Consider the following 144,179-nt stretch of genomic DNA (forward strand, 5'->3'; position numbering starts at 1 on the left):
CCTGCCCGTCTGCACTATCCTAGCCCCGCCCACCTCTCACTGATTGGCTACCTCACCAATCGCCCCGCCCGCCTCTAAGAACCTTATTTAAACCCACTTACGTTTTTTCCTGCTTGGCTCTCTATTGCTGCCTGCCGACTCCGAGGAGGTAAGTAAGCTGCAACTAAGCGTGGGGGGGGGGGGCTGACACGCCCCTGCACTATACGCGAGTCTGGTGACCTTTTGCGGCCTTGCAAGGATCCCGGGCTAGCTTATAGCGCAGAGCTATAAGCCTGTCCCTTTCAGGTGCTTCGACCCCCGGGAGGGAGGGGGCCAGGGGGAGCATAAAGGGAGCCACAGCTCCTCTGTGAATGGAGGGAGAGGAAAAAAGTTGGGATTCTCCCTGCTGCAGCGTTTAAATGGCAGAGAGAAGCCAAACTCTCCCCCCCCCCTTCACAGAGGAGCTGCTGCTCCCTTTATGTGGATGGAATGTGATATTTTGCAAGGACTGGGAAATCTCTCATGCAGTCTCTGAACAAGAAAAATGTATTTGAATGTTAATGGGGGAAACAGGTGGGCTAATTATAATCTTAAACTATTTTTGGCATACTATACAGATAATTTAGTGCAAAGCCGTGCACAACAGCATTAGGTTTCTGTGGTTTTATCTTCCTTGGTTGGTTTTGGGGAGAGCTGTGGAAAGCTAAAACAAATGCTGTGTAACAAGGAAGCGTAAAACATTCCTTTTGATTCATTGGAGAATTAAAACCAAACATTATTTCAAAGGAGGGAAGTTTCATATCACGCAACTTTCACATGCTCTTAAATCTTGGGAGGGGGAGACAATAGTGAACATCTAGGAAGTAGGGTAGTAGTGGCAAATATCTTAGAATAATATTGTGATGCAACTATAAATTTTTCAGCAAAAATTTAACTAAAAGAATTGTGCATACTATATATAAATTGTTACTTCTTAGCAGGAAGTCCAATATTTTTTTTATTTGGATTTTCCCATTTGGCTGAGTTTTTCAGTACTCCGACATACTATTCTTTTTTATTGGGGATATATTTATTGGGTTTCAGTCTCCCATCAGTTAAGAAGACAAGAACTGCAAAGCAGGTGGTTGTGTGCAAATATCATAAGTATTTTTGGAATGTATGTGTGATGCTACCATTGTGAATTTCTTGTTAAGAACACTTATCAAGTTTTAATATTATGACTGTCTAACTTATTTAGAGGGCGAGTGCTTGCTTGTTGCAGTAAAGTACAAATGCCATAAGCAAAATACCTGTTTACTCAGAGGTATATTCCTGCTTAAATTGTTTGATAGCAGTGTGCGGAAACTTTAAATTGTATAGCTCACAGCAGTACAGAAACCTTATATAGCAGTGACTAATCTTGGCTTTTTCTGCTTCCAAGTGAGGCTTTTGAAATCTACTGGAACATATTAGGGATTTCTGCACTGAGAAGCAGAAGGATGGACTCTTGCCTTTATGATGGGCTTTTGAGACACTGGAAAGCAGTGGGAACTTTTGCTACTTCTAAGTACTTCCAAATCCAATAAGAAATTGATTCTTTCCTTGAGCCTCTTTATGGAGGGACAGGTGCTGAAAAATCCTTCAAAGAAATGGAAACAGTGAGTGTGAGTGTGTATGTGTGTGTTTGGAGGGGGGTTGTTTCTGTTGTGTAGGATTGGAATATAACTTATTGGCCCTGTATTTTGAGGGTGGAGGGAAGTTGCAGAAGCTGAAATGCGTTTGGGACAGACTGGGGAGTCCTATGTTTTCTCTCTTTTACATTTTCAGAGATTATATACAGCATAAAGAGTTAACAGTTGCACATGACTGCCAAGCCACTCCCACTCAGTCACATGGCTGGCAAGCCACTCTCACCCGGTCACATGACTGCCAAGCCACTCCCACTTGGTCACATGGCCGGCAAGCCACTCCCACCCAGTCACATGGCCGGCAAGCCACTCCCACCCAGACACATGGCCGGCAAAGCCACTCCCACAAAGCAGGCCACACCTATAGGAGAGGTTCTAAAATATTTTGGAAACCCACCACTGGCCTGGAGGCTGTTTGGGCCAGTCTGGCAGGCAATGAGCAGTCTCCTGTTTGCTGCTGACTGGCTAGTTTGAATGAGCAGCTTCGGGGATTGAGGTGTGGCAGCCAACCAACAAGGGGCTTGCAGTTCAGCCCAATGAGACAAAGGTAACAACCTCCTTGTTGATTGGCTGTTGCTGCTGCCTCAATCAGCAGCAGGAGGCTACTGTGGCCCAGTCCAGGACTAGGCCTACTGGCCACATGGACCCAGTTGAAGTCTTTTAGTCAGAAGCTGGTGAAAATGTTTTCCTTAGATTTCACGTTCTTACAGCTTTGCCATCGTCTGAACAAAACACTTTGGCTTTTCTGCTAGTGTGTCAGCCTCTTCTGGAGCTCTGGAGATCTTCAAAAAGTAAGTAATCCATGGGAAATGGGGTGGGGCACAGCAGGCCCAGTCTGCGGAGACCTGATGGGGCAGGATGGGGGGGAAGCAATTGTGGGGACCTCAGGGGAGCATGAGGTATCTCAGTGGATTGGGGGAGGCCTTGGATGGCCTGCTCCAGCACTAGGCCCAGCATTCTCTTCCCCACTCGGAGATACCTCATGTGCATTCAATTAACAAATGCATTGGGGAAAGCAGGGAGTGATCACATTCATTTAAAGTGATTCAATCAAACAAATCCTTGGGTTACAAATGTAATTGGCAGGCTCTATTACATTCGTAACTTGATTACCTGTATAATGAAAGTGAGGGAGGGTCTCAGGGAAGTCCTGCCTTAGCACTTGGCCACCACAGATCCCCCCCGCAAGTCCCGTGCCATGCACACCATGCCCACCCCCACCATGCCCACCCCCCCTGGGCATGCCCCCCGCCTGGCCCTCTGAGGTCAAACACAACCCTGATGCGCTCCTCAATGAAATTGAGTTTGACACCCCTGGCATAGATTAACTCCACAATTAACATCAGACCAACGATCAACTAAACAAGAAACTGCCGAACAAGCCCAACCAAAGAACTTCTAAGACAGGTATCCTCAAACTATGGCCTGCAGGCCGGATATGGCCCACCAATGCAAAGTATCCGGCCCGTGGAGTGTTGGGGTGAAAAGCAGCTGCCAGCTTGTAAAGTAGTGTGTTAAAAGTCTTTAAAAGTGCTTTAAAAACAGCCTTTCAGATGTTTTTCACAGCCATGTGATCCAGGGCCAGTGGGCGAGTAGGGTAGGGGCTGCTTTTAAAGTAGTGTTTTAAAAGTAAGTGAGTGAGTGAGTGACTGGGTTGGTGGTTGACACGTCTCCATGTCTGCTAGCTTTTTCAAAATCAGCTGAAGTTGGCTAACACTAATTCAAATGCAACCGCAGTATAATGCCTGAAGGAGAATTCACCCACTGCTTTGATTCTTTCCATATATAAAGTACATCCACCAAATTGGTTGCTGAACAATTTTGGTAGATAATCATGTGTGTATATACACATGCACAAGCGTGGCAAAAAGCAAATCAGTTTGTGAATTCTCCTCCAGGCTTAAAAGACCTTTAACCCTGTAATCCCAAATAAGCAGGCCCACACTTCTCATTGAATTAGTAGTATATTTATGTTGGTTAAAATTGTTCTTCATTTTAAGTATTATATTATTTCATGTTTTTTGTATTTCAAATAAAGATATGTGCAGTGTTCATAGAACATGTTTTTTTCAAACTATAGTCCAGCCCCCAACAGTCTAAGGGAGTATTATCCCTCCTTAATTCACCATTGGAGGGTGTGTGTGTGTGTGTGTGTGTTCCTAACCAAGGATGGTCTTAAATGTCTCCACCTTTCAAGATCTCGTTTGATTTCTTGCCATAATTTGGCAGTTATTTTAATATATTTCTTGATTATTATCTGTCACATGCAGACCACAATATTTCACTGAGTGGGTTATCTGACAGCCAGATTCTTCTTGTCCTTGCATATTATTTTTGTTGTTTGGGACAGTTATTCAAAATAGGAGAATCTCTTTCTCTATTTTTATTTTAAGAATCATGTTTTCTTCCATTGCTAATGTGTTTCTGTAATAATTTCAAAGGGTGTTCAGGTTGCACTGTATTCCATTGCCTGTAACACGATTTATTGTCAAACAGCATATTTTTAGACATACCAATATCAATCAGGGGAAAAAATAGAGCTCGAACTCCCATATTTCCAGTGGCTCTACTGTTAGAGCTGAGTAAACATGAGTTCTATTTAATATTCCATACAAGATACAATTTATTTTCCTCAAACTTTTATTTAAAAGTCCTAAACAAAATTTGACAAAGATTTGTCACTGAAATTACTTTGCCAGCTGGAGCAGAACTCCAGTAAGGATAATGGATTAGTCTGGCCCTTTGTAGGGAATAGTTATGACTGAAAACCACAGTGACCTTTAGTTCAGAAGCAAGGATCAACCCTTTAATTTGAGGTCCTATGTCATCTTCCTGCAGCAGCTAGAGGATTTTTGGGGGTACTGCCCCCAACATGCAGAATATGGAAAGAAGGGAGGTTCTGGTTTTCAGACAATAGATAAGGTTTTGTATTGGGAGAACAAACAAACAAAAAACCTCACAAACAAATGTGCCACCCCCCACAGAGCATCAAGGGAAACCATCATCATCATCCTCTGCCATTTCCTTGGCAAATTCTAGATCCTGCTGCTCACGCTCCCGGCGCTCCTGCAAAGCAAAGGTCGCAATATGGATTAGTACCGTTTAGTTGCTATACAGCAAAACTGAGTTTCAGTGCAAATTACACCAAAGGCCATTCCCCCCTCCTCCCCAACAGCTAAAACTATAATGCAAGTTTCAACAAGGCCCATAGAAAATACTTCTATTACATTTCTCACCTTTTCAAGTTGCTCATATGGCTGACAGATTGCAGAAAAAAAATTGCATTTGAAATGTTTCTGAGATATTTAATCTAAATGGTTGATATATGTATTTTTGGTATTAACTACATTCCCAATAGTGCATACTCAGTTTTCTAAGACTGAGAAAAGGGAGGGAGGGTGGCTGGTAAACCCAAGGACTTAAATGTATCATAATGTTCTAGCAACAAAAGTGCCTCCTTTTCTTTACATAATTAATATGACGTGATAACGGCAGCGAGAATTATACACACACAAAATTGGAAAAACAGAAATATACCTATAGATGAAAATGTAATAAAGAAAATATTAGACTGCCGAAATGGACAGGTTAACGATGAAAATTAAGGATAAAGAGGAAACAGAGTACTATTTTACTTGGGACCTATTTTATAAATGGTTACAAAATAGAAGCAGAAGTTAGTAATTTATAATTCAGGATGATTAATAAAATAAATGCAATAAATGCAAATAAAAACAAACAAACATACATATATATAAGCAATAATATCATAAGTAATATTACCACTGGATTATATTTGATTATAGATTAAATTGTATAGGGCAATTAGATGGGAAGATTATATTGTAAATATTAAGAGAATAATGGTTATAATTATGGTGTGTATAAAATTATGTGTATTCAAAAGAGATTTGATACAGACAGCACACTGTCATTGCAGAAATTGAAACGTTATGTACAATGTAACAAAGAAAAATGTATAATAAAAATAATTCCCCAAAGAAGTGCCTCCTTTTGTCAGGCATTTGTAGGAACATTATTGTGCTATGCTGGGCACAAGGCTATAGCTCCCTGTATAATAGGAGCTGCTGGCGCGGGAGCCACTTGTTTTTTAACAGAAAGAATAAAAAACCTTTTACTTTGACAATGCTGCGTGTGATCTGCCTCCTAGCTCTGACCCGACTTCAACACTGGGCACAAGGATATATGCCCTACATCTTAAATGTCTGCCCAAAAAAGATGACTTCTGTTTGTTTTATTGTTTTGTTTTGTTTTATTGGATTTATATGCCGCCCTTCTCCCAAAGGACTCAGGGCATTAAAAAACCCATGTTACAAAACTTAAAAGAAAATTAGAAACAATCCAAGAAACAAATCGAATTAATATAACACTAACATTTGAAAAATGAGATAAAATTAACAGGCCAGGCCGGCTTGCTGGAAAAGCCAACTTTTTAGGGCGCATCGGAAGGACTGGAGGTCAGGGATTATGCGAAGCTCCGGGGGCAGCTCATTCCAGAGGGAAGGCGCTCCCACAGAGAAGGCTCTCCCCCTGGGGGTCGCTAGCCGACACTGTCTGGCTGACGGCACCCTGAGGAGGCCAACTCTGTGGGATCACACAGGACGGTGGGAGGCTACTGGTGGCAGTAGGTGGTCTTGCAGGTACCCTGGGCCTAAGCCATGGAGCGCTTTAAAGGTCATAATTAGTACCTTGAATCGCACCCGGAAAACAACTGGCAACCAGTGCAGGCCGCCTAAAAGGGGTGTAACTTGGGAGCACCTAGGTACCCCCATGATAACCCGCCTGGCCGCATTCTGGACCAGCTGAAGCCTCCGGGTGCTCTTCAAGGGCAGCCCCATGTAGAGAGCGTTGCAGTAGTCCAGGCGAGAAAGGATGAGGGCATGAGTGACTGTGCATAGAGCATCCCGATCCAGGAAGGGGCGCAACTGACGTACCAGGCGAACCTGGTAAAAGGCCCCCCTGGTCACGGCCGTCAGGTGTTCTTCTAAACTAAGCCGCGTGCCCAGGGGGACTCCCAGATTGCGTGCCCTCTCTGAGGGGGCTAAAATTTCTCCCCCTATCATCAAAGATGGAACAAGATGCACAAATCGGGATGACGGAAACCACAGCCCCTCAGTCTTGGAGGGATTGAGCTTGAGCCTGTTCCTCCCCATCCAGATCCGCACAGCCTCCAGGCATCGGGACATCACGTCGAGGGCATCGTTTGGGTGGTTTGGGGTAGAGATGAAAAGTTGGGTATCATCAGCATATTGATGATACCATACCCCAAAACCACGGATGATCTCGCCCAGCGGTTTCATATATATGTTGAACAGGAGGGGTGAGAGAACCGACCCCTGGGGCACCCCACAAGTGACGCGCCTCGGGGTCGATCCCTGCCCTCCAGTCAACACGAACTGCAACCGATCCGACAGGTAGGAGGAGAACCACCGTAAAATGGTGCCCCACACTCCCAACCCCCCGAGTCGTTGCAGTAGGATACCATGGTTGATGGTATCGAAAGCCGCCGAGAGGTCTAATAGGACCAGGACAGAGGAGCAGCCCCTGTCCCGGGCCTGCCAGAGATCATCGACCAACGCGACCAATGCCGTCTCCGTGCTGTACCCGGGCCTGAAACCCGACTGAAACGGATCCAGGTAAACAGCTTTATCCAGGTACTGGGGAAGCTGACGTGCTACCACGGTTAGCCGAAACTAACCACGAGGGTCACGGGTCCAGCACACAAGTGGCAGCACTGAGTCTCCCCATAATCCTGTCCATGCCCTCGGGGGTCACAGGGTGAAACTCATCCCAGATTGTCTCCACAAGATTCATCCCCGTCGACGCGCCCGAATCTACCCAGTCAGAGTCCAAGCCTGTCTGGATCTGAGCGATTTTATCCTGCAGATACTGAACAAATTCTTCAGCCCTACCCTGCAAGGGGTCTTTCCCTGTTCCTTGTTTAAGTAAGGAACGGGTCACCCTAAACAGGGCGGCTGGGCAGTTATCTGCGGACGCGATAAGAGCGGAAAAATGTTGCCATTTTGCCGCTTTTATCGCCACTAAGTAGGATTTAATATGAATTCTTACTAGTATTCGATCAGATTCGGACCGGCTGGCCCTCCAACCACTCTCTAGGCTTCTTTTTCGGCATCCCAGGCTTCCACTAGGGCTTCGGTCGAGTTGTGAGCAAGGGATTCAGGAAAAGTCCCAAGTTCCATCAGGAACCTTTCAGGGTCCATCAGGCGCCTGGGGCGGAACCATCTAGTCAGTTCCGCCTCCCTGCGGTGAGGGGTAGCAGTATGGAAGTCAAGCCTGATGAGGAAATGATCAGACCATGACAAGGGTTGAATAGAAATATCCCCTAAATCTAGATCATTCATCCACTGCCCAGAGACAAAAATCAGGTCGAGCGTGTGTCCCCTATTATGGGTGGGGTTAATTGAGTTAGGTCCATAGCCGTCATGGAAGCCATGAACTCCTGAGCTGACTCGGATGTCTCGCCAATGGAAGGCAGATTGAAATCCCCCAGGATCATAAGCCTGGGGAAATCAACCGTCAATCCAGCTAACATATGCAGCAGCTCCGGCAGGGCCGATGAAACGTAGCAGGGAGACAGGTACGTAACAAAAAGGCCCACCTGAACTCCAAGGCCCCATTTCACAAAAAGGGACTCACACCCGCCTATCTAAGGCACAGTGACCTCCTGAGGTCTGAGACTTTCCCTAATAACCACCACCCCGCCCCTGCCCTGGGCTCTCGGCTGGTGAAACGCCCGGAACCCTGATGGGCATAGTTCACTAAGGGGAACACCCCCCCTCATGGCCCAACCAGGTCTCCATAATGCACGCCAGGTCCGCTCTACCGTCTTGTATGAGGTCCTAAATGAGGGGAGCCTTATGCACCATGGACCTGGCGTTAAGCGACACCAGCCGGAGACCAGGGTCCTGTAATCCCGAGCACCCGGGGGTGCGAGAAGGGCGATGAGGGTTGGAACGCGCAATCGCTCTTAAACAGTGAGCCCGCGTCCCCCGAACATAATTTGGCCCTCGGCCCCCACCTCTCCCACAAACAGTAGAGTTCTGCAAAATGATCTATACATTCACCTACTTTGCTGCATTTAATCAACATTGTCAGTAACATGATACCAGGGATACCTCTAGATCAGTGTTTCTCAACTGTGGCCATTTGAAGATGTGTGGACTTAAACTCCCATGACTGGCTGGGGAATTCTGGGATTTAAAGTCCACACATCTTCAAATGGCCACAGTTGAGAAACACTGATCTAGATGATATCAAAATTAAACATCAATTTTAAAAAGATCTTTGAAATCTCACAAGACAAGTTTAAGAGAGTACAACAAACCATTTTGTATTTAAATCTTACATGATTTCAGCAATTTAATGTCCAAATGCCATTACACAAGAACAAACAACAGGACCTAGTTCATTAAGATTGCCAGCCCATAATCAAGCACAAAACAATGACCCAACTAAGGAGCTTTCTGTGTGGTTGCCAGGAAACCTCACCTCTGCAGACTCCAAGTCCTTGTTGTAAGATTTTGGGGGGAATCTCATAGCCTAGGCATGGGAGAAAATGAAAACAGAAAACACAAATAAGTTAAAGGTAAACTTCAAAAAGAAAGCTCACAGGAAGACTAGTCATGGAAATCTTCAATAACAGAGGCAAAGGCACAAAAGGACAATCCAAAAGGGAGATGTTTTAGCTGTTCCACTTGAAACTGATGGACAAATACTATATATATATATCTTATTATTATGTCTTTGGTGAAGGGAACCAAATTCTCTACCTGCTACAATTTCTTCCCAGAATTGGAGAGTTCCGTGTCTTCCCCTGATCTAAAAAAAAGCAGTTAATACTTACATAGTCTTTTAAAGATCTTAAAGGGCTTTAAGCATTGGTGACAACCTTTGTTTGACAATAGAGAAAACTACTGATATTAACTGGATGATCAAAGCTCCCTTCTTTTCAACCTTTTGCAGACAAGGTGCACACTCAGTAACTCTCCTGTGGAGTTGTGATGCACATTTGATTTTTCACCTCATACAGCCTCTGCAGGCAGCTCCCTGGTACCCCAAAACTGCATTTGCAGCAAAATGACCAAATTCTGAGCTTTGTGGTTTTTGCTTTTTTGAGGCTGTGGGGGAAGTTTGCCTCTGAGAGGCCTCCTACCCTGTCCCCATCCCCAACACACACTCCAGAAGCCCATCCCCAAAGTGTGAGAAAAATTTGTCCTTCTCTTTCCAGTAATGTCACTGCTAGAATGCTGAAATACAACTCCCAACTCCTTAAACACTGACCACCCTTGCCTTACCTTGACAGACATATTGTGAATGTCGAGGCAGAAGGAAATACGTTGGTGGAAAGCAAGCTGGGGCTCCCGGGTGGAATAGATGTCAGTCATCTCCTTTGACTGGACATACCCTTTCTCATGGTTAATACTAGCTTCAATCACACAATCCCGAATAGCCTGGAAATCAAGGCACAATGGTGAAGTGGCTCTCCAATGACTACTTAGGTGAGAAGGCAAGGGAGCATCAGAGGAAGCTTTTCACAGCTTGTTTGGGAAAACAACTTTTAGAAAGAGGTTACTATCTTCTGAACAGTCCAGATGCAGAGTTGCAGACTTAAGTGGTTTGCTAATGGAAAGGAAGAATTATCAAATTCTATGTCATTAATACCAAAGGCATAATATGATGCCAGGAAGTAAAAACAGACAAAGGATAAAGCAATCAGTAACAGCTTTTGAACAATTTATTTTGGGGTTTTCCAAATAATCAAGACCCAAAGTAAATTTCTCTGTCACAAAGACTGGCACCTAATGGCTTTCAAGTGCAACCCAGTGGCTTAGGATGTCTGAGAGAAGATTGTAAACTGTATAGTTCCTCACCTTGGCAACAATGAATTCAGCATCCTCTGGGCTATCCAACTGCAACTTCTGAGCTATATCAGCTAAGGATATGCGTGAATACGAAAGGCTGATCATGCGAACACCTAAATAAGAGTTAAAGAAAACCAATGCCAATGTACAGGTGAAACTCGAAAAAATTAGAATATCATGCAAAAGTTCATTTATTTCAGTAATGCAACTTAAAAGGTGAAACTAATATGAGATAGACTCATTACATGCAAAGCAAGATAGTTCAAGCCGTGATTTGTCATCATTGTGATGATTATGGCTTACAGCTCATGAAAACCCCAAATCCACCATCTCAGAAAATTAGAATATTGTGAATAGGTCCAATATTCTAGGCTCAAAGTGTCCCAATCTAATCAGCTAATTAATCCATAACACCTGCAAAGGGTTCCTGAGCCTTTAAATGGTCTCTCAGTCTGGTTCAGTAGGAATCACAATCATGGGAAAGACTGCTGACCTGACAGTTGTGCAGAAAACCATCATTGACACCCTCCATAAGGAGCGAAAGCCTCAAAAGGTAATTGCAAAAGAAGTTGGATGTTCCCAAAGTGCTGTATCAAAGCACATTAATAGAAAGTTATGTGGAAGGGAAATGTGTGGAAGAAAAAGGTGCACAAACAGCAGGGATCACTGCAGCCTGGAGAGGATTGTCAGGAAAAGGCCATTCAAAAGTGTTGAGGACTTTCACAAGGAGTGGACTGAGGCTGGAGTCAGTGCATCAAGAGCCACCACACACAGACTTCTGGTGGTAACGTAGGCATTGAAAGACGTTCCTTTGGGAACGCCAGCCCCGTGATCGAGTTAAGTTGCTAGAACAGCGTAAATCAGCTGTCTAGAGGCTTGAAAACTCTCCCCTCGGGAAAAGAGGGGGAGGTGAGTAGCCGGGCAAGGGTAGAGCTCCCCTAGACCCCTAGGAGCAATTCTGGGGCTCGAAGGGTGAGAGCCCCCCAGTAGCACGACAGAACTTGTCTGGGACGCTTCTGCTCTAGCAGAAACAAAACGTCACGACCATCCCTGCAATCAACGTTTCAATCTACATTTGAATAACATGCAGGCAGAGCAAAGACAGGAGTGATTACAATTGCAAGTACAAACTTTAACTCTGATGTAGTAATACTTCATTCTGCGAAGATTAAGGGGAACTAAAGGGAAGATTGCACCTGAATATCAAAGGGCATGGTGAAAGTGAAACTTAAAAGGAAGGATAGTATTAAGTACCTGTTAACGTTGTTAAAAGATCCAAGAGCTCAAGATTAAAGAAAACAGCATTAGTTTACTAACAAGCTATAAGATTTAACAAATCTGGGGATTAGGTGGTCTTTTTGGATTTAACAATTTGGCTGTTGAAAAGTGTGATTTGAATATTTGGAAATGGCTTCAAAACAAATAAAATTAAGTGTCTCTAAGAGTGTGGGAAGTTCCCCAGCCCAGAGACATAAATCACAGTCTTTATTACCCCCAGCGGACACAGAAACTTTGACACTTGAAGCCCTCCAAAGCGCTTTAAAGGAACAAGCCGCTGTTTTGGAAGGAAAGATTACAACTGCTTTTAAAGATGTGTCTGACGAAATGTCTGAAATTAAGGATTTAATCCAAACCCGCAATCAACAGATAAGAGAGGATATAGTGGATGCATTTAAGGGTTTATTTGGTTATGTAACATCACTGGAGGATAGGGTGGACGAAATTAACCATTCTAATGTCAATTTGGAGAAGAAAGTAGATGAGGCACAAAGTAAGATCGATAAGTCAGAGGCAGAGGTTACAATGATACAATATAGAGCGATGGAATTTGCTTTGAGAATAAGAGGCCTGAAAGAAAATAACAAGAAAACTTAAGAGAAATTTTTGCAGAAGCTTTTGCTCAACTAATCGGCGAACCAAAGGTAGAATATGATTGGCAGATGGACAAAATTTGCCATGTTAATTCATGGATTGCCAGACAGAGACAACTACCAAGAGATATTGTAATCTATTTTGTCACCAGGAAAACAAGGAATTGAATATTACAAGCGACTTATAAAAACAAGCTACAAGTGGCAGGTCAGGAGGTGGCAGTATTGAAGGAATTCCCCCTAAAATGTTGAGATCCAGAAAGGATTATGCATTCCTACTGGATGAACTTAGAAATCGCCAGATACAGTACAGATTGGAGGTTCCAGCTGGACTGGTGGTGAATTATTTAGGTGAAAGATATCGTCTTAATTCAGTTTGGAAGGCAAGAGATTTTTACAGTAATGTATTAAAGGCTGGATACCTACCATCTCCAGGACTCAGAAGAAGAAAAGAAGCAGGGGAGGCTAGACAGGAAGATACCCAGGTACAAGCGGGTGCTGCTCAAGCCTTGGAATTATCTGAGGAGACAGAAGGAGTTATGGAACAAAGACAAACCCGAGCAGCAACCAAACGTAAAGAACAAGAATTAAAGATGCAACAAGCTCAGATAACAATCCAAGAAGTTACAAATATAAATACAGAAGCTGTGGGGGGAGCCAGACCTAAGAAGAAATTCCAGCAGGATTTCCAGGTGGCTCTTAAAAAGCTTCAGGGGGCTGAAGATGACAATTAAATTCCTGACCTGGAATGTTAATGGTTTAAACTCACCACAAAAAAGGAAAAAAATATTTCACCATCTGAAAAAATTTAAAAATAATGTAATTTGTTTGCAAGAAACACATATTAGAACAAATGACCAGAAATATCTGATGAATGCAAGATTGGGAATGCACTTTGTGGCATCTGCTCCAGAGAAGAAAAATGGCATAGTTATATACTTAAGGAAAGACTTAAAGGCTGAATTAATTGAAGCAGATCCTCAAGGAAGATATATCGCAATTGAATTATTAATAGAAGGAAAGAAAATACTTTTAACGGGAGTATATGCTCCCAATCAACAACAAGAAAAATTTTACAAGTTGCTCCATACTAAATTAATACAATGGGATTATAGATCGTGTATATTACTGGGTGACTGGAATGGAGTATTGGATACTATGAAAGACAAGAAGCGACTTTTGCAAAATATTCAAACATGAGCAAGATTGCCTAAATCTTTCTTCGACATGATGGAGGATATGGAACTGAGGGATATTTGGCGAGAACAGAATGTTAAAGAACAAGACTTTACATTTTTTTTCCTGATAGGCACCAATCTTTCTCTAGAATTGACTTTATATTAATTACGAATGATTTTCTTTCCAGGGTGAAGATGATGAAGATATGTCCGAGAACCCTAACAGATCATAACCCGGTGTGGATGGAACTGGAATATGGAGAGGGATCTAGGAGGTCTTAGAGGTTAAATGGAAATTTATTTAGATATGAGGGAAATGTCACAGAATGTAAAAAACTACTGAAAGAATATTTTGCTTTTAACATGCATAAGGGAATATCCATGGAAATGGTTTGGGATGCAAGTAAAGCATATATGAGAGGTGTTTTAATAAACTTGAATAACCAATATAGACGTAGACAGGGTGGAAAACGAAGGGAACTAGAAGAAGAGATAAAAAAGAAAGAGCAGGCGCTAATATCTAACCCAGATGATAAGAAGACAAAAGAAGAAATTACTTTACTACGAGGGCAATTCAACATGTTGATGTCAGATGAAGTAGCAACTAATTTGTTATACGCTAAACACAATACTTTTTGCAATGCAAATAAACCAGGTAGATGGTTAGCATATATGTTAAGGAAAAAACAAAAGTCTCGTACCATAGAGAAAATAGAGTACAAAGGTAAAGAAGTTTATCAACAGGATATGATTAAAAAGGCTTTTTTAGAATTTTATACGAGACTGTATGCTGGGGATAAAATACAAGGTTTAGATATAGATATTTGGAGAAAGAGAATATCCCCATAGTCACAGATGAGCAAAGGGAAAGATTGAATCAACCGATATCCACGGAGGAAATTCTCCTGGTAATTAAGCAGTTAGAAGTTGGTAAGGCCCCTGGCACAGATGGATTGACAGCGGTTTATTACAAAAATCTACAACTAGAAATGGTAGAACCTCTTAAGGAACTATTTAATAAAATACAACTGGGAGGAGGAGTACCACCATCTTGGAGAACAGCCTTTATTTCCCTGATTCCGAAAGAAGATCAAGATCACAGTCAGCCAAAAAACTATAGGCCTATATCACTACTCAATACAGATTATAAAATTTTTGCTAAAATACTAGGAAATAGGTTGATGTCAGTTATACAACAAATGATTCACAATGATCAATCTGGTTTTATACATGGGAGACAAATGAAAAGTAATGTAAGACAAATTGTTAATACATTGGAGTATTTGGGGAAGAATAACCAAATCCCTGCAGTGCTTATATTTTTGGATGCGGAGAAAGCATTTGATCGAGTGGATTGGCAACTTTTAATGAAAATAATACAAAAGATGCAGTTTGGAGAATATTTTACACAATCTATTAATGCAATATACCAGAAACAAACAGCACAAATTATAGTTAATGGTAGTCTAACAGAACCTTTTAAAATTGAAAAAGGAACAAGACAGGGATGTCCCCTGTCTCCATTATTGTTTATTTTAACTTTGGAATTATTGCTGAATAGAATACATGATTCAGATGATGTACAGGGAATTAAGATTAGGCACTATGAATACAGAGTACGAGCATTCGCGGATGACTTGGTCGTAACTCTAACCCAACCGGGGAAATCGGCTATAGGTCTAATGAACATAATTAATCAATATGGTCAAGCATCTGGGTTTAAAATAAACTTAGGGAAAACAAAGATGATAGTTAAAAATATGACTATAAATCAAAAAGTAGAACTGGAAAGAGTAACAGGATGTGAGATAGTAAAAAAGCTTAAATATCTAGGAGTTTATATCACAACCTCAAATTATATAAGTATAATTATGAATCACTATGGTACAAAATACAGACAGAGATGAATAAATGGAAAAAAATTACAATTGTCTTTACTGGGAAGGATAGCAGCAGTAAAAATGAACGTTTTGCCTAAATTTCTATTTCTTTTTCAAATGATACCAATACTCAAAAAAGATGCAAATTTGGAAGAATGGCAGAAAGGTATTAATAACTTTGTTTGGGCAGGGAAGAAATCGAGAATAAAACTTAAAATAATGCAAGATATACGTGAAAGAGGAGGTCTGAAAATGCCCAACTTAAAATTATATTATGAAGCAGTAGCTTTATCAACAATTAGTGATTGGATTAACTTAACAGAGGATAGAATATTGAATATCGAGGGATATGATTTGGTAGATGGTTGGCATGCTTATTTAATATATGACAAGAAAGTGGACAAGACTTTTAAAAGCCACATATTAAGGAATGCTCTATTGCGTGTCTGGAAAAAAATATCAATACAAGTTAAACGATAAGATACCTATGTGGGTAGTACCCAGACATGCGATAGAGAATATAAGTATAGAACAAAAACAGGATGTAATTACATATAAAGAGCTTCTTAACATAGAAAGAGGTGTACCACAGCTAAAACCCTTGAATGTATTAAGAGAGGAAAGGGTAATTCAAACCTGGTTCCAGTATGGACAGTTACAGGCTAGATGGAAAAAAGAGCAGAAAATTGGTATCATACAAAATGAGGATAATTTGGTAAAACAAATTAGGGACCAGAGTCAAATGCATATAAAAAGGTTGTATAATATACTGAAAGAAATAGACTCAGAAACAGAGTTAGTTAAAGACTGCATGATAAAATGGGCACAAAACTTTGAAGAACCAATATTGATGGAAACATGGGAAAAGATTTGGGTAAGAAATGTAAAATTTACGCAAGCTCAAAACTTGAGAGAGAATTTTTATAAGATGTTCTATAGATGGCATTTAGATCCCAAAAAGTTAGCTTGTATGTATCCGACTTTACAATCTAAATGTTGGAGTTGACGCTACGTATTATCATGTATGGTGGACTTGTAAAAAAGTTAAAGCATTTTGGATAAAAATATGGTGGATTATTCAAAATATTCTTAAAAAGAGGATAAAGTTCACTCCCCAGCTGTTCTTGTTAGGTATAATTACAGATTGTACAGCTATAGAGACTAATTTGATTTTGAACTTAATAACGGCAGCAAGATTGTTGGTGGCCCAGTACTGGAAGAAGGAAGAACTGCCTACTATTCAAGAATGGACGTTAAAAGTAGTAAACTTAGCAGAGATGGCCAAAATCTCAGCATATTTGAAGGGTTATTCAGATGAGAAATACAAGTGGGAATGGAGAGGATGGATTGACTACATTCAAAATAAATATCGGACTAAGAAATTCCAATTAGCTTATGAATGAACAAGGAATGTTACAATTTATCTAAAGTTAGTTTAATAAAAGGGGAGTTAAAGTACAAGAGGAGGTAGGATGCTATCGTTAGTTAACTTATGTTAGTGTATAACTGTTAAATGTTTATACCCTGTATTTTGCTCTGGGAGGTTGGGGGGAGGGAGGGTTGGAGGAGGGGTAGGGCTGGGGTGGAGGGAGGGAAGGGGAAATATTTGTAAAAACTATTAAATTCTTTAATTAAAAAAAAAAGAGCCACCACACTCAGACGAATCCTGGACATGGGCTTCAGATGTCGTATTCCTCTTGTCAAGCCGCTCCTGAACAACAAACGTCAGAAGCGTCTTACCTGGGCTAAAGAAAAACAGACCTGGTCTGTTGCTCAGTGGTCCAAAGTCCTCTTTTCTGATGAGAGCAAATTTTGTATCTCATTTGGAAACCAAGGACCCAGAGTATGGAGGAAAAATGGAGAGGCACACACTGCAAGATGCTTGAAGTCCAGTGTGAAGTTTCCACAGTCTGTGTTGATTTAGGAAGCCATGTCATCTGCTGGTGTTGGTCCACTGTGCTTCATTAAGTCCAGGGTCAACGCAGCTGTCTACCAGGAGATTTTGGAGTACTTCATGCTTCCTTCCGCAGATGAGCTTTATGGGGATGCTGACTTCATTTTCCAGCAGGACCTGGCACCTGCCCACACTGTCAAAAGCACCAAAACCTGGTTCAATGACCGTGGGATTACTGTGCTTGATTGGCCAGCAAAATCACCTGACCTGAACCCCATAGAGAATCTATGGGGCATTGCCAAGAGAAAAATGAGAGACATGAGACCGAACAATGCAGAAGAGCTGAAGGCCGCTATTGAAGCATCCTGGTCTTCCATAACACCTCAGCAGTACCACAGGCTGATAGCTTCCATGCCACGCCGCACTGAGGCAGTAATTGCTGCAAAAGGGGCCCAAACCAAGTACTGAGTACATATGCATGCTTATACTTTTCAGAGATCCAATATTGTTCTATGTATAATCCTTATTTTATTGATTGCATGTAATATTCTAATTTTCTGAGATGGTGGATTTTGGGTTTTCATGAGCTGTATGCCATAATCATCACAATTATGACAAATCACAGCTTGAACTATCTTGCTTTGCATGTAATGTGTCTATCTCATATATTAGTTTCACCTTTTAAGTTGCATTACTGAAATAAATGAACTTTTGCACGATATTCTAATTTTTCAAGTTTCACCTGTATATGGGATAGGAGCACAAAGGTTAAAAAAAGAAGTGATAAGACAAAGAAGTACATAGTCCTCAACTTACGACCACAATTGAACCCAAAATTTATGTTGTTAAGTGAGAAATTTTTAAGTGAGTTTTGCCCCGTTTTACGACTTTTCTTGCCACATTTGTTAAGTGAATCACTGCAGTTCTTAAATTAGTAATATGGTTGTTCAGCAAAACTAGTTTCCCCATTGACTTTGCTCGTCAGAAGATTGCAAAAGGGGATCACATGACTCCGGGACACTGCAAAATGTGAGTCAGTTGCCAAGCATGAAAATGTAAATCATGTGACCATGGGGATGCTACAATGGTCATAAGTGTGAAAAATGGGTCATAAGTCACTTTTTTCACTGCCATTGTAAACTTTGAACAGTTACTAAATGAACTGTTGTAAGTCAAGGATTACTTGTAACTATGATTCGTTCTTTCTACTCAAAAGCGGCATTCATAAAAGCAATAATTGGTTCACTCTTGAGATCCTCTTGAGAAAGACGGCAAGAAAGTAAAATTCACTAGCAACTAGAAAAACAGATGGGTCTCCAAGACAGAATTTTAAACTCCATGTGACCACCAGAAAGAAAACTACAAGGACTTAATGGCTTCTTACCTGTTTTAATCACATTGTGTCTCAACCGAATGATGAGGGTATAGGTTCCATCAGCTTGGAACTTATCACCAAACTGATCAAGAACCTGGTTGAACTTGGCCAGATTTCCTGTTCGAACGGCTGTCAAAAGAAAGCAAGAGAAGATTAAACTGAAGAGCTCTGTGAGCATATGCCATGGCTTCTGCCCTCTGGAACATCGTGCTCCGCCAGATCTGCCCCCACCCTCTTGGCCTTTTAAAAGGGCTTGAAGACATGGCTCTACCAACTGGCCTGGGGCACCAATGAGGGTGTGGCATTCTGGAGGTAGCTAACCCCACCTTCTCCCCATGTGTACTTTGCTAGTAGTACCACTTTATAAAGTCTTAGTAAGGCCACACCTGGAGTACTGCATCCAGTTTTGGTCACATTAAAAAAAAGTTGTTGAGACTTTGGAAAAAGTTCAGAGAAGAGCAACTAAGATGATCAAAAGCCTGGAGACTAAAACATATGAAGAATGGCTGCAGGATTTGGGTTTGGCTAGTCTAGTGAAAAGAAGAATTAGGGGTGACATGATAGCAGTATTCCAGTATTTGAGAGGTTGCCACAAAGAGGAGGGGGTCAACTTATTTTTCAAAGCACCAGAGGGCAGGACAAGAAAAAATGGATGGAAAGTACTCAAGGAGAGAAGCAACCTGGAATTAAGGAGAAACTTCCTAACAGTGAGAACAATTAACCAGTGGAACAGCTTGCCTTCAGAAGTTGTGGGTGCTTCACCACTGGAGGTTTTTAAGAAAGGGCGTTGGTAACTTACCTGATACGCCTCTTCTAATAAGGTGGAGATAGCATCCATGCATGGGTTGACACTGTCCGTGCTCTGATTGGACTGAGTCTGATTACTAATTAATTAACCACTATATAACCCCTTCCATTAGTGGTACCGCCCAGTTATTCGGCGAAGGAACAAAAAAAAAAACGGTATAAGAACAGGAATGTACAGGAACACTAGGAAAACAGGAACACCCAAGGGCTGGGGCTGGATGCTATCTCCACTTTATTAGAAGAGGCGTATCAGGTAAGTTACCAACGCCCTTCCTCAATAAGGGTGGAGATAGCCTCCATGCATGGGACATACCCAAGCACCAAAGCAATCAAGGATGGGCCACCGACTGTTCCTGGATTGGTTCAGCCGAACAGACCGCCTGGAGAACCCTCCTCCCGAACACAGCGTCGGCTGAAGCGAACTTATCATGTTTGTAATTGTGTACAAAGGGAGATGGAGAGGTCCACGTAGCTGCCCTGCAAATCTCATCCAAGGATGCTTGCGTTGCCCATGCCTTCGTGGTAGCAGCGCTCCTGGTAGAATGTGCCGTCAGTCCGACCGGTCTCGGTTCCTGGCGCGAGTCATACGCTGCAGCAATACAGTGCCTGACCCAACGCCCAATGGTAGCTACAGAGAACTTCTGACCCAGAGATGAGGAATGGAAAGAAAGAAACAGAGCCTCGGAATGCCTGTGGCCCGCTGTGCGTTCAATGTAAATCTTTAGTGCTCGGCGCACATCTAACATGTGCCAGAGACGTTCCAACGCATGAGTGGGAGAGGGACAGAAATTGGGAAGTATGACTTCCTGGGCCCGATGAAACCACGACCCCACTTTAGGCATGAATGATGGGTCCAGCCTGAGGACCACCCTATCTTCGTGGAATCTGCATAGATCCTCCCGCAGTGACAATGCATGCAACTCGGAAATACGCCTCGCGGACGTTACGGCTACCAGGAATACTGTCTTCCAGGTAAGCATTTGCAAGTGGACCTCCCGCAAGGGCTCGAAAGGTGGGTCAATCAGGGCGTCCAGGACCTTGGCCAGATCCCAGGTTGGATACCGGTGCACCGCTGGGCGTTTGAGGTTAACAGCCCCTTTTAAAAATCCCCGGACGTTGGGGTGATGTGCCAACGACTGACCCCCACCCCAGGTAAGCACACTACTAATGGCCGCCAACTGCCATCTAAGGGTGTTGGGGGATAACCCCTTTTCCAACCCGTCCTGCAGAAATTCCAGAACCTGGGGAATGGTAGACTGCATTGGTGAAATCTGTCTACCCGCGCACCAGCGTGAGAATACTTTCCAGGTGGCATTATAAATTCAAATTGTGGACGGCCTCCTAGAGGTCTGTATGGTGGAGATGAACCTATCTGACAGGTGTCCACCCCTCAGCGTGAGCCGCTCAACCTCCAGACGGTCAGCTGCAACCAGAGGGTCCGGGTGTCGCAGAGACCCTTGGGTGAGAACAACTCGGTCCAGTGGGATTCTCCAAGGTTTCTCCACTGAGAGTGACCGCAGATCGGCAAACCAGGGGCGCCGAGGCTAGTGAGGAGCCAGCAGAATGACCTCCGCTCCCAGACAGCGTATGGCCCAGGGAAGAAGAGGGATCGGGGGAAACACATAAAGTAATCCCCTGGGCCAGGGGCAGCAAAGGGCATCCACCGCTTCCGCTCCCGGCACGTTGAACTTCGAGAAAAATCTCGGCAGCTGGGCGTTGACCGTAGTGGCAAACAGATCGACGATGGGGAGTCCGAACAGCCGTGTGACCTCCTGAAAAAGAGAAGGGTGCAGACGCCATTCGGCTTGGTCAACAGTAGATCTACTAAGCCAATCCGCCATGATGTTGGCGACACCCGATATATGTTCTGTGTAGATGGACCTAAGGTTCCCTTCGGCCCAGGAGAATAGGAGGCTTGACTCTGCCATTAAGCCACCTGATCTAGTACCTCCCTGTCTATTGATGTGGGCCTTGGCCGTCATATTATCCGTAAGGATGAGGACATGGCAGCCAGATACAGAATCCTGGAAACATAGTAAGGCTAACCTAATGGCCCTTAGCTCCAACCAGTTGATACTCCTCTCAGCGTCCTCCTTTGACCATAGCCCCTGAGCCATTTGTGTTCCCATATGGGCCCCCCAACCAAGTAAGCTGGCGTCGGTGGTCACTGTCACTCTAGCGACTGCCCTGAAATGGCATCCCATCTCCACAGCCCGAGATCTCCACCAGACGAGCAACTGGCGAACCTCCTTGGGTAACTGAACCCTAGCCAAGCTGTGGTTGGCCTTCTGGTAGGGAAGGAGAAACCATTGCAACTCCCTCGAGTGTAACCTAGCCCAGGGTACTATAGAAAAGGTGGAAACCATTTTACCCAGCAACTTGGATAGAGTGGCCAACGATGTCTCGTGGCTGTGAAGCACTTCTGTCACCAGTTGCCTAAGGCTGTTGATCCGTCCCTCCGAAAGGGAGACCTGACCCAATACCGTGTCTATCCACGCACCCAAATGTAAAATGCGAGTAGTGGGGATGAAGTGACTTTTGGTCTCATTGATGGAAAACCCGTGTTCTCTCAAGATCCTTAATGTGATTTGCAAATCTGACACCGCCTTGTCCCTGGAAGTGGATTGAATCAAGATATCATCCAGGTAAAGTTGCACCCTGACAGGGAACGAGCGCAGATGGGCTGCTAGTACAGCCAATACCTTAGTGAAGACCCTGGGCGTGGAGGAGAGGCCAAAGGGCAAAGCCCTATACTGGTAGTGGCGTGACATGTAACAGAAACGTAAGAATTGTCTATTGTCTCTCCGGACAGGTACATGTAGGTACACCTCAGTGAGGTCTACGGAGGAGAGAAAATCACCTTCACGGATACCTTCCAGGATGGTCCTCAAGGAATGCATCTTGAAACGTCTGTATTTGACAAACTTGTTTAATCGTTTCAAATCCAAAATAGCTCTCCACCCTCCAGAGGCCTTGGGTATAACAAACAGAACAGAATAGAAACCACAGCCGGTCTGACCGGTCGGTACCTCCTGAATAGCCCTGATATCAAGTAAATGCTGTATGGTGTACTGCATGAGGGACCTCCTCTGGGGGTTGCTAGAAACTGGACAACTAATAAAAAACTTTGGGGGTGTAGAAACAAACTCCAAGGCCAGACTGAATCTGACCGTGGCCCTAACCCAGGCATCAGTGGTCGTGACTTCCCATTGGTCAGCGAAAAAACGTAACCTGCCTCCAATGGGGTGTCACCCCTGGGGGGAATCAAGGTCTGCGGTAGTATCGGTTACTGCCTCCGCGAAAGGGACGCTTAGACTGGTTCCCCCTCTGCTGCCGATACTGTTGTTGCCTGGGTCGCTGAAAATATCCCCCCTCTGGGCGAAATCGGGAGGGGGAATAATCTTGCTGCCTGCCAGCCCCCCCATACTCTTGGCTACGAAATGGCTGTCTCCTGGGGTATGGGGCCGAGCGTGCAAACCCTCTTTTGGGGTTGGAGGGGAGGATCTTACGCTTATCCTTACCCTCGATCAAAAGGGGCGTGAGAGCGTCCCCAAAGAGAGATCCCCCCGCGTAAGGTTCAGATGCCAAGCCCCACTTATGCTTGACCTCTGTCTGCCACTGTCGCAGCCACAGGAGCCTGCGTGACGCCACCGATGACGCCATTGCTTTGGAGGCGAACCGGGTGGTGCTCAGAGTGGCATCCGCTGTGAATTGCACAGCGGCGATAATCTTATTCAGGTCCTGGTGGACCCTTGCGTCTCCGACCGGGATCCGCCCCTGGAATTGCTGCAGCCAGCTGAGGCTGGAACGTGAAAAGAATGACGCCGCTGTTGAGGCCCGCACCGCCCAGGCAGCCGCCTGGTGGCCCCGCTGGATGACCTGGTCAGCCAGTCGGTCCTCGGATTTGAGGATATCCTCCTGCGCCCCCGGCATCGTGGTGTTGGTGTAGAGGGCCGCCACGGGAGAGTCAATTGTTGGCCACAATAGCGCCTTGTTGAGGCCCTCTGCCACATTGTAGAAGCGCTTGTCATTGGCAGACTGGGCAGGCCCTGAAGTGGGTGTGGACCACTGGCGCTGAACGGCATCAATGAAGATCTGAGGGGCCGGAATGGTGTCGGTCTCTAGCTTGTGCTCGGTGAACCACACGCTGGTAGATTGGGGTTGAGGTGTGGCCTCCTTTGTCACCAGCTCTCCCATTTCGGATGCAGCTTTGGCCTTGTCTGCAACCGGTCCTTCCTCATCTGATAGCTCGGTATCTCTGATTTCATCCTCTTCAGAGGTGGGGGAAGGGCAATGGTCGGGTTCAGGAATGGGGGCAGGGTCAGTAGCCAACTGGAAACCCCCTGCTCATGCTGGCCCCCAAGTTGTAGGTGGTAGTGAAGCCTTTTCCTTTAGGCCAGCTGCAATCCCCTGCTTTATAGCCTCTGCTATAATGTCCTGGCAAGCAGGGGGCATGATTTGCATAGCAGCGGTTGTACAAGGGGTGGGCACAGGATTCTCCCCCGGACGAAGCCCAGCCGCATTTGGGGTGAAGGTGGCCTCCATGATCCTGCCCTGTCCCTGCGCGCCAGGGGTGCCCCAAAGGCCAGCAGTATTGATTGGTAGCATAGGGCTGAATGGGCCCTGAGTCAAGTTTAATTGCAGTGGGGGCAGTGGGCTAGGAGGTGGTGGTGCCCACGGGGCTACCTCTTGGCGTTGGGGGAGGCTGTCAGAGTGCTTAGTCTTTTTTTTTTAAGGATTTTATTGGTCTTTAAACATTTTTGGGGAAAGGTAAGAGGGTACATAGAAACTTTTGGCAGCTCCCACGCTAGTGGTAGAAATCCCTCCAAATCTCACAATTTTTAAATTAAAAACGTGTAAAAGATAAGCAAAAAACAGAATCTTATTCTACATTGTATCAATCATGTGTTCAATCATCTTTTCCTTTGTCATTTTCTAGTATATCAACAATTCCAAATATTTGGAGATGACTTCCGGTCCCCGAAGGCGACGGACCTGTGCGTCCGCCACTCGTCTCTTCGGTGGGCTCCTTTTAGGAGCACAGGGGGCCTTGGAGGGGCTCCCTGCCGTAGGGCGGCTCGTTGGGATCCCCTGGATTGGCGGCACCCGCAGGGGGGTTTCCAACCTCGCCCCAGGAGCCGGGGAGCGTGGGGGGTGCATGGCGGCGCTGTGCGCTGTCGCTGTGCGCCTTCGCCGAACGGAGCCTGGAAGGAAACAATCAATCAGATGTTACAGCTGAAGTGGGGTGAGGTGGGAAGTTTCCCTCAATCTCTTTTAAATCTACCTAATTGATGAGCAGCAGCCTTTCTAAATTGTGGATTCAATCCTTTGAAGTGTTAAAATTGGAGGGGGGGATTTTCCACCACCCCCTCGGAAAAGCGGCACTCGGAATATCTCTCTCTCTCGGAGGAGAGAGAGAGTGTTAAAAGTTAACTTTCACTTCCACTAAGCAATGGGAGCATGACTTTTGCAACAATTGCAAGAGATGACTGCTGAGTTGATTCTTTTAAACTACCTTTTGGAAACTTTGGATATGTTGCTTTCTGATCCCCTGTGAAGGCGGAGCCAAGATGGCCAACTTCCTCCTTCTTCGCTTTTACGAATGAAGTTTCCCCTTTGAAAGGATTTCTGGCTTTATATTACTCTACGCCCCAGAGATCTCCTGGAGCCTCTCTTCTTATGTGGTCCCCTTGGATTTGGAACATTTGATTTTTATCTTTTGGCTTGGAGCTGTACAGGAAGACTAACTTTCACTTCTGGGCTTGTTTGCCTCACGATCTCTCCCAGCTGTGCATTCCACAGACGGCATTTCTTCTGTATAAGACTTACAGCTATCTCTGAACTTAACATGGGTCCTAAAAAGCCACTGCCTGGTAAGGCATCCTCAGCCCCAACATCTTCTACGTCTAGCCCGATTACTCAACAGACACAAATGGCCTCATTTCTACAACCTAAAACAACTGAAGAGAGTTCAAAGGACTTATCTGTTGCCCAAATGTTTCAAACTATTATGAAGGGACAAGACGAACTGAAAAAACAACTGGCAGACTTAAATGATCAGCTCAGAGAAATGCAACAAGCAGCAACACAAAATAAACAGAGAATAGGTGTGCTGGAGGAAGACACAACTGGGCTGAGGGAGGAGGTTAAGATTGTCCAGAAGGGGAATAGAGAATTTGAAAATCATATGATAAAAATGGAATTTGAAAGAATGTCTTTTTTTCTTAGATTTCAAAACTTACCAGAGACAGAAAATGAAGACCTTAAGGAGATCATGACCACAATTTTAGCAGAATATATTAAAAGAGATAAACAACAGCTATGGTGGGATATTGATTTGATTTATAGGATCAACTCAGCATACGCTAGAACACACAATGTTCCAAGGGAAATACATGTTAAATTTCTTAGAAAGACTACAAGAGATGAGGTCTTAGGAGCTCAAAGGGTAGGACCATTAAAATATAAAGACAAAGAAATAACCATCCTTAAACAAATTCCGAAGAAAGTAAGAGATAAGAGGAAGAAATATTCCTCTTTATCAAAGAAATTATATAATAAAGGAGTTTGGTTCAGATGGTTATTGCCAGAAGGAATGGTGATTTTCTGGGAGGGCACTAGAATTAGAATTAATACAGTTGTGGAGGCAGAGGCTTTCATTGAAAAATACAGTGCCTTTCTAGATGGAACAGGGGACAGTACACAAGATATGAGGGGGGGAGGGGCCATGGCTCTGCCAGAAGACAGGGGGGAGGAAGCAATAGTGAAAAGACTCAGGTCACAAAAATGAGTTTGAAACATTATTGCAATTGTTGTTATAATGTAATTGTTGGAAGTGACATAAAAGATGATTGAATATATTGTTGATATAATGTAAAACATAAAGCTGCCAATGTTTATTTCTTAATTTTTGATCCTTTTTTTCTGTAAAAGTTGTGAGATTCGGGGGGGGGGGGATTTCTACCTTTCGCACGATGTAGCTGTCAAAATTTTCTTGTACCTATTTACCCTTTCCTATAAATATTTGTAAAAACCAATAAAATTCTTTAAAAAAAAACAATTACAAATATTTCAAATACTTTTATTTTTGTGACCTGAGCCTTTTCGATATTGCTCCTTCCTCCCTGTCCCCAGGGGGAGCCACAGCCCCCTCCTCCTTCATATCTTGTACCTTGCTACCCTTTTCACTACCTTCCCTATGTTCGTCCTCTAGGAGAGAAAAGTGTTTTTAAATGAAGGCTTCAGCCTCCTGCACTGTATTAATTCTGATTCCATTTCCCTCCCAAAAAATCAATATTCCCTCTGGCAATAACCATCTAAACCAAACTCCTTTATTGTATAATTTCTTTGATAAGGAGGAATACTTCCTCCTTCTTTCTCTTATCTTTTTCGGAATTTGCTTAAGAATGGTAATTTCTTCGTCTTTATATTTTAGTGGTCCCTCCCTTTGGGCCCCTAGCACCTCATCCCTTGTGGTCCTCCTGAGAAATTTAACATGTACCTCCCTTGGAACATTATGACTTCTAGCATATGCTGAATTAATCCTGTAAACCAGATCCATATCCCACCACAACTGTTCTTTATTTCTCTTAATGCATTCTGCTAAAATTGTACTCATAATATCCTTAAGGTCTTCATTTTCTGTCTCTGGTAGGTTCTGGAATCTGAGAAAAAAGGACATTCTTTCAAATTCTATTTTTGCCATAAAGTTTTCCAAGTCTACATTTCCCTTCCGGACTGCCTTAACCTCCTCCCCCAGCCCAGCCTCCTCCTCCTCCAACACCACAATTCTCTGTTTGTTTTCTGAAATATGATGTTGAACACCTCTGAGTTCATCTTTAAGATCTGTCACCTCTTTTTTCAACTCATTTTCACCCCTCATTATTTCTTGAAACATTTGGGTAACAGATAGTTCTTTTGAGCTCTCTCCAGACCCTTATTGTTGTAACAATGAAGTAATTTTTGTTTGCTGCATGCTTGGACTGGAGGTGGCAGACGCAGGAGCCGAAAATGACTTGCCCGTTGGTGGTTTCTTAGGCCCCATTGTCTGAGTTCAGAGATGGTATAAGTCTTTTACAAAGAAAATGGCGTCAGCAGAGTGCGCAGCTGTGCCGGTCCAAGGAGGCAGGCAAACCCAAAAGGGAAAAGTTAATTCTCCTTCACAGTTCCAAGACACCGAGGCACACCAGAGAGGGGAAAGTCAAATAATCAAAGTCCAGGAAGACCACGTAACAGGATAGGTCCAGGTTTCCCTCAGAGAGGGTAATAATACAATACCAGAGGGATTTTTTTCCCCCGAAGGTAGTTTCAAAAGGCAGACTTCATTTGTAAGTGCAAAAACAAAGACGGAAGGGAGCCATCTTGGCTCCTCCTTTCACAGGGAGAAAAACAGAGATCTCCATAAAGTTTTTTTTTTAAAAGAACAGCTTAGCAATCATCTCTTGCAATTGTAATAGCAATCTTTCTCACATAGTTAGTTCAAGTGACGAGTCAGCCTTTATTCTCTCTCCATTCCAATATAGGGAGAGCTAATTCAAATGCCGCTTAATCCGAGGGGGGGGTACAGAGAAGAAACACCCCACTCTAATCTTCAGTTTCAAATAAATTGAACACGAACTTACAATAGTCTGCTGCTTATCCTTTAACGACGATTAAGGAGATCAGGATGGCTCCCCCACCACCAGCATTCAGCCGCTCTTCCTTGGATTAATTCCTTCCTCCCGGAGCCCATTCGGCGAAAGGGCGGACAACCCGAAGCTGTACCATGCCCCCCCTCCGCTCCCCGGCTCCTGGGGCAAGGCTGAAAAACACCCCCCGCCGGCTGCCGCCGAGTCCGGGGGGTTCCAGCAAGCCGCGCTGCGGCAGGAGACCCCTCCAAGGCCCCCTGTGCTCCTTACGGAGCCCACCAAGGAGACGAGCGGCGGACAGCGCGTCCGTCACCTGCAGGAACCGGAAGTGATCTCCAGAGTGCTTAGTCTTTGAAGAGGCCTTAGAGGCCTTCCTTGCCTTGCAGCTCTTGTGCGCAGGTTTAGATGAAGCCCCAGAGGTGTGTGGGAGGGGGGTTGCCACCACAGCCAGCAGGCCAGGCTCCCCCAGAGCTGCCTCCTTGCTCCCAGCAGATGATGACTCAGGCATGCTGCTGTCGGCCATGTTGCCAGGGAGCTGTAAGAGCCTCAAAATGACGCCCGCCTTGCTGTTTGCCTTGGCTCCGTCCCTTTTTCAAATTGGTGTTCGCGCCTTTTTTACTGGCTGAGCTTAAGCTCCTCGATGCTGTGCAAGGCTTCTGAGAGGCCTGCGGGCAGTTTTGGGTGATTTGCGGCCTTCCCATGCCCCCTCGTTGCTCACCATTGCGTTTCTGGCTCTTTTGAAGCCTCCGGAGCGTTCCGATAAGGCCGCACACGCCGCCCAGCCGCTGAGCGGCGTTTCGGGCGTTCCCCCTGCGTGGGCGGCTGTCAAGGCTTCCTCCGGCAATCCTCGTCGCTGCAGCGGCCCGCTGAGTGGCCTCGGGGCTCAGGGAAGAGGAGACCTTCGCAATTGCAAGCAGGGGGAAAGCGTGAAGGCTGTAAGCAGCAGCCTTTCAAATTTGAAGCTGGGAATCCCCAATGCTCACCTCAATGGAGAACAGGGAGACAGCTCCAATATTTTTTAGTCTCAAGGCAATATTTAATTAGCAGTAAGTGATAACACGACCATCCCAGAGTGGACTGAGTCGAATAACTGGGCGGTACCACTAATGGAAGGGGTTATATAGTGGTTAATTAATTAGTAATGAGACTCAGTCCAATCAGAGCACGGACAATGTCAAACCATGCATGGATGCTATCTCCACCCTTATTGAGAAGAGACTGGACAGTCACTTGTCTGAAATGGTACAGGGTCTCCTGCCTGAGCAGGAGGCTGGACTAGAAGACCTCCAAGGTCCCTTCCAGCACTATTCTGATTGAATCTTGGTCAATTTAATTTTAACTTTTACATTTAAGATCTCTATTTATTGTTTTAATGTTTTATATGGCATTTTTACTGAATGTTTGTAAGCCGCCTAGAGTCACCTTTGGGGAGATGGGCACCATATAAGTTTAATTAATAAATAAAATATGTAAAGGATGAGTACTGCAGTCTCAAGAGTTCTGATCTGTATACTATAATATATCCCCTTCCTTGCTGATGCTTTTGGTTTAACATGTAAACATATGCAGAGGCATATTGGAAGCCTGTTCACAAAATACAATCTTCATTAAATTACAGTCATCAAGTGTAGTGTGTACATTTGTTCTTGAGGTTCCTTTAGATATTAAAGTTTGCAGTTTAACACCTGACTATTTACTCAGAGTTCACATATTGCATATAAGTATTACAACTATGAGAAACTTTGAGGGAATAATCACATATTAAAATAATCACAAATTTTGATTACAGTAAACATATTCATTTTTTTTTTTTAAAAAAGCAGTTTCTTTGGCATGCCTAGGCAACCTTTAGCCAGTAAAGAGGGGTGGGGTGTACGTATGTATGTATGTATATATATGCATTCAACACCTCATATACGCCTTTGTAAGTTGTGTAGAATCGCTTACAGGAGTTGGGAACAAGGCTTCCTCTTTCAGACTCTGTTGAAGACTGCTGGTTTCCCATTGCCATCAACAGTGAAAAATAAGTAAACTTGAGCTCCAAAATTGGTAGTCAGTACAAATAGTCCTCGACTTACAACAGTTCATTTAGTGACAGTTCAAAGTTACAACAGCACTGAAAAGTGACTTATGACAGTTTTTCACTTACAACCATTGCAGCATTCCCACAGTCACGTGATCAAAATTCAGATAACAATAGCAATAGCACTTAGACTTATATACCACTTCGTAGTGTTTTACAGCCCTCTCTAAGCTGTTTACAGAGTCAGCATATTGCCCCCAACAGTCTGGGTCCTCATTTTTTACTGACCTCAGAAGGAAGGAAGGCTGAGTCAACCTTGAGCCGTTCAAAATCAAACTCCTGGAGTGAGCAGTGAATTAGCCTGCAGTACTGCATTCCAACCACTGCACCACCATGGCTCTTATGCTTGGCAACTGACTCATATTTATGATGGTTGCAGTGTCCTGGGGTCATGCGATCAGCTTTTCCGAGCTTCTGACAAGCAAAGTCAATGGGGAAACCAGATTCACTTAACAACATTTAAATTCAATTTTTTTAATTTGTTAGCCGCTCCCTCTCCGCAAGGGACTCGGGGCGGCGTACAATAAAAATATACATACATACATATAGACATACAGATCCACACATATACATACATATACATACATGGAGGAGGTAGTAATCAAACATATATCACATTAATAATAATAATAGAAAATTAAAATTAGCCATTAAAATATCCCATGATAAAATACAATTTAAAAAGGACTGTCAGGAGGAGGATAAACTACGGTTGAGCCAGGCCAGATAATTGAAAGAGGTGGGTCTTAAGCTTTACACGGAAGGAGCGGAGATCGGAAGTAATCCTGATGTCAAGGGGGAGGTCATTCCACAGGGCTGGGCCCATCACAGAGAAGGCCCTGCTCCTGGGTGTCGCCCCCCGACACTGTTTAGCGGACGGCACCCGGAGAAGTCCCTCTCTGGGTGAGCGGATTGGTCGTAGGGATGTATGGGGCAGGATGCGATCCCGCAAATAACTAGGTCCTATGCCATGGAGCGCTTTAAAGATCGTAATCAAAACCTTGAAACGCACCCGATAGACCACAGGAAGCCAGTGCAGCTCGCGCAGGAGAGGTGTTACATGCGAGAACCTAGTCCTCCCCATAAACACCCGCGCGGCCGCATTCTGAACCAACTGTAGTCTCCGAGTGCATCTCAACCTTGTTGCTAACTCAACAACTGCAGTAATTCACTTAACTGTGGCAAGAAAGATCACAAAATGGGACAAAACCCACTAAACAAATGTCTTGTTTAACAACATAAACTTTGAGCTCAATTGTGGTCATAAGTCAAGGACTACCTGTGCATTAGTCTGTGCAAACATACTACTGATACCAGTTGTGGCTATTGGCCATTCAGTGTGAATTTCCCTGCTTCCTGCGACATCTGAGCAGGTTTGCATCCATTTGCTGTGAGCTTCTCCATCAAGGACTCTGAGTTTCATATTTTTCTGCTTGCCCTCCAGCTTTTTGGAATGCACTTACTGAAAGCCAAGAACCCCAACATCTTTTAAATAATTGTTAGGTATGACCCTCAATGATAATACTTACCCTGTGTCAAAAGTAAGTAAGGCATGAGTGATCTTTTCAGAGACGGCTGCCGAAACTGCAGTCTATCTGGAATCTCACCTAGTAGCAACTCCACCACAACCAGCAACTTATGAACCTAAACCACAGGTGCAATAATACAGCAGTCTGTTAGTAGCCACAGAGTGCATGCATCACCTGCCCACAGCACCATCTGGAGAAATCAACTCCCACTCACTGTCTGTTTGAAACCAACAGCTGTATGCTGAGGCGCTTTCTGCAGTGCATTTGTCATGGTTCTCCGAGCTTCAGAATATTCCAACTGGATAGCTTTGATACGGCCTGGAAAGGAGAAGAACTAGTGCTAGGAAGGATTAGTGCAAATGGTAACACAAAGGCTACCTTGAGATGTTAAGTTTTCCCGCTTCCCTCTATGATGTGAATTTGCACTGCATTACTAAAGTAGTAGGAGGAATCGAGAATGGTTGGGAGATTCCCCAAGGAAACAATATTCAATGAAATGGGGGCTTTGCTGTAATAATTCTAGCGGACTTTTTAACACAAAGAGGTCCTGCTAGCATCTATTTTCAGTATAGTTTGAGGCAAGCAAGCAGGGGATGTGAACATCACACACTTCAATATTTGCATGTCTCTGCATTTTGTGATGCAATATTTTGATAAATAAATGTGCATAAACACACACACAACACACAATCTGGCCTGAGTTTTCACTGAAATGTTTTACTTCAAACAACTATAAGCTCTCTATAAGTTACAGCTACTGAAAAAGATTCATCCATTCAAATTCATTACAGTCTTGCAATCTCTAGAGGTGGTTGCTTATAATGTTTTAAAGTGGCTGATACAGTAGATAGAATGATATTTCATTTTATGATGTATAGTACAATTTATATATATTTTCCACTGCAAAATGGCAAGGAATCATGCCACCAGTTACTGGCCATTGTGGTCTGAATGTTTCCAGAAGCTAGAGGAAAGTGGCAACACATAATCCAGGGGCTCAGATTGCTCTTCTTTGATGCAGTGTCAAAGGTTCCCTATTTCTGTACCAAAAAAATATCTGTAATTCATTTTCTCATGTTCTTGTTTAATACTGGTTTTGATTTTGATCCCATCTTTTACAGATAAACTCCGCTTTACACTAGTCTTTCCCAGCCCAAAGACATGTTGGATTACATCTTGTTTCAGGTCATCCTAGCCATGCAATTAATAAACATCAGAAAGTTCTTGTGTGTGTTCATAATACAGAAAATTTCAATCCAGCAAATGAACTTCTGAACTACCTCTTCCAGAAGAATAGACAGTGGCCTCTCTACAGCCCTACATAGCAGAAACCACTACCTAAATATTTATGTTAGAATTTTTAGTTTTTCTTTGATACTTATTTTTATCATTAAATTTGAGGCAAATTACTTCCTTTGAAAACAGTTTATTATAACTGAATGTGTTTAGTAAAAACAAATTAATTTATAAGACACCACTACAGTAATTAGTCCAGAGAAAGGACTGAGCAGATAATCAATTGTAAGGTTTCACAAAGTTTAAAGCAATTGGAAAGTAAAAACACTCAATTTTTTGTTCTCTGAACAATAGCTGGTAAACTACTCTTAAACCTAATGTTGCTTGAAAGGACTACAAAAGTAATATGTTTGTCTACGTCGATAGAAGACTGGTTACTTATTCAATACTTTAAGAATCTTAGCTTTTTAAATGTTTCTAATTCTTATGGTTAAAAAAAGTGAGGAGATGAAGGATTACAAAAATCAGATGGGTATTGAGTAGGCTTTGCAATCTTCAAGGAGTGGTGTATAGAAAAGGAGTGGAGTATAGAAAATAGAATCTAGAGCCAGTTTGGTGTAGTGGTTAAGGCACCAGTCTAGTCCCGCCTTAGGCATGAAAGCTGGCTGGGTGAATATGAGCCAGTCACTCTCTCTCAGCACAACTCACTTCACAGGGTTGTCATTGTGGGGAAAATGGGAGGAGGAAAGAGTATTAGGTATGTTCTCCACCTTGAGTTATTTATAAAAATAATAAAGGCAGGATAAAAATAAGTAACATTTTAGTTTACATAATTTATTCTGTCTTTGCTAAATTAATATGCTTAAGTCATTGTGTCTTGGTAAAAATACAATAAATAAGCCCAACTCTACCAAACTATATTAAAGCACAGATTATAGTAATTTATAAAACGGTCAAGTGTTTCCTCTTACCAGTGTAGTAGAGGTACCTGGCCCATTCGTTATTGTTTGCCTGCTCAGGGAACACTGATTTGGAGACCAATTTTTCTGCCTGATCATAAAGGTCATAATGGAGATAGTTTCTGAGCAGCAGATTTAGCAGAGTAGCCTGTCCATCTGCATCATGCCGGAGTGTTGCTGTCCTTAAACGCGCATGAAGGAAGCTTTAAAAGGAAAAAAAAATGGAGAGAGGCTATGTCAACAGGAAAGTGCAAAGGAGTGGGGAAAAATTATGGGAACATCCATATGCTTCTAGATTTACCTCCTGACCACATCCAACTTATTCAAGAACTCATAGATACGAGCATGGTAATAGTAACACTTGGCCACCACTAGATCAAGGGCACAGCGATTTTGAAGACTTATTTTTTGCATCAGATCATCTGAAACTTTCTGGGCCTGGAGGAAGGAAAGACACAGTGTGAAACGCATACAAGGCTCCAGATATTATTTTACATAATATCACTAAGTGCTTATCACATTACTCACTCTTACACTTCCTGTCTGGTCTGCAAAAAGCACCTGAGATTGGAAGACCGGAAGTACCTCAGCGAGACAGACAGAAAAACCGTGGGCTCTGAAGAGCCTCATATAAATTCCGGCTGACAAACCAATGCCGGGGATCTTCAGATCAGAACTTTCCTGAAGGGAAAGTGAAAAAGGAGCTGCATCTCATTAGACCCAGAGGAACGCAACAGGTTTCTTGCAGGTCAGAGATTAGCTCTCTGAATCGGCATCGGGGGAGTTTAATCGTTAAGCCCAAAGAGAACTGCTTGCTTTGAACAACTTGGAGACAGAAATGAGAATTGGCTAACCTATTGAAATACAAACTTTGAATTTATATCTGAAAAGACTGTGTCTTTAAAAGAGATTAACTGACAATTGGGAACCTAACGGGAAAAGAAGGAGGAGGGAATGGAAGCTAAAAATACCGACACCAAGGAGACTTGCTTTGTTTGAGCTTGTTCTAATTTACACATCTTAAGCAACCCTAATCAATGAGAGGTGGAAAATAACAAGAGGAAAAATCAAGAAAAAGCATTATTTTTTCTGTTCATAATTTATCTTTCCTGGATTTAAAAATATCAAGCTGTACCGCTGAAAATCATCGTGTTGAAAGACTACGGAGCCATTTGCCAGAGGGAAGAACAAAGAAAGCAAAGCATTTAAGGAGGGTTTGAATTTGTGGCTGTGGAGGAAAAGAAGAATGTCTCCCCCTTTTTTTTCTCCACTTCAGATGAACTGGAATATTGGAGCTGGATCAGAATTGGGAAATAAGAAGAAACTGTGGAACTTAAATTATAATTAACTGTAACTTTTGAACCGGACACTATGGAAAGTTGAGAATTTGAAGAATTACATGAGATTATAAAAAATATGCATGAGTCATTAAAATTAAACTTAAATAGAATTTTGAAGTTAGAAATTAAGGAGAAACAAGAAGCGAGGGAAGAAGGGAAAGGTAGTGGAACTACAGAATACAGCAATAGAAAATAAAAAAACAGACAAAAGATTTCACTGGGTTTGACAGTGGCACGGGGAACATTGAAAAGGGGGGATATGTTCCAACAAAGAAAGGGGAAGGGATTATAGAAGAAAGGAAAGGAAAGGCCAGACAGGCATAGAGAAGAAAGAGGTGATAAGAGAAAAGAGGAAGACAAGACAGGGAGACAGAGGACACGTCGAAAGACGCAGCAGTGGGTGATGGAAAAGTCTGAGAAGGAAGAATATATACCCAGTAGAAAGAAAAAGCAGCTTAGAGTTTGGGATAAAAGGCTCACTAGGAAGAAATGGAAAGGATAAGGCGAAAAAAAAAGTGAAGATTGACAGAAGAGAGGAAGAAGGGAAGCATACACATATACATACAGAAACACATATATTAATATGAATGACTAGCTAATTGGATGTTTAGAAATTACTATGTGGAGAATATAAAGAAGAGGTATGTGATTTACTCTTTTGTAATGATGTATAACTATGCAATATTATGATGAGAATAGCTGGAAATGGTAACCAGGTCCACACTTCGGCCAAAAAATAAGTTTGGGGTGGGGTGGGGGTTAAAAATATAATTGAAAAAATTAAAAGGATCTTATGTTTAAGCAATTTTAAAACAAAAAAAAATTATACATAAAGGAGATATTGAAGGGGAGAGTGGCAGTGGATTTCAAACTTTTTCTTTTCTTCTGGGAAATATGCATTCATATACAGATGAAGAAACCCTAAACTACCAGGATTTTTTGGATGGAATTTTAAAGATATTGGAAGGATTTGAGAGGTTTGATAAGAAGCTAGATAGATTATTGTCTGGCTCAACAAAAGATGAAGGTGTCAGGCCTGTAGTTATGTTCTTTTTAGGATCTTTGGCCTGCCACACTTTTTATTAATTTCCTATGCTGTTTCATTAGTGTAGTAGTTGGGAGGGGGGAAATGAAAGGAGTAGGATTGTGGAATGTATTGTTGACATTCTTTTATAGAAGCCAAGGTCATCTTTTGTCTCCACACCTCGACACCTGACCGGAAGCAGAGGGGTGTAGATGCCAGCGTGGAAGATGATGATAATAATAATAATAATAATAAATTTGGATTTATTAGCCGCTCCCTTTCCAAGTAGGACTCGGGGCGGCGTACAATGGAGCATATAACATGAAACATATATAACAACACCAAACGTACATACATACACAACACACATACATACACGTACATACACGGAGGAGGAAGCAAATTACATCAATAGACAGTTAAAAATCTGCTTTAAAATACCCCAATTGTAAAAACCCAATAAAATTAATATTTAAGAACAATTTAAAAACAGTTTGGAGGAATGGGAAAATTACGATTGCGATTGAGCCAGGCCGGATAATTGAAAGAGGTGGGTCTTCAGCTGTACACGGAAGGAGCGGAGATCGGAAATCATCCTGATGTCACGGGGGAGGTCATTCCATAGGGCTGGGCCCATCACAGAGAAGGCTCTGCTCCTGGGTGTCGCCCCCCGGCACTGTTTGGCGGACGGCACCCGGAGAAGTCCCTCTCTGTGTGAGCGAATTGGTCGTAGGGATGTGTGGGGCAGGATGCGATCCTGCATATAACTAGGCCCTGTGCCATGGAGCGCTTTAAAGATCATAATCAAAACCTTGAAACGCACTCGGTAGACCACAGGCAGCCAGTGCAGCTCGCGCAGGAGAGGTGTTACAGGGGAGTATCTAGTCCTCCCCATAATCACCCGCGCGGCCGCGTTCTGGACCAATTGTAGTCTCCGAGTGCATCTCAAGGGAAGCCCCATGTAGAGAGCATTGCAGTAATCCAGGCGAGACGTCACTAGCGCATGGGTGACTGTGCGTAGGGCATCCCGGTCCAATAAGGGGCGCAATTGGCGCATCAGGCGAACCTGATGGAACGCCCCCCTTGCCACGGCTGTTACATGGATTGGAACTTGTGATGGATTTGTGGGTGTGGGGATAGATCATGAACTTTCAACTGGGTGGAATTCCAAGAAGAACATTAGAGTTGGAATTCCACAGACGTGCTAACTTGCCTGCATGAATAAATTGGACCTTTAAGGATAACTTTGCCTTGGACAATGATTTAATTCTGCATGGTATTTAGAACGCCTGACATTATTCCAACTCTCTCTTTAAAATAATTCATAGCACCCCCCCTCACAGGGGGGGGGGGCTGGTGATGGGGGGTGCTGAATTCCCAACGCTGACCGGGACAGCATAAAATATCAGTGAAGAAATAATGAGAAAGTTTTTGGTGATAAGAAGCTGAGAGCCGAACTTCAAAGGCAATGGAATGCTGCTTCCAGTTTTATTGCATCTGGCAAGAGGACGGAGGGGGCTGGAAAAGACTTTTCTACACCCAGTTAGAAGATGAAAGGAATGGAGATTCAAGCCATCCCCACGCAATCATCTCTGATGGGGCTTCCCGGACCTTTCGAACAACTAACTGTGAGTGCATGCTCCCCCTCCTTCCCCCCAGCTTGGAAGCAAGGCTTGAAAAAAAACCTGGAATGGAGGTTTTGATTCCTTCCAGACAGCAATAATTGAAATGGCTTATTACCCTGCAACTGAGTGGGAGAGAGATTCCCTATCAAAATGGGAATTTCAACCCAGACAGCAAGAAGGGATTTGGCCAGCATCTTTCACTTGCCAGCCACCACAAATGGGGCTGCAACCAGTAAATGAAGCAAAGCCAGATTGGGTTTTCTTCCCAGAGTATGGATGGATGAGATACCACTGGCCGCCTCCTTTGCCATCAGCATGGGAAAATCCTCCAAGCCAGCAGAGGGCACCTACTTGGCCCATAACTCCTCCAAGCCAGCAGGAGGGTCCTTGGCACATAACCCCCCCTAGCCAGCCATCATTGGTTGAGCTGCAACCTGTGAAGCAGGCAACCCCGGGATGGGTCTTAACTCCAGGTCATGGATGGGAGGAATGCCAGTGGGCACCTGCCCTCCCTCAGCAGATGGCACCATGGCAGAAAACTGGGCAGTGGCCAACCGAGGGATTGACCTCCCCACCGGTTCCAGTCTCCCCTGCAAGGCCCCAAAAGGTTCTTACCCCACCTTCCTACAGAGAAGCAATCTCCATGGAAGAAGGGTTTACCAAAGGGAGGCCTGCGGGATGGATGGCGGGAAAATGTGCACCTGCAATGCCCCAAAAGGTTCTTACCCCACCTTCCTACAGAGAAGCAATCTCCACTATGGAAGAAGGGATTACCAAAGAGAGGCCTGCAGGATGGGAAGCAGGACAAGGTGCATCTGCAATGCCCCAAAAGGTTCTTACCCCACCTTCCTACAGAGAAGCAATCTCCACCATGGAAGAAGGGTTTACCAAGGGGGAAGCTGCACGTTGGAGAGCAAGCCAATGTGATGAAACGGTTCCTAAGTTTAGAGATGTAACTAGGTTCCATTCCTCGTGGGGGCCAATAAAATGCCACCATTGCTGTCAACTTGGCCACAGAGCGTCAGAGTGCTTGGCTCCAGCCCCAATGCCACAAGCGTGTGTACCAATCGCCACGGTGGTAAAGAGAGGGCCCCAGATGCCACCACAAAAGAGTCATCTGGGCCAACAACCTCTGGAAGAGGATCCCCAACTTAAGGTGACGAAGTGTCCTACCAAGGGGGAGGCCTCGGAAGAGGAAAAGGGCAAACAATCTCCAGAGGAGGATCCCCAACTTAAGGTGACAAAGAGTCCAACTAAGGGGGAGGTCTCGGAGGGGGAAAAGCCCAAACGACCTCTGGAAGAGGATCCCCAACTTAAGGTGATGAAGAGTCCTACCAAGGGGGAGGCCTCGGAGGAGGAAAAGGGCAAACAATCTCCGGAGGAGGATCCCCAACTAAAGGTGACGAAGAGTCCTACCAAGGGGGAGGCCTCGGAGGGGGAAATGCCCAAACGACCTCTGGAAGAGGATCCTCAACTTAAGGTGACAAAAAGTCCTACCAAGGGGGAGGCCTTGGAGGAGGAAAAGGCCAGCCGTGGATGATTGAATCCAAGAGCCTAGAACCTACAGCACCTGCAGCAGAGAGCCCTAACCGACCATGGGAAGAGGTCGCAATGGACTTCATCATGGAACTCCCAGACAGCAGTGGGGATAGAGTAATCTGGACTGTTAATGATTTGGTTTCTAAGCAGGCACACTTCATTGCTTGCTCAGGATTGGCATCCGCAAATGAATTAGCGAAAATGTTTGTGAAACACATTTATCGCCTGCACGGAGTACCCAAGAGGATCATTTCAGACCGCGGAGTCCAGTTCACAGCCAAGTTCTGGAGAGAGGTCCTGAGATCCATTGGGTCCACACAAGAACTGAGCTCAGAGGTTCATCCCAGCATGAACTGCGCAGCAGAGGGAGCCAATGCGGTGGTGGAACAATACCTCCGGTGTTTTGTGGACTATCAACAAGACAACTGGTCGGACTTGCTACCCTTCGCCGAAGTGGCATACAACGATGCGGTCTACAGCAGCACAGGATTAGCGGGTTTCCAGATTACCAGTGGCATGGAAGTTGTTGCCATGCCTGAGTTGCCTAGAGAACCTCCTTCCTTCATGTCTTTGAGTGAATGGATGGACATGCTAAAGAAAGGATGGGAGAATACGAAGAAGGCTCTAGCAGTTGCGGCAGAAGCCTACAAGAAGCAAGCTGATCAACATCGCTCGCACCAAAATGCCTTCCTGTTGGGGGACGAAGTTTTTGTATCTACCAAATACATAAGATTAGGAATGCCTAGCAAGGAATTGGGTCCAAAATTTCTAGGTCCATTCCCAATAGTGAAGATAGTTAACCCAGTTACAGTTCAACTCAGGCTACCCAGAAGTCTAGGGAAATTTGACCCAGAATTTCATTGGAGCTTGTTGAAACCAGTAATTGGGTCTAACAGAAGAGCATCCACCCAAGCTCAATCTCCTCCTGTAGTGATAGACGGGTAAACACAATCTGAGGTGGAAAAAATTGTAGACTCCAGGCTGAATAGGGGTCGCTTACAGTACTTAGTGCACTGGAAGGGTTACCCTTGGTCTGAAGATACTTGGGTGAAATGTGGGAACCTAAACGTGGAGAAGGTAGTAAAGCAATTCAATGAGAAGTTTCCTGATGGGTGGAGAAGAGGTGGTTAATTTTGTTATGTTAACTTTTATGTTATTCTCTTTACAGGAAACGTTTTTCTTCTGAGGAGAGGCCGCCTGTCAGGCCTGTAGTTATGTTCTTTTTAGGATCTTTGGCCTGCCACACTTTTTATTAATTTCCTATGCTGTTTCATTAGTGTAGTAGTTGGGAGGGGGGAAATGAAAGGAGTAGGATTGTGGAATGTATTGTTGACATTCTTTTATAGAAGCCAAGGTCATCTTTTGTCTCCGCACCTCGACACCTGACCGGAAGCAGAAGGGTGTAGATGCCAGCATGGAAGATGATGATTGGAACTTGTGATGGATTTGTGGGTGTGGGGATAGATCATGAACTTTCAACTGGGTGGAATTCCAAGAAGAACATTAGAGTTGGAATTCCATAGACGTGCTAACTTGCCTGCATGAATAAATTGGACCTTTAAGGATAACTTTGCCTTGGACAATGATTTAATTCTGCATGGTATTTAGAACGCCTGACAGAAGGGACTGGAGCCTCAAAAATTAAAGAAGAGAGTGAAGATATAGAAGATAAAGACAAGATAACAGATGAACCTAATAATGGAGCACCTAAGAGTGAAAGTGGAAAGGAGGGAACATGGAAAAGTGAATTTGATTATTATTACATACTTGAAGATCTGGAGCTCTACCCCCCCCCCCCCCCCGGTCAAGATATGGATTTGATGATGGGATTAAGAAGAGAAACAGCCTTAGAAAGACATTGGATAATTAAAGACATGCCAATTTTAATACTAATTCAAGGGCAACAAGACTATATGAGAGATCTTTGAAGCAAAAAAGTGCCGAGAGAAGTTTTTAAAAACTTTATAAAGAAGTTTATAAGAGAATTAACACAACAACTGGCTAAAGAGATAAGGCACTTTTGTTCCTGGAAAGACAAGAGCGGCAAGAGGAAGAAGAGAGGGTTAGGAGAGAGGGTGGGGTGGGAAGAGGAGAGAAAGAAGGAGTGGATAGAGGAGAGAGAAGGAGAGAGGTAGGGGAAGTAGAGAAGAGAAGGATGACAGAAGGAAGAAAGGAGGTAGGGAGGAGGAGAAAGGGAGAAGAAAGTGATGGATAGGGTATAAATATGGTGTATGGAGAGCAGAAGAGCCAATGATAGTTTTGGGGGGTTGATGGTAAGACAAATTGACATAATATTGAATAATACAAAATAGTGTTGGTTATGTAATGGTATACATGTGGTCATTTGTATGAAAATGAAAAAATAAAAAAAACTTTAAAAGGAAAAAAAGCACCTGAGATTATCTTTTAAGTATTTCATAAGTCATTTTAGTAAAAAGCAATAACAACATATTCATTTGGACATACGTTTCTAATCCCTGCTATTATGAAAATCCCAGATTGTGAGATATTATATTATGGTACCCAGTCTATTCAATATGGTTTGGGGACATGCATAAATTAAACGTGTATAATAATTTCCACAAAAAAAATGTCAGGTTTGGGGGAAGAGTGTTCATATGGCACTTGAATAAAGAAGTGTGGTAGGGCACAAGTAAGAAGAGGGAATGGGACCAGTGCCAAAGGCCATTCTATCACTAGTTATTGTATTTGATCATAAATCTGACCATGATCTTATGGATTAAAATCTGCAAAGGATGTAATGTCCCTGCCATTGATACATTTCTCCCTTGTTAATACATTGGTTCATAATTGTACATTCAGCATCTCTCCTGTATATAAATGTTAGTTGGGTATGTGTGGAAAGCATTAGATAACAGCACCTAATTTTCCTTTTTTAATTTCCAGCTGTTTCTTCTACCCTCTAGGTCCATGCATGATCCTTAGCAAGTCTTTGCATTCAATTAGGAAACAAAACATATGGAATGCTGAGCCATTACCTCTTGGTAGCGTTTGCTATTCATCAAATAGATGACCAGGAGTAGTTGGAGATATGCTTCTACTTCCAGCAAGAGGGGAGTGGAAGCTGCCTTCCCTGTGCGGGGCCGGAACTGTAGATCCACTTCTGTGTCCATAGGCTATAGAGTGACAGAAGAATGTTTCCAACTTCCATAATTCAACATTTAAACAATCTTTAAATGTATTACTCTATATATGCCAGTCATCCTAGAATTCCATGGAAATACTCAGCCAACCTCCCACCTCTACCTCCTCCAAACTTGCCTCCTCCAGGAAGCTGATGAGGAAGTCCTGCACAGCACTGTTAGATGTGAAAAAGCCATTGATGGCTTTCTGTATCACGCTGGGGTTGAGGCAACGGGAAGTGGAGGGCAAAGCTCTGAGGGCACGCAGGACATAGCGGGGTTCCTTTCCTGATACAGCCTTCTCAAGTTGCTTCACATGTTCTTTAATGTCTGCAATGTACAATAAAGAAAGATACCTCAACAAAGATGGCTTTAACAGTATAATGTGGCAGGAACTACTCACCACTGATTGGAGCATCTTAATATTTACACAACAAAAACTTACACAAAGGGAGACTCCTCCCCAAGATGGCTGCTGAGAAGCTTTCTTTCTTTTACTCACAATCTGCTGAGTTTTCTTCCAGAGCTGGTTCTTTGACAGTCTTGCCCCCTGGATTTGAATGGGGGCACTTAGGAATGACCCAAGATGACTTTTGGATAGTTGTGGATCCACCAGGGAGGGGGAATCTTGAAGATTGTGACTCCTTGTGGGAGCAGCCAAAACGTCAATGTGCATTTTACACCTCTTCCTACCAGTAGAACATTTTCGTAAGCATGTCTGGGACTTTTAAGTTCACTTTTTGAACTTTTGTTTTTGTAATTGTTGTAAGAAAAATCCAGTCCGGTTCCAAGTCGGGAGAAAAATGCTGGCAATAAAATGGAACGCTGGCTACAAGGAAATAAGGTCTCTGTTTATTTGGTTTCCAGAAACTTCAGTGAAAACAGCATGTTTCTGAGGTGGCTGACAAAATGGCTGAGAAAGTGGATGGATTTTTATAGGGTTCTGGGGTTTGGTGATTGAGATGCTCCAGGGGGTTAAATAATAATAATAATAATAATAATAATAATAATAATAATAATAATAATAATAATAATAATAATAATAATATTTAATGCTTCTAGACCGCCCCCTCTCCCAAAAGGGACTCGGGGCGGTGTACAGTTCATGCAAAATATAACAACATACAATAAAATTAAATATGTACAGTTGACAGTTGACATGGAGGAGGTTAAAATGCAGTTAAAAGAACTGTACAAAGCAGATATAAATATAAATTTAAACCCCTAAAAACAGATACAGTAAATTAAAAAACCCCTAAAATAACCAGATATAATACATTTGCCAGGAGGGACAGTTGAATTATGCCAGGCCTGCTAATCGGAACAGGTGGGTCTTCAGTTTTTGCCGGAAGGAGCGGAGGTCAGAAGTGGTTCTAATGTCGGGGGGGAGGTCATTCCAGAGGGTTGGGCCCATCACAGAGAAGGCCCTACTCCTCGGTGTCACCCGTTGGCATTGCCTAGTGGACGGCACCAGGAGAAGCCCCTCCCTGTGTGAGCGAATTGGCCGCAGGGATGTATGTGGGAGGATGCGATCCCGCAAGTAACTAGGTCCCGTGCCATGGAGCGCTTTAAAGACGGTAATCAGCACCTTGAAACGCACCCGGAAAACCACAGGTAGCCAGTGCAGCTCGCGCAGGAGAGGTGTTACGTGGGAGTATCTCGTACTCCCCATCACAGCCCGCGTGGCTGCGTTCTGAACTAACTGCAGTCTCCGGGCGCGTCCCAAGGGCAGCCCCATGTAGAGAGCGTTGCAGTAATCCAGGCGGGACGTCACCAGCGCATGAGTGACCGTGCGTAGGGCATCCCGGTCCAGTAGGGGGCGCAATTGGCGCACCAGGCGAACCTGGTGGAACGCCCCCCTTGCCACGGCTGCCACATGGTCATCCATTGACAGCCGGGCGTCAAGGAGGACGCCCAAATTGCGCGCCCGTTCCACAGGGGGCAATTGTTCGCCCCCTATGGCCAGCGATGGGATCAGCTGGCTGAACCGAGGTGCCGGTAGCCACAGCCACTCAGTCTTGGTTGTGCAATGTACTGAGCCTTGTGTCTTTTACTATTCCAATGGTGGCGGGTTAATCTTATTATGTCCTAAAGGTCATGTCCTGTCCTTAGATTTTGGGTGGGGGAATGCAAATTCTTAATCCCATCAGCTCCAGCCTTCTGTGGGAGCTGTGGCTGAAGTCATTTTGTTTGTGAATAGGCTGGCCTGGATTTCTGAAAATGGATACTGAAGGGAATGCTCCATTTTTCTCAATAGATACAAAGGTATCTCATTCATAAAACTTAACTGTTGGAGGGACTGCCTGGTAGAGAGAAGTGAATGATTTGATCCTAGGGAAGCCTTCTTTCTGGGGGTGGGGTGCTGATTTCCTACATTATCTTTAAAGATTAATTGACTGGCTAAATGCTGATCTATTTCAACCCCTGTTGGATTCTTTCTGTTTTCTTTTTTGCTTTCTTTCTTTGATTTATTTGACTGCTGTTATCAAATTCTGCTTTCCATATGGAAACACTGCATGTGACTCTGGATTTGTATGTTATTAACCTGCAAAACATAACTCCAATAAAACAAACAAACAAAGCAAAAACCTTTTGGATCAAAATAGTCAGAAAATATCTTCCCTGTCTTCTTTGCTTGCTCCCTGCTTTGAGAAACAACGTATCAGATTACAGAGAGAAGGAAGAGGCTGACACTCAAGGGGGGGAACAGAATCTGGCTAGCAACGTGCAATCTTTAGCTGATTTTTTTTTCTAAAAGGTTTGATGAACTTATACTGTGCAAAACATTTTTAAAAATCAGACATTAAATACTTTAAACCTACAAGAATAACTTGTTTGCAATGTAGCAGATTTGTTGGAAACTAAATATAGACACAGAAACAACACAGACGGTGGAAAACATTGAGAAAAAAATGTGATTTCCCAGCTGTAAACTGGCCAGGAAGAAATATAGACTCAGAAATATTAGAGCCAACTCACTTCACTTTCCAGAAGCTTAACACTGTGCTTTTTTTTTTTTCAACTGGGTGGAAAACCCAGGAAGCTTTCAGATTCGGGTTTTCCACAGATGTGCCAACATGTCTCTCTTAATAAATTGGAACTTAGAGCAATGCTTTGCCTTGGACTCTGATTTAATTTTGGATGATATTTGGAATGCTGACACTTAATACATCTAATTGAGGAATGATTTTTTTCTGGTTTTTTGGGGGAAACAATTTGGTTTCAGGAAAAATTTATCCTGTAATCTACAAATCCTACACTGCAAAAACATATGGACTACACAACTCAATCAAGGCAAGGCAATAGACACAATTTATATAGACTTCTGTAAAGCTTTTGATTCAGTGGTACACGATAAACTACTTCTCAAACTAAAATCTTATGGCATCTCTGGACCCCTGCATAATTGGACAGCTGCGTTCCTGTCAAACAGGTAACAAGTGGTCAAAATAGGGAGCGCCCTATCAAATCCTGCACCTGTTAACAGCCGTATACCCCAAGGCAGCGTTTTAGGACCAACACTCTTAATACTTTACATAAATGACCTTTGCGATGACTTTACATAAATGACCTTTGCGATCATATTACAAGCAACTGTGTTCTCTTCGCTAATGATGTAATGATGTAAAACTATTTAACAAAAAAATAGAAAAAAAAGGTGATATGTCAGGGCAAGCCAAGCAGCTGCTGCTCTGGGAGGACGTCCGCTGTTTGGTCGCTTCCACACTGTTAAAACCCATGCCTCGGGAAAGAGGAGAGGGGAAAGTCTCGAGCCCTGCAGGCGCCGCAAGGAGAACGGCAAGCTTGTGGGGGAGAGGGAAAGAAGAGAGTGTGACCGCAACAAGAGGGGGGGAGAGGAAGGGGCAGTTGTGATGTTGGCGCTCAGGGCCGCGACAGAGTGGATGGCTCTGTCCTCTATCAGGCTTGAGTGCGCGCGTGCACACACACACATGAGGGGGGGGGGAGAAATGAGAAACAAAGAGAGAGATGGAGAAAGAGAGAATGAGAGGGGGGAAGGGAGAAAGAGAGAAATGAGAGAGATGGAGAAAGAGAGAATGAGAGAGAGAGAAAGAGAGAAATGAGAAACAGAGAGATGGAGAAAGAGAGAATGAGAGAGAAAGAGAGAGGGGGAGAGACCTGTTTAAGTGAACCTTGTGGTCATTAAGCAAACACTGTGGTTGTTAAACAAGTCCATTTTCCCCAATGGGCATTTTTAACCAGAAACCAGAAGGAATTGTAGGAAACTGGCAAAAAACATAGAAAACCTCAGTCACATGACTGTGTGGGATGTTGTAACTGGCTGTGTGTGTGTGTGTGTGTGTGTGTGTGTGTGTGTGTGTGTGTGTGCGTGTCAAAACTCCAAAACCAGGGCAAGTAGCTCTGGGGAGCTCAGTCATAAATTATAACACTTGCTAAGCAACCGGCCATTAAGCAAGGACCACTTGCATTTGGTTTGCCTTAAGGGTTCAGAAAGCTGTATGGAATCTGTATGGAAGAAAGAAAAAAAGGAAGGAAGGAAGGAAGGAAGGAAGGAAGGAAGGAGAGGGAGGGAGGGAGGGAAAGTGAATGACATCTATCTATCCCAGGGTTCTGAAGGAACTAGCAGACGAGATCTCAGAACCACTGAATTATATCTTTCAGAGATCCTGGAACACCGGGGAACTACCAGAGGACTGGAAAAGAGCTGATGTGGTTCCCATCTTCAAAAAAGGGAAAAAAATAGATCCAGGAAACTACAGACCTATCAGCCTGACCTCAATACCAGGAAAGATTCTGGAAAAAATAATCAAGCAACGAATTTGCGAACACCTAGAAGCAAACAAAGTAATAGCCAAAAGTCAACATGGATTTGTCAAAAACAGATCATGCCAGACTAATCTTATTGCATTATTTGATAATGTGACAAAATTAGTGGACCAGAAGAATGCCGTTGATATAGTTTACTTGGACTTCAGTAAGGCTTTTGATAAGGTAGACCATAACCTACTACTAGATAAAGTAGAAGAATGTGGGTTAGACAGCATCACCACCAGATGGATTCGTAACTGGCTGACCAACCGCACTCAACGTGTAGTCCTCAATGGAACTGCATCTACATGGAGGGAAGTATGCAGTGGAGTACCCCAAGGCTCTGTTTTAGGCCCAGTACTCTTCAACATCTTCATCAATGATTTGGATGAGGGAATAAATGGGGAACTCATCAAATTTGCAGATGACACCAAGCTGGCAGGAATAGCCAAGATAGGCTTAAGATACAGAAGGATCTTGACAAACTTGAACATTGGGCACTATCTAATAAAATGAAATTGAATGGTGAAAAGAGTAAGGTTCTACATTTAGGCAACAAAAACGGAATGCACAGGTACAGTATAGGTGGTACCGTGCTCAATAGTAGTAACTGTGAGAGGGATCTTGGAGTTCTAGTGGACAACCATTTAAATATGAGCCAGCAGTGTGCAGCAGCTGCCAAAAAAGCCAACACAGTTCTAGGCTGCATCAACAGAGGGATAGAATCAAGATCACGTGAAGTGTTAATACCACTTTATAATGCCTTGGTAAGGCCACACTTGGAATACTGCATTCAGTTCTGGTCGCCACGATGTAAAAAAGATGTGGAGACTCTAGAAAGAGTGCAGAGAAGAGCAACAAAGATGATTAGGGGACTGGAGACTAAAACATATGAAGAACGGTTGCAGGAACTAGGTATGTCTAGCTTAAGAGAAAGAAGGACTAGGGGAGACATGATAGCAGTGTTCCAATATCTCAGGGGTTGCCACAAAGAAGAGGGAGTCAAGCTATTCTCCAAGGCACCTGAGGACAGAACAAGAAGCAATGGGTGGAAACTAATCAAGGAGAGAAGCAACTTAGAACTGAGGAGAAACTTCCTGACAGTTAGAACAATTAATCAGTGGAACAGCTTGCCTCCAGAAGTTGTGAATGCCCCAACACTGGAAGTCTTTAAGAAGATGTTGGATAGCCATTTGTCTGGAACGGTATAGGGTTTCCTGCCTAGGCAGGGGGTTGGACTAGAAGACCTCCAAGGTCCCTTCCAACTCTACTATTGTATTGTATTATTAATAACATATAGTTGCATGGATGGATGGATGGATGGATGGGTAGATACATGAAGGGAGAGGAAGGAAGGGAGAGAGAGAGAAAAAAAGGAGAGGAAGGACCACAAACCCTGGCACTAGAGGTGGCTTCAGAAGACACTTTGAAACAGCATAGCTGTTTCAGGGCTGGAAGGGGTGTTGGAGGTCATTTAGTCCAACCCCCTGCTCCAGCAGAAGATCCTTACAGAAACATAGAACAGCAGGGTTAGAAGGGACCTTGGAGGCCATCTAGTCCAGCCCCCTCCTCCAGCAGGGAAAGACCATTGGCTTACCTGAATGGTTGTTCTATGTGCACTGCGGGAGAATCCAAGCATGGGTTAACTTTTGTCCATTAGACTTGAGACTCAGTTAGAAAAAGTCTTGGCCACGCCTCCTCTGGCTGGAAGAGTGCAGTTTTTTATGAAGGCGCAGCCGATCTGAGAGATGGAAATAAGGTGAGTCCTGGAAAATGACTTAAGGTAAGTAGCCCACAGACCCTGGACCACAAAGGTGGGATTGGATTCTCCCTCAGCACGCATAGAACAACAGTTCAGGTAAGCCAACGGTCTTTCTCCTGTGCGCTGCTTGGAGAATCCAAGCATGGGATATGCCAAAGTATAGAGTCTTAAGGGCGGGCACTGGAATGGTCCGGGGTCGCTGGAATGCAATGACCCTCTGTAGGACATGTCGCCCAACCAATGCCTCAGCGGAGGCAAACACGTCCAGTTTATAATGTTTCATGAAGGGCGATGGAGATGACCAAGTCACCGCCCTGCATATGTCCTCCACAGAAGCTTGAGTTGCCCAGGCAGCGGTGGTAGCCACACTCCTCATGGAGTGGGCCGTTATACGTCTAGGTACTGGCCTGGCCTGGATCTCATAGGCCTGGGCGATGCGGGCCTTCAACCAACGCCGCACAGTGCTGGATGACACCTTCTGCCCTATGTTCGCAGGTTGAAATGAAATGAATAACGATTCCATCTTTCGGAAGGACGCTGTTCGCTTGACGTACTGCCAGAACCCTCCTCACATCGATGTGGTGCCACCTCCTCTCATGTGGGTGGAAAGGCCGTGGGCAGAAGTTCGGGAGAATAACCTCCTGGGCCCTGTGAAACCACGAGTTCATTTTGGGCAAGAAGGATGGGTCTAGCCGTAATACAACTCTGTCAGGATGAAAAATGCAGAGATCTGGGCGTACCAACAGAGCTGCCAGTTCTGAAACCCTCCTGGCCGAGGTGATGGCCACAAGGAAGACAGTCTTGAGCGTTAAGAGTCATAGGCTGATGGTGCGAAGCGGCTCAAAAGGTGTGGATGTGAGAGCCTGCAGCATTATGGGTAATTCCCAGGTGAGGAAGTGATATACCATGGGCAGTATGAGGTTTGTCACCCCTTTCAAAAAGGTCCTTACCTGTGGGTGATGGGCCAGAGTCCAGCTCTCCTCACCCGAAATCACTGTAGATAGGGCCGCCAATTGACGACGTAGGGTGTTAGGCGTCAGCCCCCTGTGTAGTCCATCTTGTAAGAACTCCAATACCTGTGGTACGGAGGCAGATCTAGAATCTAACTGACGAGACCGGCACCATCTGCAAAACGCAGCCCAGGTAGCATTGTATATGTGTGTGGTGGAAGGCCACCTGGCCGCCTGAATTGTGTGGATGACTCTGCTGGAAACTTGGTCATGCATTACGATATCCCTTTCAAGTGCCAGACAGCAAGTTGTAACCACTGAGGCTCTGGATGAAGAAGAGCCCCCTGGCTGAGGGATATCCTGTTGTCCGGGATTCTCCAGGGCCTGGCGATGGAGAGATTGACCAGGTCGTTGTACCAGGTGCATCTGGGCCAGTGAGGAGCGATGAGCTGGACCTCCGCTCTTTCCACCAGGATCTTCCGGATGACTCTTGGAATGAGAGTTATCGGTGGAAAAGCGTACAACAGACCCGGTGGCCAGGGGCTCCGGAGATCGTCAACGCCTTCTGCCCCAGAAGTGGGAAACCTGGCGAAGAACCTTGGGAGGCGAATGTTGCAGGGACGAGCGAACAGGTCCACGGCTGGCAGGCCGAACCTGTGGGTGAGTTCTGTGAACAGGGCCAGGTGGAGGTACCATTCTGCACGGTCCACCGTGGCCCTGCTCAAACAATCCGCCTGCACATTCGCCGTCCCAGAGATGTGCTCTGCTGATTGATGAGTGTTTTTCTCCGCCCATAGGTGCAGTGTCTCCTCCTCCCTCAGGAGGGCTCTGGAGTGCATGCCCCCCTGACGGTTTACATGAGCCTTGGTGGCCACGTTGTCAGCCAGGATTAGTATGTGGCAGCCGCTCACTAGGTCCTGAAAGTGTCGTAGGGCTAGGCGGACAGTCCGGAGCTGCAACCAGTTTATGTTGTTTCAGAGTTCCTCTGGGCTCCAACGACCCTGTGCAACCTGGGTTTGGGCATGGGCTTCCCACCCGAATAGGCTTCATCTGTAGTCACCGTGATGCGTTTCGACTCCCTGAATAGGGACCCCTTGCGAAGCGCAGGGGACAAACACGAGATCAAGGGGATTACTTTGGGTGGTAACTGAACCTTGGTGTTGGACCTGCTGGTGCGGGCCCTCTGGAATGGGAGCAGAAACCATTGAAGAGTTCGTGCGTGTAGTCGCACCCAGGGAACAATGTCTATGCAAGAGATCATTTTCCCAAGGAGTTGGGAAAGGACCGCTAGGGACACTGACCTCTGTAACAGTATCTGACTCACCAGCTCTCGGATGCTGGCTTGTCTGTCAGGAGAAAGGTACACGATGCATGTTGTCGAGTTGGTTACAGCTCCCAGATGCAGCAGACTGGTAGACGGCTGGAGATGACTCTTCTAAAGATTCACCGAGAACCCGTGCTGCTGGAAGACCTGTATCGTGGTATGTAAGTCTCGATGTCCATGCGCTGGGGACAACAACTGTATTAAGATGTCGTTGAGGTAACACTGCATCCTGACTGGGAATGACCACAGATACACCGCAACCGCTGCCAGCAGCTTCGTGAAGGTCCTGGGAGCAGAAAAGACGCCAAACGGAAGGACCCTGTACTGGTAATGTCTGTCTGCGAAGTGGAACCTCAGGAACCTTCTGTGTGATGGCCTGATGGGTACGTGGAGGTAAGTCTCCCTGATGTCTATGGAAGTCAACCAGTCTCCCTGTCGGATGCAGCTCAAGATGGATTTTAAGGACTGCATCTTGAAGCGCTTGTACGCCAGATGCACATTGAGTCGTTTTAAGTCTAAAATGGCTCTCACCCCTCCCGAGCCCTTTGGAACCAGAAAAAGGATCAAATTTCCCTCTTGCCCTGATGGAACCAGTTCGATGGATAGAATGTCCAACAGGTGTTGAATCTCAGAGTCCATGAGACTTCTCTTGACTTGGCACCTGGGGACAGGGCACCTGATGAAATGCCTCGGGGGAGGGGTTGGTTAGAAATTCCAAGGTGAGTCCCAGCCTCACCGTCTGGAGAACCCAGGCGTTCGTGGTGGTCACCTCCCATTGGCTCGCTTAGTAAGTCAGCCACCAATGGGAAGATGGGAATGGGAGTCACTTATATCGGAGGAAAGGTCAGTTATCTGACCCCCCCAAAATGGCCACTTGGCCTGAGACTGGTGTTGCTGTTGCCTGCCCCCATCACAAAACCCCGATCTGTCCTGGTACCTGTCAGACCCCTGATTGTACAGTCGGTGGTACTGGGAGGAATATTGGGAGGCGCCATACCCCTAGTCAACTGACCGAAAGGACTGGCATCGAAAATAAGGTTGGGCCCTATGATCGGCCCGTCTGTGGGATAGGGGAAGGACCTTGCGTTTGTCCCTGGTTTCTATAAGAATAGGATCCAAGGACTCCCCGAATAGAGCACCGCCCTTGAAAGGTGCGGAAGCTAGGCGCCACTTAGAGCGCATGTCAGCCTGCCAATGGCGTAGCCACAGGAGGCGACGAGATGTCATGTTGGATGCTACCGCTCTGGATGCAAACTTGGCAGCGTTATGTGTTGCGTCCAAGGAAAACTCTACAGCTGCCACCAACCTGTTAATATCTTGGTGGAGCCGGAGGTCCTCTGGGGAAATCCTGGCCTGTAATTGCCGAAGCCAGACCAGAGAGGTCCTATTAAAGAACGAGACAGCAGTGGCCGCTCGCAATGCCCAGGCAGCCGCCTGATGCGCCTTGTGAAGCGTCGTCTCAGCCTTGCAGTTCTCCGCCTTCAATAAATCAGAAACATCTGATGGTACTATGGCCTGAGAAGCCAGGGCTGCTACCGGGGGATCCACAGGAGGAACCTGCAATAGACCTTCCAACTCTGGGCCGGAACTGTAAAGTTTCTGGTCATTGTTGCTAGGGGCAGGTGTAGAGCTGGGCTGGGCCCATTGCTTCTGGATAACATCCAGGAATAGTTTGGGAGCTGGTATAGTTTACTGTTCTGGAACCTGCTCCGCAAACAGGCGTTCCGTAGGGTCTAAGCCAAGAGAAGTACCAGCGGAGGTGGCAGAACCTCCCATCTTAGCCTTGTAAAATAAATATTTTAAAAAGATGGGGTGGAAAAGGCTCAAAAAGGCAAGGCTTCTGATAACTCCTGGTCCCCTAAGTCTTCCTCCCCAGCTAGGGAATTCTCACTGGATAGGAAATGAGCAGGTGAAGGAGGATCAAGCGGTACTGACAAGGCCCTGGTCGAAGTATGCGACCTAGAGGCTTGTCCCCTGCGCTGCAATTCACTGTCACACCCTTGAGAAATTGCTGCTGAAATGAGGTCACAAATTTCCCTAGGAAGGCTCAGGATTTGTCCCCCCTCAGGGTGGAGACCCGCAGCTGTGGGGGTGAAGGTAGCCTCTGGAGCTGGACGCCTTGTAACAGGGTCAGAGGCCCAACAGGGTCAGAAACGCAGGGTGGGGAAGCAGGCCGCAACCCAACTTCCCTCCGCTAATAGCCCCTGGGGAATGGTAATATCAGGAGACCATCCCTGCGTGTCCAGAGCTAGAGGTGAACTAGGCTAAGAATGTGAAGAAAGGGTCTCTAAGGCTAGAGCCGTAGGTGAGTGGCTGACCTGTGCCCTCCTGGAAGGTTTCTGCCTTCCCTTGGCCTCTCTATCGGCCGTAGCGGCAGCAGCCCCAACCACTGATCCACTTGTTCAGGATCTGGTGGAGGTGCCCCTGGTGGTGGGCCTACCTACCCTGGCACTGGGATCACCCGATGTAGACCGGGGCTTTGGGGAAAACTCCGCCACTGTGCTGCTGCCCAAAATAGAATGATCAGCCATCCTAGGGACTACTAACTCCTGTGTAGGATCTAGAATTGGGCCCATTTCAGATGGGTGGAAGAGAGCAGGAGGAACCCTGAGCAACCGGGGGGGGGGGGGGGGGGGGGCTGGCTCTGAATCAACTGTGCTGTGCTGGGAGCGCGGAGTAATCTTGCTGGGCCCACTCCAAACCTCTTCACAGGCTTTAAAGGACAGGTAAGGAGAGCGGGCGGGCCCTCCGGAGCACTGTACCGGGGCATACTGCCTGCAACCCACCACTGGTATATACAGTATAGTAGATAACGTATCTTTTTGTGTGCCTATACACACTCAATACTATGTAATATGTATGTGCACATATGGCATATATACAATAGTTCACAAATTGAGTGTAAAGTTGACGGTTTTTGTAAAAGTGCCAAAAATGTTACCAACGCATCATCGAGTCAGCCTCCAGCGACCATCAACTGACCAAATACTGATGCCGACCGATCTGTTCAACTTTTGCGACAGAAACATTCACGGAATTAAATATATATACGGTCTGAAGGAAGAAATTGAAGAAAGCAGGATGCTGCAAGAAGAAAGATGGAAAGTTAGCAGCACAATAGCTGGCACAAGAGATCATCACCAGTTTGTGCCAGTTGATTCAAATGCGATTTCTGTCAGCAAAGTTTCAATTAACTTTGTGGCCAAAATGTCCAATACCACCGATCCGAATTTAAAATTGGCCGACATATTTCCCGGTTGTTATATTGCCATTTATGAAAAAAATGGTGGGTAGGCAACATCGTGGACATTTCGATTGAACAAAATGATGCGTTGGTAACATTTATGCATCCGTGAGGCCCTGCTCATTCATTTTATTGGCCTGAAAGTCAAGATATTTCTTGTGTTCCAGAACCACATCTTATTTGCGTGCTTCCAGCATCTTCGGTTACATCGTCAGGTCAACAGTATCAATTCCCAGAAGCGACGCTAAAGAACGTGGCACGTAAATTCAATAATAAACAAACAATCGTTGGAATTGGCAGTTCATACGAACAGTACGGACTTCGGCTGGGGAACCATATAAGATACCCACTTTAGGCTTGGGAGCCTAGGATAAGCTGCCCCAATTGTTGGCTTGGGAACTGGACAGATACCCACACAAGGCTTTGGAACCTCAAAGAAGAAACCAAACTGCAGGCTTGGGATCCTGAACCAAGAAACCCACCCAAGATGGCCATGTTTTGTTTGTCTCAACAAAATATTGCCGGAGATACTATGTCTCAAATTTGCTGAAATCTCAGAGTCATACTGTAGAAGGCTGCAGTATGGGGGTCACACAAATGACTATATCTCCGCAAGTATTGCATTGGCACACGTAACACTTTACCAATGTTCACTGGGGGCGTGTGTGCATGTTCACACCAAATTTCATCGAAATCTGTGACAGTCGAGCTGGGCACTTTTCTGAAATCAGACCACTTGACATGGAATGACCCTTATATAAGGTTTATTCTTTGTTAAAATTACCTAGTTAGTGTTTTAAAGTATGGCCACACTAATACATATCCAAGGCACAGCCATATTTGCCCGATGTATGAAACCTGACAGGCAATGACGTACACAGCTTCTGGCTTGAAATATGTACCAGGTACTGCATTATACAGAAAAACAAGACAACTGATAAGGGAAAAGAGGTAAGAAATGAAGGGGCTGGATGCTTAGCAACAAGGGGATTAACTAATTTTGAACTTTTAGGTGCAATAGTAGATTATAGGCTGGCTGTTAGCATGTGACTGACCTGGGCAGGAGGGACAAATGGCCAGTGATAGGAATGTATAAAATATGCTGAGATCTGTAACTAGCTGTGGTTTCTCTTGCTTGTTTGCTTGGAAATCCACCAGCCTTTGCAAACACTTCAATAAAATTGTTTTGTATTCCAACAACTTTTGGAGTTGAGATTTTATTCCTCACAGCACTATTTGTCAATCTCAGCAATTTTACACCATGTTTGGACTCCAACTCCCAGAATTGCCCAGACAGCCTGCTCTAAAGCCTATACACTGGCATTTCAGTTAATGTATTGCTACAGCTAAATTTGAAGACATTACCGCTGTTGCTAGATGAAAAATAATATAACAAGTAAGCAAATGCCAACATTATTTTGAAGTGTGGGAGTTTGTGAGCTATCTGTGGATGACAAAAACTGAATGCTAGCACTGTTGCCGATTAATCTGATAATGAAATATGTTTTTAGGGATTGGACTTCAATCCTGGCATGTTTTTCTCAAGACACTTGCCTAGTACTCATGTTGTGGTATTCTGGCATCAAATGGAAATATTTTCCATTTTTACAAGGTTTTAATCATTAATATTTTAACAAAAATAAAATACAATTGCTTGTGCTTCTTGCATTTTCATCACGTTTGGCTTATATTGGTTTTATTCTATATCTGTTTCTATTTTTTTAGACTCTACTTTGTCAACCATTCACTGAGCTTTACTATTCCAATAAAAGAATCACCTCCATTTAAAATAGACTATGTTACAAAACTGGCCAATAACAAAGACTCCACCACACTCTTTAAATAAAAATCCTTTGAAAATACTTCCAAGCTAGGCTCTGGCAAGTTATTTTGTACTGGTGTTTTTCAACCAGAAAAACATGAAGATGCATGGACTTCAACTCCTAGAATTCTCACGCTGGCAGAGGATTTTTGGAGGGTGAACTCCACACATCTTCAGGTTGCAGAGGTTGAAAAACACTATCCCAGAGAATAAATTATACCGTTATACTATGGAATCTAAACCTGTTCCTTTGCCAACACAAATTTATAAAAGTCAGAATTTTGAGCAAGACATCTGGTACTGACTCGACTATATTTATTTATTTCCTCCGTGAATCTCAAACAATGTTTCAGCGGGTTTACACAAATGTAAGTAAGGCAAGAAGGCAGCGTGTGGATTCAGATATGGTAGCCCCAGAAAAACCCAGTGTCGTCACCAGTATTCAGATCAAGGCAGTAAATCTATCTCTGGCTGACATGTGAATTATAGTATTAAACGAACCATGGTTGAGGAATTATGGCTTAGCACTATCGGTGCTAAGCAGCTTTCTCCAAGCGCTTCTATATCTTAAAAGACTTCTCCAATTGGCTTCCCCCCACCGCAAGAAACCACCACATCCCCTTAACCCCACTTTCCACCCCCAAAGCCGAATCTCCGTGAACTGAACAATCGAAGCCCCTGGAATTTTCGACAGCACCCCCCCCCCCCGCCAATGCCCTAACCACAAAAGTAATGGGAAGGGGAGACATTCCCACCCATTCCACATCTTTGGCCGCTCTAGTTCTAATTTAGCTCCTGCTCGCGTACAACGCTACTTCTCCCTCCCCACCTTCGAGCGTGACGGAATCGAGCTCGCGCTGCGATTTCTCCGCGGGAGCAGGTTCGCCCGGAGGCGCCTCCTCCGGCATCTCCACACCGGCGGCGAGAGGGGGCAGTTGAGGAGGCTCGGCGGGAGGCAGCTTGGCCTTTTCGGATCCGGCACGGCGTCTCGACCCGCCTTCCTGCTTCATGGTTCCGTCTTCCACGCACCGGTTGCGACCGTGACAGAGCAACAATCGCGGGGCACGACGGGAAACCAGACGCAAGCTCGATCAGCCAATCGAGAAAAAAAGTGCGGATGGATTTCTCTTCCCATCATCCTCAGGGAAGGAGACGGCTCCTTTTGCTGCTTCCGTTCTGCTTGCGAGGTGGGTGGGTTAAGGTGAAGTGAGGGAGAAAAGTAGCACTAGTACTTTAAATAAGTAGATTAACAGACTAACAGAATTGGAAGGGACCTTGGAGGTCTTCTTAAAGTAGAATAAAATATGGATTAAAATATAAGAATGAAGACGTGGCATAAAAGGGACAGTTGGAAGCTTGCTTAAAGGGACAGGGAAATGTCATCAGCCTTCAACCACAACATGTTCCAGCAAATGTCCCTATGTCAAAAGTCCAAAACCACAAGGTTCAATTAAAGTTCGTTAATGGCAAGTAGTCCACACCTGTAACAAAAGGAGAAGTAAGACCCCCATCTCCTTATAAGGCTTTTTCCTCAAGGTAACCAATAAGAAATGAGTTAAGTGTTTCCGTGTTACACTGTCTTTCAGAATGTATAAGAATGTGTGCATCAATAATAAAGGTTGTTCAGAAATTCACAACGTTAGCCATGGGCTAACTTTTCTGAACCTGGCTGCCAAATAAACTTTTCCTGTATCCTGAGAAGTCTAAAGCCTGTCATTTTCTGCAACAATTCTGGCGACCGTGGCGGCAGGACTTAGAGCGATATTTCGCTGAGGACGGAACGGACCGACCGGTGCCCCATCGAGGCCATCTCGCCCTTCTTCAGGCGCCACGGAGATCTTTCTCTGGAAGGGGGGTGATGACCCCTCTTGTGCATCCGGAGGACACCACTGATCCAAGAATCTGACCAGGATCAGGACAAGTTAATAAAATTTACGCCGGCTGAGAAAGAAGACGCCTGCAGGAAAGTATCAAAAGAATTGTAGACCCACTCGGTTAGGAGTGGAAGAGGGGGCCTGATCACCCCCCTGAGCCCGGGATAGCGTCCCTTCCAAATGGAACCGGCGTATCCTAATGAGGCTCTAGGTTTGTGTGGGTGGTTAAGTCATCGCAGTTCCTGAAGTGGTATTCCGGCACCCCAGGTCGGTGACAGTGTCTTAGAAATAGAACATGGGAAGGTGAGGAGCGTTCCTCGAACCCCTCTCCAAAGCATGTTGAGGAGAAAAAAAAGCTTTGAGAGAGTTTTAGTAAAGTCTCAACGAAACATTTAGTTCCTGTCTGTTTTAACTTGCATGGTTGTCCTTGATGATGTGTTTAAGTGTTTTTTTTGTCTTGTTAAAAAGAAAGAACAAACGGTCCCATTAGGTGGGGCCAGGAGAAAGAAAACCAAAAAGGTTATCTAAGGGATAGATCAAGTGGACCACAAACCTGGTCCAAGGGAGCAGTTGAGATAAAAACTCAGATTGCCCCTAAGGGAATTTTATTGCCAGAAGCTGAGGGGGAGCTACTAAGGTGTGGATATATGCTCCATTCTCAATGGCTGATTTATGTAATTGGAAAAATCAAATTCCTGCTTATAGAGAAAATCCAGATGAGATGCATGTCCTTTTTGCATCCATTTTTCTGAACTCACCAGTCTGCTTGGGCTGACATAAAAAGTCTGATGGAAATTTTATTAACCACAGAGAAAAGAAGGCTGGTAAAGGTAACCATGAATAAGCCTTTGCAGAAGGATCATGTAAAAAAAAATCCAGACTGGACATGGTTACTGAAGGAACCAGATTAGGAACCTAGTACATTCAGCTGCAAAACTATTGGACCTTAGTTTTGTTAGGATTCATACAAAAGTTAAGAATTTAGGGAAGGTCTATTAAATTCAACAGAAACAGGATGAAAATCCAGGGGAATTCCTAGAATGCATTTATCAAACCTTTAGGCAATATACCACATTAGATCCTGAGGTTGAAGAAAATAAGAGAATGGTCAATATGATCTCCAGAAGATAGGCTAAAGATACAGAAGGATCTTGACAAACTTGAACATTGGGCACTATCTAATAAAATGAAATTCAATGGTGAAAAGAGTAAGATTCTACATTTAGGCAATAAAAATGAAATGCACAGGTACAGTATAGGTGGTACCTTGCTCAACAGTAGTAACTGTGAAAGGAATCTTGGAGTCCTAGTGGACAACCATTTAAATATGAGCCAGCAGTGTGCAGCAGCTGCCAAAAAAAGCCAACACATTTCTAGGCTGCACAACAGAGGGATAGAATCAAGATCATGTGAAGTGTTAATACCACTTTATAATGCCTTGGTAAGGCCACACTTGAAATATTGTATTCAGTTTTGGTCACCACGATGTAGAAAAGATGTGGAGACTCTAGAAAGAGTGCAGAAAAGAGCAACAAAGAAGAGGGAGTCAAAAAACTATTCTCCAAGGCATCTGAGGGTAGAACAAGAAGCAATGGGTGGAAACTAATCAAAGAGAGAAGCAACTTAGAACTGAGGAGAAACTTCCTGACAGTTAAAACAATTAATCAGTGGAATAGCTTGCCTCCAGAAGTTGTGAATGCCCCAACACTGGAAGTCTTTAAGAAGATGTTGGATAGTCATTTGTCTGAAACGGTATAGGGTTTCCTGCCTAGGCAGGGGGTTGGACTAGAAGACCTCCAAGGTCCCTTCCAACTCTGCTATTGTATTGTATTGTATTGTATCTTCATTGGTCACTCTACAGATGACATTAGGGAAAAAAGGGGGCCCAGGAAAGGCATCTCTGAACTTGTGGAATGAGCATACAAAGCATAGATTAATTAGGGCTCAAAACCTCAGAGAAGAAGGAACTTCAAAAGGCAAAAGGAAACACATTTTTTCTCGCCAAGGCTCTTAGATAGAGTGGGAGGCAAGGGGACCTGCCGGAAGAATTGTTGAGGAGGTTGTTGCGGGGATCGGTAGTTAGAGGCACACATGCTGTTGTTAATCAGGTTGCTGCAGCCTGTCTCTGTTGTGACAAAACAACCCAAAGACAGGATGGAAACTTCCTTTGGAAGTCCTTCTACAGGGCTCCCAGGTGCTGTGTGGCAAATAGATGTCCCCACAATTTTCCCAGAAAGTGAGATTTAGAGATCTCTTGGTTTTGTGTGTACTAAAAGACATCAGATGAATCAAGAGCCCCACCCAGATGCAAACGATGTGTTAATGAAAGTCTCCATATATCTGGATCTTTAAAAATTAGAGATCCAAATTAGAAACGGAACACCCAGGGCAGAGACAGGTATTAAGGGAGGGAGTTCACTGTTCCTCAGATACCCGGGTGTGAGTCCCTTGGTGTGAACTGGGGCCCAGGGAGGCAGTGGGGCTTGCTGATTGTATACTTGGCTCCTCGCTATGCATCAGCAGCCCTGCCCGAGCTCCTCGAGCTAATCTCTGCGACGGCAGTTGAGACGCCCAGACTCTTGGTCATGGGGGACTTCAACTTGCCGTCAATGGGAGCGGCTTCCGAGGCGGCTCGGGAGTTCATGGCTTCCATGACGGCCATGGACCTGACCCAATTAGTGCAGGGCCCCACTCACGAAGGGGGCCACACACTGGACCTCATTTTTGTATCTGAACAGTGGACGAGTGATCTGGGAATAGGGGATTTAGTCATCACGCCCCTGTCATGGTCAGACCACTCATCCCTCCGGCTGGACTTCCCTGGCGCTATCCCCCACCGCGAGGAGGCGGAACCAGACCCTATAAACTGGTACCGCCCCAGGCACCTGATGGAATCTGATAGATTCCAGACGGAGCTTGGGCCAATTCCTGTAGCCTTGTCCCGCTCCCGCTCCGAGGACCTAGTGACCGCCTGGAATAGGGCGACGACTGGGGCCTTGGACCGGGTTGCGCCTTTGCGACCTCTCCTGCGGCATCGACCCACCCGGGCTCCTTGGTTTACTGAGGAGCTTAGGGTGATGAAGCGCCACAGGAGACGTCTAGAGAGCAGGTGGAGGTCCTCACGCTCCGAATCTGACCGAACACAGGTAAGAGCCTATTTGCGGACTTACCTTGTGGCAATAAGAGCGGCCAAACGTAGACATTGTGCTGCTCTTATTGCGTCCGCGGATAACCGCCCTGCCGCCCTGTTTAGGGTGACTCGCTCCCTTCTATCGCAGAGGGTGCGGGAGACACCCTTACAGGGTAGAGCAGAGGAGTTTGGGGAATATCTTCAGGACAAAATCGATCAGATCCGGAGCGGGTGGACCTCCGTCAGTGGACCAGACGAGCCGCCAACAGCGAGTCTTGAGAGACCACTCTGGGAGGAGTTTGACTCTGTTGCCCCCGAGGATTTGGACAGGTTGCGTGGACGGCTGCGACCCACCACTTGTTTAACGGACCCGTGCCCCTCCTGGCTGGTACTGGCAGCCTGGGAGGTGACACGAGGCTGGCTCCTGGGCCTGGTGAGTGCATCATTGGGTGAGGGTTACTTGCCAACCGCCTTGAAAGAGGCGGTGGTGAGACCCTTGCTCAAGAGGCCTTCACTCGACCCAATGGAGCTAGCTAACTATCGTCCAGTCTCCAACCTTCCCTTCGTGGCGAAGGTTGTTGAGAATGTGGTGGCGCAGCAGCTCCCGCGACACCTAGACGAATCCGATTATCTAGACCCACGCCAGTCCGGCTTCCGACCCGGGCACAGCACCGAGACAGCCTTGGTCGCGTTGGTCGATGATCTCTGGAGGGCCAGAGATAGGGGTTGCTCCTCTATCCTGGTCCTATTAGACCTCTCGGCGGCTTTTGATACCATCGACCATGGTATCCTATTGCGCCGGTTGGAGGGGATGGGAGTCGGAGGCACCGTTTTGCGGTGGTTCGGCTCCTACCTCTCTGACCGGAAGCAATGTGTGTTGACAGGGGGACAGAGGTCGTCCCTGAGGCCACTCACTTGTGGGGTGCCACAGGGGTCGGTCCTATCGCCTCTCCTGTTCAACGCATATGTGAAGCCGCTGGGTGAGATCATCCGTGGTTTTGGGGTTGAATACCACCTCTACGCTGATGATACTCAGCTGTATATTTCAACCCCAAACCACCCCAACGAGGCTGTCGAAGTGATGTCCCGGTGTTTGGAGGCCGTCGGGGTCTGGATGGGGGACAACAGACTCAAACTCAACCCCTCCAAGACCGAGTGGCTGTGGTTGCCGGCACCTCGGTTCAGCCAGCTGACTCCATCGCTGGCCATAGGGGGCGAACAGTTGTCCCCTGTGGAGCGGGCGCGCAATTTGGGTGTCCTCCTTGATGCCCGGCTGTCAATGGAGGACCATGTGACAGCCGTGGCAAGGGGGGCATTCCACCAGGTTCGCCTGGTGCGCCAATTGCGCCCCCTACTGGACCGGAGTGCCCTGCGCACGGTCACTCATGCGCTGGTGACGTCTCGCCTGGACTACTGCAATGCTCTCTACATGGGGCTTCCCTTGGGACGCATCCGGAGACTGCAGCTAGTTCAGAACGCAGCCGCGCGGGTTATTATGGGAAGTACTCGTTACTCCCACGTAACACCTCTCCTGCGCGAGCTGCACTGGCTACCTGTAGCCTTTCGGGTGCGTTTCAAGGTATTGATTACCATCTTTAAAGCGCTCCATGGCAGAGGACCTAGTTATCTGCAGGATCGCATCCTACCACACACGTCCCTGCGACCTATCCGCTCACACAGGGAGGGGCTCCTCCTGGTGCCGTCTGCCAGGCAATGCCAGCGGGCGACACCTAGGAGTAGATCCTTCTCTGTGATGGGCCCAACCCTCTGGAATGACCTCCCCCCAGACATTCGAACCACCACCGACCTCCGCTCCTTCCGGCAAAAGTTAAAGACTCACCTATTTCAATCAGCTGGCCTGGCACTGTCTTAGTTTTACCTCCCGGGATTTATTTATTTTAATTGGGTTTTAAGGGTTTTATAGGCTTTTAACGTATTATATTTATTATTCGATTACAGTCTCATAACCTCCTTCACCAGTATTAATTTAATTGTTTATGTATGTATTTTATAATGTATTTTAGTGACTGTACACCGCCCCGAGTCCTCTCCGGGAGAGGGGGCGGTCTATAAGTGTGAATAATAAATAAATAATAAAAATAACAATCTAGTGCTTAAGGAGATAGAACAACGGGCATAACTTCGAGCAAAAGTAAGAAATTTAGCAGGTCATAAAAAGTTAAAGCTTATTGAATAGGAAGATCTAGGTAATTGGACTTGATTAATTTGATGTAATTCTTAGGTGTGTATCTATACTAATAACATGTAGAATTGAATGGCATTCAATTGATTTTGATATGTTTGACCAGCGGGCAAGATAAGTAAGCTTCTCAGCTTGGACTTGAAATTGTGGGGAACGGTAGTGTAGTGAGGATTTAAACTGCTAAGTTTTCCCATGCTTGGAGAATGACCCACATGTTTCCCAAGGAAAGAAAATTGGAGATTTAAAGGGACGGAACCTCCCCCAGGTCTGAAAGTGTTGTTTCAGGGTATTTGTGCATGTAGGTCTGTGTGGATTGAATAAAATGGAAATTGCATGAAAGGTCTTTGTGAAAAGTAAAAGAGAGAAAGAGAGATGACAGGATGCAAAGTAAAGCTGAATTGCTGACAGTTGCATTGTCAAATAATTCCAAAGCCCAAAGCAGAGGTCAATGTAATTGGTGTAAGAAAAAAAAAAGGCCACTGGCTACAAGAATGTCCCAAGACATGCTTGAATACCCAGTCCCTCTTTTGGGTCGTGATATCCTATGCAAAATGGGAGCTACACTGTCCTTTGAGGAAGATAAAATGGCTCTAATGATGAGGCACTCCCCCAGATGAGATATGGCAATGGTGGTTCAAGAATCCACCAGGCCATGGGTATCATCATGCACCAATAATTATACAAGTGAAGCCTCTAGCCATGCCTGTTTGCCTATGCCTTCTTCACCATCTCAAATACATAGAAACAACTAAAAACTGTTTGCTTGCACTAGGTTTCTCCAAGGATTTAAAAATTCACCTACCTTTTTGGTGAAGCCTTTGGCTCAGACCTAGAAAATTTCCAGCCTTGCGAAGATGGAAATGTGCTACTCCAATATGTAGATAATATCCTAGTAACCGAACAGACGAAGGAGATTTGTTGAAAAAAAATACCAATCAATCAATTGCTTCATCTGTTAATGGACAAGGGACACCGTGCCTCGAGGCAAAAAAGCTGGAAGGCAGGGACAAAAAGCCCCAAGTTAAATACTTAAGAGTAATAGGATGTGAGTGAAAACAAGCTGTATGCCAAATTGCGAACCCATGAACAGGAAAGAGTTGCGAGAATTCTTAGGTGCAGCAGGATATTGCAGAATGAGGATTTCAAATTTCACGCTTCTAGCCAAACCTCCTTACGCATCTACGAAGGGGGGTGGAAAAAAAAAAAGAAGAACCCTTGCTTGAGGTTTAAAGCAGAAACAGGCGTACAAAGCCCTAAAGTCAGAATTATCTTAGGCTCTGGTAAGAAAGAGGAACAACAACCTGTGGCTTATCTATCTAAACAACTGGACTGTTGCAAAAGGCTGGCCACATTGCCTAAAATTCTAGCCGCCACAGCTCTCCTAATGGAGGAAGCTAATAAATTAACTTTTAGGCAGCCTACCAATATCTATACTAGCCACGCAATTCAAGGAATTTTAGAAATGAAGGGACATTTGCAAATATCAGGCACTCCTGACTCAAAATCCACAAGTGACCTTGAAGCAAACAAATGCCCTAAACCCTGCCACCCTTTTGCCAATACCAGGCCCCGAAATTGAGTATAATTGTATGAGAATCATTGAGAATCAGTTTTCATGCAGACCAGACTTAACTGACCTGCCGTTGAAATACGCAGACTATAACTTGTTCACTGATGGATCAAGCTTCATTACTATGGGAGAACATTATGCAGGCTATGCAGTAGTCTCCCTTGCCCAAGTCTTTGAGAGTGGACCTCTCCCCAAAGGCACTAGTGCCCAAGTAGCAGAATTATGGGCTTTAATCTGTGCATTAGAGAGGACAAAGAATGAAAGGGTGAACATCTGAACTGACTCTGTATGCCTTCCTTACTTTGCATATCAATACTGCTGATTATAGGGAAAGAGGTCTTTTAACTGCCTCAGGAAAGAAATTAAGCAAATGTGTGAATTGCACTGTTAAGGAAAAGATAAGGTGTGTTTTGATGCCTTACCCTTAGCTCTCTGCTCTGTGAGGTGTACTCCATGTAAAGAACTTAATTTATCTCCTTTTGAAATGATGTTTGGACGGCCACCAGTTATAAGCCATAATTTGAAAAATCATATAAGGGACCTAGGACAGCTGGGGTCCTCATGGGTGAATCAAATGGTGGGATAATTGAATAAATAAATACAAGAAATCCAACAGTATTGTGTCTCCCTTACCCCCACCATTTTTAACAACTTCCAATCATAATATTCAGATGGGGGACAGAGTGTGGTAAAACACTGGAAAGGGAAGAATTTGAAACCTAGATGGAAGGGCCCATATACTGTGGTCATGTGTTCTCCACTTGCAGTAAAAGTGTTGGAATCCAAGGTTTGGATTCACTGGACTCGAGTTAAGCCAGCTGCTGATGAGTATTGGGAGGCAGACCAGGAAGAAGCCCGTCCTCTAGTGATATGCTTAAAGAAACGCCCCCTAAAAACTGCCCTACCGGCAATGGGCAGAATTACGGGGCAGAAGAGGCCCTACTGAAGTCACCCTTGGAAGCTGACTTCTCGATGTATGGCTGAAGATTTGGAGGAGGAAGACAACGTTTCATTTATTAGATATAAGATGTATTAGAAAGTGTGAGCACCTGTCAGGAAATGGCAAGCCAAGTATTCATAGTCATAACTGTACTATCTCTCGCTTTAGTGAATGTACTTATTTGTTGTATTGCATATTCATCCCTCAGGAATTGTCCCCTCCAGAGGAAGACAGGTGCTGAGGCTAAGATCATTAATTGTAATCAAGAGGAAAACGAATCATCTGATGACACTTATGTTTGAGGAACCATGGAAATAGGAGTTTTCGGATTGTGGGTGATATGTTTAGCAAATAAGATTTGGTTTTGTGGATTGCCCACAGCTCATATTGCCCTTCCTCAAACTATATATAACCCCTGCCTTCTCCCTGACATGGTGATTCAGTGGGCTAAAAGAATTGTGTTAGGAGAAGTTTTGCATGAGGGACAGTTATGAGCCTTTTGTGGCTCTGGTTGTTATTGGCAATGAGCTTGTTAAGTGATAACGTCTTGAATGTTGCGAAAATACCCGAGCAATCCCCCTTGCTCTTGAAGAAAGATCCATGGATGCTATAAATCCCGAAGAACAGGGTGGAATCAAGTTACAGGATGTGGTACAGGTCTGCTTCCGCCAACGATGCATCATTTATGCTTGGGGACAGAACCGTAAGCCAATCCCAACACCTAAAGTCAATTATTTGACAAACCCTGTAAGAAAAAGGGCAAAGCATAGGGAAAACAGACCCCTGCAACAATTGAGAAAAGGGGACTATAAAGAGTGCTGGAGTTAGGTCAAAGCTTAATCAATCAGTGGGCTTCCAGTTGTTCCACGAACGTTGCGGGCAGGCTTTCTTTGAGCTTGTCGAATCAATAGGCTGTAGAGGTGTTTTTTTAAGATCTTAACGCCTTGGACACTCTTAAATTCTTGGAATTTACGAGGGAGAGATACAACTGTCGGGTAGAGCCACTTGTGTAGCCCTCCAGAAGGATTTATAGCCTCTCGAGTGCGGGCAAGGAGAGCCCCCCTTTGCAGTTGTTGCATTCTCCGGTCTTTTGAGATCCTCCGCTAATGTTTTAGCAGAGTAAGACGCCAGGAACAGCCTTAACTCCGAACATCCCAAGAAGGAAAACTCTTGCAAGTATTTTAAGTTTTAAGTTTGAAAAAAAAATTTTTTTTTCTTAAAAAGAACGCTACTGCTGAGTTTGAAAGGCGTGGGCTTAGAACAAAGGATTCAAAATGGCGTTAATTTATAGTTGAAAACCTAAAGAAAACGAAAGCTAATTGCTTGCTGACAGCCGGGGCAGTAAAGGCGGAACGGCTGAAATAACTATTAACAACTCCTAAGTCAGTTTATATAACCTGACCTACTTGGAAGAGTATTTTGTGAGAAAGTTGGGAAGAACTGTCCTCCTTTTTTCTGTTAAATATGGCAACGGATCAAGGGGTGGTTCCCCCAGCCGCTACAATGAATCTCCAGGACTTGAAGGATTTTATAGGCAAAGATTTGATGGATTTTATAGGCAAAGAAATTAAAGAGGTTAAACAAATGGTCCAGGACACTATAAAAAGGTCTGATCAAATTGATAAAAATATGCAAGCTATAGCGACGGGACTGTCAGAGGTGGTTCTTAAGGTGGACAGCAAGGTTGAGCAATTAGTCGTGGACCTGGAAACCAAAACGAAAGAAACGGATTTGAAATTTGTGGAAATGGAGGGGAATATGCAAAGGATGGATAATGAGATTATTATGATACAATTTAGATCTATGGAGTTTACTATTAGACTTAGGGGCTTAAGAGAAAACTCTAGAGAGGACTTAAGAAAAGTTTGTGCAGACGCTTTGGCTACATTATTAAAAGTGGATGACCCCCGTGAAATCTCAACTAAGATTGATAAAATCTACAGAGTAAATCCACGCATAGCATTACAAAGGCAACTACCAAGAGATGTTGTGATATATTTTACTGAGAGAAATTTGAGAAATGACATCTTGCAGAAGTCTCTTATAAAATAAAAAGTAAGGAACAGTTACTTATAGCAACCCTGAAAAATGAGGCGCTCCAGATGGCGATAAAGTTGTTGAAAGATCAATTTCAAATGCTTATAGTAGAACAAACAGCAACCAACTTACAATTTGCTAAACATAACACTTTTGCTAACGCTAATAAACCTGGTAGGTGGTTGGCTTATACTTTGAGAAAGAATACGAATGACAGAATTATTGATAGAATTGAGTATGGAGGGAAAACGGTATATCAACAAGATTTGATTAAAAAATCATTTGTGGACTATTATGCTAAGCTATATGTACAGGATAATATACAGAACAAGTCAGTAGATGATTTTTTGGAAGGAAAAAGGGTTACTAAAATATCTGTGCTTCAAAAGGCAAATTTGGAACGTCTGATAACTGCTGATGAGATTACTTTAGCTATAAATCAGCTTAAACCAGCTAAGGCTCCAGGGACTGATGGTTTGACTGTAATGTACTATAAAACTTTACAATTGGAAATGATTGAATATCTTACACAACTATTTTGTAATATACAGCAAGGAGGTAAAATACCCTCCTCATGGAAAGCGGCTTTTATCTCATTGATACCTAAAGACAAAGAGGGCCCTAAGAAACCAGAGGATTACAGGCCGATATCTCTTCTGAACACAGATTATAAAATATTTGCTAAGGTACTAGCCAACAGATTGATGCCAGTTATCCAAGAGATTATTCATCATGATCAAGCAGGATTTATTGAAGGCAGACACGTGAAGGAGAATGTAAGGCAACTCATAGATTTAATTGACTATCTTGATAAGAATAAGCAGATCTCTGCAGTGCTGGTCTTCTTGGACACAGAGAAGGCCTTTGATCGAGTGAATTGGAACTTTCTAACCAAGACTTTGGAAAAGATGGATATGGGGCCACGATTTCAGCAGGCGATTGGAGCAATTTATCAGCAACAAAATGCACAACTTATTGTTAATGGAAATTTGTCAACAACTTTTGAGATACAAAAAGGCACAAGACAAGGTTGCCCATTATCTCCATTGTTATTTATTTTAACTTTGGAAGTCTTGTTGAACGCAATTCGGGACTCAAAATCCTTAGATGGCATAGCTATCAGGCAAAAGGAATACAGAACTAGAGCATTTGCTGATGATCTGGTTGTTACCCTTTCACATCCTTTGAACTCAATAATCCAGATGAAAAATATCATAGCAGAATTTGGCATGGTGTCTGGGTTTAGACTAAATTAAAACAAAACAAAAATGATGGTTAAAAACATGACAGAGACTCAAAGAAAGAGACTTGTAAGTTTAGCAGGTTTTGAAATAGTCTCAAAGGTCAAATATTTAGGAATACAAATCGCAGAATCAAACACAAAACTTTTCTTAAATAACTATGAAGTGTTGTGGCAAAAGATACAGAAAGATCTTGAAGTGTGGAAAAAGTTACAATTATCTTTGCTTGGAAGGATTTCAGCAATTAAAATGAACATTCTACCTAGATTCATCTTTTTATTCCAGATGATACCGGTGCTTAAATCAGATAAAACTTTGTTAAAATGGCAAGCAACATTAAATAAATTTGTTTGGAAGGAGAAAAAGCCGAGAGTAAAGATGAAGATTATGCAAGATACTCGTGAAAGAGGTGGCCTTAGACTCCCAAACCTCCGATTGTATTATGAAGCTGCGGTATTGACGCATGTAGCAGATTGGTTTGGGAAAATAAAAACGGAACTGTTAAACATAGAAGGTCATGATCTTGCTCTGGGATGGCATGCATATCTTTTTTATGAAGATAGGGTGGATAAAGTGTTTAATAATCATGTTCTCCGAAGTGCCCTGATGAGAATATGGAAGAAGCACCGGCCCAATTGGGATTATAAAATACCGCTTTGGTTGGATCTTGCAGACACCATGGGGATTATGAATATTAAGTCACTCGGGGGTTGTTTATATAAAGATGTGCTTATTGCTGATGGGGATGAATGGAAGTTAAAAACTTTGGAACAACTGTTGGAAGAAGGAATTACTTTAAATTGGTTACATTACATACAGCTACAGAAGAGATGGGAAGAAGATCGCAGGGTCGGTTTTATGGATAAAGAAGTGGAACTGATTAAGCAGATAAAAGAGACTGGCCCAAAACAAGTTAAAAGAATATATAATGTACTGTTAGAAAGAGATTCAGAAAGTGAATTGGTTAAGGATTGTATGATTAAATGGTCTCAGAATTTTGGTGAAGCGGTTATGTTGGATACGTGGGAAAAAATATGGGTTCAGAATGTTAAATTTACACAGTCACAGAATTTAAGGGAGAACTTTTATAAAATGTTTTACAGATGGTATTTAGATCCTAAAAAATTATCATGCATGTACCCAAATGTTCAACCAAAATGTTGGAGATGCGGGTGCCTAGATGCTACCTTTTTTCATGTATGGTGGACTTGCAACAAGGTTAAAGCTTTTTGGATAAAAATATGGTGGGTTATGCAAAATGTATTTAAGAAAAGAATACAATTTACTCCGCAAATGTTTTTACTGGGTATAACCAAGGACTTTACTAAAGGGGAAACAAAATTGGTTTTGTATATGGTCACAGCAGCTAGGTTGTTGATTGCGCAACATTGGAAAAAAGATTTTTTACCGACAATTGATCAATGGATTCAGAAGGTGGCGGGGTTCGCTGAAATGGCAAAAATTTCAGCTTTATTAAAAGCTCAGAAGCAGGAGAATTATACACAGGAATGGGTAAAATGGATTGATTACATACAGAATAAATACCAGACTAGGAGGTATTATGTAGCCTTTAGGTAAGAATGTTTAGACTGATAGATGATCAGAGTAAATAATACATGGGATGCTTGGAATTGTTAGAGTGGTGTATAGTGGAAGCCAGGGGGGGGGGTGAGTGGGAGGTGGGGGAGGGTTAGGGTGGAGGGTGGGGTAATATATATGCATAATTAAACTAGAAGATGGGATTAATGAAATATTGTTATTTTAAGAGAAATTTATATTATGATTTATATATGTTTAATTAACTTAGAAGATGGGATTAATGGGCTATTGTTACTTTAAGAGAAACTTACATTATGATTGTTGGGAGGTGAGGGGGTACAATATGTGAATGAGTAATCTACTTTAAAACGGGGGGAGGGGAGGGGGTAAAGTATCTGGTATAATATTTGAATGAGATTTTTTGGGGGGTTGGGGGGAGGGGAGGGGGCATAGTATCTGTATGTGATTTACATTGTATGGCGGGGGGGTTAAAAGGGGGAAAATTGTTTGTATAAAACTTTTTCAATTTAAAAAAAAAAAGCTTAATCAGTCTGATCCTGCCCTGGGTCAAAAAATACTGGTTGTGTCTGTCTGCTGGATCTTTACCTTATCATGCTGTTTCAGTTGAGCAAGATCTTTGAAAACAACAACAACAACAAAGCTAAGATAGTCCTTGTGCATCAAACGATATCAGGAACCTGGCATTCCTGTGGGGTCACTATCAGAGGAACAATGCCCATCTGAAATGTACCTTGCCCCCGGGAAAACCCTTGTAGATGTGAAATTAACTCGCAGCATGTCTCCCTCTGCTCACAAGCTCTTCCAACAGAGGGTCACTTTCTCGCTCCCAACCCCTACTCGTTTTTAACCATTGGGAGGGGAATCTGACTACTGGAAGGTGCCCAAGGCCATTCCAGCCACCCCGACTTCCCATTTGGCTTTCAATACAATCCACCATGGGATTTTGTGTTCATTTTCCCCCTGGAAACACCAGTTCCCACTATCTCTTTGAAGGACCAGTTCTCAGGGATAGGCAAATGGACCCTAACCAAGAAGTTCCATTACAGCCCCTAACTGGTATGTACTTGGCAGGAACCTTACAGGTCTGGACTAATGAAAAGAACCTCCAAGCCCATGCCTTTTCTATGAACATAGGAGTGTGTGTAGGGGAAAATGGAGTCTTCTTCTTATGTGGGAAAAGCTTGCTGTTTCCATATGAATAGATCAGAGAAAGTCGGGGGGGGGGGGTGGTCCAAGAACTACGAGTTTGAGCTTCCTCTATTGGTCAAAAAGTACAAGGAACAGATTTGTGGTTCTCTTGGCTACCGGGAACAGGTTGGATCAAGCAAATGCTATTTCTTTTATTATGTGGAATCACAAGTTTAGCCTTCCTCCCTTGCATAATACCCTTGCTTAAACAACTCGTTATGAGGTCTGTAAAGGAAACACAGGGTGAAAAGTAGTTAATTAAAAAAAAAGCCTAATCCCACATACCCTTAAAGAAGATGATATTCAAATTGCACTCTTAGAAGAGTTATTTTTATTACTATTATTGTATGTATTTAATGACTGTTACCTCCTGCATGTATGTGTATGCGTGTATGTGTATGTTTATATGTATATATGTATGTCGTCTTATTGTACGCCGCCCCGAGTCCCTTGTGGAGAGGGAGCGGCTAACAAATTAAATTTATTATTATTATTATTATTATTAGAAGTAGAGAAAGTGATTTTGGAAGATAAGCCCTAAGATGTGTATTGCTTGTATCCTTGCTTTTTTGCTATTCTGTATCCTGCATGCTTATATTGTTAATCTAACAGGCTAGACTCAATTGTGGGTATTAATAGAGTCTAGAAGGGGGGAAATAAAGTAGAATAAAATATGGATTAAAATATAAGAATGAAGACGTGGCATAATAGGGACAGTTAGAAGCTTGCTTAAAGGGACAGGGAAAAGTCATCAGCCTTCAACCACAACATGTTCCAGCAAACGTCCCTATGTCAAAAGTCCAAAACCACAAGGTTCAATTAAAGTTCGTTAATGGCACGTAGTCCATACCTGTAACAAAAGGAGAAGTAAGACCCCCATCTCCTTATAAGGCTTTTTCCTCAAGGTAACCAATAAGAAATGAGTTAAGTGTTTCCGTGTTGCACTGTCTTTGAGAATGTATAAGAATGTGTGCATCAATAATAAAGATTGTTCAGAATTTGCAATGTTAGCCATGGGCTAACTTTTCTGAACCTGGCTGCCAAATAAACTTTTCCTGTATCCTGAGAAGTCTAAAGCCTGTCATTTTCTGCAACATTCTAGTCCAACCTCCTGCTCAAGCAGGGAGACCTTATACCATTTCAGACAAATGGTTGTCCAATCTGTTCTTAAAAACTTCCATTGTTGGAGAATTCACAACTTCTGAAGGCAAGCCGTTCCACTGATTTAATTGTTCTGTCAGGAAATCTCTCCTTAGTTTGAGGTTGATTCTCTCCTTGATTAGTTTCTGTCCATTGCTTCTTGTCCTGCCCTCAGGTGCTTTTGAGAATAGCTTGACTCCCCCTTCTTGTCTATTTGTATTTCTAGTCTGTCTATTACAGTTCTGTTTTTGGTAGGTTGGGCTATTTTTTTTCCTTTTGTGTGAAGACAGATACAAAAATCTGCGCGATCTAGCTATCCTGCCGCACACATCCCTGCAACCAATCCGCTCTCACAGGGAGGGACTTCTCCTGGTGCCGTCCACCAGGCAATGCCAACGGGCGGCGCCTAGGAGTAGAGCCTTCTCTGTGATGGGCCCAACCCTCTGGAATGACCTCCCCCCCGACATTAGAACCACCACCGACTTCCGCTCCTTCCGACAAAAACTAAAGACTCACCTGTTCCGATTAGCTGGCCTGGCACACTCATAGTTTTTACCTCCTGGCAGATATATTTTAATTGAAATTTCTGGGGAACCATTTTAAATTTAATTCTGTGGGGTATTTTTAGGGGTCTTTTAAAGATTGTATTTTATATACTTTACTTGAATGTACAGTTCTTTTAACCTCCTCCATCTAAGCATTTAATTATTTATGTATTTAAATATCTAAGCATTGATTTATCTATGTATTCTTTTTATGTATTGACTGTACACCGCCCCGAGTCCCTTTTGGGAGAGGGGGCGGTCTATAAATATGAATAAAAGTAAAGTAAAGTAAGTAAAATGAATTAAGCTTTCTCCCTGCTGCCCATCACTTCCTTGCCATCTTTCTCATTACTGGACCAATCATTTCCTTGGCTTTTTTTCTTATTTTTTACATGTTGAAAGAAACTTTTTTATTATTATTGACATTGGTTGCAAGTCTTTGTTATTCTGAGCCTTTGCTTTCCTGACTTCATTTTTGCAGATTGGGCTATATGTTGGTATTCTACCTTAGTTACGTGTCCCTCTTTCCATTTTTTACACTTATCCTTTTTGTCTTTCAGTTTATCAGAGAGTTCTTTATGCAACAGTGCTGGTCTGCTTGCATTTATTTTTATTTTTCAGTGGTATTGTGCTGCACTGGGCTTTTATAACCATATTTTTCAGAGTTTCCCAAGCTTCTTGTGTTGTTTTCCCCTTTAAGATTTCCATCCATGGAATCCTTTCCAAGCTCTCTCTCTTTGTTGAAAAAAGCTCTTTTAAAGTCAAAGACACTACTTTGATTTTGGTCTGTTGCTTGTGCCTGCATTATATTGATTTCCAAAAGAAAATCCAGTTGCGTCCTGAAAAAGCACCTTTGGGACAACCATGTCCTGGATGACTGAGAATCTCTCCAGATGTCTCCCAGTTGATGTCAAGGTAGTTAAAGTACCCCATTACTACTGTGGTGTGTTTCCTACATACAGTTGTTAACTGATTAGCAAAAAATCTATTTCTTCTGCTTGGTTGGGTGGCTTGTAGTATGGCAACATCATCCCCCCCCCTTTTTTTTGACCCATATGCATTCAAGGAGGCGTTCATCCTTTGTTTTATGCATTTCTGTAGAGGTGTAGCGATTTCCTACATATAATGCAACTACACCACCTTTTTTGTTAGGTTTGTTTCTTTTGAACAGTTTATATCCTTCCAGAAGTACATTCCAGTCATGAGTTTCATCCCACCAAGTTTCAGTAATGGCAACTATATCATACCTGCCCTCATGTACTAGTACTTCAAGTTCACCCTGTTTGTTCCCCAAACTTTGATAAGCTGAGCCAGTAGCTTGAAACCCTTCATATAGGTAATGTAGACTGTGGTCTAGGAATCTGAAGTTCTCTCTACAGCACCATTCCTTAAGCCAGTGCAGGGGTGTATTTAGATACACCATATTGGCACCAACTGGTGAAAAGCCAGTACTAAAGTTCCCGGACTTTTCACCTCAATGTAAGCTTCAGTTTTCTCAAGTTTCCAAAACAACTCACATTGTCCAACCAAGATGGGAGCTGGTTGCTCAGCGACATCTATCCTCCTCCGGTCAGCCAGACATTGGAATGTGGCTGACTCATCAGTTAGGAATGATGTTTTGACTGAAGGCTCCATCCCCCTTCAGCCCCAACCTGTGTCAAACTGAATTCATGTCAGAATGCCCAAGGATACAAACAATCCCACACCCCAATCAAATTCAGGCTTGACAGGCTGCCCCCCTCAACAGAAGGAACAACCCTGCAAACATAAAACGCTGGGGTTAATCAGTGCCACTAGCCGCCTCTCCCTCCCCCGGGAGGCCCCTTGGGTTTTTGAGAGTACTTGTCATGGAACTGTTTACTAACCTATCTGTGCTTACTTTCCAGCTCTTTACCCAGGTGGCCTCAGAAAGCGGATACCCCTTCCAGTACACCAAGTATTCCAACTTTCCCCTTTGTACTCTCGAGTCTAAGATCCTCTTTATTTCGTAATGAGTTTGACCCTCGATCACCATGGGCTTCGGGGATGCTCGATCCACTGGTCGAATTTACGAACTCACTGCTGGCTTCAGCAGGCTACAATGGAACACCGGCATGCCTTCCCCAACAACCGGGGAAGTCGAAGTCGTACCGTGACCGGGTTTATCACTTTCACTATGGGGAACAGTCCTAGGAACTTGGGACCAAGCTTCTCTGAGGCTAGTTTTAATCTCAGATATTTTCTCAGACAAGTAAACCCTATCCCCCACCTTAAACTCCAGTTAGGGAGACCTGTGCTTATCGGCCTGTTTTTCATATGTCCTTGCTGCCTCGCTTAGGGCCTGTTTCGTATTTTCCCATGCTTCAGCGGCTCCATCCACTCAGTGACATGGAGGAAGGAGGTTCCCCAGGGAGCTCTGGCATAGCAACAAATTCTACTCCACTGGTAACTTGGAAGGGGGTTAGGCCAGTGCTGCTGTGCACTGCATTATTCTACGCCACGTCAGCAAACGACAGCAGCTCTGCCCAGTCGGATTGCTGATAGTTGTAACATCTTAAGTACTTTTCCACCACGGCGTTAGCTCTCTCTGCGGCCCCGTTAGTACTTGGATGAAATGCAGAACTTAGCCCTTGTGAGGACCCCATTGAACTCCCTCCAGAATTGGATCCGGGGGGGTTCCATTTTGCTGTGAATTGGACCCCCCCCCCCGATCGGAAATGATTCTGCAGGGGACCCCATGCAACCTATAAATATGCTTGATGAATAGGAAACTTCAGCGCTGACGGGAGTCCTGGCAAGCTAAAAAATGGGCCTTGTTTGGAAAACAAATGTCAGGGCAGCCTCCATCAGTAACCAAGAAAGAAACCACTCAACTCCATTTTTCAGAATTAAGAGTACTTTTACTGGTTATGAGTAGAAAGCAGCTAGCAAAGCAAGATCTGAGGCAAAAGCGCGCGCAATCATAGATACCAATATGTGACCCAACTCCCTCCCCCTAGTAATCCCAACCCCCAGTCCAATCCCCACACCCCACAGGTGTCATGTGGGCTGCAGCTTCAAAACCCATCATCAGGTTGGTATGCCGGACGATTGGCCTTGGCGGCAATTCCACTATCTGCAGCATGCGCAGTAGATGATGAGAAAATGACTCCCTTCTTCATTCACTCCTGTGCTTAAGCTTCCCCTCCCAAATACCATATATCTCCCCCCCTCCCCATTTCAATGGCAGCCGAAAGCAAGCAGCAAAGCAGAGGCTGACAACAAGCCTACAACGTACTTCCCCCACTCTCAGGGAGTTAGACAATGAAATCCATAGCTATCTCCTCCCAGGGTCGAGATGGGTCTGCCACTTGCTGGAGTAATCCAGGGGGTCTCCCCGGCCTCGTCTTGATTGCTGCACAAGTAGCACAACTCTTTACATAGTCCTCAACGTCTCTCTTCATTCTCGGCCACCAGAATTGTCGCATGGCCATGTGCAGAGTCTTCAGGTAGCCGAAATGCCTGGCTTGCTTAGAGTCATGACTTTTTTGAAGGACCTGGAGCCACAAGCTGTTGGTCACATACAATTTAGACCCCTTCCAGCCCAGTCCATCTCTTTTTTTTTAATTTTAAAGATTTTTTTAATTTTCTTTTAATATAAACATTTCATCATTCATTAAACAGTGTGCCCATTAAATTCCTCAGAAAAAGCACAAGAGATGAAATTCTGAGCGCACAAAGGGGGCAAGCCCTGACATACAAAGATAAGGAGATAACCATTCTGAAACAGATCCCCAAGAAAGTGAGGGAAAAAAGAAAAAGTTATTCGCAATTAGCGAATAAATTATACCAGAAGGGGGTGTGGTTTAGATGGTTGATGCCTGAAGGTATGCTAATATTCTGGGAGGAGACAAGAGTTAGAATTAATACACCCATAGAGGCACAGGCCTTTATGGAAAAAAATAAACTACTCCTAGAAAAACCTGATGATTCTCCACCAGACACACAGGACACGGGAGGGGCCGGAGCCCTGTCGGCGGGGGGAGATGGGGCAACACCGAGAAAGCTCAGATCACAAAAATGAGTAAGAAAATCCACCTGACATAAACTGATCGAAATTATCAATTGAATTTATATGCTGACTATATGTTACTACTTAACAATGAATTGTGTGCAAATGTATACTATGAGTATGGAGGGGGGGCGCACCTACCGCACACTGCAGTTGCCAAAATTTGTAACCTTTCCCCTACCTTTTTCCTTTGCAAAATACTAAAAAAGCCAATAAAACTTTGTTTAAAACAAAAACAAAAAACAGTGTGCCGTCTGGGTACAAATTGTTTGTGTCATAACAGTTAAAGCTTACCACCATATTCATTATTTATATCTATTCTTATTTTAATACTGATACTTAAAACTTAACATATCTATTGTTGTAACATTTCTTTTCTTAACTTATTTAACTTTATATTACCTTTCTTTCATATTTATTCTCTAACCATTGATAAAATAACTCCCATATATTATAATAATCAGATTCTTCCTTTCCTTTAATTGCAAGTGTTAATCTATTCATTTCTGCACATTCTAATATTTTCTTAATCACATTTTCATCTGTAGGGATCTCTTCACCCTTCCAATTTTGTGCAAATACAATTCTAGCTGCACTTATTACATGAATAATCAAATATACATTTTCTTTACTATATTTTTCAGGCAAGATACGCAACAAGAACAGTTCAGGTTTTAAATCAATATGTTGCTGAGTCATCTCCTAACAATATTCGGATTTTTGTCCAATTTTTTTTTGCTTCTACACATGTCCACCACATACGATAATATGACCCCGGTGTCTGGTGACATTTCCAACATTTAGTTGATTTGTCTTTAAATATTTTTGCCAATCTTTCGGGTGGCATATGCCATCTGTTGTGGCCCAGCAGGAGCCGTTGGAGCTGCCACCAGACTCCGACAGTGAGGGTCCTTATGAGTCGGCTCTGGAGGATGTGGAGGACCCTGGACAGGGTTCCGACTCCAAGCAGGGCGCAGAGAGGCTGGTTGGCCACCAGGAGGCGCCTGAGCCTTGGACCAGTGGGGAGGAGACAAGGGAGTGTGATCCGGACGTCAGCAGTGAGTTGTTTCTGGATGCCCAGCACCGGAGAGCTAATAGGCGTAAGGAACAGTTGCGCAGTTACAGGAGGTAATTGCACTCGGCTGGTGATAACCCATGCTATCGTTGTTTCTTTTACTTGTTCTTCTTCTAATTTAATACACAGTAAATAACTATACCATTTTTTTATTGCCTTCTCTTCTGTTCCTGTTAATATCCAATTCTGTCAGTTCCGTATAAAAAACCATATAACTTAGCATCTTTTTCATATCTAGATTGTATTTGCAGCTGTGTATACCAAACTATATCAATCCCTTGTTTTTCCAATTCTTTTTGCTTTTTAAGTTGCCCCTTTTCTGACAAAATATCTTTATATCTAACAATATTTCCCATATTGATAACATTTGGATGTATTAGTGCTTCCATCATCGAAAGCCAAACTGGTATCTTCAAGTAATGTTTTTCTCTGATTTTCTCCCATACTAATAATAAAGCATTTCTTATAAAATGTCTTTGAAAATAACTATGTATCTTATTTTTTCCATACCATAAAAAGGCATGCCAACCCTCCAAGTCATGTCCCTCCAATGTCAATAATCTTGTATTTCTCAATATGATCCATTCTTTCATCCATGTTAACACTGCTGCCTGATAATATAATTCCCAGTTTGGTAATCCAAACCCTCCTCTAGTTCTTGCATCTTGTAACATTTTAAAATTGATTCTTGCTTTCTTCCCCTGCCAAATAAATTTCATTATTATTTTATTAAGATTTTCAAAATATGTTTTCTCCAATTTTTCAACTGATGTGGGTCAGATTCAACAATGTCACCCATCAAGTGGAAGCAGAGGTGCAAATCCAAGAGCTGAAGCAAGCCGGGTGACCTGTGAAAGAGCTCATTTGGGAGTTTCAGAGACTGGCTGGAAAACTACAAGACTGGCCGGAGCGCCTCCTAGTACACACTTTCAAGGAGGCCCTGGACTCGGATCTCAAAATGGCATGTGGCATCCGGGGGTGTGTGTGTGTTGCTGGACCGCATCCAAATGTGGTACAACACAGCTGTCATCTTGGACCATGAGCTCCACCCCCACAGAAAGCCAACCACCAAGAAACCAGCCAGGAGACCCCTAGGGTGCCAAGCCAGGTCAAGAAAGCCAAAACGCCTTCCCCAAAATTGACCGGGACTATTAAGTGCTACCGATGTGGTCAACATGGGCACCAGGCATCGGAATGCCTGGCCCCAGCCCCAGTCCCACAGGTGCACCCTCCGGCCACAAGTGGGACAAAGAGGACCCCATGGAAACTGCCCAATAGGCGTCACTCACCAACCAAGCTGCCGAAGTTCCGCCCCTGCCCAAAGAAGCAGAGGAAACTCCAGACAGTGGAGCCCCTCCAAGTCCAGTGGGGGAAAACAGCAGACCTGATGGTAAGTGCAGCCATCCGCCCCTTTGCCATCAAAGCTAAAATTATAGGGCCCTACTCTCATGGAGACAATTCCTGGGGGTGGGGGTGGGGGTGTCCAGTTTCAGTTGCTCTGCCACCAGCATCCTGGACTGTTGCAGATTCTGGTCTATGCTGAATGCTCTCTCCTCCCTTTCCTGGTCTCCTCTCCAGCAGTTTCTGCTCCTCCTCCAACAACTGACCAGTTAAATATGCCATGGTTAAATCTTGTTCTTGCATGGACCCTAGACCAGTCACAATAACGTCCCATGAACTATCCAAGGAACTAAGCACCGCATACACCTTGTGTGCTTCAATAACAGTCATTCCCCTTTCTTCCAACTCAAGGAATGTCCTTCTCATATTCTGCAAATGTGTGGACATACTCCTGGCTTCAGCTGTACCTTATACAATTTCCTAGTCAGCAACACTTTTCGGCCCGCAGTCTCTCTCACATACACACTGCGCAATGCCTCCCAGCAATCTTTTGCAGACTGGAGACCTCTCACGTGTAGCAGCTGACTGTCTTCTAAAGCAAGAATTATGCTGGCTAATGCACAATGCCTCAGATCTTGCTTTGCTAGCTGCTTTCTACTCATAACCAGTAAAAGTACTCTTAATTCTGAAAATGGAGTTGAATGGTTTCTTTCTTGGTTACTCATGGAGGCTGCCCTGACATTAAGCAAGATCTCAGTTTCGCATTCAACCCAGAGTTAACACCTTCCGAGGGGAGTGCAATAAAATTTCAAACTTCAAAAGAATGTCCCACCCAGGCAGCAACCAGGAGGAAGACGTGGGAGCAGCTGCATCCTCATGCCCTCTGGAAACAGAGCGAATGGCTGGACTACACCTGGAAGAACAATCCATTCGCCCCAGATGGACATTGGGAGTGGGGCAGAAGTATGATCCCGAGCAAACTCCGTTTGGGGTCACCACAAGGAGACAGAGGCGACCAGCTGCTGAGGGGCAGGGGGTCGAGGAGAACCTTATGATGTCTCAGGCCATGAAACTCTTCGAAGAGGTGTGGGAGAGACGACGCTTACGTGAGAGTGATCCTGGAAGAGAAGACCTTCTCCCAGAAACAGAGGAGAGAGCTGCAGAGGGTCTGTTCTGCCCGAGACTGGGGCCGCGGATGGGGGTGATTGTCACTACGTTAATTTGTTTGTCTACTTGAGCCTCTATTCTGAGCTATACTGTAGAAAATATTTTTCTTATCTGACAATGATTTACTGCGCATGCTTCCTAACACGTTTCTTAATACGTCACACATGCTTGAACTTTCCTTCTGATCTTCGTCTGCCTACCGAAGAAGGTGGGCAGCAATTGCTCTTGCCAGAATGTAAGAATTTAGATAGTAAGGATTTATTTTATTTCATATTAAAGTTTGTTTTCATTAGAACATGTTATCGGGTTTTATTTATTGTTCATTCAGAGATATGCTTCTCAGAAGGGCTCCGCACCTCGTTAATTGAAGGAGGGAGGGAAACTTCCCATCCTTCACAGTGATGAGCAGGACGAACAAGCCCCAACCCCAGTAGCAGCAGCCGCCAGAGCCATCCCAAGAGTGGGAGGGGGTCCCCGCAGACGGCGGATGGCCAAAGTTCCTCCACTTGGAACGAAATTAGGTGGGGAGGCAAAAGATTTAGGATTTTTCCTGTTTCACGTGTGGAATTACATGCGTCAGTTTGGCGAGTATTTGCCTACAGAAGCCAAGGTAAGAATTGTTACCCTGGCATTAGAAGATAGGGCGGCTGCCTGGATGGTTGCTCTGCATAATGCAAATTCCCCCCTACTGAGAGTTTACAATCGGTTCATGGCTGCCCTGAGGAAAAGCTTTGATGATCCTCTCACAGAGCGAAAAGCCAGAACAAAATTTAAAACCCTCACCCAAGGAAACAGGCCAGTTGCTGAATATACACAAGAATTTCGGGAATTGTCTGTTTATATGAGGGGTTGGTCCGAACAAGCCCTGTTGGATGGCTTCATGGACGGTCTGAACAAAGATATATACCAGAACTGTGTAAACAGCCCCCCCTCCCTCATACATTGCAGGACTGGTATATATTGGCAGCAGATGTAGAAATTGATTTGGCCCGAAACAAGTACCGTGATGACAGTGAAAAAGAGAAGGCTACTTCCCCACCCAAGGCCCCCCAAAGAGTTCCAAAAGGAGGGTAAAGTTGGTCTACTAGCAAGCCCCGAGTCATCACCTGTTTCCGTTGTGGGAAGGAGGGGCACATCGCAGCAAACTGCCGCACCAAGATGGGACCAAAACCTACTACTGGGGGAGAGAGAAAACCAGACAAACAACCCGGGAAAAGAAGGGAAACCGCCATGAAAGGGGTGGAGCCGACTACACAGTTCCATCCCACCCCAAGGGAGGGGGAACCATCCTCCTCATCGGAAGAAAATGAAACCGAATCTGACGACCAACGTCTGGTAAGTTCCCGATCGGGCCCCATGACTATCCCAGTAGAACTAAAAGTGCTGGCCCTCTTAGATTCAGGATGCACACGTTGCATCGTTAGTCCTGAGGTGGTGGAAAAACTGGGGCTGAAATTAAGAACTTTAAAAGTCCCCATTGCTTTTTGCTTTTAGCTGGGGGGAGCCCTGCCCATTTTGTAACTGAGTCAATAGACATGTGGATGGGAACTCACTAAGAAACTATAAGTTTTATTTCCGCCCCAGGAATGGATCGGCCTCTCATATTAGGATTACCTTGGTTACGGAAGTGGAACCCACACATCAATTGGCGGAAAGGGTGGTTGCGCATCCGATCCGCAACACCTCCCGAGGGTGAGGGGGGGGCTCCAAAGCCCATTAACACTAAGCCTAACCTAGCGGCCACAGGACAAGAAAAAATTGAGGGGGAGGAGAAAATCCCAAAAGAATATTGGGACCTAAAGGATGTTTTCAGTGAGAAATCCTCTGATACGTTACCCTCTCACCGCGCAACAGATTGCAGTATTGATATTCTCCCAGGGGGGAAACTTCCAAAACCCCAAATCTACTCAATGACCCCCCCCCCCCGTGAAATGGACGAATTACGGAAATTTATTGATAAAAATTTACGAAGGGGGTTTATTGAACCGGCCAGGCCCCAAGCGGCTGCTCCAGTGCTGTTTAGAGAAAAAAAAGATGGCTCTCTTCGCCTCTGTGTGAATTGTAAGAACTTAAATGCAGTGTCTGTACACAATGTCTGTACACTCTCTGAACTGGGCCCAAGAGTTTTGGCAGCATGACGACTATTATGAGATAAACCCAGGAGCACAACAGAGCACACAGCACATAGAGCCTTTATACAATTAATAGTGGTTTATATATACATATATACAAACATACATATAGAGATAAATCCCTTATCACTCAGCTATGGACACAAGGAGAGAAATGAGATATACGATAAGAGAGACAAATGCCCTCTAATGGCCACCTATATATATAGACACCTCCTAAAGGAGAAATGCCTTGTGTGCACCCCACCAGAGTCTTAAAAAGGCAATACAATGCAATACAATAGTAGAGTTGGAAGGGACCTTGGAGGTCTTCTAGTCCAACCCCCTGCCTAGGCAGGAAACCCTATACCATTTCAGACAGAAGGCTATCCAACATCTTAAAGACTTGCAGTGTTGGGGCATTCACAACTTCTGGAGGCAAGATGTTCCACTGATTAATTGTTCTAACTGTCAGGAAATTTGTCCTCAGTTCTAAGTTGCTTCTCTCCTTGATTAGTTTCCACCCATTGCTTCTTGTTCTGTCCTCAGGTGCCTTGGAGAATAGCTTGACTCCCTCTTCTTTGTGGCAACCCCTGAGATATTGGAACACTGCTATCATGTCTCCCCTAGTCCTTCTTTCTCTTATACTAAACATACCCAGTTTCTGCAACTGTTCTTCATATGTTTTAGTCTCCAGTCCCCTAATCATCTTTGTTGCTCTTCTCTGCACTCTCTCCGGAGTCTCCACATCTTTTCTACATCGTGGCGACCAGAACTGAATGCAGTATTCCAAGTGTGGCCTTACCAAGGCATTATAAAGTGGTATTAACACTTCACATGATCTTGATTCTATCCCTCTGTTGATGCAGCCTAGAACTGTGTTGGCTTTTTTGGCAGCTGCTGCACACTGCAGGCTCATATTTAAATGGTTGTCCACTAGGCATCCAAGATCCCTTTCACAGTTACTACTACTGAGCAAGGTACCATCTATACTGTACCTGTGCATTTTGTTTTTCTTGCCTAAATGTAGAACCTTACTCTTTTCACCATTGAATTTCATTTTATTAGATAGTGCCCAATGTTCAAGTTTGTCAAGTTCCTTCTGTATCTTAAGCCTATCTTCTGGAGTGTTGGCTATTCCTGCCAGCTTGGTGTCATCTGCAAATTTGATGAGTTCCCCATTTATTCCCTCATCCAAATCATTGATGAAGATGTTGAAGAGTACTGGGCCTAAAACAGAGCCTTGGGGTACTCCACTGCATACTTCCCTCCATGTAGATGCAGTTCCATTGAGGACTACACGTTGAGTGCGGTTGGTCAGCCAGTTACGAATCCATCTGGTGGTGATGCTGTCTACCCCACATTCTTCTACTTTATCTGGTAATAGGTTATGGTCTACCTTATCAAATGTCTTACTGAAGTCCAAGTAAACTATATCGACGGCATTCCTCTGGTCCACTAATTTTGTCACATTATCAAAGAATGCAATAAGATTAGTCTGGCATGATCTGTTTTTGACAAACCCATGTTGGCTTTTCGCTATTACTTTGTTTGCTTCTAGGTGTTCGCAAATTTGTTGCTTGATTATTTTTTCCAGAATCTTTCCTGGTATTGAGGTCAGGCTGATAGGTCTGTAGTTTCCTGGATCTATTTTTTTCCCTTTTTTGAAAATGGGAACCACATCAGCTCTTTTCCAGTCCTCTGGTAGTTCCCCGGTGTTCCAGGATCTCTGAAAGATATAATTCAGTGGTTCTGAGATCTCGTCTGCTAGTTCCTTCAGAACCCTGGGGTGTAATCCATCCGGTCCTGGTGATTTGAACTCGTTTAGGGTAGACAGGTGCTCACTTACCATTTTCTTCCCTATTTCAATTTGTGTTCCTAATCTGATTTTTGTGGTGCTGTTTTTGATAGGTTGGACTGCTTTATCCCTTTGTGTAAAGACAGATACAAAACATGAGTTAAATAGTTCTGCTTTCTCCCTGTTGCTTGTCACCTTCTTGCCACTTTCTCCTAGCAATGGACCAATTGTTTCCTTAACCTTTTTCTTTTTTTTAACATGTTGGAAGAAGCTTTTTTTGGTTATTTTTTACTTTTGTGGCATGCCTTTCTTCATTGTGAGCCTTAGCTTTCCTCACTTCATCTTTACAGGTCGGGCTATTTGCTGATATTCTGCCTTAGTTATGTCCCCCTCCTTCCACTTTTTATACTTATCTTTTTTGTCTTTCAATTTGTGAGAGAGTTCTTTATGCAGCCATGCTGGTTTCTTTTGGGAGCTGTTATTTTTCTTCTTCATTGGTATTGTGCTAGACTGGGCTTTTGTAATCTCGTTTTTCAAAATTTCCCAAGCTTCTTGAGTTGTTTTCCCCTTGAGGATTCTCATCCATGGAATTTTTCCCAAGCTCTCTCTAAGTTTATTGAAATTAGCTTTCTTAAAGTCCAAGACTCTAGTTTGACTTTGTTCTACTACTTGCGTTTGCATAATGTTGAATTCTAATATTGCATGGTCACTTGCCCCCAGGGTGCCTGTGGTTTCAACACCTTCTATCATTTCCTCTCTGTTAGTGAGAATTAAGTCCAATATGACTGATCCCCTTGTTCCCTTCTCTACTTTTTGGGAAACAAAGTTGTCTGCTAGGTTTGTTAGGAACCTGTTGGATCTTCCACTTGGTGCAGAGTTTGTTTCCCAGTTGATGTCAGGGTAGTTAAAATCTCCCATTACTATTGTGGTGTGCTTCCTACATACCTTAGTTAGCTGACTAGCAAAAAGTTCATCTACTTCCTCTGCTTGGTTGGGTGGCCTGTAGTATAGACCTATGGCAATGTCATTCCCCCCCCCCCCCAACCTTTAATATTGACCCAAATGCATTCAAGATAGTTCTCATCATTGTTGTGCTCTATTTCTGTAGAGATGTAGTTATTTTTTATATATAGTGCAACTCCACCTCCTCTTTTATTTGGTCTATTTCTTTTAAATAATACCATATATTGCTGAATCATCCTCATTGCATCAGCTTACAATCTTACATCAGCTGGCAGCTATTAAGTCCTCAGTTACCTGACAGCCTTTCAAGGTCTGGACTGATCACAAAAACCTCAAAGTCCTGAAGACCCCCAGAAAAGCAAGGCCGTTGGTGCAGTACTTCAGGAGATTTAAATTCAAACTGAAGTACATCCCAGCAGGGAAGAACCTGCTGGCAGATGCCTTGTCAAGAAAGCCACAGTTTGACAGCTGAAGGGAGGAAGGGGTTCACAACATTATTCTTGCTAGACAACTAACAGCACAAGTCACCACCAGAGGCCAAACCAAGCAGCTGACTGATCCCAGCCAGGAGAAACTAACCGCCACCCTGAAAGCCGTGCTGCCAGCCGACCCCTGCCTCACCAACAATAAAGACCTCTTAACAATTACAGATGGACTTGTTAGGGTGTAACCAACAAGTTGGGTAGACAATATATTGCATAAGAAGTTAGATGAAGAAAACTTTGCAGGATTTGCAAGAAAAAGAGTTAATTTTTTCTGAGCTTCAACAGGTGTATATTATTCTATCATCGCTTGATGAAAGCTACGACTCTTTTGTTTCCTCATTGGAAGTTCTTTCACGTGATGAACTGACATTATCTGAGGTTACCGGGAGATTGCTTGAAGAGTCCAGACGAAGAGAGGATAGAGTTCAGTTCAGAGACAATCAATCACAAGAAGAAACACAGTTTTCAACTGTACATTTTGTTAAGAAATGTTATTCTTGTGGTGGTAAGGGGCATATTGCTAAGAACTGTAAAAATAGCAAGAAAAGGAGTGTTGCTAATAGTAAAAGAAAAAGCAACAATGTTACTGTAACTGTAGCTAAGGTTGATAAGGCTGTAAACCATAGTTTCTGGGTGGTTGACAGTGGCGCATCCCATTCTATAACTAAGGTTAAAGAAAGGTTTGTTACTATGAAGGCTAGCAAACAGCACATTTCCTTAGCAAATGGTTGGAAAATCAAGGCTTCAGGTGAAGGTACAGCTTATTGTCCATGTATTAATGAAAAATTGGAAATGTTATATGTACCTAAAATGAAATTTAACCTATTATCTGTAAAAGACCTTGTGAAATGTGGGTTTACAGTAACATTTATGAATGATAGATGCATTATTGAAAAAGAAGGTAATAGTGTTATTGCCAATTTGGAGAATAATTTATTTATTCTACATGAGAACTCTTTAAATATTGCGAGTTCTGAACCTGGTTATAAGAATAAACAGCCCCATGATAACTGTATACATCTACTTCATAGACGTTTAGGCCATGTAAATTTTAAAATGGTACGTCAAACTGTTATTCTATCTAATGGAATCAATTTGAAACCTTGTTCAAAATATCTTAACTGTAATGCCTGTAACCAGGCTAAAAGTAAGGTTACTCCTGCAAACCGGTTTCAAGGATTCAAGACATCTAAACCACTGGATGTAGTGTTTGCAGACCTAATTGGCCCTAAGAAACCTAGCTTAGGAGGTGCCTGCTATATACTCAGCATTATGGACCATTATTCTAGATATGGTTTCTGTTATGTAATGAAATCAAAGGCAGAAACTTTCCAACATTTTACTAAATGGTTAAAGTTTGTTGAACGTAAGATGTATAAAAAAGTACTTTGCCTAGTCACTGATAATGGGTCTGAATTCACTAATCATAGGTTTACATCAATGTTGGAGAATGCTGGTATAGAACATAGGCGTTCTGCCCCCTACAGGCCAGAACATAATTCATTTATTGAAAGACGTGGTCAATCATTGCAGGCAATGACCAGAACTATGCTAGTTGATTCTGGTTTGTCAGAAAAGCTTTGGGGTGAGGCTATAATGTGTGCAAACCATATTCTGAACATAGTAGTTAACTCAACTACTGGTAAGATTCCTTATACTCTTTGGCATGGTAGGAAGCCTGATTTGAGTTATTTACACACATTTGGTGTCCCTGCTTGGGTGCATATTCCCTCACAGACTAGACGGAAGGATCAAAGCAGAGCTAGGAAGATGGTTTTTGTTGGGTACAATTCCAATCATAGATCGTTTAGGTTCTGGGAACCTGGAACTCAGAGAATTATGCACAGTGCTAGTGCTAAATTTTCAGAACATGTTGGTTGGGAGAAGCTAGAACAAGAGTTTCACAAGGTTTGTGATGATATAGATGTTGATCGTTTGGTTAATCATGATACATCAAATGAGCAGTTAGAGAATCAGGATGGTCCATCTATTACTCTGAAAGGGGAGGAAGATGTAGATGTAGAATCTACTCGTGAGGTGGAACAGGATGATTCTGCAAGTCCTGTATTGCCTAGGAGGTCTACTAGGGACAGGCATCCACCCGACAGATACCAAGCCAGTGTAGTATTGCAAGTTAGCATAGAACCTTCTAGTTTTGCAGAGTTAAGGCTGTATCCTGAAAAGGAAAAGAAATTGTGGAAGACAGCTATGGAGAAGGAGTTGAAATCCTTACAGGAATTGAAGGTTTATGAAGAAGCTAGGCTCCCTTCAGGGGAGAGTGCAATTGGCTGTAGATGGGTGTTTAAAATTAAAAACGATGCTGCTGGCAATGCTATTTATAAGGCTCGTTTAGTTGCTCAAGGGTTTTCCCAAACTGAGAGGGATTACGATGAGGTTTTTGCTCCGAGCTTGAAAGCCTCTACGTTGAGGGCATCATTGGTGTGGGCTGCTAAGTATCGGTGTACTGATTGGATGGAAGTCGATACGACAGAAACACATAAGCTTATCCACAATGGAAGCTGAGTTTTCATGTTTGTCGTTGACATGTACTGAGCTGATATATTATAAGCAGTTGCTTATAGATATGGGATTAAGTATGAATGAACCTTTTACGGTTTATGAAGATAATCAGGCAGCAATAAAAATGGCGACTAGTTTAGCTATAAAAACGAGGTCGAAGTATACTGATTTGAGGTATCTTAATGTTCGACAAAGCATTAAGGATGGCCTGATAAAGTTGGAATATTGTTCAACTGAAGACAATTTAGCAGACAACTTCACTAAGGCACAAAGTTCAATGAAACATACCTCATCATGTGAAGGTTATCATCTTAGATTGTGAGTGGATATATTGATCTACCCAAAGGGGAGAATGTTAGGGTGTAACCAACAAGTTGGGTAGACAATATATTGCATAAGGAATGTTATGTATCTTTAAGAGAGGAGATCTGCTAATTAGTAGATTACAGCATATAAATTGCAGCTGATGTTCACTGTCTCTCTCTCTCTTGCCTGATGTATGATAACTGCTGTCTAACTGTTATTACTGTTGCTATTACTTACTGTGTGTAAGTTATTGGACTGTTTTTCTCTGTGTATGACTTTTTGGCTGTGTTTATGGATTTTGCTATATTCTTCAGAAAGTAAAGTTTATTTTTGTTACTTTACTATCCATTATTCAGTGTGGTTGCTTTATATATCGCACGCTGCGTATACTTTACAGGGTTGCTCTGTTATAACCTCGACCTGGGGTTCATTGCTAGTGCTTAATCGCACTAGTACCACTAACAGGACTAGCCTGGAAAGGATCCAAAATATACGTCCCTGCCAGCTTGAGGCTAGAAGTGCTACAGCGCAGCCATGATGCAAAATTAGGTGGCCACTTTGTATTCCTAAAGACGCTCTACCTCCCCAGATGGCAATTCTGGTGGCCTAAGATGAAAGCAGAAGTAGAGGACTACATAAACAGCTGTGCCATCTGCACAGTCATGAAAATAAGGCCGGGCAAGCCCCCTGGGCTACAGCAACAGGTGGCAAGCCCTAGCCAACCCTGGGAAGAAATCACAATGGATTTCATTGTAGAGCTCCTGGAAATCGGCGGGAACACAATAATTTGGACAGTCATTAACTTGTTTTCCAAGCAAGCCCACTTTAGCTCAGGGTTGCCGTCAGTGAAGAAGTTAGCGAAGCTGTTTGTTAAGCATATCTATCACCTGCACGGAGTACCCCGGAGAATCATCTCTGACAGAGGAGTCCAGTTCACCGCCCAATTCTGGAGGTAGTTCTTGAGGTCCATTGGGTCCACGCAAGGACTCAGCTCGGCTTTCCATCTGAGCACGAACGGAGCATCGGAACGTGCGAACGCAATGGTCATGCAATACATCCGTTGGATTACCAACAGGACAATTGGTTAGACCTGCTACCGTTCGGAGAAGTGGCATATATTAATGCTGTCCATAGCAGCACTGGATTAATTCCTTTCCAAAGTACCAGAGGCATGGAATTTGCCCGCATGCCTGAGCTGCCCAGGGAGCCCCCCTCCTCAATGTCTTTGACTGAACGGATGGACTCTCAAAAACAGGTGGGAGAATACCAAAAAAGCCCTGGCAGATGCAGCAGAAGAATATAAGAAACAAACAGGCAAGCACCGCTCTCTTCAACCTCCCCCCCTTCTGTGTGGGAGATAAAGTTTTTCTATTGACCAAATGCATACGGTTGAGGATGCCTAGGAAGAAATTTGGATGTAAATGTTTAGGTCCCTTCCCAATAGTAAAAATAATTAAGTTACAGTTCAGCTCAGCCTGCCTCAAATTCTAGGGAAAATACACCCAGTTTTCCATTGTAGCTTGCTGAAACCTGTGATTGAGTCTAGCCCCCTCCTCCTGTAGTAGTACAAGAAGAGACACATTATGAAGTGAAAAAAATACTAGATTCTAGATTGTATAGAGGTCGATTACAATATTTAGTGCATTGGAAGGAGTACCCTTTGTCGGGAGCTATTTGGGTAAAGAATTGGAATGTGAAAGCTGACATATTAGTTAAGCAGTTCCATGACAAATTTCCAGATAAGCCAAATGGTCCCCCCGGGGGGGGGGGGGATGGTTTGTTTGGTAATGATAACCCCCTGCATTATTCTCTTTATAGGACATGCTTGTCTTCTGAAGGGAGGCCGCCTGTCAGACCTGGAAGCCATCTTTTACTTTTTGGATTTTAGGCCTGCCACACTTTCTACTGTGGGAAATTGGGAGGGGGGATTATACAGAGTATGGGTGATGTGTAGCCATAATAGCATTCTTTCTCAGAAAGTCAAGGTCGCTTTGTCCCTGCATCTGGACGGATGTGGATGGGAGGAATCTTTCTTCGTGGCAATGAAGGATTGGACCATGTGATAGACTTGTTGGTATTGGGGCAGGGTCTTGAACTTTCAGCTGGGTGGGAAAGCTTGGAAGCTTTCAGATTCGGGTTTTCCCAGATGTGCCAACATGATATCGCTAATAAAATGGAACTTTGAGGAAACGCAAGCCTCAGAGATTTCTTTCGTTGTGGGTAGTTCTTGGAACCCTGACATGAGGACCCCTTTGTACAGGTGGTCATGCAGCACCTCATTTATCAGTTGCATGAAGACTGCGGGTGCTCCCTGCAACCCAAAGGGCATCACTTTGAACTAAAGACTACCAAGAGGGCAGTTGAAGGCAGTCTTCCACTCGACTCCTTCTCTGATCCGAACTCTGTAGTATGCCCCTTGTAGGTCCAGTTTGGTGAATATCTTTCCCTTGGCAAGGTGGCCAACATGCCCTTCATGAGTGGGAGTGGGTATGTGTTCTCCACACATACAGCGTTGATCCCCCTAAAATCCACACACAACCTCATTGACCCATCTTTCTTTTCCTCGAAGACCAGGGTGGCCACCTTGGATTTTGCTGGCTGGATGAATCCGTGGGCTGTTGGGAGGCCTCTTCTCTGGCAGTTGGACTTGGGGGGGGGGGTAAGGCCCTACCCCAATCTGTATCTCTCAGTGACCATCCCTCCAGGTGATGACGGGCGCCCACTTGTCCAGCCATGCCAACCCTAGTATCACCGTCTCCCTCATTTTCGATGCTACTATGAAGCGGAGGTGTTCTCGGTGTCAATCCATTTCCAGTCTTACGGGTTCGGTGAGGAGCTCGGCAGGGGCTCCACCAATTAACGACTTATTGACCTGCTCAAAACATATGGGTCGGGTCAATTTCTTCGTCCTGATCCCCAGCTTTAGAATGGTATGCAGGTTGATTAAACAGCGGGTGCAACTCGTGTCGATTATCGCCTCCAGTTCCTCATGGTCCCCGGTCTTTGGCGCTATTATCTTCAACATTATAGCGAAGGGGTGGATTGGTTTACTCACCATCGGGTTGTCCTTGGTGTCGTCATCGCTGTCATAGGTCTCTGATGTCCTCTCACATTAAGCTGTGCGGGGAGGAGACCTCTGCAATCTGCTGGGCAGATTTTCCCCCTTCCTTCCTCCTTCTTGGACTCCTCCTCCATGTCATGGGGTTAGGAGTCTCCGGTCTGGAGCCATCTTCAGGGTGCTCTGGCTGCTCCGTCGGCCCCTCAGCCAGCTGTGGGGGGTTTTCTCGCTGATCCCCCCCGCTTCTCAGTTTGCCATGGTGGATTTCCTTTCAACACCTCCCCCCGCGCCATCTCTGATGAGGAATCGTTAGCCTCATCAGATTGCTCCAGCGCTTCCCCCGCTTCACTCGGCAGGGGGGGGGGGGCTGCCAAGTCAGCATTTCTTTCTTTTTTCTTTTTTAAACAAAAGTTTTATTGGTTTTTTTTCAAGTATTTTGGGGGAAAGGGTACATAAATGTGGGGAAAATTTTTTTGACAGCTGCATCATACGGAAGGTGGTACTTCCCCGGAATCTTACATCTCTTTCATGTTTTATATATATCAAAATATCATTGTTACATTTATATTAGCAGTTATTTTACTCAATTCTTTAGCATCTTCAACCATATTTTATATCACTTCTACATTTCATTATATTGGCAATTGCAATATGTTTTTAATTCATTTCTGTGACCTAAGTTTCATTACTGTCTCTTCTCCCCTGTCTGTTGGCTGAGCCAAGGCTCCTCCCCCCTTCGTGTCTTGTGCGCCGTCTCTTGTTTCACCTAGGAGGTCCTTATGTTTTTCCATGAAGGCTTCTGCCTCCACCACTGTGTTAATTCTCACTCTGGCCCCCTCCCAAAAAATCAACAGGCCTTCTGGAATTAACCACCGGAACCAGATATTTTTTTCATATAACTTTTTAGTTATAAAGAAGAATTTCTTCCTCTTATCTCTTATTCTTTTTGGTATCTGTTTCAAAATGGTTATTTCTTTGTCCTTATATCTTAAAGGTTCCCCCCTTTGAACTCCTAGAATCTCATCTCTTGTGGTTTTTCTGAAGAATTTAACATGAACCTCCCTTGGGACATTGTTTATTCTGGCATATGCTGAATTAATTCTATATATCAGGTCAATATCCCACCCTAGCTGTTGCCTATCTCTTTTAATATAATCTGCTAACATTGTTATCATAGTCTCTCTTAAGTCTTCACCCTCTGTTTCAGGTATATTTTGAAACCTAAGAAAAAAAGACATCCTTTCAAATTCCATTTTTTCCATGTAGCTCTCAAACCCAATTTTTTTTGGTAAAGCTTTCATCTCTTCTCCCACCCCCACAGCATTCTCCTCCAAAGCATTTATTTTTTGACTATTTTGTACAGTCTGTTGTTGATTCTGTCTGAGTTCTTCCTTTAAGTCCGCCAGCTGCTTTTTTATTTCGTCCTGTCCCTTTAAGAGTGTCTGAAACATGTTCCGGTTCCGGCGGCTGACGGCGATGGGCAAGTCGTTTGCCCGCTCCGGCTCCTCGGTGGGCTTCCCCACTTCTTGGGGGGCACAGGACGCCCCGGAGAGGCGTCCTGCCGGAGGAGCGGCTTCGCGGGGGATCCCGGCATCGGCGGCGGCTGGTGGGGGGCCCCCCGCTTTGCTCTAGGCATCAGGAAGCAGTTTCGGAGGGCGCTTCGCGTCTTCGCAACAGGCTGATCGGAAAATGAAAAAATAGAAGGAAGCAGCGGCGGTGTGGTGAGGCGCTACCCCCCTTCACTCCCTTTCTTGACTTGAAGGACTTTTCAGCATTTTAAAACTTTAACTTTCGGATTACTTTGGAGGCGCGGCTGGAGGGAGGGGGATTTCCCCCCCCCCTTGGACAAGCGGCTTGGAACGATTCTGCTCTCAGCCCCAGGGGAAGGAGGAGGGGGGAGAGCCAACCAATGATGCCTCACCCTTGCTAAAGTGACTTTTCATTGAATCTAGCTCCATAACTTATTGATGATCTGAGGACTTTGGGAACTCTTAAAACTTTGTTATGCCCCTGAGCCCAAAGCTGGCAGGGCAAGATGGCACACTTCCGTTGTCTTCATGAACTGTGAAACCTGACTCCACCTTTAAAATTCAGGCTTCCGGTCTTTGTCTCCGTGCCACCCAGAAGAATCTCTTGTGGATTGTTATTCTTTGAACTCTCTGGGGGGGAAATTTTTCTCTATTGCCAGACTGACTAGAGAAATTCTCTTCTGTTTGGATCTTCTGCCTCCTGGACTCATCTGGCTGCTCTGCTTCTCCTGTTGTCCATTCTCCATACTGACTGAACTCTTTATTTTATAAACTATGTCTCCTAAAAGACCACCCCCTGGAAAACCTGGCTTTGCTACTTCTGCCCCGACATCTGCAACATCCAGTCCTGCCACACAATCAAAGATTACAGACCTGATGCAACCTAAGAGTACAGAGATGGATTTGCAACAAATGCTTCAGCAACTTATACAGGGCCAGGAGGAAATTAAGAAACAATTAACGGAAATGAAAGAAGAAATTAAAGAGAACCAAGTTCAAATTTATAAGAACTCACAGAGACTGGACCTTGTGGAGGGTGGGGTGGCGGAGGTGAGGGGGGGGTAGAAGCGGTGCAGAAGGGAAACAAAGAACTTGATACCCAGCAAATGAAAACAGAATTTGAGAGAATGTCCTTTTATCTTAGATTTCAAAATGTCATAGAAGCAGATGGGGAAAATATAAGGGACATTATGACAAACATTTTGGCTGAATATATACACAAAGAAAAACAACAGATGGAATGGGAGATAGATCTGGTTTACAGAGTGAACTCAGCTTATGCCAGAACACACAATGTACCCAGGGAGGTCCATATTAAATTTCTTAGAAAAAGCACAAGAGACGAAATTCTGGGTGTACAAAGGGGGCAGGCACTGACATACCACGATAGGGAAATAACCATCTTGAAGCAGATCCCCAAGAAAATTAGGGAAAAAAGGAAAAATTATTCGCAATTGGCGAATAAATTATACCAGAAGGGGGTGTGGTTTAGATGGTTGATGCCTGAAGGTATGCTGATATTCTGGGAGGAGACAAGAATTAGAATTAACACACCCATAGAGGCACAGGCCTTTATGGAAAAAAACAAAACACACCTAGAAAAAACAGAAGATCCTACAACGGATATGCAGGACATGGGAGGGGCCGGAGCTCTGCCAGCGGGGGGAGAAGGGGCAATACCAAGAAAGCTCAGATCACAAAAATGAATAAGAAAATCTCATTGTTATAAACTGACCGAAAGTAGTAATGGAATTATATGTGGATTATATACTACAATGTATAAACTGATTGAAAATACCAATAGAATTAATATGCTGATTATATATGACTATGTACTAATGTTTTATACTAAGATGTATACTATGAGTTTGGAGGGAGGGGGCGCCTGCCACACTTTGCTACTGCCAAAATTTGTATACCTTTCCATTTACCTTTTCCCTTATAAATGTTAAAAAAACCAATAAAATTTTTCTAAAAAAAAAAAAGAGTGTCTGAAACATTTGGTGGAACGTGTCTTGAGATGGCTGTTCCCCCTCAGAAGCTTTTGGTTGCAAAAAGGAAGTTAATTGCGTTTGCGGGGGAACCGGGCTTGAAACAGCAGAAGATGGAGCCGAAGCTGGTTTGGGTGGAGGCTTTTTTGGAGGCATTTCAAAGTTCAGGAAAAGTTATAGTTCAAAGCAAAAAAAAATGGCGTCTGTAGGGGTGGGCCGCCGGGCGGGACCAGGAGACAGGCAAAGTCCAGTGTGGGATATCGATCTTCAATACAGCTCCCCTCTGGTTATATTCAATTTTTCCCAAACCAAGGGGTTGTATAAAGAGATTCCTCTAGGGTTCACCCAGGTTTTATAATTCCAGCCCAAAAAGTTTTTCAGAGACGGCAGTTCATTTGTAACAACAACATAAAAGTGGGATGAAACGCCATTTTGGCTCAGCCTTCCCCAGGGATCGGAGAACAGTCATTTAGAAAGTTTCCATTTGTAGCTTTTAAGGTCAGCTCACTTTCTTTCTTACGCAATTGTTAAAGAAGGTCGTTAGCCCATTGCTTGAAAGAAGTGAATATCAAAGGGTTTTTTTTTCCAATTCTCTCTCAGTAAGAGAGATCGTGTAAAGCCGCTTTTCCGAGAAGGGGGGGGGAGAAAAAGCCCCCCTCTCCAATCTTAACACTTCGTAGAGATCAAAAAGTCTTAAGGATACTGCTAATCCTCATTTACTTAATTGTTCAAAGAGAGTAAAAAAAGACCCGGGGGGGGGGTCCCTCCTCACCGCATTTCTGCTGTTGCCTTCAAGTGAAGCATTTTCTTCCGATCTCCTCTGGATGAAAGCGCGCTTGGCAAGCACCCCCCCCCCAAAAGCCTCCCAGTGCCTAGGGCAAAGCTGGCAGCCCCCCTGCAGCAGCCGTTGCTCCAGGGGGCTCCAGCAAGCCACCCCCTCGGCAAGACGCCCCTACAAGGCCCACTGATCAGGGGGGGCCCACTGTGACGGCGAGTGGCGGACAGCATGTCCGTCGTCCACAGAAACAGGAAGTAGAATCCCCCCAAGTCAGCATTTCTGACGCTGACACTCGACTCGCGATGCAGCCAGCCATTGGGGAGGCGCGGCAGGCGAGGAGGAAGAGGCCCCACCCTCAATCTTTGTCTCCTCAGGGCTCGTCTTTGAGGTCGGCAGGTCGGGGCTTTTATGATCCCTGCTGAATTGTTGGACAGGCATAGCAGGAGCTTATCCCGTCCGCAGGGGGAAAGCCACCCGAGCCGGCACCTCGGCTGCCATGGACCGTGGGGGGAGCAGCCTGCAAGCAGGGAGTCTGGGTCGACAAACTGCATTTTGGGGTTGGGATGCTGAAGAGTGGGTTCTTCAGCGAAGATTTTCTTTAATTTCACAAACGCCCTTTGGCAGTCCAGGGACCAGGCCAGTGGTTGGTTTGGTCATGGTTTCGTAGCACCCCCCCCCCCCCCCCGTTTTCAGCAACTCTGTCAGGGGCAGGGCTACATCTTCAAATGCCAGGATGAACTGTCTGTAGAAGTTTGCAAACCCCGGGAAGCTTTGGAGTTGCTTGCGGGTGCGTGGGGCTTGCCATTCCACCACTGCTTTCACTTTTCCTGGGTCCATCTCAATTCCCTCATTTGATACTCGGTAGCCCAGGTAGTCTAGGGAAGTCTTATGGAACTCACATTTGGACAGCTTCGCATAGAGTTTCGTGGCTTGGAGTTTTTTCAGAACCTACCGCACTAGTTTAATGTGTTCTTCCAGTGTCTTGCTGAATATAAGAATGTCACCAGGTAAACTAGGACACCCTTCTACAGGTGCTCATGTAGCACTTCATTGATTAGCTGCATGAACACAGCAGGGGCTCCCTGCAGTCTGAACGGCATGACTTTGAAGTGGAAGCTGCCTAACTGGCAGTTAAATGTGGTCTTCCATTCATCTTCCTCTTTGATCCACACCTGGTAATAAGCTTCTCTTAGATCTAGCTTGGTGAACACTTTGCCCTTGGCTACATGGTTTAGCATGTCCTTCATTAGGGAGAAAGGGTAGGTGTTCTCTACGCACATCGCGTTAATTCCACGGAAATCAATATAAAGGCTAACCCTCTCTCCTGTCTTTTTTTTTCTTTGAACAGCACTATGGCCACCACTTTGAATTTGGCGGGTTGGATGAAGCCCCTCACCAGATTGGTGTCGATGTACTTCCTTAATTAATCCATTTCTTTAGGGGGTCATGTAATACATCTTGCGTTTTGGCAGCTTGGCTCCCAGCACGAATTCTATTGCACAGTCAGTAGGGCGGTGTGGGGTGAGGAAGTTACATTCGTGCTTGCTGAGAGCATCTGTCAGGTCTCTATACTCTTTGCGCACCTGGGAGCATCCTGGCGGGCCGTCCGCAGCAGCCAGGGCTGCTACGGGGCAGAACCTGTTGATCTTTGCCCTGAGGGGGCAGCGGCAGGGAACCGATGCCCATTTTTAGCTTTTGGTAGCCATCTTCCCATGTAATGGCTGGGCCCCATTTGTCTAGCCAAGCAAGCCCCAGGATGAGTGACTCGGTCATCTTCGGGGCTACCACAAAGCTTATGAGTTCCCAGTGGCGTCCAGGTCCAATCTTTCAGGTGACATGTGCCATCTATAAAACACTTTGTACAAATTCTCTTTATATGCAGTTGCCATTGTTAATTTACACTTTCATTCCCATAGTTGCTGCCATTTATCTAACTCTATCGAATATCCAAAATGTTTTGCCCACGCTATCATTGTTTCTTTTACCTGTTCTTCTAGCTACACAGTAAATAGTTATACAATTTTTTTAATCATTCGCTCTTCTGTTCCTGTAAGTATCTCATCCAATTCTGTCATCTCCATGTAGAAATCATATAATTTAGCATCTTTTTCATATCTAGGTTATATCTACAATTGTGTGTACCAAACCATGTCAATCCCTTGTTCTTCTAATTCTTGTTTCTTTTTAAGTTCCCCCTTTTCTGTCAAAATATATTTATATATAACAATGTTTCCCGTATTAATAATATTTGGATGTATTAATGCTTCGATTGTCGAAAGCCAAGCTGGTATCTTCAAATAGTGTTTTTCTCTAAGTTTCTCCCATACTAATAGTAAAGCATTTCTTATATAATGTCTTTGAAAATAACCATGTATCTTGTTTTTCCCACACCATAGGAAGGCATGCCAACCCAACTGTAAGTCATGTCTCTCCAATGTTAATAACCTTGTATTTCTCAGTACAATCCATTCTTTCATCCATGATAACACTGCTGCTTGATAATATAGTTCCCAATTCGGTAACCCAAACCCTCTTCTAATTCTTGCATCTTGTAACATTCTTAGATTAATTCTCGCTTTTTTCCCTTGCCAATATATATTTCACTATTATTTTGTTGAGATTTTCAAAATATTTTTTTCTCTAACTTTATCAGGATTGTTTGGAATAAAAACAGCAATCTTGGTAAAATGTTCATCTTAATGGTTGCTATTCTTCCTATTAAGGATAATTGCAAATTCTTCCATCTCTCCAAATCTATCTCAATTTGTCTTATCAATTTTTAATAATTATCTTCCTTTATCATTACACATCTTGCTGTTAATTGAATTCCTAAGTATCTTACTTTTTTAGTAATCTGAATAGCTAGCTTTCCCGTTAACTCCCTTTTCTGTTTCTCTGTAACATTTTTCACCAATATTTTTGTTTTGTCTTTATTAATTTTCAACCCTGCCACTTCACCATATTCTTCTATTTGTTCTAATAGTTTTGGCCCTGTTTCTTGCAGAACTTCTAAAATGAAGACTAAATCATCTGCAAATGTCTGTAATTTATATTCTTCTTTTTTAATTTTCATACCTTTTATCTCATTATCCTGTCTTATGTTTCTATTTAATACCTCCAACGTCAATACAAATAGTAGTGGGGATAAGGGACATCCCTGTCTTGTGCCTTTCATAATATTTACCTTCTCTGTCATATTCCCATTTACCATCACCTTTGTCAAACGCCTTCTGCGCATCCAGAAAGATCAATGCCATTTGTTTTTCTGGGTGAGCTTCATAGTATTCCAAGGTCTTCAAAATTATTCTCCATGTTGTCTCTAATCTGCCTCTTAGGTAGAAAGCCATTTTGATCTGTATGTATAAATTCATTTAAAAGTCTCTTTAAACTTTCAGCCATTATTGAAGCAAATATTTTATAGTCCGCATTTAACAGGGAATTCGATCTGTAATTTTTTATCTGTTGCAGGTCTATATCTTCTTTTGGTATGAAAGTGATATATGCCTCCATCCATGAGTTTGGTATCTTTGCCTTTAGTAATAGTTCATTAAATACTTCCAGCATTGTGTTGGTTATAACATCTTGTAACGTTTTATATAACTCTGCTGGTAATCCATCTGGGCCCAGTGTTTTACCATTCTTTTGTCTTTTAATTGCCTCTGTCAGTTCCATCATCGTTATCCTTTCCTCTAATGCCTTTTTAAATTTTTCTGGTATTTTTGGTAATTCAGCCTTGTCTAAATATTGCTTTGTTTTTTCTCCCGAGATTGTCTCTTGTTTATAGAGTTTCTCATAATAATCCTGAATTATTATTATTATTTCCTCATTTTGATAACATACAGTCCCTTTCTCATCAATTAATTGATAGATTAACTTTTTCTCTTTCTCTTTTTTCAATTTGTATGCCAGCCATCTTTCTAGTTTATTTGCATTTTCAAAAAAAATTGTTTGGAGGCCTTAATTTTGAGTGTCAAATCCTCTCTTTCTATTAAGTTCAATTTATGTTTTTTTAGATGCATTTGATTTCTTATTTTCTTATTTTGTGTATCTTTTTGCAATTCCATCTCTAGTTTTTTATACTCCTCTTCTAATTTTTTCTGATCTTGTCTTTTCTTTTTGTCTCTTTTCCCCACATATGTCATTGCCAGTCCTCTAATATATGCTTTAGCTATATCCTACACATTTTGTAGTGAGATATCTTCTTTTTTATTTTCTTTAAAAAAGAAAATCAACTCCTTTTCCATGAATTGTTAAAATTCCTTTCAATTTAATATTGTTTGGTTTAATGTCCATCTTGATTTCTTTTTTTTTGTCCCTTCCATGTAATTATCATTGGGTTATGGTCTGCCCATATTTATGTCTTGTATACTAGACCACAACATGTTTCTGTTCAAATAAAATGTGTACTTTTTTCTATCCAGGTATCTTCCTCGCCAAGCATCTTGAATACCTAGTTCCTCTACCATTGTAAAAAAAGGTTTTGTGAGTGTTTTTCTAGGCTTCTTATTTTTCTTTGTAGTTTTATAGTCCAATTCTTTATATACAATTACATTAAAATCACCTATGATACATATGTTTTCATACTCAAATTCTATTATTTTGCTGTGTAATTTACCATAAAAATCCTCTTGATTGTCATTTGGAGCATATATCACTACTAAGAGTATTTTTTTGGTATTTTATCGTTATCTCAACCATTAAAATCCTCCCTCATCCTCAAAAATGTGTTTGGATTTTATTGTCTCTTTAATGTATAGTGCAACTCCTCTCTTACTTTGATGTGTAAGTGCAGTGTACAATTTCCCCATCTTTGAATGTTCCCAAAAAAATTTGTGTTGCTTTCTGATGTGAACTTCTTGTAAACAAATTATGTCCAATTTTAATTTCACCAATTTATTAAAAGTTCTTTTTCTTTTAATTGCTGAATTCAATCAATTTATATTTATTGATATTGCTTTTATTTCTTCCTCCGTGTTTTACTTATATGTGGGTTTCGTTGCTCTGGTCATTCTTATCTCTCTTTGGTCTCTGGGTTCCTTTGCTCTTGCTCCTTCTCTTATTGCTATTTCTTCTCAGTCCTTTACTGTCTCTTCTGCTTGTTTGTCTCTTTCTTCCATACACTCTTCCTGCCACCTAACCTCTCTTTCCTCTCTCAATCTCTCCTCCTCTTGTGGTCCTAAATATTGTTCATAAAATTGTTCTGCTTTGTCTAATGAATCTAATCTGTGCCTTTGTTCTTGCCAATTTACCAATATTCCTTCCAGTACCAGCCACCTAAAGTTCACTCCTTTTTTATTTTTATTTTTATTTTAAAGAATTTTATTGGTTTTTACAAATGTTTATAGGAAAAGGGTAAATAGGTATAGAAAATTTTGACAGCTACATCATGCGAAAGGTGGAAATCCCCCCAAATCTCACAACTTTTACCTAAAAGAAAAACATCAAGAATTTAAAGATAAACATTAGCAGCTTTGTTTTACATTATATCATCAATATATTCAATCATCTTTTATGTCACTTCCAACAATTACATTATAACAACAATTGCAATAATGTTTCAAACTCATTTTTGTGACCTGAGTCTTTTCACTGATACATCCTCCCCCCTGTCTACTGGCGGAGCCATGGCCCCTCCCTCCTTCATGTCTTGTGTACTGTCCCCTATTTCATCTAGGAGGGCACTATGTTTTTTAATGAAGGCCTCCGCCTCCGCAGCTGTATTGATTCTAATTCTGCTGCCCTCCCAGAAAATCAACATTCCTTCTGGCAATAACCATTTAAACCAAATTCCTTTATTATATAATTTCTTTGATAAAGAGGAATATTTCTTCCTCTTATCTCTTACTTTCTTCGGAATTTGTTTAAGAATGGTTATTTCTTTGTCTTTATATTTTAATGGTCCCACCCTTTGAGCTCCTAAGACCTCATCTCTTGTAGTCTTTCTAAGAAATTTAACATGTATTTCCCTTGGAACATTGTGTGTTCTAGCGTATGCTGAGTTGATCCTATAAATCAAATCAATATCCCACCATAGCTGTTGTTTATCTCTTTTAATATATTCTGCTAAAATTGTAGTCATAATCTCCTTAAGGTCATCATTCTCTGTCTTTGGCAAGTTTTGAAATCTAAGAAAAAAAGACATTCTTTCAAATTCCATCTTTATCATATGATTTTCAAATTCTATATTCCCCTTCTGAATTGTCTTAACCTCTTCCCTCATCCCAGTCGCGTCCTCCTCCAGCACACCTATTCTCTGTTTATTTTGTGTTGCTTGTTGCATTTCTCTGAGCTGGTTGTTTAAGTCGGCCAGTTGTTTTTTCAGTTCGTCTTGTCCCTTCATAATAGTTTGAAACATTTGGGCAACAGATAAATCCTTTGAACTCTCTTCAGTTGTTTTAGGTTGTAAAAATGAAGCCAATTGTGTCTGTTGCATAATCAGGCTGGACGTAGAAGATGTCTTTAACTTTAACTTTAACTTTAACTTTTATTTAATTTCTATACCGCAACCTCTCCCAGAAGGGACTCGGGGCGGTGTACAGTCATATTAAAAGCAATAAACATACATAATATAAATATAAAATAAATATGGGTGTGGCTGGAGGAGGTAACATATACTTTGTTAAAGTTAGATTTAAAATTTAAAAATTTAAAAATACATTAAAAAACTACCCCTAAAAACTATCCCGGGATAAAATATTTGCCAGGAGGTATAAATGGGACTATAAATGGGCCAGGCCGGCTAATTGGAACAGGTGGGTCTTGAGTTTCTGTCGGAAGGAGCGGAGGTCGGTAGTAGTTCTGATATCGGGGGGGAGGTCATTCCAGAGGGTTGGGCCCATCACAGAGAAGGCTCTACTCCTGGGCGCCGCCCGTTGGCATTGCTTGGTGGACGGCACCCGGAGGAGTCCCTCCCTGTGAGAGCGAATTGGTCGCAGGGATGTATGTGGTAGGATGCGATCCCGCAGGTAACTAGGTCCTGTGCCATGGAGCGCTTTGAAGATGGTGATCAACACCTTGAAACGCACCCGAAAGACCACAGGCAGCCAGTGCAGCTCGCGCAGGAGAGGTGATATATGGGAGTACCTAGTACTCCCCATGATAGCCCGCGCGGCCGCATTCTGAACTAGCTGCAGTCTTTGGGTGCATCTCAAGGGGAGCCCCATGTAGAGGGCATTGCAGTAGTCCAGATGGGACGTCACCAGCGCATGAGTGACTGTGCGTAAGGCGTCCCGGTCCAATAGGGGGCGCAATTGGTGCACCAGGCGAACCTGGTGGAACGCCCCCCTTGCCACGGCTGCCACATGGTCATCCATCGACAGCCGGGCATCTAGGAGGATGCCCAAATTGCGCGCCCGTTCCACAGGGGGCAGTTGCTCGCCCCCTATGGCCAGCGATGGAGTCCACTGGTTGAACCGAGGCTCCGGTAGCCACAGCCACTCTGTCTTGGAGGGGTTGAGCCTGAGTCTGTTGTCCCCCATCCAGACCCGAACGGCTTCCAAGCACCGGGACATCATTTCGACGGCCTCGTTGGGGTGGTTTGGGGTGGAAATGTACAGCTGTGTGTCATCAGCGTACAGGTGGTATCCGACCCCAAAACCACGGATGATCTCACCCAGTGGCTTCACATATGTGTTGAACAGAAGGGGCGAGAGGACCGACCCCTGCGGCACCCCACAAGTGAGTGACCTCAGGGTCGACCTCTGCTCCCTGCCAACACACATTGCGTCCAGTCGGAGAGGTAGGAGCCGAACCACCGTAAAACGGTGCCCCTTACTCCCATCCCCTCCAGCCGGCACAATAGGATACCATGGTCGATGGTATCAAAAGCCGCTGATAGATCTAATAGGACCAGGATAGAGGAGCAACCCCTATCTCTGGCCCTCCAGAGATCATCAACCAACGCGACCAAGGCCGTCTCCGTGCTGTCACCGGGTCGGAAACCGGACTGGCGCGGGTCTAGATAATCGGTTTCCTCCAGGTGCCGTGGGAATTGCTGTGCCACCACACTCTCTACAACCTTCGCTAAGAAGGGAAGGTTGGAGACAGGACGATAATTAGCTAGTTCCGTCGGGTCCAGGGAAGGCTTCTTGAGTAAGGGCCTCACCACCGCCTCTTTCAAGGCGGCCGGTAAGGACCCCTCGCCGAGTGAAGCGTTCACTAGACCCAGGAGCCAGCCTCGTGTAACCTCCCAGGATGCCAGTACAAGCCAGGAGGGGCACGGGTCCAATAAACATGTAGTGGCTCGCAGCCGCCCACGTAACCTGTCCAAATCCTCGGGGGCAACAGAGTCAAACTCCTCCCAGTGTGGTCCCTCAAGACTCGCTTCTGACGTCTCCTCTGGTCCACTGAAGGGGGCCCATCCACTCCGGATCTGAGCGATTTTGTCCTGCAGATATTCCCCAAACTCCTCTGCTTTGCCCTGTAGAGGGGCTTCCCACGGCCTCTGTGATAAGAGGGAGCGGGTCACCCGAAACAGGGCGGCAGGGCGGTTATCGGCGGACGCAATAAGAGCAGCACAATGTCTACGTTTGGCCGCTCTTAGTGCCACAAGGTAGGTCTGTAAATAGGCTCTTACCTGTGTTCGGTCAGATTCGGAGCGCGAGGACCTCCACCTGCTCTCTAGGCGTCTCCTGTGGCGTTTCATCACCCTTAGGTCCTCGGTAAACCAAGGAGCCAGGGTGGTTCGTTGCCGCAGGAGAGGCCGCAAAGGCGCAACCCGGTCCAAGGCTCCAGCAGCTGTCCTATTCCAGGCGGCCACTAGGTCCTCCGTCCGAGAGCGGGTCAGGGCTACAGGAAGTGGCCCAAGCTCCGTCTGGAACCTATCCGGTTCCATCAGGCGCCTGGGGCGGAACCATCTTGGACAGTCTGGTTCCGCCTCCCCGCGGCGGGGGGTAGCGCCAAGGAAGTCGAGCCGAAGAGATGAGTGATCTGACCATGACAGGGGGGTAACGACCAAATCCCCTATTCCCAGATCACTCGTCCACTGCCCAGATACAAAAACAAGGTCCAGCATGTGGCCGCCCTCGTGTGTGGGGCCCTGAATTAATTGGGTCAGGTCCATGGCTGTCATGGAAGCCATGAACTCCCGAGCCACCTCGGACGCTTCCCCCATCGACGGCAGGTTAAAGTCCCCCATAACCAAGAGTTTGGGGGTCTCAACTGCAGTCTCTGAGATCAGCTCGAGGAGCTCGGGCAGGGCTGCTGACGCACAGCGAGGAGCCAAGTATACAATCAGCAAGCCCCACTGCCTCCCTGGGCCCCATTTCACACCAAGGGATTCACACCCGGATATCTGTGGCACAGTGAACTCCCTCGGCTCCAGACTCTCCCGTATAACTACCGCCACCCCACCACCCTTACCCAGGGCCCGGGGCTGATGGAATGCACGGAAGCCCGGTGGGCACATTTCCACGAGGGGTAAACCACCCTCGTGGCCCAGCCAGGTCTCCGTTATCCCTGCAAGGTCCAGCTCCCCCTCCAAGATCAACTCATTGATGAGGGGGGCCTTGTTGACAACGGACCTTGCATTGCAAAGCATCAGCCTCAGGCCCTGGCTCTGTAGGTCCTGGCCACCTAGACTGCGGGGGTTGGTACAAGCGACCGGGCGTGTCCAACAGCCACGGTCTCCCAACCGACTACGAGATCTTCTTCTATCCTCGCATCCACCACTCCCCACGACCGTTGTAATAAGGCAACCCTCTATTGGAGTGTCATTCTCCTTCCCCCCCCCCCCTACTCCGCTCACTTCCCTCCTGACCTCACCTGTTCGGCTGGCACTAGTCCCCCTCCTGGCCTGGTTAGCCCACCCACCCACCCTGGAGCCCCCTAAAAAAGATAAAAAACACTTCGTTAAAAACCCCCTAAGTCTGCGCTTCCTCCACCTCTCTGGGTTAACAAACCCGTCATGTCGGGGCCGAAGATGCCTTACCAGGCGGTGGCTTTTTTAGGACCCATATTAAGTTCCGCGATAGCTATAGTTTATACAAGAGAAATGGCGTCTGTGGAGAAATACAGCTGGGAGAGATCGTGAGGCAAGCAAGCCCAGAAGAGAAAGTTAGTCTTCCTATACAGGAGAGCCAAAAATGACTAACAGTACTGTAGAAATACCATCAGAGAGTCCTCTGGGACAATTATTATCCCAATGGGATGATACTTACCTGGCTCCATGGACATGTAAATTAACCAAGAGCCAGATGATTAGGTTGTATCAAAGAAAGTGCCCAAAATATTTTTTAAGTCCTCCCGACTATCATTGGGACCCATTAGGAGATCCAAGCTAGAAACGTGGCCAGGTGCAAACGATGTGTGAACGAAGGTCTCTGTTCTGACCCCCCTTCTTCCCTCGCCAACACAGAACACACTCCGGACCAAAACTACTTCAACAGGATTTATTGCACAGACAGACAGACAGATCCTTGGAAGCAATCCACCACGACTAGACTCTCAGAACCCTCCGGCACGGAGACACGATAGCAGCTATCCAGCCTGCCAAGCTCACAAGACGGAACTTTCCCAATAGTTCCTACGTTGACTTCTGCAAAGGGCGTATGCACAATCAGTCCTTTTATAGACTGGAGAGGAGTCTACTTATCAGCAGCTGAGAGCAATTACCGCCGGTAACTGTGCACTTGCTCCTTGCGCCTGTGGGCGCGGCGGTAACGAGCATCTAATAACTCCCTGCTGATATCTGACTCACTGTCCCGTGACTCCTCCCCACTGCTCCAAGGCATGGCATCAGGAGCCCCCTTCCTTTGGCTCTCACCACTGCTCCATGCCTCAGGCGCCTCCTGGTGGCCGAGCAGACTCTCCGATCCCTGCTCAGAGTCAGAACCCTGCCCAGGGTCCTCCACATCCTCCAGAGCCGACTCATAGGGACCCTCCCTGTTGGAGTCTGTGGCAGCTCCAACGGCTCCTGCTGGGCCACAACAGGTCTCTATACATCTTGATCTTTAAAAATAGGCCAGTGCCTACTGGGAGATCTAAGGGAATTTAGTCATCATGCCCCTGTCATGGTCAGATCACTCACTTCTCCAACTGGACTTCCCTGGCGCTACTCCCCGCCGCGGGGAGGCGGAACCAGACGGTCCCAGATGGTTCCGCCCCAGGCGTCTGATGGAACCAGATAGGTTCCAGGCGGAGCTTGGGCCACCTCCTGCAGACCTATCCCGCTCCCGGGCGGAGGACCTGGTGGCCGCGTGGAACAGCGCGGCCGCCGTGGCCTTGGACCGGGTTGCGCCTTTGCGGCCTCTCCGATGGCAACGATCGACCCGGGCCCCCTGGTTTAACGGGGAGCTAAGGGGGATGAAACGCCACAGGAGACGCCTAGAGAACAAGTGGAGATCCTCCCGCTCCGAATCCGATCGAACACAGGTAAGAGCCTACTTAAGGACCTACCTTGTGGCAATAAGGGTGGCCAAACGTCAATATTGTGCCACCCTTATGGCATCCGCAGAGAACCGCCCTGCCGCCGTTTCGGGTGACCCGCTCCCTGCTATCGCAGGGACAGCGGGACCCCCCCATTGCAGGGCAGGGCAGAGGAGTTTGGGGAATACCTGCAGGATAAAATTGATCAGATCCGGAGGGGGTGGACCCACTCCAGTACTCCAGAGGGGGCGTCCGAGGCTAGTCTTGAGATTCCACGCTGGGAGGAGTTTGACCCTGTTGTCACCGAAGATTTGGACAGGTTGTGCGGGTGACTGCGAGCCACCACATGTTTATTGGACCTGTGTCCCTCCTGGTTGGTACTGGCTTCCTGGGAGGGTTCACGAGGCTGGCTACTGGGACTGGTGAACGCTTCGTTGGGTGAGGGCCTTTTACCAACCGCCTTGAAAGAGGCGGTGGTGAGACCCCTGCTCAAGAAGCCTTCTCTGGACCCAAAGGAGCTAGCAAATTATCGTCCTGTCTCCAACCTTCCTTTTTTAGCGAAGGTTGTTGAGAGTGTGGTGGCTCAGCAGTTCCCGCGTCACCTGGAGGAAGATGATTATCTAGACCCGCGCCAGTCCGGCTTCCGGCCCGGTCACAGCACGGAGACAGCCTTGGTCGCGTTGGTGGATGATCTCTGGAGGGCAAAGGATGGGGGTTGTTCCTCCATCCTTGTCCTATTAGACCTCTCGGCGGCTTTCGATACCATCGACCATGGTATCCTATTGCGCCGTCTGGAGGGGTTGGGGATCGGGGGCACCGTATTGCGGTGGTTCCGCTCCTACCTCTCTGGCCGGACGCAATGTGTGTTGACAGGGGAGCAGAGGTCGACCCCGAGGCCCCTTACTTGTGGGGTCCCACAGGGGTCGATCCTCTTGCCTCTCCTGTTCAACACATATATGAAACCACTGGGCGAGATCATCCGTGGTTTTGGGGTGAGATATCATCTGTACGCTGATGACACTCAGCTGTATATTTCCACCCCAAACCACCCCAACGAGGCTGTTGAAGTGATGTCCCGTTGTCTGGAAGCCGTGCGGGTCTGGATGGGTGACAACAGGCTCAGGCTCAACCCCTCCAAGACAGAGTGGCTGTGGCTTCCGGCCCCCCGGTACAACCAGCACATTCCATCGCTGGCCATCGGGGATGAACAATTAGCCCCGGTGGAACGGGCACGCAATTTGGGCGTCCTCCTTGATGCCCGGCTGGCTATGGAAGATCATGTGGCAGCCGTGGCGAGGGGGACGTTCCACCAGGTTCGCCTGGTGCGCCTATTGCAACCCCTTTTGGACCGGGAGGCCTTGCACACAGTCACTCACGCGCTGGTGACGTCTCGCCTGGACTACTGTAATGCTCTCTACATGGGGCTCCCCTTGAGGTGCACCCGGAGGCTGCAGTTGGTCCAGAATGCAGCCGCGCGGGTAATTATGGGGAGATCGAGGTTATCCCATATAACACCGCTCCTGCGCAAGCTGCACTGACTTCCTGTGGCCTACCGGGTGCGCTTCAAGGTGTTAGTTACCATCTTCAAAGCGCTCCATGGCATAGGACCTAGTTACCTGCGGGATCGTGTCCTGCCCCATACATCCCTGCGGCCCATTCGCTCACACAGAGAGGGTCTCCTCCGGGTGCCGTCCTCTAGAGATTGTCAGAGGGCGGTGCCCAGGAGTAGGTCCTTCTCTGTGGCGGGCCCTACCCTTTGGAACGACCTCCCCCCAGACATTAGAACAACAACCGATCTCCGCTCCTTCCGCAGTAAACTGAAGACCCACCTGTTTCGGCTAGCCGGCCTGGCATAACTCGACAACTTATCCACCCCTAGGTCATTTTTAATTGTTAATTTTAGTTTTTAAACTATTAATGTTATTGAGGTTTTAACCTTTTTCAGCATTGTAATTATTTATTTATTTTTACCTCCTCTGTATGACACTGTGTTGACTGTTGCTTGTGTACGTCGCCCCGAGTCCCTGTGGGGAGAGGGGGTGACTAATAAGTTTAAATAAATAAATAAATAATAAATAATAAGATAGATAGAAAGGAGTTTGGATCTTTAAAAATAAGCCAGCGCCTGCTGGGAGATTCAAGCTAGAAAGAGAAGAGACAGGGTTTCATCCCCAGGGCAGAAACAGGTAGTAACAATCTATTGCTTAAGGAGATAGAACAATGGGTGTAAGTTCGAGCAAAAGGAAGAAAATTTAGCAGGTGAAGGAAATAAATAATAAGTTACTCTTTCATATAAAAGTGCAAAATGTAACACGAAGGTGTGAGACTCTTGGCACTGTTTTTACTGTTGTAAATTAAACACAAATGTAAGCAGTAAAGACAATACAGGATGACTTGCTAAAATTCCTTTGAAATACAGAAAAGTAAGTCTGAAGACAAGGACACCAGTTGGTGAGATAGGAACATCCACCGCCTAAAATGAAATAACAAAGTGGCACAGAGAAGATAAAGGGGTCTGCAGGAAAGGTCACACTGATCTCTTGAAATGTACATTAACTTCAAAGAATGACTTTGGAGATGGGGAGGGCTTCTTCTTGGGCGTCATGCGTAATGATTAGAAAAGTATAAATTGTAATGCTTGAAACCTGTTTTTCACGCTCCTTGTACTCAAGCCATTGGGAAGAGTCTGGGAGGCCGCGCTTGCAACCGTTATTTCATTTCTTTGCAATAAACCTTTGAATTGTGAACCAGACTTGTCTTTTGCATTGTGAGCATAAGAATTGGGTTTTAATATCTCACAATCTTGGCACCCAACATGCGGCTTGAGGGCCTCATTTGGTGGTACCTCTCAGTTATTCTGGGGGTGTGCCAGTTGATTTCAACTGCCTAGAGTCATCTGAGACTGGACTTCCATTTGGGGGCCCCGTGCTGGAACTAAATTGACAGCTCTGGCCTGCAATATCAAAAGGAAACAGAGGGAGTCAACAACTGAGACCCCAGAACCAGGCAACTCTGTGCACAGACCCAAGTAAGAAACTTTTGTCCCGAAGGTGGGAAATGTGCAATTGTACCTGGGTGGTCAGGAGAGCGATTGTGGGAGGTTTTTCGATAACGACAGTGTGTGTGTGCTGGACTGTGTTCTAGGAACACTAGTGAGTCCAGAGCGAGTGCGGACCTGAAAGGTTGTGGTTCCTTACTCCCGCAATGGGGAAGGCCAGTCTAAAGGGAAGCGGACTGGTGCGTGGATTTGGAGTGGCTGTAAAATCGAGAACCTCAGGAAACCATAGTCAGGAAAATTCTCAAGAGAATGGGGAATAGTTGTAGTTGTTGTGTTAAACATAGGGTTAAGTAGTTTGAAATGAATGTCTGGAACCGGTGATCTAGAGAAGAAAGAAAAAGATTAGGGCTGTGTTAGCCCACTGGGACACATTGAAAAGTTGTCTTTAAAAAGAAAAGTGGAGTTGAAACTTGTGTGAGAGCCCTGGCCAGGTGCAAACAGTGTGTGAAGGTCTCTATACATCTTGATCTTTAAAGATAAGCCAGCGTCTGCTGGGAGATTCAAGATAGATAGATAGACAGATAGAGGGGAGTCAGGGTTTCACCCCCAGGGCAGAAATATGTAAAAACAATCCAGTGCTTGAGGAGATAGAACAGTGGGTGTAACTTCAAGTAAAAGTGAGAAGTTCACTAAAACAATTAGGAAGAATCCTGAATTGTAAATAGACACGACTAGTCCTTTAGGGAAAATGCTTAGAGGTTAGAAAACCCCTCCATATGTTGGCGCTGACCAAAGAAGATATGGTTGTAGCTTATGCTGTTATGTCTTGTAGGAAGATCTAGGAGTAGAAGGAAAAAATACTGCAGTGTTATAAAGCTCTTGTGAATTTACCATTCTCAAAAGAGCCAGAAAATTCTGAATGAACTATGAATAAAGAAGAAAAGGTTTATTGTTTTTTTCCCACCCAGGGTTTAGAAGGTAATTAAAAAAAACATAAAGCCTGTCTAAATGGGAAGACTCTATTAATATGACTTGAACAATTTGATGTGATTTCTGTTAAAAATTCTTAGATGTGCATCTATAATAATAGTGTGTAGAATTGAATGGGATTGAATTGATTATGATATGTTTGGCCAGCCAGAAAATTAAGTAAATACATTTCTCAGCTTGGGCTTAGAGCTGTGGAAATAGGCAGTGGTTAGGGCCCAAAATCACAGTTTTGATTAAAATCACACTTCCTGAGTTTTCCCACTGCTTGAAGAATGAGCTGCAGATTGAACAAGGAAAGAGAAAGTGGATATTTTGTCTCCACAGGTTGGAAATGTTTTTTTTTTGGGGGGGGGGTGTATATGTGTGTGTATGTGTTTGTGTGTAATCATTTCCAGACCTGAAATAATTGTAATGATTGTTTTGCATGAAATGGGATTTTTACATGTGAAATTGGTTTACACAAGCAGTTTGATTGCAGTGTAAATGTTGAGAGTAAAAAGTTGGTGTGAATGTACTGTGATTCCTTTTCATTTAAAGAAATGGAGAAAATTATTTTGTTGAGAGAATGCAGAATGGAAAAAAAGAAGTGAGATTCCTGTGTGGTCTATTAAAAAATATTCCTTGTCTTTTCCTTAACATATATGCTAACCATCTACCTTGTTTATTGGCATTGCAAAAAGTGTTATGTTTAGGATATAGAAAATTAGTGGCTATCTGGTCCGACATTAACATATTGAACTGCCTTCGCAATAAAGTAATTATATCTTTTGTCTTCTTATCATCTGGTTTAGACATTAACTCCTGCTCTTTTTTTTTAATCTCTTCCTCTAATTCCCTTTGTTTCTCCCTTTGTCTGCGCCTATAAACATTATTCAGATTTATTAAAACGCCTCTCATGTATGCTTTACTTGCGTCCCAAACCATTTCCATAGATATCCCCTTATGCATATTAAAAGCAAAATATTCTTTCAATAGTTTTTTACATTCCATAACATTTTTCTCATATCTAAATAGATTTTCATTTAATCTCCAAAGACCTCCTGGGTCGGTCTCCATATTCAAGTTCCATCCAGACCGGGTTGTGCTCTGTTAAAGTTCTCAGGCATATCTTAGTCTTCTTTACCCTGAAAAAAAAATCATTTGTAATTAATATAAAATCAATTCTGGAAAAGGATTGGTGCCTGTTGTGGCCCAGCAGGAGCCGTTGCCGCTGCCACCAGACTCGGAGAGTGAGGGTTCCTATGAGTCGGCTCAAGAGGAGGTGGGGGACCCTGGACAGGGTTCCGACGCTGAGCAGGGATCAGAGAGTCTGGTTGGCCACCAGGAGGCGCCTGAGGCATGGAGCAGCGGTGAGAGCCAGAGGAGGGGGGCTCCCAATGCCATGCCTTGGAGCAGTGGGGAGGAGTCACGAGACAGTGAGTCAGAACTGAACAGGGAGTTCCTGGACGCTCGTTATCACCGCGCCCATAGACGCAAGGAGCGTGGGCATAATTATCGGTGGTAAGAGCTCTCAGCTGCTGATCAGGAGGCTCCTCTCCAGGTTATAAAAGGGTTGACGGTGCATACGCCCTTTGCAGCAGTCAACAGAAGACTTATGCCAGAAGTTCTAGTCTGGAATTCTAGCAAGCTGGGTAGCTGCTTTCGTGTTTTGTTTTTGTGAGTTTTGTCTTGGTGGTTTACTGCCACGGAACCTTCTGTTTGTTTGTGCAATAAACCTTGTTACCTTGTACTGTTCCGGAGCGTGTTCTGTGTGGGCAAAGGAGGAAGTGGGGTCAGAACAGGTACCTATCAGAAAAGAAAGTGAAATCCCATTCTTTGACATTCCGTTCTCTCCACATATCTCTCAGTTCAAAGTCATCCATCATATCAAAAAAGGATTTAGGTAATCTTGTTCGTGTTTGGGTATTTTGCAAAAGCCTCTTGTCTTGAACAGGATCCAGTACTCCATTCCAATCACCCAGTAAAACGCAGGATCTGTAACCCCATTGTGTTAATTTAGTGTGAAGCAACTTGTAAAAATTTTCCTGTTGTTGGTTGGGAGCATATACTCCTGTTAAGAGTATTTTCTTTCCTTCTATTAATAGTTCAATTGCAATATATGTACCTTGAGGTTCTGCTTCAATTAATTCAGCCTTTAAGTCTTTTCTTAAATATATGACTATACCGTTTTTCTTCTCCAGAGCACATGCTACGAAATGCGATCCCAGTCTTGCGTTCGTCAAGTATTTCTGATCCTGTGTTCTAATGTGTGTTTCTTGTAAGCAAATTACATCATTTTAAAATTGTTTCAAGTAGTGAAATTTTTTTTCCTTTTTTGTGGTGAGTTTAAGCCATTGACATTCCATGTTAGAAATTTAATTGTCATCTTTAGCACGCTGAAGCTTTTTAAGAGCTGTCTGGAAATCTTGCTGGGATTTCACCTTCGGTCTAGCTCCTCCCACTGATTCTGTGCTCGTGTTTATATTATCTTGGTTTATCGTCTGGGCTTCTTGAGACTTTAATTCTTGTTCTTTAGGTTTGGTAGCCGCACGAGTTTGTCTCTGTTCCATAATTTCTTCTGTTTCCTGCAGTAAACTCACAACCCCAGTTTGTGCCTCATTATCTTGCTGCCTGGGGTCCTCTGTCTCTTTTCTTTCTTTGGGACCTGGAGATGGAGGGTGTCCTGCCTTTAGTACTGTACTTTAGAAATCTTTTGCCTTCCAGACAGAGTTGAGACGATGTCTTTCTCCCAGGTAGTTCACCACCAATTCCGCTGGGGTCTCCCATCTGTATTGAATCTGGCGCTTTCCAAGTTCGTCCACTAGAAATGCATAGTCCTTTCTAGATCTCAACATTTTGGGGGGGGGGGGGGATTTCCTTCAATACTATCACATCTTGACCTGCCACTTGCAGTTTGTTTTTATAGGTTGCTTGCAATATTTCATTCCTAATTTTCCTGGTGACAAAATAGATAACAATATCTCTTGGCAGTTGTCTTTGTCTCACAATCCATGAATTAACGCGGTAAATTTTGTCAATTTGCCAGACACATTCGGCCTTTGGCAATTTTTAATAAAAATACTACAAAAGATGCAGTTTGGAGACCATTTCATGCAATCTATCAAAGCAATATACCAGAAACAGACAGCACAAATTATAGTTGATGGAGGCTTAACAGAATCTTTTAAAATTGAAAAAGGAACAAGACAGGGGTGTCCCTTGTCTCCATTATTGTTTATTTTAACCCTGGAATTGTTATTGAACAGAATATGTGGGTCTGATGAACTACAAGGAATTAAGATTAGGCACTACGAATACAGAGTAAGAGCATTTGCGGACGACTTGGTTGTAACTTTAACCCAGTCAGGGGAATCAGTTATAGGTCTAATGAATATAATTAATCAATATGGTCAAGTATTTGGGTTCAAAGTAAATCTAGGGAAGACAAAGATGATAGCTAAAAATATGACTACGAACCAAAAAAAAAAAAAGAATTAGAAAGAGTAACAGGATGTGAGATAGTAAAAAAGGTTAAATATTTAGGAATTTATATTACAACCTCAAATGGGAAATTATATAAGTACAATTATGAACCATTATGGCATAAAATACAGATAGAAATGAATAAATGGAAAAAATTACAATTCTCTTTGCTGGGAAGTATAGCAGCAGTTAAAATGAATGTTTTGCCCAAGTTTCTATTCTTCTTTCTAATGATACCAATACTTAAAAAAGACGCAAATTTAGAAGAATGGCAGAAAGATATTAACAACTTTGTTTGGGCAGGAAAGAAACCGAGAATAAAACTTAAAATAATGCAAGACATACGTGAAAGAGGAGGCTTAAAAATGCCCAACTTAAAATTATACTATGAAGCAGCAGTTTTAATAACAATTAGCAATTGGATTAACCTAACAGAGGATAGAATATTGAATATTGAGGGTTATGATTTGGTATATGGCTGGCATGCTTATTTAATATATGACAAGAAGGCCGACAAGATCTTTAAAAGTCATATTTTATGGAATGCCTTACTGCGTGTTTGGAAAAAATATCAATATAGGCTAAATGACAAGATACCTATGTGGGGGGTGCCCAGACACGCTATAGAGAACATAAGTATAGAACAAAAACAAGATGTAAATATATATGCAGAACTTCTTAGTATGGATAGAGGTGTACTACAGTTAAAATCTTTGAATGCATTAAGAGAAGAAAGGGTAATTCAAACCTGATTTCAGTATGGTCAGTTACAGGCTATATCAGTGGTTCCCAAACTTTTTCAGTCCACCGCCCCCTTGGTGCTACAAACTGATCCTCAGTGCCCCCCACCCAGTGGTGGAATTCAAATTTTTTTACGACCGGTTCTGTGGGCATGGCTTGATGGGCGTGGCTGGGGGAGTCATGTGATTGGGCGGTTTGCATGAAGGAATAAAGATAGTAACAGTAAAATTCAAAACTGTAACAATTAGTTGCACATTTATTCAAAATCCAATTTAAAAACCTTTGTAGTTAGTTAATTCAACAAAATTGTTGAACATGATCCAGTGATACCACGTTTTCAAAGTCTGATAGTCATTTATCAAGAACCTTAGTAACTAGAAACTTAGTAAACTTAGTAAAATTTAGTAACTACTTCACTGTTCAGTAAATTCTTAATGTGATGGATGGGCTTGATGAAGTGATACCAGTTTCCCAATGTCTGGTTTTAAGTCACTTAGCAGGAGTCTTAAATCACCACATTCAGTAATCTGGAGTCATTTTATTTGCTTGGAGAGAGGTTGGATGACCACACTGAAACCATGTTCCACCAAATATGATGTTGGAAATGCAACAAGGAACTTCTTAACCACTGTCCATAGTGCAGGATAGCAATCAGAACTTTCTTTCTGTAACTAAAACTCTTGGTATGATTTCTTGAACTTTGGCTTCAGCTCAATGTCACCAATATTTGCTTGAATTATTTGATGGGATTATTGCATGGTACCTAGGGATTCCCAATATGGAAAGTGAGAATGGGAACATTTTAACAGATCTATATGTTCTTCGGTTATAATTTTCACTAAAGAACCATGGGGATGGAAAGGGAAATATAGACAATGGAGTCCAATCCCCTTCCTCAACAGTTTGGAAGCAAAGAATAACTCTAGCAATTCAATTCAATTCAATTCAATTTATTAGCGCTTATAGACCGCCCCCTCTCCCGAAAGGGACTCGGGGCGGTGTACAGTCCATGTCAAAGAACAAAATTAAAACAATTAAAATTACTAAATGGACAATATATATATACAAATATAAAATAGATGGATAAGAGGAGGATAAAAGATGTGCAGGACTGTATTGCTAATAAATAATTAAAATAAACAGACATTAAAATCCCAATACCCGATAAAATTAAGTCTACAGAATAATCCCCTTAAAAACCAGTAAAAATATAAATGCCAGGAGATAGGCGTTGAAATTATGCCAGGCCAGCCAGTCGGAACAGGTGAGTCTTTAGTTTCTGCCGGAAGGAGCGGAAGTCGGTGGTGGTTCTAATGTCGGGGGGGAGGTCATTCCAGAGGGTTGGGCCCATCACAGAGAAGGCCCTACTCCTTGGCGTCGCCCGCTGGCATTGCCTAGCGGACGGCACCAGGAGAAGCCCCTCTCTGTGAGAGCGAATTGGCCGCTGGGATGTATGTGGGAGGACGCGATCCCGCAGGTAACTGGGCCCTATGCCATGGAGCGCTTTAAAGATGGTGGTCAAAACCTTGAAACGCACCCGAAAGACCACAGGCAGCCAGTGCAGCTCGCGCAGGAGCGGTGTTACATGGGAGTACCTGGTACTCCCCATGACTGCCCGCGCAGCTGCGTTCTGGACTAGCTGCAGTCTTCGGGCGCATCCCAAGGGAAGCCCCATGTAGAGAGCATTACAGTAGTCCAGGCGAGACGTCACCAGTGCATGAGTGACCGTGCGTAGGGCCTCTCGGTCCAGGAAGGGGCGCAATTGGCGCACCAGGCGAACCTGGTGGAACGCCCCCCTTGCCACGGCTGCCACATGGTCATCCATTGACAGCCGGGCATCTAGGAGGACGCCCAAATTGTGCGCCCGTTCCACAGGGGGCAGCTGTTCGCCCCCTATGGCCAGCGCTGGAATCAGCTGACTGAACCGAGGTGCCGGTAGCCACAGCCACTCAGTCTTGGAGGGGTTGAGTTTGAGTCTGTTGTCCCCCATCCAGACCCCGACGGCTTCCAAACACCGGGACATCACTTCGACAGCCTCACTGGGGTGGTTTTGGGTTGAAACGTACAGCTGAGTATCATCAGCGTACAGATGGTATTCAACCCCAAAACCACGGATAATCTCCCCCAGCGGCTTCACATATGCGTTGAACAGGAGGGGCGAAAGGACCGATCCCTGCGGCACCCCACAAGTGAGTGACCTCAGGGTCGACCTCTGCCCCCCCGTCAACAAACATTGCGACCGGTCGGAGAGGTAGGAGCCGAACCACCGTAAAACGGTGCCTCCGACTCCCATCCCCTCCAGCCGGCACAGTAGGATACCATGGTCGATGGTATCAAAAGCCGCTGAGAGATCTAATAGGACCAGGATAGAGGAGCAACCTCTATCTCTGGCCCTCCAGAGATCATCAACCAGCGCGACCAAGGCTGTCTCTGTGCTGTGACCGGGTCGGAAGCCGGACTGGCGTGGGTCTAGATATTCAGATTCGTCAAGGTGTCGTGGAAATTGCTGCGCCACCACATTCTCAACAACCTTCACTAAAAAAGGAAGGTTGGAGACTGGACGATAATTAGCCAGCTCCATTGGGTCCAGTGAAGGCCTCTTGAGTAAGGGCCTCACCACCGCCTCTTTCAAGGCAGTTGGTAAGGATCCCTCACCCAATGAAGCGTTCACCAGGCCCAGAAGCCAGCCTCGTGTCACCTCCCAGGATGCCAGTACCAGCCAGGAGGGACACGGGTCCATTAAACATGTGGTGGGCCGCAGCCGTCCACGCAACCTGTCCAAATCCTCGGGGGCAACAGAGTCAAACTCCTCCCAGAGTGGTCTTACAAGACTCACTGTTGACGGCTCGTCCGTGCCACTGGAGGGGGCCCATCCGCTCCGGATCTGAGCGACTTTGTCCTGCAGATATTCCCCAAACTCCTCTGCTCTACCCTGCAAGGGCGCCACCCGCGCCCCCTGTGATAGGAGGGAGCGGGTCACCCTAAATAGGGCGGCAGGGCGGTTATCCGCGGACGCAATAAGAGCGGCACAATGTCTACGTTTGGCCGCTCTCAATGCCACAAGGTAGGTCCGTAAATAGGATCTTACCTGTGTTCGATCAGACTCGGAGCGTGAGGACCTCCACCTGCTCTCTAGACGTCTCCTATGGCGCTTCATTGCCCTCAGCTCCTCGGTGTACCAAGGGGCTCGGGTGGATCGCTGCCGCAGGAGAGGTCGCAAAGGCGCAACCCGGTCCAAGGCCCCAGCCGCCGCCATATTCCAGGCGGCCACTAGGTCCTCTGACCGAGCGTGGGTCAGGGCTACAGGTAGCGGCCCAAGCTCCGTCTGGAACCTCTCCGGTTCCATCAGGTGCTTGGGGCGGTACCAGCTTGGACGAGCTGGCTCCGCCTCCTCGCGGTGAGGGGTAGCGACAGGGAAGTCGAGCCGGAGACATGAGTGATCTGACCATGACAGGGGAGTAATAACTAGGTCCCCTATTCCTAGATCACTCGTCCACTGTTCAGATACAAAAATAAGGTCCAGTGTGTGACCACCCTCGTGTGTGGGGCCCTGAATTAGTTGGGTCAGGCCCATGGCTGTCATGGAAGCCATGAACTCCCGAGCCACCTCAGATGCTGCTCCCGTCGACGGCAGGTTGAAGTCCCCCATGACCATAGGCCTGGGGATCTCAACCGCCGTCTCTGAGATCAGCTCGAGGAGCTCGGGCAGGGCCGCTGATGTATAGCGAGGAGCCAAGTATACAATCAGCAGGCCCAACTGCCTCCCTGGGCCCCATTTAACACCTAGGGACTCACAACCGGGTATCTGAGAAACAGTGAACTCTCTCGGTTCTAGACTCTCCCGAATAACTACCGCCACCCCGCCACCCTTACCCAGGGCCCGGGGCTGATGGAATGCACGGAAACCCGGTGGGCACATTTCCACGAGGGGTAAGCCACCCTCGTGGCCCAACCAGGTCTCCGTTATCCCTGCAAGGTCCAGCTCCCCCTCGGAGATCAACTCACTAATGAGGGGGGCCTTGTTGGTTACGGACCTTGCATTGCACAGCATCAGCCGCATGCCCTGGCCCTGTAGATCCTGACCACCCAGTCTGCGGGGGTTGGTACAAACGACTGGGCGTAGCCAACAGCCACGGTCTCCCAACCGACCTCGTGATTTTCTCCTGTCCTCGCATCCCCCCCTCCCCGCGACCGATGTAATAAAACAACCATTTACTGGAATGGCTTGTTCCCTCTCCCCCCCCACCCCGCTCACTCCCCTCCTTGACTCACCTGCTCGTCTGGTGCTGGCTTCCCTCCCGGCCTGGTTAACCCACCCCCCCTCCCTGGAACCCCCTAAGAACAGTGTAAAACATTTCGATAAAAAGCCCCTCAGCTTCCGTTTCTTCCACCTCTCGGGGTTCACAAACCCGTCATCAAGGCAGGCCCTTGAAAGCGCCAAGGGCCATACCTGCGAGAGAGGGGCCTCTCGCAGGCGGAGCAGGTCTAGCCTTGAGTAGATTGATAAAATATTAAAACCCAATTGGGTAAGGGTGCAGATGGTAATAGTTAATAGTTAATAGCCGGAGGCTAAGATGTTAATGGGGAGCTGGAGGGGAAAATGTTCCAAATATTTCCAGAACGTGAAGGTGAAGCAGGTGGAGATATCATAAAAATGGGGGACAGTCCAAGGTGGTTGAAAGTAGATGTAGTTACAGATGTGGGTTCCTTAGTGAATGGGGGGTGGCCTTCTAAGCCCAGCTGTTTTTAGTCTTAGTCTGGGCAGTCAGTTAGGCTCATCCATGGCCCTAACACGGGTCTCCAGTGTCCTCTAAGGTTCCAGGCCATCCCCAACCATTATTTAAGGTCTTCTTCTTCCTACTGGTTCCCAACATCCTCACCTTGACCCCCCCATCCGGCGTCTCAGTTCTCAGTTCTCAGTTCTTTTAACATTCGCAGCAGCTTGGGGAAACGCAAAATGTGGCCTTTTACCTCTTTGGGGAATCATTATTTTTTAATAATAATAATAATAATAATAATAATAATAATAATAATAATAATAATAATAATAATAATAATAATAATAATAATAATAATAATAATAATAATAATAATAATAATAATAATAAAAAAATAATAATAATAATAATAATAATTTTTCCCAATACAACTCATGCAAAGGGTCATCCACAACTACATTACATTTTTCACACTCAGATTTGTGATTCCTTATAACTTCTTTAAACTAAACATTTTTAGTACAAATCAATGCATTGACACATATATCACTAATGCAGTTTCCTATCTCTTCCATTGACATAATTAACACCTTATGTATTGAATACAAGTATATCAAGTATAGGTTAAACATGAACTGAAAAAATCTAATTCAAATGTATAAGCTGTGAATTTATTATATAATCACAGGCAAACATTGCACTTATGCCTAAGTCCTCTACCCACTTATAAGACAGATAAAACTATCTTAGCTGGCTGTTGTAAATATTACTCTGCTAATTCAACAAGAAATGCTACTGCATGAATCCTTAATGCAGAACACAGCTAAAAGTGATTTTAGCAATTTTCTTCCCAAGTTCAAAATGTATATCCAAATGTTCCTCTTACGTTTTCCCCAAGCACTAGGGAGGATTGTATTCAAAACCAGACGCTTTTGCTGTGTGTGTGTGTGTGTGCGTGTGTGTTTGCTTGCTTCTGGTCTCCAGAGTCAGAAGGGCCGGGTGGGACCTCCAGAGGTCATCTAGTCCCACCCCAGACAGCCCCCCCGCCCCACATTCCCCAGCCCCACCTCCTCTGGGAAGGCTCCCGTGGGGGGGAGAAATGCGGAGCCCCCACCCCTTCTGCTGCTCTCCCCCACCCTTCACTCTTACTCCCTCCCTCTCTTCGCGGGCCGGGCGGCCGCAGTGCTACTGGGACGGTGAGCATGGATGGGCCGTCGCCCTGGGGATGGGAGGTCTGGCCGCTAGCAAAGGGCTTCTGCCGAGGCACCCCATGCAGGCAAAATAGCGAGCGAGCGAAGGAGGATCAGGCAGGGCACCGAGACCCCTTCACCTCCCACTTTGTTTTGATGAGGTCGCTGCAGCTTCCGGGCACGGACGGACGGAGGTAGCCAGAGCGGCCCGGGCGGGCGAGCAATGGAGGATCAGGCAGCTCTCTCGCTCGCTCGCCCGTCCCCCGGACTTCCCTGCCGCTCTGGCTACCTCCGTCCATCCGCGCCCGCAGCTGCAGCGACCTCATCAAGACAAAGTGAGAGCGAAGGGAGGCGAAGTGGCCTCCCTTTGATCACTCGCTCCCCCCGCCTGTCTGCACTATGCTAGCCCTGCTCTCACTGATTTGCTGGCTCACCAATCGTCCCGCCCACCTCTAAAAGCCCTATCTATAGAAAGCCAAGCAGAAAAAAAGATAACTGGGTTTAGATAGGGCTCTTAGAGGTGGGCGGGGCGATTGGTGAGCCAGCCAATCAGTGAGTGGGCAGGGCTAGCATAGTGCAGATGGGCGGGGGGAGCGAGCGATCGAGCAGCTTCTGGGTGGGCGGGGATGAGTGAGCAAACTTGTTCTGAATAGCTCGCTAGAGGAGGCCACCTCCAGCACTCCTTTGCCGCCCCCCTTGCCTCTTACCGCCCTCCTGCCGCCTCCCTTGCCTCTTACCGCCCCCCTAAGCCATCTCACCGCCCGCCCACTTTGGCAACCACTGCTCTATATAGTGTTCATAGAATTCCCGTGCTTTCTTTATGGTGTCAATCCTTATTTTCTTATCTTGCCAAGATATTAACATGCCTTCCGGTATCAACCAGCGAAACATTATTTTATATTTTATCCGTTGTGTAGAGAGGAATTGGTAATTCCTTCTTTGCTCTCTGATTCTCTTTGGTATTTGTTTAAGGGTTATGACTTCTTTTCCTTTATGGACAATCTGTTCATCCCTTGTTCTTTTGTAAATTTCGTTTCTGACAGGTTTTTTTGCAAATCTTATGTGTATTTCATGGGGAAACTTATATCTTCGTGCATAATTTGTATGCACTCTATAGATTTCATCAATATTGTTCCTCAGTTCACTTTTGTCCATTTGCAGTTGGTCAGCTAGAAGATCACTCATGAGTTTTGGTAGATCCTCATCTTTTGTCTCTACTATGTTCTGAAATCTTAAATAGAAAGAGGATCGTTCTAATTCTAAGTGGACTACTGCCTCCCCGAGCTCTCTGTTAACTGCTGTCAGTCTTTCTTGTGTTTCTTCCAATTTCTTTTCAGTTTGTTCTGTCCTAGTTTCTATCATTTTTATCTTCTGCTCATTTTTAGCTATTGTTTCCTGTATTTTCCGCATTCTGTCATCCAACTTCTTTATATCACCTTTTACTTCCCCTAAATCACCTTTCACTTCCGCTAGATCACCTTTCACTTCCCCTATATCACCTTTCATGTCATCATGATTATTAGTTATTGACTATTGTGTTTTTATCATAAATTCCTGGATCATGTTTAATGAGGTTTGTAGGCTTGGTAGGGTTGGTACAGATCCTGGTTTTTCACTATTCAACAGGTCTGTTGTTAACTTTTGTCCTGCTGGAGAGGCTACCGCTGGCTGTGTTTTCTTTAAGGCTTTGGTAGCTGTGGATGTGTTTGCCATCTTTAGCTTTTTGAAAAAATTATTTCACAATACCATAGGTTTCCAATTTTCACACCAGGTCTTTCCCTAAGTACTCCTATCTCTCCCTCTTTTAAAAAAAGGAAATCTGATATTTAACAATAATAAGATTATATAGGTCACTGATTAAATTCAACCCTTGATATCAATTTTCTATGGACAATTATAGACAATTATATAAAAAGCTATAGACTGAATCACGTTAAAGGGGAAGAGGGAGCAATGGAAAGAAATAGATAAATATTTATAATATAAAATTGTTAAATAATCTATTGCACTTTTCGCTATATAGTATGTTTGCTAAAGTTCATAAATATATAAATTGATATATGCAGTTAATTAAATAAATTAAAGGTTATTATTTATTAACAATTCCTAATTTAAAGGTAGGTAAATTTTCTAATATGCAGTAGTAAAAGAAGTAGCTATAAATTCTATCTTGTTTTAAATATGCTTAAATCTACATTAAATATATGTGGAATATGGATAAATAAATAAAATGTATATTTTATAAAATATTAAATATAACAGTATTACAATACCCTAAATAATGTAGAGATATCAGAAGTACATAGAGCTAGTTATAAGTGAGTCCAATCCAAAATCCTACAATGGGAATACAACAGTTCTTTTTCCTCTATCTCTCTAGTGTCTTGCAAATTCTGTTCCCTGTGCTTTCAAAATGACTTCTGTATTCAAAATTGCACAGTCATTGTCAATTTCTTTCTTTTTCTTTCTTCTGCCTTTTTCTCTTCTATGCGAAAAGGGACTGTTCTCTCCTTCTTTCACACTTTTTTCGCCACCCACACAAAACTCTCAGCTTGTGTCACTGTAGATCCAGGCTCCGAAGTCAGCAAAAATACACCGCTCAGTAACTGCAATCCATTTCATTCTCTACAAATTCTGCATCGTCTTACAGTTCAGTTCAGGCATCCTTTGTTTTCTCTTTATTGCACTGTTGTAAATTCCACCAGCTTAGAGAAGTGTCTCGGAGTATCAGATTCTTTAACACTGCCCGCCGATAGTTTCAGCTGCTACTCACTTTTTACTCCTTCCACCGATAATCAGGCTGTCACATCTCCGGGCCGGGCCATGACCGCGCCATGGCAACTGGTCTCTTCCGTATCGGATTCCAGGGATTTCACCCTACGGAACGAGGGATCGCCTTTTCGTCCGTCACTGCTGGGTTTTCCCCTCTTTAAAGCTGTCCTCACCAAGCCTCAGCTTCGCTGTTAACAGCCTCCAGACACGAAAAATCAGACAGGGGAGGCAGAGAGTCTTCCCCTGTAACTGCTCCAATGTGACGTCACCCCCAGAAGTTTTCCAAAATCATTTATTTTTATATAGGTTTAATTTAGCATGTAAAACCTCAAAAATTTCCCAGAAAAAACAAAATCAAAATTATATTTAGAGCAGAAAAGAAAATATAAGAAAACCAAAACAATGAAAGGCAAAGCTACATGAGCAGTTCACCTATTTGCTCCTCCTTTCTCAGACAGGCAGAAGGGGAAAGGGGAAAAATGGTTAAAAGGAGCAGAAAAGCAGGACTCCCCACCCCCTTTCCTGCTACTCGCTCTTCAAAGAAAAAAAAAAGTCTTTGAGTTAACATCCAGTGAGGACATGGAAATTTTTTTTTTATTATTCAAAATTTTTAATAAGTTTTACAATTATCACACACAGCCCCTTACCCTTCCCTGTTCCCACCCTCCCTCCCCCCCGACCTCCCAAAGCAAAATACGGGGTATAGACATTTAACAAACATACGCTAACATAAGGTAACTAATTTTAACATGTTACTATTCTTGTGCTTTAAGTCCACCTTTATTAAACTAGCTTTGAATAAATTGTAGCATTCCTTATGCCTTCATTCATAAGCTAACTTAAATTTTTTAGTCCGGTAATTGTTTTGAATATAGTCAATCCATCTTCTCCAGTCCAGCTTGTACTTCTCATCTGAGTGGTCCTTCAGATACGCAGAAATTTTGGCCATCTCTGCTAAGTTTACTACTTTTAACGTCCATTCTTGGATAGTGGGCAACTCTTCCTTCTTCCAATATTGTGCCACCAACAATCTTGCTGCCATCGTTAGGTTCAAAATCAAATTAGTCTCTATAACAGTACAATCTGAAACTATGCCTAACAAAAACAACTGGGGTGTGAACTTTATCCTCTTTTTCAAAATATTTTGAATAACCCACATTTTTATCCAAAATGCTTTAACTTTTTTACAAGTGCACCAAATATGGTAGTACGTGGCACCAACACAGTCACATCTCCAACATTTAGATTGTAGATTCAGATACATACAGGGCAGCCTTTTTGGATCTAAATGCCATCTGTACAGCATCTTGTAGAAATTCTCTCTCAAGTTCTGAGCTTGTGTAAATTTTACATTTCTTACCCAGATCTCTTCCCATGTTTCCATCACTATTGGTTCTTCAAAATTTTGTGCCCATTTTATCATACAATCTTTAACTAATTCTGTTTCTGAGTCTATTTCTATCAATACATTATACAACCTTTTTATGTGCATTTGACCCTGGTCCCTAATTTGTTTTATCAAATTATCCTCATTTTGGATGATACCAGTTTTCTGGTCTTTTTTCCATCTAGCCCAGTGGTTCCCACTAGGGGGCAGTGAGATGGCTTAGGGGGGCAGTAGGAGGCAAGGGGGGGGGGTGGCAGGGGGGCGGTAAGAGGCAAGGTGGGCGGCAAAGGAGTGCTGGAGGTGGCCTCCTCTAGCGAGCTATTCAGAACAAGTTTGCTCACTCATCCCCGCCCACCCAGAAGCTGCTCGATCGCTCGCTCCCCCCGCCCATCTGCACTATGCTAGCCCTGCCCACTCACTGATTGGCTGGCTCACCAATCGCCCCGCCCACCTCTAAGAGCCCTATCTAAACCCAGTTATCTTTTTTTCTGCTTGGCTTTCTATAGATAGGGCTTTTAGAGGTGGGCGGGACGATTGGTGAGCCAGCAAATCAGTGAGAGCAGGGCTAGCATAGTGCAGACAGGCGGGGGGAGCGAGTGATCAAAGGGAGGCCACTTCGCCTCCCTTCGCTCTCACTTTGTCTTGATGAGGTCGCTGCAGCTGCGGGCGCGGATGGACGGAGGTAGCCAGAGCGGCAGGGAAGTCCGGGGGACGGGCGAGCGAGCGAGAGAGCTGCCTGATCCTCCATTGCTCGCCCGCCCGGGCCGCTCTGGCTACCTCCGTCCGTCCGTGCCCGGAAGCTGCAGCGACCTCATCAAAACAAAGTGGGAGGTGAAGGGGTCTCGGTGCCCTGCCTGATCCTCCTTCGCTCGCTCGCTATTTTGCCTGCATGGGGTGCCTCGGCAGAAGCCCTTTGCTAGCGGCCAGACCTCCCATCCCCAGGGCGACGGCCCATCCATGCTCACCGTCCCAGTAGCACTGCGGCCGCCCGGCCCGCGAAGAGAGGGAGGGAGTAAGAGTGAAGGGTGGGGGAGAGCAGCAGAAGGGGTGGGGGCTCCGCATTTCTCCCCCCCACGGGAGCCTTCCCAGAGGAGGTGGGGCTGGGGAATGTGGGGCGGGGGGGCTGTCTGGGGTGGGACTAGATGACCTCTGGAGGTCCCACCCGGCCCTTCTGACTCTGGAGACCAGAAGCAAGCAAACACACACGCACACACACACACACACAGCAAAAGCGTCTGGTTTTGAATACAATCCTCCCTAGTGCTTGGGGAAAACGTAAGAGGAACATTTGGATATACATTTTGAACTTGGGAAGAAAATTGCTAAAATCACTTTTAGCTGTGTTCTGCATTAAGGATTCATGCAGTAGCATTTCTTGTTGAATTAGCAGAGTAATATTTACAACAGCCAGCTAAGATAGTTTTATCTGTCTTATAAGTGGGTAGAGGACTTAGGCATAAGTGCAATGTTTGCCTGTGATTATATAATAAATTCACAGCTTATACATTTGAATTAGATTTTTTCAGTTCATGTTTAACCTATACTTGATATACTTGTATTCAATACATAAGGTGTTAATTATGTCAATGGAAGAGATAGGAAACTGCATTAGTGATATATGTGTCAATGCATTGATTTGTACTAAAAATGTTTAGTTTAAAGAAGTTATAAGGAATCACAAATCTGAGTGTGAAAAATGTAATGTAGTTGTGGATGACCCTTTGCATGAGTTGTATTGGGAAAAATTATTATTATTATTATTATTATTATTATTATTATTATTATTATTATTATTATTATTATTATTATTATTATAAAATAATGATTCCCCAAAGAGGTAAAAGGCCACATTTTGCTAGAGTTATTCTTTGCTTCCAAACTGTTGAGGAAGGGGATTGGACTCCATTGTCTATATTTCCTTTCCATCCCCATGGTTCTTTAGTGAAAATTATAACCGAAGAACATATAGATCTGTTAAAATGTTCCCATTCTCACTTTCCATATTGGGAATCCCTAGGTACCATGCAATAATCTCATCAAATAATTCAAGCAAATATTGGTGACATTGAGCTGAAGCCAAAGTTCAAGAAATCGTACAGCAGAGAGGAGTTGGAAACCCAAAGCCAAGAGGAGCAGCTGAAGAAGGAAAAAGGACTAGACCAAGATGTGAGAAAGAAGACTGATACAGCAGCCCAGGAACGAGAAGGAGTGAGGACAAGAAACCAAAAGGAAACAAAACCAAGTAAAGGAACGAAGGCGATAAACTAGTAACAGGATGGAGGAGGAAGTGAAATTAATATCAGTCAACATAAATGGATTAAATTCACCTATAAAAAGAAGACAAACAATTTCTAAGCTCCAAAAACAAAACATGGATATCACGTGCCTACAGGAAGTTCATATTAAAAAAGGAAATGGCAATATCCTGGAATCTCCAAAATTAGGAAAACTACATCTGGCCCTGGCTGATACAAAGAAAAGAGGAATTGCAGTATATATAAAGGACTGGCTAAAACCTAAACAGGTATACGCAGATGAAGAGGGAAGAACATTATTAATCGAAATATTAATAAAACAAAGAAGAGTATTAATTGCAGTCATATATGCACCAAACACGAACCAGAAAGAATACTATAGTAAACTACATAAACGGATTGCAGAACTGGAACTGGATAACATATGTCTACTAGGGGACTTCAATGCAGTGGTGGATCCAAAGAAAGAGTATAAAACAGATAATAAAAAAAATGAAAGGAGAACTCTACCAAATGCATTCTTTGAAATGACCCAAGAATTAAATTTAAAAGACGTTTGGAGAGAAATCAATCCACAGAAGAGTCAATACACATTCTTTTCAAACCCACATTATTCATGGTCCAGGATCGACATGGCGTGGATGGATCCAGAAATGGAGAAAGATGTAGAAGAGGTAGAAATAACACCAAACATGTGGGCAGACCATAACCCATTAACAATCAAATGGAAAGCAGAAGCAAAAAGGAAAAAGAGATGGACCATGAACCAGCCGGTTGTAAAAGAAAATAATTATGTACAGTATATGGAAAAAGAATTAGTACTTTTCCTAAAAGAAAATTGCAATGAACAGACAACTATTCAAAACCTGTGGGATACTACTAAAGCTTATGTACGAGGCATTACAATAGCATATACAATAAGAAGAAACAAAGATAAAAAGAAACGATATACAGAGCTTCAGGAGAAACTGGGGAAATTAGAATATGAACTTCAGAAAGAACCTCAAAACAAACAAGCCAAAGAAGAAAAAGAAATAATTAAACATAGATTAAACTTAATTACACAAGAAGAAATGGCCCAGAAAATTAGATCTTGTAGGCAAAACTATTTTGAAAATGCCAATAAACCGGGAAGATGGCTAGCCTATAAACTAAAAAAAGAGAAAGAAAAGAAAATAATACAGCAACTAGAGGATGAAAAAGGGGTGATACACCACCAAAAGGAGGGGAAAAAATATAGCAGTAAGATACTTCCAAGCATCGTACTGCCGAGAGGAAATAGAAGAGAATATTAAAAGATATCTCCAGAGGAAAAATCTTCCAACCCTACAGGAAACAACAAAAGAAACATTAAATGAGAAATAACTAGGCTAGAATTAAAAAGGGCAATCCAAAAACAAAAAAATTATAAAACGCTGGGCCCAGATGGAATTCCAGCAAAAGATTGCAAAAATCATTAGAGAACATATTATTAGAAATGTATAATGAAATATTAGGACGAGCTAAGACACCAAAATCCTGGATGGAGGAACTAATAACACTAATTCCCAAAGACAACGCTGAAAATCAAAAGATGCAAAATTATAGGCCAATCTCGCTGCTAAATGCTGACTATAAAATATTTATGACAATTATGGCGGAAAGAATTAAAAATATATTAAACGAAATCATACACCCAGACCAAAACGGATTTTTACCTAACAGACACATAAAAAACAGTATACGAACAATAATGGACATATTAGAATACTACGAAATACATCCAGGAAAACAAGCAGCATTGATATTTATTGACGCACAAAAAGCATTTGATAATCTGAATTGGGATTTTCTTATAAATCAACTAGCAGTAATGAACTTCGGAGATAAATTCATCGGGATGATCAGAGCAATATATTCGAATCAGAGGGCAAAAATAATACTAAATGGGGAAGCAACAGAAGACTTCAGTATAACCAAAGGGGTAAGACAGGGATTCCCGCTATCCCCTTTGTTATTTATCCTCTCACTAGAGACATTGATATCACAAATCAGGCAAAATAAGGACATAAAGGGACTGAAAATTAGAACACAGGAATATAAAGCGCAGGCCTTCGCAGACGATCTTGCATTTATCATAGAGGTACCCCTAGAAACTGGACTAAAACTATTACAGGATATAAACCAATTCAGTAAAGTAGCAGGGCTTAAAATAAATAAAGAAAAAACTAAAATATTAACTAAGAATTTAACCAAAAGACAAAATGAAGAACTGGAGGAGAAACTGGGAATTTCGAGGGCCAAGAAAATTAAATATTTGGGAATATGGCTATCGGCAAAATGTATTACAATAAAAGAAGATAATTACAACAAACTGCTACGACAGATACAAAAAGATTTGGACAATTGGACTAAACTACAGATATCACTAATTGGCAGAATCTCAACAATCAAAATGAATATACTACCCAAATTACTCTTATCTTTTTCAAACAATACCAATTAAATTAGAGAATTTTTTTTTCGAACAACTAAATAAAATGGTATCAAAATTTATTTGGTCAGGGAAAAAACCGCCTATCAAATACAAACTTCTACAAGATAGTAGAAACAGAGGCGGTTTTGGACTGCCAGATTCGGAGCTATATTACCAGGTGGCAGCCCTAACATGGCTAAAAGACTGGATCCAATTAAAAAATAAAAGAATCCTTATCCTAGAAGGACACGATCCCCAACTAGGCTGGCACGGCTTCCTCTGGGAGGGAAAGACTAAATCCCACTCCTACTTTCAGAGACATATAATAAGGGATGCTTTGTTTAGGGTCCCTTTTGGGAGAGGGGGCGGTCTATAAGTGCGAATAAAGTAAGAATAAAGTAAAGTAAGGGTCTGGGAAAAATAAAAATAAAGCACTACCTGAAAATCCCAAGCTGGTTATCAATCATGGAGGCAATGACATATCCATTTACTATAGACCTTAGTAAAATGGTAAGATATGCAGACCTCTTAGATGAAAAAGGAGAACTAAAATCAGTACAAGATCTGAAAGCACAGGGAATAAATATGGAATGGTGGCCATACCTACAAATTAAAACAAGATTTTAAAAAGATCGGGAACAGTACGGAATATATGTGACACAAGTGGAATTAGATAAAATATTACTAGGAACGGGAGGAAAAACGATCACCAGATTATATAACTTTCTTTTAAAATATAAAATGGAGGAAGAGACGGTAAAGGAGACAATGATTAGCTGGGGAAGAAATTTTGGCCACAATATAGAGTTAGAAAAATGGGATAAACTGTGGGAAAGAAATTATAAATTTACGAAGGCAGCAGCTTACAAAGAAAATCTCTATAAAATGTTTTATAGATGGCATTTGCCTCCAGCGAGATTGACCAAAATGTACCCAAATTTATCCCCTAATTGTTGGAGATGCAATCACAAGCCTGGAACATTCTATCACATGTGGTGGACGTGCCCCAACACAAGGAAGTACTGGTGCAAAATTTGAAAGTGGTTAGAAGAAATCACTGAGCGAAAAATAGAACTCAAATCAGAAGCATTCTTACTAGGACTACTGGATCAAAAAATGGACAAACAATCTCAATACATAACCATACATATACTCACAGCAGCCAGGACTGCCTTCGCACAAAATTGGAAAAAAACTAATACACCCTCAGACGAAACTACAATCAGGAAAATACTTGAGTGTACAGAAATGGACAAAATGACAATAGAACTAAAAGAAAGAGAAGAATCGGACTTTTATAATGTTTGGAATAAAATATACAAGTGGCTAGAAATTAAAAGCCAAAACAGGAAATAGAGAATACAAATAGATGGAGATACCAATAATGAATATTACTATAAGGGTTTATACTATGCTTGTTACATCATAGGACAAGGCTATAGTAATAGGAAGGCAATGCAGAAGGGAGAATTATAAAAGCTAGGCAGGAAAGCCGATATTGAAAGCTGTAAAATTACTCTATATTGTTATGTATGTTCCGTGTTTTGTTTTGTTTTATTGTGGCTTTTTTTCCTTGTTGTGTCTTTTTTACTGTTTTTAAATATTAAAATATTCAATAAAATTATTTATTTAAAAAATGATTTTGAAAGATTTTGTTTGCATTTCTACATGTTTTAAACTACTTAATGAGAATTTGCTTCCATCTGAATGGAATCTGAACCTAACTCACATTTTATTAAAACCAGAGAACTGATACTAAAGTTTAATCCAAATTTATTTTGGAGCATGGACCCAAAATACTTCATTTAGATTGTTTGTTTTATTTTTGAAGCTCTTCTTCTTACCACTATTTTTCCCCTTCTTTAAATGTCTTTATGTCTGTGTGCATTTTGAATGCTTTGTTTGTGCATCACAAGTTGTTGCCCTTTTAGGAAGAAAGTCCAAAAGATGGAAAATTGTGGAATGGAAATGTGGAATTGAAATTGTGGCAGAAGCTCAGAAAGTATACGTGAATAGAGATGTGCAAGATAGAAGAGAGGATAAGAAAGTGTTGTTGTCAGCTGTAAGAGTAATGATGGATAAGAAGTTAGAAGACAAGAAAAGACAGAGAAGGGATTTTGGAAATCGAGGACAATGGAGAGGAAGGTGGCAAGGCAGAGGAAGAGGAATGTGGGCAAGACAAAGTGTAAAAACTAAGTGTTTTAGATGTGGAAAGGATGAACATTTTTCTAGAAACTGTCCACAAAAGGAAGTAGAAAGAGAGAGGGAACAGCAAGTATATCAACTGATGGATGAGGATGAAATATTTGTTGGTTGTTGTGGATCATTTGACTCGAGGGGTGGAAGCATTTCCTTGTGTAACTGCAAATGGAAATACTATTAGAATTTTGTTGGAACATATCGTATGCAGAGAAAAGAAGTGGGAATATCACCATTTAAGATGTTATTTGGAATACCATATATGGGGAGGGAAGGTTTACCAAGAATTGAATTAAAAGACAAATGTTTAGAAAATATGTACAGGAACTGTTCAGGTGTTTTTCTCTCTTAAGACAGAAAGGCATTCATGCGCAAATGCCACCCTTGGACTTTGCAGTACACCGGTTAAAAGCAGGACAGTGGCTGCTGATAAAGGCCTGGAGAGATGGAAAACAAACTCCAACTTGGGAAGGACCTTTCATTGTCCTGTTAACTACTGGGACTGCAATTCGGACTGCTGAAAAAGGGGCTCATTACTTCTGAATTAGAGGGCCCGTGCCAGCCCCAAAGGACTGGAAGGTGGAGTCTCACCAAGGAGACCCACTGAAGCTGAAGTTTCAACGGACTTAATTGACTGGTGGACAATCATCCTACTGATAGGAGGGGTAATATTTGCAGTTGGTGAGATAGGAACATCCACCGCCTAAAATGAAATAACAAAGTGGCACAGAGAAGATAAAGGGGTCTGCAGGAAAGGTCACACTGATCTCTTGAAATGTACATTAACTTCAAAGAATGACTTTGGAGATGGGGAGGGCTTCTTCTTGGGCGTCATGCGTAATGATTAGAAAAGTATAAATTGTAATGCTTGAAACCTGTTTTTCACGCTCCTTGTACTCAAGCCATGGGGAAGAGTCTGGGAGGCCGCGCTTGCAACCGTTATTTCATTTCTTTGCAATAAACCTTTGAATTGTGAACCAGACTTGTGTTTTGCATTGTGAGTTTAAGAATTGGGTTTTAATATCTCACACAGGTAGTAAAGCCTGTCTAAATGTGAAGACTCAGATCATTTGACTTGATCAATTTGATGTGATTTCTGTTAAAAAAAGTTTTAGGTGTGCATCTATAATAATGGCATGTAGAATTGAATGGGATTGAATTGATTGTGATATGTTTGACCAGCTGGCAAAATAAGTAAGTTACTCAGCTTGGGCTTGAAGCTGTGGGAAACAAGAGGTAGTTATGGCCCACAATCATATTTATGATTGTAAGTGCTCTCTGAGTTTTCCACTGCTTCAAGAATGAGCTACAGGTTGCCCAAGGAAAGAAAAAGCGATGATTTAAAGGGGCAGAACCTCCCCAGGTCTGAAAATGTTGTTCCATGGTATGTGTGTATGTCTGTGTCTGTGTGTAATCATTTCCAGACCTGGTGAGAGGTTGTGAGCCTTTGATAATAGAAAATGGAGCTCATTGGCTTGTGAAAAAGCTCCCTGAAATAATTATAATAATTGGTTTGCATAAAGCATGAAATGAAATTTTTTTATGTGAAATTGGTTTACACAAAAAGTCTGATTGCAGTACAAATGTGAGTGTGCGTGAGAGAGATGCCCCGAAGCTCATAAGGAGTGATAAAGCGAAGTGATCCTGAGACCTGTGAATGCCTGTGTGTTGACCCCCTCTCAGAGAGGTTCCCTTTCATATAAAGAAACAGTAAGTTGCAAGGTTTTGTTTTTGTTGTTGTGAAGTAAGTGAAAAGGCAATAGCCAGTGTTTGCAAGGAAAAGAAATGAGAAAGATCCCACGGAAGCTGTGGGAGAGACATTTGTGGAAAATGTCTGTGATTTATTGAAGCTAGAAATTATTTTGTTGAAAGGACACTGAGTGGAGAAAGGAGGTGAGGTAGTCATTACAAATATTTCCCTTTCTTTCTTTCTTTCTTTCTTTCTTTCTTTCTTTCTTTCTTTCTTTCTTTCTTCCTTCCTTCCTTCCTTCCTTCCTTCCTTCCTTCTTTCCCTCTCTCCCTCCCTCCCTCCTTCCCTCCCTATATTCTCTTTACGGGGGTGGGGGGGTGTTGCAGTTTTTTGTTCTTTTCACCATTTTTTTTCTCTCTGCTGAGCCAGCTGAGAAAGGAGGAGTAAAGAGTGACATTTCATACCTGCCTTTGCAGTTTTGCAGCTTGCACTGTTTTTGGCTTGCATACAGAAAGCTATGTAGATATATATTTCTTTTCTGAACACCATTTTTGGAAGTTTTTGATATTTAAAATGCTTAATTAAACTCATATGAAATGACTCTGAAATCTTTTGCTTAGAGTTGTAAATGTTTTTAATCTACTTAATGAGAGTTTGCTTCCATCTGAATAGAATCTGAATCTGACTCACTTTTTATTAAAAGCAGAGAATTGATACTAAATTTTGACCCAAATATATTTTACAGCATTAACTCAAAATACCTCATTTAAATTGCTTATTTTTGAAGCTGTTCTTCTTACCTCTTTTACGTCTTTATGTCTGAGTACATATTTAAATGCCTATGAGTCAAGGTGCCCCTGTTTTGTCTGTCTGTCTGTTTGTTAATAACATAAGTTGTAGTCCTTTTTTTGGGAATTATTACAGAGATGAGTTAGGAATTACACTATGTAGAAGAGATAAAATACTTAGGACATGTGATTAAGGGAAGAAGTAGGAAAACAAGAGGCAATTTAGACGGACAATCGGATATTGGTGCTGAGAAGGGGTTAATTTGTTTATACATGGGAAGAGAAAGTGTAGAAGGTAAGAGGAGTTTTGGTAGAAAGTAGAACTTAGAAGCCAGGATGGCAGTGGCAGAAAGATAGAAAGTGTGAGCAGTAGAAAGTTGGGAGGTAAATGGGTAGTACCTGATAGAAAAGTCATTGGGGAGGCTAAGGTATGGTGTGATTTGTTTTTGGAAGTTTCTGGATACTGTGGATTGTGACAAATATGTGAAATGTAAAACAATTAGTGAGCAAGTTCTACACATAAATAAAAGGGAGGGCAATTTTAGCGTGCATTCGAGTTGATTTTATTAAACTACCTCAAGGGGGGAGACTTAAATATTTATTGGTCATTGTAGATCATTTGACTCAATGGGTGGAGGCATTCCCTTGTGTAAATGCAAATATTACTGTTAGAATTTTGTTGGAGCATATCATATCCAGATATGGTATACCTGAAGTAATAGATAGTGACCAAGGGACACACTTTACTGCAAGGATAGTTAAATTAATCAATGAGGCTGTGAGAATAAAATGGGATAAAATAACCCGGCTAGTTCTGGAATTGTAGAATGTTCCAACCAAAAATTAAAGCAAAATTTAACCAAATTGATGGAAGAAACAAGTCTGCCTTGGAGTAAATGGTACTAAGAATACAAACTCAGCCAAGAAAAGATGTGGGGATATCACCATTTGAGATGTTATTTGGAATACTTTCTGTTTCTTTCCCATAAGTCTTGCCAATTGTCCAAATCTGTGCTGTAACTAAAGTTCCTACTCCATGCTAACATGGTTTCCTTTACCTGGTCTTCTGCCATTGTATAATCCAATAGATATTGATATAATGTTTTAATCATTTTCTCCTCTTCACCTAGTAAAATTTTATCTAATTCTTGGGTTCTTTCTTAATACCCCATTCTTTTTTGTCTTTTACGTATCAGGACTGGACTTGTAAGTAAGCCCACCATTCCAGTTCTATTCCTTCCTCATATAATTCTCTTCTAGATTTTAGTTCACCTCTTTCATTTACTATCTCCTTATAAGTAATTACTTTCCCTAAATTAATAAAATTCAGATGCACGGACATCTCCAATGTTGATAACCAGTTTGGGGTTTCCATGTAATTTTGTTGTTTAATCCTCAACCATACATCAAGTAGAGCTTGTCTTATATGGTGCCTCTGGAAGTACTGGTGGGCTTTATGTTTTCCATCCCATAGAAAGGCATGCCACCCCATTTACATACCATGACCTTCCAACGCTAATAGTCTTCTATTTTTAAGTTCTATCCAATCTTTTACCCATGTTAGTGCTGCCGCTTGATAGTATCTTTCCCAATTGGGCAGTCCAAATCCTCCTCTTTTCTTGCAATCCTGTAAGAGTTTCAATTTAATTCTGGGCCTCTTTCCTTGCCAAATAAATTTAGATACCATTTTGTTTAAATTTCTGAAATATTCTTTTTCCAATCTTATTGGTAAGTTTTGAAATAAAAAAAGCATTTTGGGTAAGATGTTCATTTTGACTGTTGCTATTCTCCCCATGAAGGAGAGCTGTAAATTTTTCCAACATTCTAAATCTGCTGTCAACTCTCAGTGTTGTCATGGGGACAGAATGAGGGGGAGTGCATTCCATGCATACTGTCAGCTGGAGTCGGATATCAGATTAATGCAGCTGGTTTTGGAGGGGTGCATCTATAGGGTTATGTGATTTATGACACAGACTGAGGGGAGGGAAGGAACATGGGTAAGGTTCAGAAGTAAATCAAACAAAGCACAGGCTTGACTGTGAACATATATTGCCTAATGGCACTCCTAATAAATCACTGGTTTTGTATTAAAAACTTAACTCGATGCTTATGAATCAATTAGGGCATCTTTAGGAAATCTGACAGACAGTCAAGCCTGCTTTTAAATATCAGTGGTGCCTGGAGGGAACTCAGAAGACCATGGCAACAGGCCAGCTATCCAAAGAGAACCTGATTGCAGCCGGAGTGTAGCCAGACCACAGATATCAAAGCCGAGATGGGCTAAGCAACAGGAGATGAGTAGTCAACCCCTAAAACAGCTAAAGCTGAGCCCCCACCCCCCATCCCTATGCCCAGAAAAAGGGAAAGGCCCTGAGCAAGCTGGGAAGAGTGGTGGGGATGCTGGACTGGAATCAAGCCAGGCCCCTAAAGCCCCAAATGGAGCCCCTGGGAAGTTCCATAGAGCAACCGAGGGAGGAATTTGACTGGGCCACCCTCCGTGAAGAAAGGCCATTATGCAGGCCAAAAGAGAGGGGAGGAGCAGTGGATCCTCTTGAGGTGATGGGAACACAGCCCCCCTTCTCCACCCATTAGAAGGAGGATGAAACCACTGCCTCTCCCATGTAGCAGGCAGGCTGCCCAAAGTAGACAATCTCCACCCTCCCTCTGAACTAGAACTAAGGAGTATCTCCAGACATATCAAATCCAAGCATACAGAGGTCGACAGGAGGAGGGAAGGGCAGGGCTGATTGAACCACCCTGGTTCAGAGGAAAGTTTGATGGGGACTCAGACCAGTTAGCCTTATTCCTTGACTCAGCTGAGATCCACCTAGAATGCTATGGACACCTCTACTCATCCCCCAGAGCCATAGTGAATACTATTGCAGAGGGACTAGAGGGAGAAGCAAGGGAATGGCTAGCAGCCCTCCACAAGAGAAGAGCCCCCCAACTGCAAGGCGTAGATGACTTCCTACGACTGCTAGAGGCCACATTTGAGGAGGTGGAAGAGGGCCTGTATGAGGAAGATGAGCTCAGCAACCTAAAGCAGAGGGGCCGCCCCATCAAAGAGAACATCCGTGAATTTAGGAGAGTCATTGGAAGGCTACCCCCTTTAGCATTTTTTCAGAACAAGTCTGGACCAGCGGATTGCCCAAGTAACTGCCTACCGCAACATCCCAAACCGACTCTCTGAGTGGTTCTGAGTAGCATTAAAAGTCGATGGCGGATTGTGCACTAACGACATGAAAAAGCCACCAGACACAAAAGAGAGAGGTCAACTCGACCTGAAATCGCCCGGCCGACGGGGACCCACAGCAACACAGCGGGCTCTGAACCCAGCCTCCCCTCGAGGTCCACTGAAATGCTACACATGCGGGAGGATGGGCCACATGGCATATGCGTGCATGACCCCGTTGCCAAGGCCAGAGCCACTACCCAGGGCACAACTGGAACGGGGCCACAAACAGGCCACCCATGCATCCCGGAAGGCTCTCCAGGCTGCAGAGGTCCCTCCCCACCCAGACAAAGGGGGAGACCCCAGGAAACAATGTCCAGTCGCCAGAATCCTATGACAGTGACAACGATGGTGAAAACGACCCAATGGTGAGAGAACTAATTCACCCTTTCCTTTTTCCAATACACCTCACAGCCCCAAAAGCAAGAAGCCAGGGGGATTTTCAAGCCCTAATAGACTCAGGCTGCACTAGATGCTTGATCAACCCGACCACAGTCCTGAAACTGGGGATCAGAGCAAAACGACTGGCCCAGCCAATCCGGTTTGAACAGGTTGATGGGTCCCTAATCAGGGGAGCCTATGCCACTCACCTGACCGCACCAGTGAGACTAGAGCTAGTGGATCACTGGGAAGTCATCCGATTCATAATAGCCCCCAAAATGACAGATGCACTCATACTGGGACTCTCATGGCTAGACAAGTGGGGACCGACTATCTGGTGGCAAGGGGGTCACCCCAGTCTTAGAATAGAAAAGGGGACCCAACCCCTTCCACGTCAGCAAGCAGAAACACCACCCAAGCAGGGAACCCACCAAAAGAGCCCACCCGAAATTCTGGCAGACACATCCTATGAAATCCCAGAGACCAAACATATCGAGGCCCACCTCGATGAGGGATACATTAATCTAGAGAGGTGGGCGAGGCGTAGCCTTAGGGGGTTTTTATCCAAATTTTTGATTCGTCTTTTAGGGGGTTCTAGGGTGGGGGGAGGGGCTAGTCAGGCTGAGGGAGGGACCAGTGCCAAGCCGGCGGGTGGAGTTGGCAAGGCAGTGAGCGGAGCCGTTAAGGGGGGGAGTAGCGATACTCGAGAAGAGGGTTTTTCCATTCCAACGGTCGTGGGGAGGGGCAGGTGCGAGGGTAGACAGAGATCTCATCACCGGTGGGGAGACCGTGGTCGTTGGGTACGGCCGGTCATATGTCCCAACCCCCGCAATCTAAGTGGTCAGGACCTACAGAGCCAGGGCCTGAGACTGATGTTATGCAATGCCAGGTCCGTTGTCAACAAAGTGCCCCTCATTAATGACTTGGTGTCGGAGGGGGAGCCGGACCTGGCAGGAATTACGGAGACCTGGCTGGGCCATGAGGGAGGTCTCCCTCTCGTGGAAATGTGCCCGCCAGGTTACCGTGCATTTCACCAGTCACGGGCACTAGGCAGGGGTGGTGGGGTAGCGGTCATTGTGAGGGAAGGTCTTGAGCCGAGAGAGACCACTGTGCCACAGATAACCGGCTGTGAGTCCCTGTGCGTGAAGTGGGGCCCAGGGAGGCAGTTGGGCTTGCTGATTGTATACCTGGCTCCTCGCTATGCATCAGCAGCCCTGCCCGAGCTCCTCGAGGTGATCGCCGAAATGGCAGTTGAAACCCCCAGACTGTTGGTCATGGGCGACTTTAACTTGCCATCGGTAGGGGAGTCATCCGAGGTAGCTCGGGAGTTCATGGCCTCCATGACAGCCATGGACCTGACCCAAATAATTCAGGGCCCCACACATGAGGGAGGACACACACTGGATCTTATCTTTGTCTCTGGCCGGTGGAGGAGTGATCTGGGAGTAGGGGATTTAGCCATCACACCCCTGTCATGGTCAGATCACTCACTTCTCCGGCTCGACTTTCCAGCCGCTACTCCCCACCGCGGGGAGGCGGAACCGGAATGTCCAAGATGGTTCCGCCCCAGGCGCCTGATGGAACCTGACAGATTCCAGACGGAGCTCGGGCCATTTCCTGTAGCCCTGACCCGTACCCGGATGGAGGACCTAGTGGCTGCATGGAATAGTGCGGCCACTGGTGCCTTGGACCGGGTTGTGCCTTTACGGCCTCTCTTGTGGCAGCGAACCACCCAGGCTCCTTGGTTCACCGAGGAGCTGAGGGTGATGAAGCACCACAAGAGACGCCTAGAGAGCAGATGGAGATCGTCACGCTCTGAATCTGACCGAACACAGGTGAGAGCCCATTTACGGACTTACCTAGTGGCGTTAAGAGTGGCCAAGCATCAGTATTGTGCCACTCTTATTGCGTCCGCAGATAACCGCCCTGCCGCCCTGTTTGGGGTAACCCGCTCCCTCCTTCAACAGAGGCCGCGGGAAGCCCCTTTGCAGGGTAGAGCAGAGGAATTTGGGGAGTATCTGCAGGACAAAATTGCTCAGATTCGAAGCGAGTTGGTCCCTACTAGTGGTCTGGAGGGGACGTCGGAGGCGGGTCTTGAGGTTCCATTCTGGGAGGAGTTTGACTCTGTTACTTCCGACGATATGGACAGGTTGCGTAGGCGACTGCGAGCCACCACATGTTTACTGGACCCATGTCCCTCCTGGCTTGTACTGGCATCCTGGGAGGTCACACGAGGCTGGCTCCAGGAGTTAGTCAACGCTTCTTTGAGTGAGGGGTTCCTGCCGGCCGTCCTGAAAGAGGCGGTGGTGAGGCCCCTCCTCAAGAAGCCTTCCCTGGACCCAGCCTTGTTAGCCAACTACCGTCCCGTCTCCAACCTTTCTGGCGAAGGTTGTAGAGAGTGTGGTGGCACAACAGTTTCCACGCCACTTGGAGGAAACTGATTATCTGGACCCGCGCCAGTCCGGTTTCCGGCCCGGCCACAGCACAGAGACGGCATTGGTCGCGTTGGTGGATGATCTCTGGACGGCCAGAGATGGGGGCTGCTCCTCCATCTGGTCCTATTAGACTTCTCGGCGGCGTTTGATACCATCGACCATGGTATCCTATTGCATCGACTGGAGGGGTTGGGGGTGAGGGGCACCGTTTTTCGGTGGTTCTCCTCCTACCCCTCTGGCCGAGCCCAATTTGTATTGGCAGGGGGGCAGAGGTCGACCTCGAGGCCGCTCACTTGTGGGGTGCCACAAGGGTCGGTCCTCTCGCCTCTCCTGTTCAATGCATATATGAAGCCGCTGGGGGAGACCATTCGTGGGTTTGGTGTAGATTACCATCTCTACGCGGATGACACCCAGCTGTACATCTCTACCCCAAACCACCCCAACGATGCCATCGAAGTGATGTCCCGGTGTCTGGAAGCCGTATGGATCTGGATGGGAAGTAACAGACTCAGGCTCAACCCGTCCAAGACTGAGTGGCTGTGGCTACCGGCGCCTCGGTTCAACCAGCTTACTCCATCACTGGCCATTGGGGGCGAACATCTGGCCCCCGTGGATCGGGTACGCAATTTGTGCGTCCTTCTAGATACCCGGCTGTCAATGGATGACCATGTGACAGCCGTGGCCAGGGGGGCGTTTCACCAGGTTCGCCTGGTGCGCCATTTGCATCCCCTATTGAACCGGAGTGCCCTTCGCACAGTCACTCATGCGCTTGTGACGTCCCGGCTAGACTACTGCAACGCTCTCTACATGGGGCTCCCCTTGAGATGCACCCGAAGGCTGCAGTTGGTTCAGAATGCGGCCGCGCGGGTAGCTTCGGGAGTCTTTAGATACTCCCACGTAACACCTCTCCTGCGCGAGCTACACTGGCTGCCTGTGGCTTTTCGGGTGCGTTTCAAGGTGTTGATTATCATCTTCAAAGCGCTCCATGGCACAGGACCTAGCTATTTGCGGGATCGTATCCTGCCCCATACATCCCTTCGGCCGATTCGCTCACACAGAGAGGGACTCCTCCGGGTGCCGTCCACTAGGCTATGCCAGCGGGCAACGCCCAGGGGAAGGGCCTTCTCTGTGATGGGCCCGACCCTCTGGAATGACCTTCCCCCTGACATTAGAACGACTACGGACCTCTGCTCCTTCCGCCGGAAACTCAAAACCCACCTGTTTCATCTAGCCGGCCTGGCCTAATTCCAGCTTTCGCTCCTCAGTTTGTATTTTTAAATTTTATGGTTTGGTTTTAAGGTTTAAGTTTTTAATTCTTATAAATTTGTACAGGGGATATTTAATTCAATTTTAGTTATGTATATTATCGAGTGTATGGTTTTAAAATTTGTACCTGTACACCGCCCCGAGTCCCTTCGGGGAGAGGGGGCGGTCTAGAAGTTTAATAAATAAATTAATTAATTAATCCCAGGGGAATATCAGGACCTTGCAGAAGTATTCAGGAAGACTGAGTGCAACATTCTGCCCCCATCCCCACCGTGAGGCAGATTGCACCATCGAAATCATACCTGGGGCAAAACTACCCAAACCCAAACTGTACGCCATGATGCCCCGGGAAATATAAGAAATGCGCAAATACATAGAGAAAAACCTAGCACGAGGGCTCATTGAGCCAGCCAAGCAAAGGGTCGCGGCGCCAGTTCTCTTCAAAGAAAAAAAAGATGGAACTATGAGACTGTGTGTAAACTTTAGAGGAATCAATGCCTTTTGCGTACACAACCTATACCCTCTGCCCCTCATGAAGGACATGATATCTCACCTGGCCAAGGGAAAAGTCTTCACCAAACTAGACCTCAGAGAAGCATACTACTGAGTACGGATCAGGGAAGGAGATGAGTGGAAAGCAGCATTCAACTGGCCCCTAGGGAGCTTCCAATTCAAAGTGATGCCCTTCGGACTGCAGGGAGCCCCAGCGGTGTTCATGCAGTTAATA

At 44.3% G+C, this 144,179-nt stretch overlaps 1 protein-coding gene across 5 annotated transcripts; it reads right to left on the bottom strand.

The window, feature by feature from the left end:
* Positions 1 to 4,268: 4,268 nt before the first annotated feature.
* On the bottom strand, positions 4,269 to 57,918 carry LOC309382294 (26S proteasome non-ATPase regulatory subunit 3-like). 5 transcript variants are annotated; one of them, XM_081971791.1, is made up of 12 exons: positions 57,379 to 57,684; positions 42,799 to 42,989; positions 42,516 to 42,653; positions 34,290 to 34,426; positions 34,001 to 34,191; positions 32,008 to 32,111; positions 31,794 to 31,908; positions 18,757 to 18,876; positions 10,559 to 10,662; positions 9,983 to 10,138; positions 9,177 to 9,227; positions 4,269 to 4,712 (listed from the first exon to the last, which is right to left on the bottom strand). In XM_081971791.1, the coding sequence occupies exons 1-12, from the start codon at positions 57,557 to 57,559 to the stop codon at positions 4,635 to 4,637; spliced, it is 1,566 nt and encodes a 521-aa protein (XP_081827917.1). In that variant the 5' UTR covers positions 57,560 to 57,684; the 3' UTR covers positions 4,269 to 4,634. The 5 variants fall into 5 exon arrangements, with proteins under 5 accessions (XP_081827917.1, XP_081827919.1, XP_081827918.1 ...); XM_081971793.1 differs by lacking the exon at positions 9,983 to 10,138 and having other exon boundaries at positions 57,379 to 57,916; XM_081971792.1 differs by lacking the exon at positions 18,757 to 18,876 and having other exon boundaries at positions 57,379 to 57,704.
* Positions 57,919 to 144,179: the final 86,261 nt, after the last annotated feature.

This window comes from Natrix helvetica, assembly GCF_964273705.1.
Source record: "Natrix helvetica genome assembly, contig: HAP1_SCAFFOLD_99, whole genome shotgun sequence".
In the NCBI taxonomy this organism is placed as follows: domain Eukaryota; kingdom Metazoa; phylum Chordata; class Lepidosauria; order Squamata; family Natricidae; genus Natrix; species Natrix helvetica.

What these genes read in the sequence shown, in the direction of transcription:
- LOC309382294 (XM_081971791.1), bottom strand. Translation starts at nt 57,559, where the DNA reads ATGAAGCAGGAAGGCGGGTCGAGACGCCGTGCCGGATCCGAAAAGGCC. An exon ending in CGATTCCGTCACGCTCGAAG is followed by an intron (nt 42,990 to 57,378) that starts GTGGGGAGGGAG and finishes TGTACATTGCAG; the next exon opens with ACATTAAAGAACATGTGAAG. An exon ending in TTCACAATATGTCTGTCAAG is followed by an intron (nt 9,228 to 9,982) that starts GTAAGGCAAGGG and finishes TCCCATGCCTAG; the next exon opens with GCTATGAGATTCCCCCCAAA.